The following is a 144,179-nucleotide window of genomic DNA, read 5'->3' on the forward strand; positions in this document are numbered from 1 at the left end:
TTTCTAATGGTTACTGAGGCATTTCGTTTAGGTTTTAAAATTCAGGATTAGAAATAAAGATCGCCAAAATATGAATATTTCAAATTTTTAAACTTTGAGCCTGTGTATCAAGGTAAATACTTGACGTAGACCGGAACATAGATACGTTCTGAAAAGGCCTTGATATCAGCTACAACATACTAAAATTTCAACCCAATCGAACATGTTTTAGATTTTGACAGTTATTCAAAATGGCGGACAGAAACGTCAAATCAAGATGGCGATCATGTCATCTTGTAGATCTCATGCATCTTACCCTTAGATGTGAAGATCTTCATTGTCGTTTATTATCAGAAATTGTTAATTTTTTAATATTTATTAAAAAGTGCAAAGTCACCCGCACCTTATACCCAGTGCAAGCCTTTTTTCTTGATTTTTTTAAACATAGTAAAATTTTATAAAATTAATGCTAGTCGCACAAAATCCATTCATTAACAACTGAATACAAATAATTTTACTCAAAAACCCCCCTCCCTTCACTTTAACTATCCACTTTTAGAGGGCAAAGTTGAAAAACAGCGAAAAAACGTGCAAAGTCACCCGCAACGACGGTACCCTGTAAGAAGTGATAGTTTTCTACTGCAATTTACAACTTAGGAATTCTATTTGGAAATTAAAATTGGATTAATTGGTATTGGCTTGGTTAAAATTTAAAAAACAAAAGCAAATTCTTTTCGATTTTGAAGCACATCTTGTCCAAAAGATATTGTAAAATTGGTTTATATTGTCTGATATTCCATATACAGACCATACGCCACTTCGCAAAATGTAACGTCATACTATAAAATTACCACCGCTAAGTTTTACGTTTTTAATTATGTATCAAGGACAAAATTCTTGACTTTTGAGACATCTAATATTTTGTTATGTCATATCCAGTGATATTGAACAGGAATACATCTGTTCAAAGAATATTATTCCAAAATTGTAGGTTTTTCTGCATAATGCTCTTTAACAAAACCCGTCAAATAATATCTGCAGATATCTTTAAGATTTCTGTAGAGAAAATCTACACCTCTACAGAATATCTGCAGATAAATTCTGTAGATATTCTTACGAATTTTATTTGGGCTTGGGACAAAATTCGTCAGAATATTTCGGCAGATTTTCTGACGAATCTCTGGACGAATTTCTGTAGATATTCTGTAGATTTTTTCTACATTCCAGACTTTCCAGACAAGATGTGTCAGAAGAGATGGAAAAATTTTTCACTGAAGTTTGCAAAATTCTATAGAGTTATTCTTAGTGATATCACGGTGTTTATATAAAATAAAGAATTCTGCGACGCCGTGTTACAAGTAGAGAAAAGTGAAGTGAAAACTTTAAGCAGAGTGTCGACCAAAATTTCGTGTTTTTGTATCATTCGATTGGCGATTTTTAAGAAATTAGTATTTTTGCTCGCAGTTTTTTTACGTATCTAAAATGTGTACTCGGTAATGCTTGTTAAGCAGAGCATACAATTTTCTTTATAACTTCTACAGGTTCTTCATAAATCAACAATATTTTTGTGAAGTAGGGGAGACTGGGGCAAAATTTGTCAAATTAAATATTTTTTTATTCGATATCTTCCAAGAGAAAAGAGACCAAGACTTCAAATTTTTGCCATAGATAGCCTTCATGAAGTTCTTTAATCGTCTAAGGTTTAAAAGAATTCCAGCAAGGAATATAGAAAATAAAAAATGTTAAAATTTTGAGGCCTGTTTTTAAAATATTTCCTCTTCAGGAGATATCAATTTTTATCGGCTTACTATCCAAAATTTTTGCATTGGTGTGTATTTCCAGGATAACATGAACCCGCTGAACATGAATCTGTTGTTGGTTTATGGATTTGCCAAAGAGTGTTCTCTCTAAAAATACTTTAATTGAAAATGACCACTAGGGGCAAAATTTGTCAGAAGGCATGGGGTAAAATTTGCCAAAAAACGAAGAATTCCGCACACGGCGAAAAGGAATGTCATTGTCATAAAGTCGCCGCTTGTTATTTGTTTTTATTTATCAGAGGATTTCTGAAGTGCTTCACAATTTTTCCAAAGTTTTCTAAGTCTAGAAGTTCCAGATTGATTTATCCAGCTCATGTGACGACTAAAATGTTTGGATATTATAGCTTATAGTTATTTTAATACAATTATATACATTAATCACCCATTATAGAGAATCATGGTCCGAGAGTATCAGAGGAAATGTCGTGCTTGACGCTGGGAAGCTGTATGGTTGACACTAAATGCGATGAAAAAGGGTGTACCTGATATTGGTCGCCAAATCCTATGGAATTTATTATGCAACTTTATTGGAAAGTATTTAAGCTTAAATTTCGGAGAAGAAGAGGATGCTCAACTCGTAAAAACCACGAAACCAGGTCGATCGATTGTGTTTAATGAATAGTAGGATCCTGAGTTTACGGATTTCAAGATGGGATTATTTCCGGCATTTACTGCTTGCAACTGGATATGTATATAAGTCCATTCTTAGTGCTGGTAGCCCACTTTCTGGATTGATGAGCAAAGGGATAGACAGCAGTTCAACAATTGTTCCCAGTTCAGCAGTTATTAGCGAATCGTTGTAGCGAATCAGATTAGACATTAGATTCTTAAGAGAAAAGTTTCAGGAAGGTATACAAAAAATTGATCAAATTCTTTTGCTCCTTTCGCTCCTTCCCTTTGCTTGACTTTTATTGTGAATCTATAGTAGAACATAATTGTTTTGGCTTTATGTCTATGGAATAGGGGTCGAGTCAGACACGTCTTAGGGCAGCCTTGCTCAAGTCCTTGCTATTACTTCTGTGCGCGTCGTATTATTAAGCTCTTCACCGACTAACCTAACTTTTGGAAGGTTGGTTGTCTGCCTTCTCTTCTTCTTGTACACCACTGCACTGTGAAGTTCTTCTTGTCTCCCAGAAGCGTCGTCAGAGTCTTATAGTGAAGAAGAAGTATGCTATTTTGCTAAGAATCTTTTACACTACACGAAAATAAGGAAGAGGAAATGAAGTTCACGTCAAGCCACTTATTCTGATGAAATCCATAAGAAAACCCACGCAATCTTTCGGGCTCTAAGGCAGCACGATACCAAGAGGGACTTAATAAAAATGATCCAGTAGAACACCAATTACTCATTGCACCTGAATTCTTAAAATTCTGTGGGATTTTAAACACAAAATCAGTCTCTTCATTTCTGATTATGTATTCTTCTTCTTTTTCTTTTTGTTATTTACCTCTGAAAGTGACATTTACTCGGCACACTTCGTTTATTCAACTCGCCCAATTCGCCTTTCTGCATTTTCTAAGAGGGCGAAGAGAATTTTTTTTGCCAAAAAACAGATCTTAGAAAATGACTTGAAAATCATATTTTTCGTTAAGACAGAGGGAAATGATCGGCGACAAATTGTAGAGGAATAAATTTTATACCAAAATATGTCATTTGGATATTTCTTTCATTTACAATAAGTCGTAATAAAGCGAAGGAAAATGACAAAAAATACCCCATGCCTGACAAAATTTGCCCCAGCAGTTTTGAGAATTTCCACAAAATCATCTTTTAGAAAATGGCTCAATAAGCGCATTTCCTTTCGAATTAGAGAAAAGTGAACTTCAACAAAGTTGTAGAGCGATAAATTTCCTATAAGAATATACTCAATATAAATTATTCAGATTATCTGAGAACCTGTGAAAAAATAAAATATCCGTTTTGACAAATATTGCCCCAGTCTCCCCTAATGGAGGTTATGCAAATTTTCTAGGGAGAAATTCTGCCGAGAATCTGCAGATTTTCTCTGAATGTACTAGAATATACCGTTAAAATTCAAAAAACCTCCGAGTAAAATCGGCAGGTAGAGCAATGATTTGACGGGAAATCAAACAATAGGTACGGTTTCGTTTGGATACTAGCTCTGTACATCTGGCAACACTTCTAAACCGGGTGTTTTTACATAATTCACTTTTAGCAATGCTTACATGCCCGTCAAATCATTATTCTACCTGCCGATTTTACTCTGAAGTTTTTTGAATTTTAACGGTATATTCCAGTGTATTCAGAGAAAATCTACAGATTTTCGGTAGAATTTCTGCCGAGAAAATCGGCATAGTGTCCATTACTTCACAAAAATATTGTTGATTTATGTAGAAACTGTAGGAGTTATAAAGAAAATGGTATGTTCTGCTTAACAAGCATTACCGATTAAACATTTTAAATAAGTAAAAAGATGCGAGCAAAAATACTAATTTTTTAAAAATCGCCCATGGAATGATACAAAAACACGAAATTTAGGTCGATACTCTGCTTAAAGTTTTCACTTCACTTTTCTCTACTTGTAACACGGCGTCGCAGAATTCTTTATTTTATATAAACACCGTGATATCACAAAAAATAACTCTATTGAATTTTGCAAACTTCAGTGAAAAATTTTTCCATCTCTTCTGACACATCTTGTCTGGAAAGTCTGGAATGTAGAAAAAATCTACAGAAAATCGGCAGAATATCTACAGAAATTCGTCAGAGATTCGTCAGAAAATCTGCCGAAATATTCTGACGAATTTTGTCCCAAGCCCAAATAAAATTCGTAAGAATATCTACAGATATTATCTGCAGATATTCTGTAGAGGTGTAGATTTTCTCTACAGAAATCTTAAAGATATCTGCAGATATTATTTGACGGGTGAGTTAATTCCTCAAATTTTGTTCAATTTGTTCCTTTATTTTCAGTACGGCAGTAAAAGAATTCAGTTTTACTATACGAAATAATGACAGAATCATCTTTAGAAATGGTAATTCTTTCTCGAAATTTTCGAGTTTCCTGAGAAATTTGTAAGTTTGATCATAAAAAATTATTGAATTAATGGTTATCTTCCTTATGCAATTTACAAAAAAAAAAATAGATCTGCACCAAGGGCTTTATTTACATGATTTTTTCAGTTCGCATAAATTTATTTTATGAATATTTGTGGCATTATAATGCCTACAAATAATCAAAAATACAGGAATATAATGAATTTTAAAATAAAAGTAAATTTCAGGTAATAGGGGAGACTGGAGAAGAATTAGCCAGCAAATGAAACTTTTCATCGCGTATAATTTGTACGAAAAATGTTTGTATCAGGCTGAAAAATATTTCAATGAATAGGAAGGGATGTTTTTACTTTGAATAAGTAGTGGTTTGCTCAATATTCCTTCCAAATCAGACTATAACATCCCACTGTCTAATACCATGCGCGGCTAATTCTACCCCGATCTCCCCTATTTTGTGAAATAATGAAGGTGTGCTATATAAAATGATAAAAGAACATGGTTTTAACAGATACAAATATTAAATAATTATCATTTTTATTTATAATGGGCATTTCTAAAAAAAAATAAAGCAGGAATAGATATAAAAATTGATATTCTATTTATCATAAAACATCAAAATAAAAAAAATCGCTAAATGTGCTATTTATCTTGTCGCCACAGTAATAGCGGAAGAGAATGCATGTGTGAGACGCGTATTCAAAAATGTCAATTTTCGCTTTATAAACGGGGAGAGTGTCTCGGATAAAGGAAATATGGTGTGTTGTATGAGATATTCGAATTTGTGCAAGCTTGAGGTTCACATATCAAAAGAGGATTCTAAATTATTATAATTGATAATAGTATTATTGTTACAGTATTATAATTGATAATGGGTCCCGGTCAAAATCTCGAAAGCCAAAATCCAGAAAGCCAAAATCCCGAAATTTTTAAAAGTATCATAGCTACTCCCACGATTACTCCCACGCTTGCTGGAGGCAAAGGGAAATCTTCTGTGTCTTGGGAAATTATTCTAAACATTTTCCTCCATATAATTTCATCCCTTTCAGTATTTTGGAAATTCGGGATTTTGGCTTTCGAGATTTTGGCTGCCACCGTTGATAATTGTATTACGCCAAATAAGTTTTCTAAATCGGCTAAAGAATTTGTCACTTGTCAGAATTAGAACTAAAATAACCGACAAGCTTTCAAATATGGCGCGAAATGGAATTTCGACTTCGAAATCGAATTTCGTTCCATTTTCCAACAGCAGCGCCACTTTTCCACACATTCAATTCAAATTTCGCACTTTGAGGTGATACAATTAACGGTTAGATTGATCTCAAAAATTCACAGTCCTATCTATCGTATCTATCATTGCTCTTTTTGCCCATCCTCCGATAGCTTTCTTCACATTTTCAGATCATTGATCTACGGCAAAAGATCTCACATTTTCCCTCAATGAAAGAAAAGTGTGTGAAAAATCACTCAGTGGCTAAACGACAAGCTGCTATTTGTCGACTTACAATAGCTTCTGGCGCTTAATTACGCGCACGAAAAAAAAAGCCAGAAGAATGCCATCACAGATAACTTAAATTTTAGCTTCTGTAAACATCACCACAGATGTTTCTTTTGTGAAAAGGTGTTTTGTGGTTCACGATTCTCAGTAAATAATTAGGATGAATAGTTTAAGGAGAGCGGAGAAATTAAGTTTTTTGAGAATAGTGCGTTCTATGCCAAATGTTTTTGGATGTTTGAGAAAAAAAGTCTTGAAGTATCGGAAGGTTTATTTTTGAGTGCGGAATTTTTGCTAAGGCAGTTGGAAGAGGAGAAAAAAAGTGTATAGTGTTGGAAAGCATGCGTTATTTATTTTTGCATCAAACACTAGAGATGGGAAATGACTGAGGAGCAGCAAGAAAAGCCAGGAGGTGTAGGGGAAGGATATCAAGCTTCGTACGTACTGTGGCTTCGAACACTTTATATTTTTTCCCATATTCCTTTAATGAATCTGACTTAATTTGTTTTTCGGGAAATGTGTGACTTAATAGTAGCTATTAAAATATATTGCCATATGGAGTGTTCGAAGGCAGAGTGTGTGCGAAGCTTGAGATATTTCCCCTGTGTGTATTGCTTTCCTTGAGAGCATTGGAAAAAAAACTGCCGTAGTAGAACCAAATTTCATGCTTGTATGTTATTTAATAAATAATAATAATAAATTCATAGTGCCATAAATTATGTGCTGAGGTATATAAAAACATCACTCTTCTAAACATTGTGTGGCCCATCTGAGACTGTGTTGAGTGTAAGAGTGAGAAAGATTGAAGTTTTTTTATACTTAAAAATATCCTCCGTAACTAAAAATATCCATATGATGCTCTATATAAGTTTCTGAATCATTTATTCCTATTCTTCAGTTTGAAACTTGAGTGGAAAGTGTTGAGATCGTTGGACGGCTCAAAGTGTTGAAGAAAATTTTGCGAAGTGAGTGTTCTAAAGTAGTTTCTTTTATTTCTCGTGAAAATTCTTTAGTGTTTCACTTTCACCATCTAATATCCACGTCACTCATTTTCGAGGGCATTTCTGTTGTGAATTTTGTTATTAGCATCACAATAGATTTCATTGCCAAATTTTCCTTCTCGAAAGTTTCTTATAAAAAAAACAAACATCTCGTTTAAAGTTGCTCCTAATTAAAATAAGTTCAATAATAAATTACCACGCAGGGCAGCATGACCGGAAGAGTGGATAAAGTCAATCCGGATGATGTCCAGCACGAAGGAGAAGTCACTAGCTTGTGTTATCGCGATAATACCCTCTATTCCGGTGGTGCTGATGGAAAAGTCAAGGTAAGTGTCGCCTGCAATAACCTTCTGCAATTGGAAAATTCCCACAAAAAGCAGATGGGACAATTAGAATACGCGGTGTGTGCCTTTCTTATTTCGAAGATCACGGAGACGGATTTCATAAGACCCCCACATCACCACCACTCATAAATCTATTTATTTTTCTTCGCAATATTTTTACTTCTTGTGTCTTCATAAACGCGCGAATGCGTGCAGCTAAAATTAAATTTATCCAACAGAAGGAGGAATATCAAGATATATTTTTATGGTTTCTTGGCTATACCAACATCCCATGCGATAACAATTTCAATTCACATTTCAATCCATAAAGATATGAAAAATGCCCATTTCCCTGCACTAATCCATAACTCTTCCATAAGAAGAGGTTTCTGGCGCCAAATCCAACTAATTGCTGGTAATTTTATTAATTACTTCAAAAATACACGGAAAAAAATCTCAATTGTATTTTCTATTAAACGTAATTTTTGATTTTATTTTCCAAAATCTATTAGAAAAGTTTGTTTGAGTTAGAGAAGGAAATTGCTCAGAATTACATAAAAAAAATGAAATAAACATTTAAAAAAATCAAAAATTAAATTTCAAATAAATTAAAAGCAAAAAAATGGAATAATCTACCAGAAAATTGTTAATTTTATCAACTTCTTAGCAAAAGAATGCCAGAATTTAAATTTTTTTTTTTAGAAATTCAGTGTTGAAATAAAAATTTCGTATCACAGAACTTCTAGATAATTACTCAAATTCATTCCCTGTATCAAATAAATAAAAATAAATAAATAAGTATAAATGAAACGAAATTAAATAATAATTACTTCCTAACGTTTTGATTTTATATTTTTTTTCACGGAAAATCTGACTAAACTGGATGATAGGGGAAAGGCCTTACCTTCGGACGACAAAAGTTTTGATCATTTTATTGTTTGCAATATGTTTTTAATAATTTTGACCCATTTTTATATTATATTTTAATGCTAATATGATGTTTCAAATTTCTTGAAAAGAACTATGGGTCAAATCCATTAGAAACATAGAGAAAAGATTGCGTTGCTCGAAATTTGAGTCGTCCGAAGGTAGTGCGCTTTCCCCTATAATAATAAGCTGAATTTTTTTTTCAAAAATAGTTTTACAGACCACGTAGAGTAGGGGTGCCATTTAATAATATTGAATTATTATTTTTTTCAATTTAGGCATATTAGAATTGCAAAATCAAAGTACTTATTTGATTAGTTTTAATAATGCTCTCTTAAAATATCGTAATTATTATTATTTTAAGAAAGAAAAAATAACAATTTATGAAGGGTAGGACGAAATGTAGCATAGCAATTAATGGTTCGACTTTCCTGTAGTCTTCAGATTCAGATTCAGACTAAAGGCTTAGCCCAGTTTCTGAATGTCCCATAATCAAAAAAAATATTTTATTGTTTTTGCAGGATATAATACATCATTAGCATTTATAAATCTAATCCTAAGTTATTTTTTCTAAAAATTCTTCACTGATAAGAAAGTAAAGCAAGTAACCCGTATAAGCTAAGCCTTAAGTGTGAAGCCCATACACGGGTAGAAAAATGTGCAGGCTCGGAAAAGTGTGACAAAATTATCATGTGGGAAATTTTCATTTTCGAAAATATGATTCAGCAAACCTTTAGGGACATCTCTCATAAGCGAGAAAAAAATTATTTGAAAATTTGCAAACAAAACGATTCAATTCTTAAGCACAAAAAAAACCAAATGCATTATTAGATTCAATTCTCAAAATTTTCAAAATTGCATTTTCGAAATAATAAAATTACACGATTTAAGGTCATTTTACTTTCTTATTTCGAAACTCTTTGGTGCTAATTTCTCATAGGATTCTCCTTTTCCTTATGTGGAATATTTAGTACAGTAGACTCTCGCTAATTCGGCTCTTTTAAGATCAGGCTACTTTTTAATTCGGGCGACAGTTAAATTCAAAAAAAGTTTATTGACATTTTTTTAACTTTTCTAATTAAGATAATATTCTCAAATTTGGCATGTTTCGTCTTAGTTATGATGTGATTTTGCATTATAAAGAGGGTTTCATGAAATTTACCATAAATATGAGTATGTAAACTTAATATTAGTATGTGGAAGAACAAAAAATCGTTGCATTTAAACAAATTTATGCCCGATTTTTTACTAAAACGTTTTATTCGCTTTTTGGATACTTCTTTATACTCTCTTCCCTCTACCTTTCCTGTGAATATTATACTTGAAAGATAGGGGGAGGTGGGGCTATTTTGAGCCGTGAGGCTAGATTGTTATACGACTTTTTCGTCTATTTCTAAATGAAGCTGGTTCTTACAATTATTTTATTTAGATCCACAATTATTTGGTCTATCCGAATTACATCATATTAAAACCCAGTTTCCATTAGAAATATGTAAGTAGCCCCACCTCACCCTAATTATTTTCTATTTATTATTTTTTTTTAGTTATAGGGATTTTAAATCTCAAAAATCCTATATTCTGCATGTAAAATCTCAGCTTTAAATCGCTCTCCTGTAAAATTTTGCCTACTGCGAGTTATTCGTTTCTTATTCTGAGCGATCGAATTGAAAGTTCAACAGGGATCAGGATATAATAATATTAGATCAGTAGAAGCATTCTGTAGCAGATGTCATATGATGTCATATGTAGCAGAGCAATGTCATATGATAAATAGAAAACACTTTATTAAGGTAAATTTGTGGAAACTATTTGAAGATGCGATTCATATCAATCATTGAGAGCTTCATAGAAATTTGTGCAATGGCCATTCCTTGTTCACTTGTCTTTAATATTCTTCTCTTCCACAATTTTACAGCTTCCTGTTTTTATTTATTTATCATTATTTATCTTTTATTTATTTTGAATCTACTTTCATTTCGAGTTTCTAAGACAAAGCACGTCGATCCGAGAATGTAAGGGCATCCTTCCAATTCTTATTAATTTCTTTAAATACAAATAATATACGGATATAGAACAATGGATCACTAGTATAACAATAAGTATATAAAAAATTGCAAATAATGTTTTAGAGCTTATATTACTTACAAATTATAAGGAGCTTAAGTCTTAACTCAACAACTCCTTGTTCTCTCTTTTTAAAAAAAAATTGAATAGAAGTTTGGGAATATTAATATGCGCTTTCGATTTTGTAATTTTAGATAAAATTCTTTAAATCTCAGTTTTAAATATTCCTTTCTAAAGTATTATTCGAAAAAGCGGATTTATTCTGTTAGAAAACCGATATGTTTTTGCATGGCTAAGAAACCTCGGTTAAGTCTGTCATGTTATTGTTAATTGAACTAAAAATAGAAATAAAAATTTGTGAAAAAATATTAACTAAATAAATAAATTATTAAAATAAATTTAATTGATAATCTTATTTTGATTTGAAAAAATTTAAACCTTTGGCCAAATTAATTTACCTAAAACTAATATAATTATTTAAAGAAAAAATTATTATAAATATTTTTAAAAAAATTTAGATTAAATAATAAGACCTAACTTTAAATGTTTTTGGTGTTAAAAATGCATATCTGCGACAAATGCAAGGGCTAACTAATTCCCAGTTTTATAGACAAGAGTTTCCGGTTTTTCGGGTTTCGCTCTGTAATTTTTGGGTTTCTCGTACTTCGCGATGTTAGTTCTTGGGTTTCTCGGGTTTCGCAAAACGTTTCTTATGCAATTCACAAGGGTTTCTCAAAATGACTCACCTCTTGGAAAATACTTATATTCCTAATTTTGTTTCCTGACTTATATCTTCAATTTTATTTTTAAATTATATTATTCCAACGTTTTCAAAACATTTATAAAACAAATTTTAAATGTTAATATGTAATTGTTCTGAATATTAGTTACTACAAATTAAAAATTATTTAGCCCAAAATGGGTGCAAATATTTCAATAAGCAATTTTCTAATAGATTTTAATAAGTAAAACCAAAAGAGTTCTTTTGGTCGAAAATACCCATTGGCAGTTGTACTATGTACTATCTACTAATTTATGATTTTCCATATGATCAGATTTGGGATACTGATCTACAACTCAAACGCGAAATAACTGCCCATGAAGCCCTCATCTGGGCCATGACACTAGACTCCCGTGGACGTCTTTTCACCAGTAGTACCGATGGATTAGTAAAGATCTTCGAAAATCCACGATCTGTCGAATTCTCTCAGGAACTCATAAAGTCCTTCGATGAATTACTCTGTGTGGTAGCCGTGGGAGAAGACATTTACACAGGAGATGACAAGGGTGTGGTACGTTATCCTGAATCATTCATCCTCATTCTCAATTAAAGATACCTATCAAATTTCAAGGTGACATGGTTCGTTGACCGCAAAATTAAATTTATGTACAATCTCGTGGAAGAAGTGAAGTCCCTGGCTGTGGAGGGAAATCTCATCTATACCATTCGTGACACTGACTGTGTGATAACAGAGAAAACTTGCCGTAAGCCCTACTTACTAAAAATTAAGCTTCATGCAATTGCTTTATCGAAATCTCATTTTTTTTAGTCAAAACCGGTAAATTCGCAACTAAGCGAGCTCTTCCTGGAAAATCACCAATGATCATCTGCGGACTGGAGACAAATGGAACAAAGCCCTGGTTGGTATTCTGCACAAGAGATGGCAAAGGAATCACCGTGATCGATAACTTCCGACGACCGCAAAGTCCGTCTGCCCCTTGGACTGAGATCTGGACCAAAGAGGCAAGTTTTCAAATTTATTCCAAATATCAAAAATGTTAACAAATATTGAGGGTCAATTACGAAAAAAGGAAAACCTAATTAAACTTTAAAAACTTTTCATATTCTTTATTTTCCATTTAAAAAAATATATTGAGAAATTAGGAAAATCAGGAAAATATAGGGGAAAGGGCTCTCCCTTCGAACGTTCATGCTTTCGAATAATGTGAATTTCTTTAGTTTTTCGTAAGAGATTTACACTAAATTATCACGAAATTATCAACAATTGATGATAAGCCAACTAATATTTAATAAAAATGTGTAAGTCTTTCAGGACAACTAAAAGAAAATTCACATTATATGAAGGGAGAGTACTTTTCCCTACGTCTTGAAAAGCAAAACGGTTTTTAACAAGCCTTGATTTTTCACAAACCCAAGACTAAGTAAGTGTCCTTCTTTTTCATAAAAATGGTGACGATACAAACTATATAGGGTACAATGGGGTAATTTTGAACAGGATGTATATTTGATCTTTGAGACTTTCTCACTATTTTAAATGATTAAACGAAAAGACCATGAAGAAATACTCTTGAGGTCTTGTACTTCTTCAAAAGACATTGGGCAAAAATATATGGGAGTTGGTCTATGTGGCGACCATAGATGGCACTAGGCGCATGTTATAGGTAATGATGTAGGATGAAAAACTACCGTGACCCAGGACGATATTCGCCGGGAGTCCTTGTAAAAACGCCTTTATCCTTTAGAAAAAATACTATTTTGACATCGAATTACTTAACATCAGTTAAAGCGATCGTCATGAAATTCGGTATAGAGTCAATGTATGACTTAAGCGATTTATCCATGGATACTACCCCCTCCCTCCCTCCAACCCTCCTTCAAGTAGCCCCCATACAAGATGTGGACTTTTTTCATTTTAACTTTCCTCTAAGAAGAAGTATAAAGCTGATACTTCGTATGGGATCAAGGTTTACGAAAGGATCCTAAACTATGTATATAGGCTCCACCCCGCTCCACTCCTTATTGTAGCCCCCATACAAAATAATGACTTTTTCCACTATAACTCCTCTATTAAAAGAAGTAGAAATCAGAAACTTGGCATAGGATCAAGGGCAATGGAAAGCTCTTCTACCGTGTATATGTACGTATCCCCCCACCACTCCTTCCAGCAGTCCCCATACAAAATGATGACTTTTTCCACTATAACTCCTCTCTAAAAAAAATTAGAAGGCTGAAACTCGGCATGGGAACAAGGTTTATGGAAGGCTATTCAGTCATATAAAATATGAATACGATTTCAAAATAAATAAATAAATAAATAAATCACAGTTACAAAAATAAATCAAAATATCGTCGGTTGCATCTACCTCTGTCGTATCTGCATTTTTTTTTGTATCTGCATTCGATGCAAGCTACAATACAGACGTCCTCTCTTGCGTGAAATGCTGACATAAAAGAAATGCAGATACGACAGAGGTAGACGCAACCGACGATATATGTAATGATTCTACTGAAATCGATGAATACAATGAGACCATATCTCTCTATATAACACATTAGAAGTATCAGACGTACAAATTAAAAGATCATTAAAAAGAGTTCGATGATTTCGAAAATTAACACATTTTTTATTAATTGAAAATTATGATAACCTGAAGCGCCCCTTGCGGCCGACTTATGAAATTATCTATGCGGTCATTTTGTTGGATTTTTCGAGACCTTTCAATTGAATATTCATTGATTAAATTCGGTTGATAAATCTCTGAGATATAAGGTTTAAAGTTTTGACTTTGAGCCATCATATTTCAATGTCCTCCTACACATGTTATGCATTGTAAACACATATACTTTTATGTCCATTTTTCATTTAATATATTTTATGTTATAATTTATTCTTTCCCTTAAAAAGGCAGTATAAATGCGCACATTTCATATAGGAGATTATATTTCATCCACGAAAATAGTTTTTTTTGCTCCAGAACTTTTCCCCCATGGTTTAGAACTTTGGTCCCGGAACAAAAGTTGTTACCTATACCATGGCCTATTGAATGATATAGGTCTCATTGGTGGTCGCACCATAGACCACTTTTGCCCATTGTCCTTTAGATTCTGTCTAAAATTACCCCACTACCGTACCTGTAAAGAAATTCTGTAACAGTATGACAATGTCATATGACAAATTAAAAAAAAAATAGGTGAATTTTGATAAATTTATTAATAAATCAGATATATATCAGTTACTGGGAGCTTCATAGAGCTCTTGGCAATAATGGCCATGTGATGCTTTCGAATTTACTACGAAAATTTGTCATATGACATTGCCATATGGTTACAGAATTCCTCTAGTTATAAATTCGATTGTCATTCTTTTAAATTCAAAAACAACAAATTCAGTAGATAAATATTTAAGATAAAAGCAATAGGAATGAATAGGGATCAAAAACGACACATAAACTGCAGGTTTTAAGTTTCTTTTCTGCTTTTTGAAGAGCAAGGTGAAGGCTGAGTTCAAAGAGAGAAAAGAAAAACTTCACAAGATAGCAAAAGTTATACAAAAGATAAACTTGTCCAAAGAGCAAAAAACACATCTTCTATTTACAATAAGAAAAGAAACTTCTTAAAATAAATTTCATTGCCCAATTAATTCCCAATTGCCTGTGTTTGTATGTTACAGAATGCTCATGAGATGATCATCAATTGCCTGTACGGAAATACAACTGGATTCTACTCCGGTGGCTGGGATGGAAAAGTTAAGAAATGGGTGGAAGTAGACAAATATCCTAAAATTGCAGGTATGCTTAATTTTATGTGGATAAAAAAAAATAATGTATTAAGTCCTGTGATAGGACCTTTATTAAAATTTTTGCAAAATTGTGGGTTCAGGTGAGGCCGATATTGGTTGTTGTGTCAACGCCATCACGAGTGGACCAGATGGGTGTGTTTTTGCCGCGGGTGCTGACGGTAAAATTAGGAAAATCGTTTTTGAGTAAGAAAATATTCTACATTTCGTTACGGAGCAATAAGTCACAATGACAAGAGGAGTTGGAGAAGATAAAAGAGAAATCGTTTTAATTCTTATTGTCGCATTAATTTGCTTAATGTTATGTAGATTTGTTATAAGATGATAAAAAAGAAAGAAAGAAAGAAAATATCCCCCAAAATTTTATGTCTATTTTAAAAATAAAATTTATGATTATTTACACAAAAGTCTAGTAATGTGTACAATTTATTGTATTGGACACATGTTGAAGATAGTTGGAATAAGTCTTTTCTCAAATGGATTATTAACACGCAGACACTCTGGGTTGACACTCTCTCAAGATTTTTTTTTACTTCTGACAAAGTTATTCTTGCATCCCAGGAGCAGGAGGATAGAGAAGCTCAAGATTATTTTTGAAGGTGTATGACATCGGACAAAAAATATTTTTGGTCGATAATTGAATACATTAGGCCAAGCGAACAGGCGTGTGCCAATAGTTGAGTTGTTTAAATTTGCCTATTTTATGTTGAAATATCTCAAGAATATTGTCGCGCGTCTCTCCTTGGAAATATGTCGCACAAAACGGTGAGTAAATGTGAATTTTTCCATCTCTCTCTTCTAATTTTTTTGGCGCCACTGCCAGTTTCTATTTTTAGCCACGGGCGCTGCAAATAAGTAAAGAGGAAGAGACACGCATTTTTTGACAAGTTGTGCTGTATCCGAAAACGTCAATCCCCGGTTTTCCACGTAAATACCTCAAAATTTTATCAATTTTACCCAATATTTAAGTTAAAGCCAAACGCCCGAGATTGTGCAGAAGACGCCACAAATCGCACATACTATGTGGATAAAGATCGAGAGTGTTATTCTCACGCTCACAGTTGTTGATATATTTGGTGGTTATGTGTGGTCAGAGATACCACGACTGAGAGGTGTCTCAATCTCAAGGGCCAGCCTCTATCCCACCTCCGGAGACACCTTCGTCTGCCTGGATGGACTGAAGACCATCAAGTACAGCCAAATCAACGATGACTTCTGCGATTGTGCTGACAGCAGCGATGAACCGGGCACAGCAGCGTGTCCGGATGGGAAATTTCACTGCACAAATGCCGGTCACAAACCCAAGACGATACCCAGTTCCAGGGTGAATGATGGAATCTGTGACTGCTGTGATGCATCAGATGAATACAATTCCAGCGCCAAGTGCATCAATAACTGTAGTGAATTGGGTAAGTAACAAAATTCCTTTGCACACAATCAAGCCCATCATTCCCGAATTTCACTGAAAATTTCACAAGCGGAAATATTCCCTTAAACTTATGAGAATTTTACGATCTTTATCCATTTATCCTAACAAGAAGCACATATATAGGGGAGACCAGGGCAGATTAGTCAGGAGTAAAATTAGACAGAGTGGGGTGTGGTAGTTTTCCTTGAACTTAAACCTTTAAGGACGATTGGAACACCGGTGTCCCATAAAGAAAATAATTTTTCCTGACTACCTAAAATTATTCTTTCTTTATGTTTGTACGTAATTGCAAAGTAGAAGGTTGAAGGAATCTAGGATATTTTTTGCAAATCTCCAGCTATTTGCTATATAGTAAATATTTAAGCTTAAAAATGACGAATTTTTAAATTCTCATATTGAAAATTGATTTTAATTTTTTTTAAGCAAATCCGTTTTGGAACAAGAAACTACAATACTCAAACATAATATTTTTCATTAGAGTGAAAATTATCAGTCATTAGTAAGTATGTCAGAAAAATTACTTAAATTTTTTGGCTATTTTTGTCCCTATCGTTCGTAGAGACAAGAAATACACTGAATCAGACTCTGCTGGCTTTTCGAAGGTTAGATGTAAGACGTTTCACAAGTTTTGTTTATCGGTTTAATTTTTATTGCTGATTTTCCGTCTCGTCGTTAAAGGGTTAAAATGAATATTGAGCAAACTACTATTTAATGAAAGTAATTCACTACCTCCACTTCCTCTCTTTATTGAATTATTTTTCAGTCTAATGGCCTTACACTAGGGAAATTTATGTCCATATTAAAGCAAATACCCTACGCTTGTATAAGAAAAACTCTTAATTATGGACATAAATTTCTCTAGTGTGTAGAGGCTATAATTCAAACATGTTTTATCTGCCCTGGATGGTAAATCTGTAATGACAATGTCATATGACAAATTTTCATGGTAAATTCGAGAGGAGGACAACATTAAATCCCAGAGATCATCTCGAATAGCCATTGCAAGCAGCTCTATAGACCTAATTGTAACTGATATGAATCTGAGTTTCGAATAATTCTTCCGAATTTATCCTAAAGACATATTTTATCTGTCATATGACATTGTCATACTGTTACAGAATTCCCCTTCTGATCTTTCCTAATAGAATCGGTAAATGTGTAAAATTATTAAAGATTCGTCATAAATTATAAAAAGTGGTTATAAAGTAATAACCAGGAAGTTGTATTCCCATCTCACATTAACATCTAAGCTTCAAACTTTAAGAAACATATTGTTTATTCGAATTTATAGAACTACGGTTCGCACAGATCGTTTTCCGATTTTGAGCTTTTGGTATTACGAACATAAGCTTTATTGAGAATATTTATAAAGAAACACAATAAATAAAAGTTATTTAAAGTGAGGGATAGGTTTTCGGTATAACGAAAGAGGTTAAATAATCCTTTGCAAAATAATTACGCAATTATTTTAGACTTGTAGTGAGAAAAAAATTTAATTTTCTACCTACAGCATGACAAGGTATGGTTTATGTAGAAAAGCTTTTTAAATTAAAATTTGTTTCGTAAATACAATAAGCCTATTTAATTAAAAAGATTATGTGTATGTGTAACCGGTGTAACTATTATTAAAAAAAAGTTATACTAAAAAGAGATCCCGGTTAAGAAAGTCTCGTAATTTTTTTGATGTTTCGATTAATAGAATAAAAGGAGAAACTGGTACAAAATCTGTCAAAATGATTTTTTTTCACGAACTCTCAAAATACTTAATAGATTAATAATCAGCATATTTTTATAAGAATAAGAAAAACCCCTTTTACTACTTCACTGAAAACTACCTCCCTCTATCTCGAAAGAAAATATATTTTACGATCCGCCTTCTAAACGTCGATTTTTCATAGATTCACAAAAGTAGTAGGCCGGTAGGATACTCAATAAATTTTTCTTCAAAAAAAGCAAATAATTAACCCATTCCATACCATGGTATTATACATCATACGCAAATTGAGTGATTTTAGATGATTTATTCATATGCAACTGATATTCGAATTGCTGTCGGAAATTGATTTTTAGATACTTCAATTACTTGGAAAAAATAGCCCGACAAAGATGGGAATACATTTTGTTGTTCTTTTCTCGCTTCGCGAACAGTTATGCAAAATTTTTGCTCAAAATGGCGGACGAAAAATATTTACGACATCCCGTTGAATTTGTTAAAGTTGGCCCTCATCCTCTTTCCGTATTTGAACTGTGATTGCCAAATTGTGTTCTTGGATAGTTACTCTATCTAGATCAATAGAGTTTGTATTAATTAATGGAAAGAATTTAAATTCAGTGACCGTTACAGCGGCTCTCCACGCATCCATAATAGATTTTTTTTGTTTTCAAAAAAAAATCATCTATAGTCGAGTGTGCTAATTCGGGCGCTTCCCTATGTGGATCATTTATGACTAATCCACTTTAAATAATATTTTTATTTTTATTTCCGTAATATAGTCACTACAGTAACATAATATAACTATTCAAGTTTGAGAAAAAGCAAAAATAATATTTTTATCCATTAAATAAGTGAGTGTAATCGACTCATTTCAATCTTGTGCCCGCTGGGTTCTTCACTAAAAATTTTCTAGCAGTGATATTTTCGCTAATGATAGCTGGTTGATTGAAAACATATTTATTGTTTTTTCCTTGTGAAAAAAGTATTTTAAATCCAAAGGTTTAATTAAAAGTGAATTAGCGAAAGGGCGATCCACTTAGTGCATGCTGACTTATTTCAGTATTATCATTATTTTATTAATTTTCTTTAATATTTTTGATAATTTTTTTTATATTATGTTTCTGAATGAAACAGCGAATAATTCTATGGATTTAGAAGAAGTAAAAAAGAATTTCATCAGTCGAAAAACAAGCGTTTAAGTAGCATTCTTTGGAAAACGATCCAGTTACCCCACTTTACTATATGTGAAACATAATTCCGAAATATTTACATTCTATCCCAAGTATTTCAAGTACCTACATTGATTGAATGGGCTAAAATTCAGACATTGAAAAATATATTACATGCATATTTCAATAAATTCATAGTTTTATAGTGACATTGCACCGTTTAAATATGAGTTAATTTTAAAAAGTTTTTAAATCGGTCAATTTGACCGGTCTTGCTAGTATTAGTGTTAAATATGAATGCTGATCTTCTTCAAGTTATATTTTTAATTTTAAAGGTTATTCTAAGCTAACATATTTCTGATCAAAAAATCCTGAAATTGGACCTCTAGATACGGTCCAATTTCAGTCCAACGCTCCGGAAAGAGTTAAATTGTCGAAACTATAGATCTAATTGGAAGAAGTCGACCACGTAGAACAATTCTTTCAAATGCGCTATTTTGAAAATTATTTCTTTCAGTTTGACGTGTCGATAGATACCGAAAACTACTTGATGTATAAAACTTATTAAAGAAGATTGAATACTTTTCTTTTAAAAACGATTGTATCCTTAAAAATTAAAACATAATTTTAAATTTTAGTTGTTTTTTTTTAGTTTCTGTAACAAAGAATTTAATATTTTTCCGTATTTTTTTCGGAAAGATCGATCAGTAATGTTTTTTTTTTTTTTAAATTGCAATCTATTCTCTAATCTTTTATGACATATTAATAAATAAAATATAATACGTTTTTATTTTTCAAAATTTATTTAAATCCAATGGAGAATTTATGAATAGATTTAGGGCAGAATCACATTGACAGTAAAATGCTCACCGTATTTCGTTAATTTACGCATTTTCATTGCAATTCTTACGCAAATTCTCAATTACCGTATTGCCTTATCGCATACTCGGTGGCACTACGTAAAAATAATATAAGAAAATCGAAGAAATAAAACGAAAATTCGATAAACAGTTTTTCTTGCTCACCGTTTATCTCATTTTCGTTATATTTCTTAAATTTTCTTATATTATTTTCACCTAGTGCCACCGAGTATGAGATAAGGTAATACGGTAATAAAAAAATTTGCGTAAGAATTGCAATGAAAATTCATAAATTAACGAAATACGGTGAGACTATGGCTAGCATTTTACTGTCAGTGTGATTCTGCCCTTAAACTTTCAAGTAAAAAAACGATCTCTTTAACAGTTTTCGTTGTTTTTGGCCTTCAAAATAAACCTGGATACCCCTTAAGGACTTTTGCTTCTTTTATTTATTTATTTTTCTTAATACCGCTTTTTTATTGACAAAGATTCTCACGAAGTGCCCTAATTAATAAAAACAGCAAATGATTACCTTAAAAAAATTTAAAAAATTGATATTTCTTATTTTAAAAATTAAGTAATTTCCTAATATCTTCATCGAAATTTTGATTTTTTTTTTATTTTAAATGCGATACATTAAATTATACCTCTTCACTTTCAATTTATTATTTTTTTAATTGAATTATATTGTTAATCGTATCGAAATTCATTTATTTATCACGATTTTTTCATATTGGAAGAACTAATAATGCTAATAATGTTGTGAATTTCGAAAAGGGCTCCTTGAATTATTTTTATTCACGATTAAAAAGTGTCTAGGCGAACATTTCGTTATTTGGGAGAAAGCGTTCCCTTAGAGATGCGTCTCCCATAACCCGAAAAGAAAATTGAGAAATTCCCAGTAAATTATTTACGAAAATTTTCACTTTTGGAATGTGAATATTTCCCAAATTTCGAGAATAATCTTTATAAGGAAATTTTCTGTGAAACTTTCCACTGCAGTGATTCATAGAAGTTTCCAAACAGTAGTAACCTTGACCTCTCTGACCTTCCCACGCGTTTTCAGGGAAGGAGGATCGTCTGAGAGAGAAGCAAAAGGCTGAGCTGGCCAAGATGGGCAGTCAGATGCGTGCCGAAATGGTGCGAAAGGGCAAAGCTCTCAAGGAAGAGCACAAAGCTCGTCTGGCTGAGCTCGAGAGATCTCGAGCTGAGGCAGAGTCTCTCAAAGAAGAACGCGAAAAGATCAAGCAGGATGCTGAGGAGCTAGAAAACGCTGCCCTCCAAGTCTATCGAGATGTAGCTGAAGCGGAGAAACGAGAAAGAGAGGCAGAGGAAGCAGCTAAGAATAGACAGGAAGCTGAAGAGACTTTCAAGAAGTACGATTCCAATCAAGATGGAGTGATTGAAATCGCTGAGCTCCAGACACGGATTGTCTTTGATCGCAATCGCGATGGACAAGTCAGCGTGGAAGAGGCAAAGTTCTTCCTCGAAGAATACGATAAGATTGACCTGGAAACTTTTGTGACACTCGCCTGGCCACGAATTAAGCCTTTCCTCATGCTGGATTCGGGGCTGTTCAAGCCACCAGCGACTGAGGAAGAGGATCACGGTGAGGAGGAACAATTCGGCCAGGAAGGAGAAGTGCCAGCTGGAGAAGAAGAAGAATTTACTGAGGAAGGTGAAGAGGATGAGGAGGAAACCGGCGAAGGAGAGGTGAGTGGAAAAACATTTCTTTCCATTTTTTTTATAGCAGAGAATATTTGCGAAGATAAGAAAGAGATAAAAATAAATCAAGAAGACAATTTCTTTTTGATATTTTACGAGCAGCTTTTAGCAAACAAAATACTTGAGAATAAAATTGAAAAATATTTCCTAAAAATAATAATTTGATAAATTTTAAATAAATATTTGAAAGATTGAGATTAAGAATAAGTTACCTAATTAAAAGAATTACTAAGTTAAAAAAATAATTTTTACAATTTTTTTATTAACTATTTTATTTTCTTATAAGAAATCTTGATAATTTTTATGTGATTAGATTAAAATTTAGGGGGTTCCTTATTTCTCCAAGTCGATATCTCAAACGGTTTGGTGTCTATTGCGTTATGTAAATTTATGGGGCTTAAATGGTAAGAGATATTAACTTACATTTTTCAGTAACTCCTAATGAAAACTATCTCCAGACGTTTCTTTCCTTTTCCCCTCACCACCCTCCATCCCCTTCAAAAACATATTTCTTTTAGGTTATTTCGAAAACAACTCCTATAATTTCTTTCATTTTCGGATATTTTTGGAGACAGCCTAGCTTCGCCCATTTTCGTCCATGACCGAAAAATTTTCGACATCGAATTTTCGAAGGTCAAATTTTAACCACTTTTCAGAGCCTATTTCTCGACTGATTCCCTTAAATTTGGCTTTTTTGGAAAAGTCTTAAAATTTACAATCCGGGTGCATCGGTTTTAATTGGTAATGAATCGGTAAACCACTTCTAATTCTAATTGATTTAGGATGGCGGCATTACTTATAACCTGCCTTTACATGGCCTTGTCGTAATTTTTGGCAGAAAATGGTTCCAAGAACCAAAAAAAATGTGATGTGCAAGAAAAACATCAAATATTTTTAATTACGAAGTTTTTCGAAATTATTTTTTGACATTTTAAAGTTTTTGCGAACAGGCCATAAAAGTAAAGAGAGAATCTACAAGTAATGCCGCTAGCCTATTTTTTCATATTTTATTTTTAATTGTCCGTAAGTTTGTTTCCGGGCTAGATGTCAAATGTTAACAGATACGGACTTTCAGTTTTCGGTGACCCCCCCCCCCCCCCTCGCTCTACAAATTATTCCGTACAGAAGTAGAGTTTGGGAAAGATAAAAGCCATTCGAAAATGTATTTGGAAAGCCAAAAAAAGAGACTTTCTTATTTCTTGATACTTTCGTAACATGGCTGAAGTGAAGTACATCCTGTTCGAATTTCGAAATGCTCAAGTGTCAAAATGTGACGGTCTTCACATTGTTGTGAGGAAAAAAGCAGAACAGCGATGCTTACTGTTCTTATCCCATTATTTGATCACTCCATAATCACTGAGTAACTTTTTTGCCAGTTTTTTAGTGTGATATTTAACAAATTTTCCCCACCTTGTTCGAAAATTTAGTATGAAAATTCGAAATTGAATTTGAAATCTTCGAACTTCAATGACTTTTTGTGGAAATACAGTTCCATTTAAATTTCATCCAAGACACTATTGGAGAATCAAAATCTACTTCTGTTTGAGCCCAGTAATTTTCGACTACTTAAACATTTAATTTTCGAAAATTCGATGTCGAAAATGGATTATTAAAGTTACTTAAATTTTAAAATCAAATACTCAAACATTGCAATTTATTGGCAATTGTAAATTTTGAGATGATTTTCTGGCAATTTACGAATCACTATAAATCGATTGGCAATCGCCATGGACACAAAGATTTTTTGAAAAATATAATTCACGAAGAGCTCTACCTCATGTATCCATACACCCCGTAAAGCTGAGACGCTTTGCCATCTTTTTTTCTAAAAAAAAGTCTACTTGGCTTTTCGCCTTAGCCGAGACACACTGGGATTATTATGACAGGTTGTAGGGAAATTTTATTTCAGAAAGAAACCACTAGAGAAAAAATTCCAGGAGGGGAATTCTGTAACGCTCTGGCAATGCCATATGACAAATTGGGTTCGAATCTCAGGAGAACTTTTTCGAAAATGCGATTCTGTAGCCGTGACATTGCCATTTCAGCTCATGTGGCATTGTCAGAAGTCACATATTTGAGATTTCTGGCAATTCAAATGACAATAAATTTTGTTAAACAAATCAACAAATACATACTCTATTTTCATTAAATCATCAAATAAACGGATTTCATTAAAAATTCAATGAATTGCATTTTCGAACTCATATGATATGACAAAAAAAGCTCGAATGGCATTGTCAGTTTTCGAACTCACGCGTGACAATGCCACGAAAAATACAGAATTCCCCTACAGGACTCAAAAGTGCATTTCGAACTACTCTCATTTAAACGGTCCCATAATGCTCCTAATTACCAAATTACCAAAAGTCTATTTGGCCTTCCATTTTAGCCGAGACACACTTTGGGGTTATTATGACAGGTCTTAGGGAAATTTTATCTCAGAAACAAATCATTGTGCCACATTTTCCAGGACTCAGAAGAGCATTTCGAAAGACCCTCATTTAAGTGGACCCTTAACGCCCCTAACTACCAAATTAAGTAGATATTTTACTGTCCAATACGTCCAATATAAATGTTTTTTCTTAAAGTTTTTTTTTTCCGTGTTTTATTATGTTACAAATGAATAAATGAGCAATTTACCTTTATTTGAATAATGTGAAGGGTCAAATATTTTTATCACAACTCCTAAAACTTAATGTCCTTAATGTATAGTATATGATTCACTTGAAATTAGAATTTTAAATGATTGTTTAACTCTCGGATTCTACGATTTCTTGCTTTGAAATTCGTGAGAAAAAAAATCGAAAGAAAAATTCACTTTGCTTCAACTTCTCAGCTCCTTGTGAAGGTTGGAAAAATTTTACAAATTACAAGTCAAATTGATAGCAATAGCCTATCAACCTCTGTGGCCTTATCATAGAGAATCCATTCTCTTGGCCACGTCAAAAAGTCCTCTTCTTTGGATCTTCTCCGTGTGGTTTGACGTGCGTCCAAATCCCCTCCCACTCTTGGGCGCTTTAAATAGCTTTATTAATAATATTAAGTTTTTTCTGACTCCCTCTGTGCAAGAATTCGCTGAGACATAATTTTTTTTTTACCCACTTGTGAGACACAAACTGAAGGCCCAGAAATAAAAGAAGATATCTTCTTGTGTGAATTTATGAAAAACGATTCTTCTGACACGTCGTCAGAGAATTTTTCTCTAGATTCCTTAGCGATTTTCATGGACGCGGAAGAGGCAAGAAATAAAATTGATGATTTTAATCATTTGAACAGGTTCAGGCAATTTACGTCAATTTTTTTTTGTGGATGAGAGGAAGAGCCTGGAGAGATGAATCGTCTCCAAAAAAGCTCGTGCATCTGGTGAATATTTTTAAAAAATTTTATAGATTTTATGGGGCAGCAGGTGGATTTTTTTATCCTACACCGCAATCTCCACAATATTTTAATCTGTCCAAATTAAATCATTAATAATTCCTTCGAGATATCCTCTCTCTGCCTCACTCAATTTCCGAAAATGTGACAAGATATTGCTGCTGCTGCGATTTTTTTTTCTACTCGGATTAATAACTCAGTCAGATTATTTCGATACCTCAAGGTAGCCACTCAATATAAACGCAATAAATTTCAATAAATTTTATTGAAGATGAGCTGAAGAAAAATTGTGTGAATTTTTCGTGAGGAATTTCCTGTGTTTGCCCTGTTTATTTGCTTTGGGTGCTAAGAAGAGAGGCAGAAAAAATATCCATTAAGCACGGAAATGGCACAAGAGGCGACAGATTTACGTCTTCGCACTTGCACCATAGGAGACGTCCTCCAGTGTTTGACCTATTCCTGAACTTGCCATTCAAACAGCGAAGAACGACGACTTCCTCAATGGGCCTCTCTTCCTACTTTGCAAATTGAGAACAGATTCTAAATTTCGGTGAGAAATGTTACGGAACGAAAACGATTAATCACATTAGAGATTGTACAGAAACGTGTTATGAATTTGAAATCAATTTTTAGAGCAATTATTTGGTAAAAATCATTACACGGTATTCTTTCTACACTTTGATAAAAATGAAGATTATCCAATAGGAAAAACAATAATCAAATCATCTTGTTTAAATGAATTAAACCTTAAAAAACTAAAAATATTGTGAAGAAACTAAAAAAAGAATAAAATATTGTTGAGAATGGGACTTTACTACATTCAGAGGGGATCTCAGTGGCGCAGTAGGCAAGATTGTTGGGTCTTAGGCGGTGAGATCTCTAGGTCGACTTTCAAAGTTGTGAGTTCGAATCCCGCCCGGTACAATTCCCATCAGTTTCTTACTAAGCCGTCTTTCGGGTTAAGCCGAGAGACGGATTAGTCAGAAACTGATGGAAATGTAATCTGATCATTATTTTGATTATAATTAAGTTATACCCTCTCTCGACTTAAGTCGTAAGTGTGTCTATGGCATTAGATTCCATTGCAAAATCAAGCACTTCTTGCTTAAATCCTGAATGAGCCCAAACAGAAGTAGATTTTGATTCTCCAATAGTGTCTTGGATAAAAGGTAAATGGAACTTTGCACAAAAAGTCGTTGAAGTTCGAAGAATTCAAATTCAATTTCGAATTTTCATACTAAATTTTCGAACAGGGTGGGGAAAATTTATCAAATATCACACTAAAAAGCTGGCAAAAGAGATACTCAAAGATTATGAAGTGATTAAATACTGGGGCAAAAACAATATAAACGTCGTTGTTCTGTTTTTTTTCCTCACACTTGAGCACTTTGAAATTCGAACAGGATGTAACTCCGTCACCTTGCGAAAGTATAAAGAAGTAAGAAAGTCTCTTTTTTGGATCTTCAAATAGATTTTCGAATTTTTCAAGATCTACTTCTGTACGGAAAGAATGGGGGACTTGTCCAAGGGCGATAATGCGAGTATCCTGTAGAGAGTAAAGGGTGGTATCCATTTCGTATAGATCGCGAAGGTCTTTTGTTGGACTAGGACGGCAGAACTTTCCGTTCGTTAGAGGTGAGCAATATTTCTGCAGGAAAACAGACGACCTGTGACCTTAGAAATCATAACGATCCGTACGCCTCCAACGCAATAGGAGCTTGTCCATTTACCTCCAATTCGCCTCATAGTCACTTGCCGGTATATTAGTTGCTCGCATGAATTTTATCTTTAAGTGTAAATGACTTATTTAGTCGCCTTTTATATGCATTTCCGCCAGACACTTTTAGATGGCGTCTTTGGGTATCTTTTGCAATATTTCGAGTGACAATATTTAAAAAATTGGGTTTTTACATCAAGGATAAACCGATTGAAAACACAAATGGGTGTGTCTTAAAAAAATCCAAAGTTATCTGTAACGAAATTATTAGAAATTAAGTTTAATAATCACTTTGGATGGCCTATTTCTCAACAGATTTGCTTAAATTGAAAGTTCCCATAAATTATAAATTTTGTTCGAAAATATTTATTTATTAGTTGTACAGATTTTTTAAATTTAGACGCTAAATGGTAAAAAACAGCGGCTTCCAGCTTTCGATGACCCCCCTCATAAGTCTTATATTGTCTAGGGGAACCTTTTCTTTTTTTTTCCACTCACCCCTCCCCATCTTCGCCAAAACCATGATTTTTTAAAAATCGAATCCAAGGATTTGTTTCATTTTCGGACATATTTCGAAAACTAAAGTTAAACCACTTTGGATATCCTATTTCTCAAACCGATTTGCTTACTTCGTGAGTTCTGAAATGGCAAAGCTGAGAACGCTTTGTCATTTCTTTTTGATATGTGACACAAAAAATAAATTCGCTGATGTTTTTGAAATTATTATTAATCGTATCGGGATATATTCTTACAATGTAATCATGAGTATGCTAAATGTTCTAATGACATTCCATAAAAACGATTACGATTCAGCCGAAACGAGAAGTATTTCCCAATTAGAGTAATAATAATCGATAAATATTATAAAGTATTATTAGAATTTCTAAATTACCTTTTAACATTTTTCGATGTAGCGGATATGATAAAAATTGCGTTGAGGCGTTAATACATTAAACATCTTAACATTTCCCAGTAAGTCGGAAATTCTTAATTAAATGTGATCTATATTTTACATAATTGCATTTTGATATTTTAATTGAGGTGCATCTGCATTAATAACTCAATATTAATATTCGAAGAAAGATAAATTTCCAATTTAATATCAAAAGATCTTAATTGACAAATCAGTGAATCATATGATTTGAATTTATGTCTTTGGGACATAATTTGCATTCTAAAAATAGTTTTACGTTAAAAATATCCCAAAATATATCTGTTAGCTATAATAATGGAGAAATTATTGCAATATTTCAGAACAAAAATAGATTAGACATTTATTTAAATACCCCAGCTATTAAACGTTTTTGCGGAAAACCATAGTAATTACATAAGAAATTAAATAGTGTTTAGTATCGGTAAATCTGCTACAATATTGCCTCAGGAATTTTTAATATTTCCTGTATTTTTTTTTCAATTGATCCAAATGACGATTTTCCGATAAAAAAATATTTGATGAAAGTCTTCGGAAATATTTTGGTTTGAATTCCTCTATAGAATTTCTAATTCGCGCTTAAATACCAAAAAGAATTCCATTGAGTGATTGTAATGGTGGTTCTGTAAATATTTACACAAGGCTCATGAGAGATAACGACGTGAGAGACTGATATACTATAAGAAAATTGCATTTAAAGTGGGTAAAGTTGAGGAAATCGTCTCACGTTGAACTTCAACAGAAGTTTTCAATTTCAGTATTTGCAAATCAATAAATAAAATGTCTACAGATTTGCGTACAAAATGTTATTTCAGTCAAAATGTCTTTTCTTTTAACCCTTTTAACAGCCTGATAACATCAAGAATAGCTCGATTTACTTATTTGAAAATGCGTTTGTTCACTGAGAAAAAAAGAGGGTACGATTAACTTTTTTTCCTCATAACTTTAACACTTTTTATGTGTAAAAATATATCAACATTTTTAATGTTAATTTTACACCTTTTTAAGGGTAAAATCAACATGAAAAAAGGGTAACTTTAACCCCCAATACACCTAAAAAGGGTAATATTTACACCGATTTCGGATCAATACTGCAGGGTAAAATTAACATTTCCGGAATGTTATTTTAACTTTTTCGGATTTCTCTCAGTGTTCATAAAAAGAGATAAAATGCAAAAATTCAAATCAACGGTTCATAAAGTACAGTTTTTCCCGGTTTTTCCTATGGCTGATACTTTTTCATCTTAATTATGGAAATAAATCAGTGTATAATCCACCCTAACAGAATTTTAAGCCACGCCTCCTTCAGGAGTTATGGCTAACTGAACTTAATATTTCAATGTCTAAATCTAAATTAAGGAACATAGTGCGACCTGAATAACTCCAACGTGTTTGATTCTTATATTCTGGCGATTTTCTAAAAGGTATTATTCGCATGCAGTCACTATTAAGTCGTTAAACGTTGTTTCACATTCTCAGTTAACAAAATTCCTTTGGAAATTTGACATTCACTCTGGAATTTGACACATTTTTTCAATAGTTTCTAAAATTTTAAAGGTTATTGTCCGCGAAGAAATTCGACAATTCCTTCTAAAAGATTTATTGTAAAATAAAAACAGAATAATCGAATAATTATTTAGCGTAACTTCCAATAAGTTTTCTTTGTTTTTTAAGTATAAGCGTTACAATAGATGTGGCCTAATATTTAAAAATCACAGTACTATAATGTCACACTACCCATTTATTTTGCGTTGACAAATAAAAAGTGCCCCTTTTAGTACTTTTTAAGGGGCGTGGTTTAAAATTAAATACTTACGAAAGAAGAAAATTGAAATCAATTTCAAAAACATCTGCAAACAGAAAACGTATCTCTTTTCTAGGTTTTTAGAGAATTATACATGATCTTGCTCATCTTGCTTAAAATTCGCTTTATTTGTTTTTTTTTCAATTTTATATGAAAAAGATACGGCAAAGAGTCCCAGCTTTGCGGAATGTTGGAAGTTACAATTTAAAGCTCTCTATAAACTATCTTTCCTCGCAGTTTGTTTTTGTCCATGTAGATTCATTTCCGTTTACTTTCAAAATTTAGGCAAGTCGGTAAAGATATAGAGGTCCTCGAAAAGACTGTGACTTAACTCTTTAATGACCATTAGAACACCGGTGTCCCAAAAACATTTTTACCTACAGAAAATTATTAAAATTATGTTCCGATTTACGATTTTCAGCATTTTTAGAGCAATATTTTAAGCAAGTGCATCGAATCCAATATTTCTTACCCAATATGCTAAGTGTCATCAAATTTTCATCAAGCAAAATATACCTTTTTGGATAAATAATTTGTCTATTGAATATTTAATGACACTTGTGGAATAGATAAAATTTGTATTTAGTTAATTAATAGTATTTCATTTTATATTATATTTATATAAAAATGAGGCATGGCGAAAAGTGGTAATATTTTGGAATGATTTTACCACCTGTCGTCATCTCTTTTCAATAGGCGACGCTAACTTCACTTTATAGATTCTCAGTTGTCCAATCTGGATTGTTTACTTTATGCAATAGTCCAATAGTTTGATTTCTTAAATAAAAGCGAAGAAAAATCCTTTGAATTGAGTAATAATAGAGTGATCGTGAGGAAAGAGAAATATTGAATGTATTCTTTGCACAATATTGCCCAAAATAATTGAGTTTGAACCTTTCCAAGTGGGTGGCGAGAAGTGCTTACAGAACTGGCGAAAACTAGTAAAAAATGGTGGCGAAGTGGTTATTTTTGCATTGGTTATCAGTTTTTTAAGTAGTCCATGGTTAAATTGGAGGACTATTGTTTTCACAAACCTGCAACCAATACATTTAAGTAACTTTGTGTCAAATTTGAGTTATCTTGTAATAAGGGTTCAGAAGTTATAATAAAATTAATTCCCGTTTTTCCTAAACATGCCGATAAGTGGTTACGCCACCCTATTCAACAGAAACTCATGAGTTGTCGGAGATGACCACAGATTCGTTACCACAATCCAAAAAAAAAATCCGCGTACTGATGAAACAGAGAAGGATATCATTCTTGAAATTCTTGGAACCATTTCTTCAGTTTCATTAGTACGATATGTCTTCGAGGGTCAGTTACTTTGTAAAAGTGCAAGGCAAACAGAAAAAATACGTGTAAATAGATAGATTTTTACATAAGTGATTTTTTATGCTTATACACATCTTCCGGAAGCTTCAAAGAGTAATTTTCATAACGCGATTTTTGCGTCTTCTCGTTCAAAATGAATGTTTAGTTTCCCCAAAATCACACTTTCCATGAAAAATATTTTCTGGGTTCATTTTTTAATTTTTAAAGCAATAAAATCACTGAAATAATTACGATTCCAAATTTAAAAAAAAAAAACAAGCGAGAGTGAGGTCATATTTCACTGTCCCAAAGTGTCACAATAACGAGCCGATAATTCGTGAAGAGCCGACACTCTTTTCATCTCATCATTTGGATCTAACGCTACTAGATATTCGATAGTGTCGAATCGATACTAGCGAGAGCCAAAGTTATCATTTCACCCCAGCAAAAGTAATTTTTCTGACCCTAAATTTTGACCATCTTCTACTTAAAGGGTTAATTTTGACCTTCAAATATTCGAGGTTGAAAATATTTTCGGTCACTATGTGTCTATGAACAAAATATTCGCACGGATTACCTCCAAATCCAAAGCATATCGGAAAAGAAAAGAAATCGCTGGAGAAGGTTTGTAGAAAAATTCAAAAACGAAATTATTGGGGTTGGATGACAGTGAGGGGAAAAGGAGGCAAAACTCCCCTAGACAATTAAAACTTATGGGGGGGGGGGTCATTGAAGACCGGAAGTCTATATCGCACCGTTTAGCCTCTAGATCGAAGAGATATACAACCAATATAAAAATTTTCGAATAAAATTTACGAGTACTTTATCAATTTGTTAGCGATTGAATCCCAAGCAGTCGGACCTTCGAAAATTCGATATCGAAATATTTTTCGAACATAGGTGTCTAAGGACGAAATATTCACCTTGACTACTTCCAAACATTTTCGTAAATGAAGTAAAATCTACGAGTTGTTTCCGAAATAAACCTATATAAAACATAGGTTTGGCGGAAAAGAGATGAGTGGGGGGAAAGGCGTTTTTAAATATGTTTTTAGGGGTGGTCACCAAAAACTAGAAGTAGATATCTCTAACTGTGTAAGCTGCAGAACGGTAAGAGTTCAAGCAGTAACATTAATCTTTATTCATAATAATATATAATATTAAAAATATTATTTTATGAAGCTTCCCGGAGTAACTATTTAGCTCTTGAGCATGAACCTAAAGGGTTAATTATGATAAAATTGTAATTTGGACGAGCATTAGAATATTTATCTCAGCACCTGCTTCAATTACCAGTTGGAGCTTCTTCCTCCGGAATTGTTGGATTACGCAAAAAAGTGGGTGAATATCTCATGCTGCGTGATTAATGTGGTTGAATTGGCATTTGAGAAAATGTATTTTTGGCCAATTTTCATTGAAATCATATTTCTCTCATATGTTTTGGATAATGATGGAGCAAAAAATAGACACAATCACAAATACAAATGTATGTTTTTTTTTATTCCATCAAATAAATAATACACCAAGAGACATGAAATTTTCGCGAATGCAGAGGAGAGCACGAGCAATTTTTATGACGGGAAAAATTAAATTTTGTGTTTGTTTCTCCATTTAGCTAAAATGCTCGTAAAATTTGACTTTAGTTATCTGCGTGATTGAGGCAAATAAAATATTTACAGATGCCTTTTTACGCTCCAATTTCGTATATCGATCGACTTTTTTTTGTTTTTTTTTTTTTTTTGAATGGCTCAGGTGGAGCCAATTGATGATGGAGTGGATGAAGATGTTGAGGAGAGTACACCTCAAGCACCAGAATACGATCCGGAGACACAGAAGCTCATAGAGATGGCCAATGAGGCGAGGAATCAGTTCTCAGTGGCTGATCGGGAACTCAGGGAAATTGACAGTGAACTGCAAAATTTGAAGGATGCCATGGAGAAGGATTATGGGCTTGAGGATGAATTTGCTCCACTGAATGGGGAGTGTTTCAACTACGAGGATCGGGAATATGTATACAAACTCTGCCTCTTCGATCGAGCTAGCCAGCAACCACGTTCCGGAGGAGCAGAAACGAGGTTAGTAAATAATTTATTTCTCTACGCATTTTACCCATTTTTCCAGTTTCGTCTTAAAATGAAATGGGAAAAAATAAATGATGATTTTTGGAAATGTCTTGAAATTTCCAACCCAGCTTACATCGAGTTCAATCGGGAATGAATTAATTAAGTACGGGAAAAAACAAATGGTCAGTAAAAAGTTGAAAGTGCTCAGCAAAACATTAACTTTGATCAACAAATAATTCGAAATGATCAGTAAAAATATTCAATTTTCTCAGTAAAAAGTTAAATTTGATCAGTAAAAAATAAAAATTAGCAGCAAAAACTTAAAAATTAGCTGTAAAAAATAAAGTGGTCAGTAAAAAATTAAAATTGATCAGCATAAATATTCGAATTGACCAGTGAAAAATTAAAAATGAGCAGTAAAAAATAAAATTGTGCCCGTAAACAATTAAAATATTGAAATATAAATAATAAATAAAAAGAAATGCTTAAAAATATCTGAAAAACTATGAAGTCGATTTTCTCGGAAACTATTAGAGATAGATGTCTCAAACTTTATATCACATTAGAGTCTCCTTTCGGCTCAAGATGTGCGAAATTTCACTTAAAAATGAAGAAAATTAGGTAAAAAATGCAATAAAAGAAAATGCAGTGCGTGGGAACTCACGAAATATTTCGAGATTCGCGAAAATCGGCGAAAAATTCCGCGGCTAATTTTTATTTGATCAATTTTTATTTTTTCTGTTCTTTTTTAATTTTTCACTAACCACTTTATTTTTTACTGACCACTTCTTATTTTTTATTGCTCATTTCTAATTTTTTATAACTATCCACTTTTTATGTTTTACTGACCAATTTTTATATTTTACTGCTCTTTTTTATTTTTTGCTGACTACTTTTTGTTTGTTCTTTTATTTACTACTTTTTAATTTTTATTGCTCATTTCTATTATTTATAACTATCCACTTTTTATTTTTACTGACCAATTTTTATTTTTTACTGCCCAATTTTAATTTTTAGCTAACCAATTTTTATTTCTTTGCTGACCACTTTTTGTTTTTTACGGACTACTTTTTATATTCTACTGCTTGTTTTTAATTTTTTGCTGACCGATTTTTATTTTTTACTGCTCTTCTTATATTTTTTGCTGACCAATTTTTCTTTTTTTTATTTTTATTGCTCATTTCTATTTTTATAACCATACACTTTATTTTTTACTGACCAATTTTTATTTTTTACTGCCCAATTTTTTTTTTGTTGACCACTTTTTATTTTTTACGGGTCGCTTTTTATATTCTACTGCTCATTTTAAATATTTTTTACTGACCAATTTTTAATTTTTTGCTGACCGATTTTTATTTTTTCACTGACCACTTTATATTTTACTGTTCACTTTTTATTTTGTTCAGATCACTTTTTTATGTTGGCAGTTTTTTTTTATTTTTTACTGCTTATTTTTAGTTCTTTACTGATCACTTAACAAATTCTTACTGATTATCTCGAATATTTCTACTGCTCGTTTTTAATTTTTTAGTGATCACTTTTTTAATTTTCCACTGATCTACTCGAATATGTCTATTGCTCATTTTTATTTTTTTGCTGACCATTTTTTTACAGAGAGGTTTTAATAAAATACTGCTCTTTTTAAATTTTTTACTGCCCTTTTTGACTGTTTACTGCCCTTTTTTATTTTTTTACTAAACATTTCGATTTTTTGCTGACCAAATTTGACTTTTCTTTTGCCAAAAGAAATCAAGTATTATTGCTCCGATTGCTCTAATGAACAATGAGATCTCTCTTAAAATTACAGTACGACTCCAATAGAGTCAACACGTTTTATTCTTATATACAGGGGCATGACGTTTCCTATGTTTCCCATATGTTTCTAGCGTGCCGAAAAAACTTTTGAGATTATTATCTATTTTCTGTCATTGTAGAATGAATTAGAAAATAATATAAATACAGAATAAAAGCCAATTTAATATTGAATAGAGAACCGAAACCCCCAAATTGGCAACCTACGTAGTTTTGGAGATATCTCGTGTAATGTGTACGAAAACAGAAAAAAATATACACTAAAATCGGTCGCATTTTTCAGAGCTAATGTCACACCCTTTCTTATATATCCGCAATATTTTAAGTTATTAATTGTTGTACTTAGGGTAAATTAAGGTAATTCAAAACCTGCTCCAAATGGAAATTTTTCGCTACTCCAAATGGAAACGTCACTATTTTCATGATAAATACAGAACTAAATTACTATATTTATATATTTTCTATACTAAAGTTTCATTATTTAGTTAATTTTCCTCCAAATAAAGCGAAAATCCATTCATATTCACAATTTTTAATTTGTTAATTTCTCAGAAAAATTAAAAGTGTACCTTTTCACCATAGAATTTTTCATCAATCAACCCTGTTTTCCAATGAAAAACACAATAAGGTGACTGTTGTTTATTCGTTTTGTTTAACATTTATGTCTTATTTCTGGCTAATTTTAGTTAAATTAAGTGCTAATCTTTATTATTAACGGTGCGTGAAGTTTTCAAATGAAATAATTGCCTATTTCGTGAACAAAAAGGGTTTTTCTGAAGTGTATGCAAATGCTTCAATAGGAAACCCCGGAAATATGATTTTTTGGAGAGATTTTCTTATTGTTTTAGATGGGAAAGGAGAAAAGACCAGGAATAAGAACAAATCCTGCACTCAGAAGCAACTTAACAAGGTTTAGGAAGCCTTTCGTCGTGGTTTCACTTACACTGTTTATCTCTAATTAGAAACTTTCCCTTGTCTCCATTTGGATTAATTTGTTTCCAATTGAAGCATTTTACACTCGCGTATTTTTCTTGTATTTAAGAAGTTTTCAAATTATATTTAAAGAACTTTCACTACACAGTAAGATTCTAAAAGATTCAAGGAGCAAATTTATGTAATTCTCTTCAGAAAAAATATGAACTTAATGTGTTGAATCTTCTGTCAATGGTAAAGCGTCTGGAAATGGTTTTCAATTAGGACATTTACCCCATTTACGCTACTATTTCACATCATTAAAAATTATCTCTGATTCTCACTTAACAAAAGTTGTTTCAAAGTTTAGCATTAAATCTGGAACTTTACATAATTTTTTATGGTGTTTAAAATTTTTAGGGGTTGACTGTATCGGAATCGTACTGTAATTCTATAAAAAAAAACGTTTTTTTTATAGACTTTTCAAGTTGCGATTTTTTAAGAATAACTTAATAATTCGGATAGAGAACGCTTCTAATCGTTAATCTTATCACATTTGGACTTAAATTGATTTTTTAAATGATCTAGGGTAAGTGTGCCAAATTTCGGCATAGTTGCATGCAAGCGCCAAAGTCTCAAGTTTGATATGTAATATTCTTAATATAAATTGATTTTTTTTATTTCTTCTTCTTAAGGAGTGTTACTTGAAACTTGTAGACAGTTTATCGTCTTCATTTTCTCTATAATCATTCTTAATACATTTTAAAGTGAATAAAAATGTAGACATAGCTTTGGTGCCCTATTTCGGCCACCTTCATTCTCATAGTTTCTTGCCCTTCCAGAATTCTTCCAATATCTTTTTCACATCTTTTTGTTTCTCGAAGCTACATTTTTTGTTATTTTTTGCATTGTATAATCTTTAGTAGAGTATGCAAAAACTAAAAATTAATGGAAATACAAGGAATAAAAAAGGTGGCCGGAATTGCAATCTGGCTGGAATTTGGTGCACTTACCCTAGAAATATTCCAAAAGCTTCTAAAAATGCTGGAAATTAAAATCATTTCTTCCTTTTCAACTTGCATTTGAAGATTGGGCACGTGGGATAGATGGACAGGGAAGCCGAATCCCTATTCCACAATGTTGTACGCCAACGGGGCATCGTGCTGGAATGGCCCCCAGAGATCCGCCACGGTTCACGTGGAATGCGGCCTTGACACGAGAATCACGGGAGTGTCGGAGCCAAATCGCTGTGAGTATGTTTACCTCCTGGAGACACCAGCTGCCTGCAGCCTGCCCACCACTGGGAAAGACCCGTCCGACCGAGCGGATGCCCACGATGAATTGTAGAGAGATTCCACACACAACATTTCAGTGATATTTTCTCATCATTAGAAACATCAACGGAAGTTCATGAAATTAGAATTCGCGAGACACATGAAAAGGGCTTCTTGGGCATCAATTTTTGGGTCACAAAGAAGCTGAGTAAAAGATTCACTAGTTAAAAAAGAAATAAAGTCATTCCTTTTTGTGTGGTTTCTCCTTTCCATCCTTTTTTTTCATGTATAAATGATGGAGGTGAATAAAGATTATTGATAGAATTTTTATGTGTTTCCATTCTCCTGAAAAGCCAAATAAGTCTCAGCGCCAAGAGGAAAAAAATCATCGTCTTTCAATGAGGAATATAAAGCATTTTAATATCAAGAGTCTTAGATTTTATCTCTCAAATTGTACAATATAAAATAAATATGAATAAAAGTACAATATTATAAATTATTACTTTTGAAGCTTTCCTTCTTTTTTTTTCTTAAATATTAGGGTGGGAATTCAATAATTTAGTATATTTTTTCGTATATATTATTACTTCTTTATTTTATGTATGTATGCAGTTCTTCATTTGAATATTCAATGTACAACTTCCACATGGTCGGTTCACTTTCAAATCGTCGTAAGTTTACAGAAACATAAATAATATGTTTTTAATTAAAAAATATATACAGTAGACTCTCCCAAATTCGGGCATTTAGGACCGAAATGTCAACTGAATTAAAGAAATTCGGGCAGTAAATTGTTTGAAATGCAACGATTTTTTGTTCATTTGTATACTCATTGAGTTTATATGCTCATTGCTATTATAAATTTTATGAAACCCTCTTAATGTCTTAATAATGCAAAATCATATCAAAGTTAAGACAAATCATGACAAATTTGAGCATATTTGCTTCATTTCATAATTATAATCGGACTTGAAAACTGCCGCACGAATTATAAAGTAGTCCGATCTTAAAAGAGCCGAATTAGCGAGTCTACTGTATTTTTCAATTAGAAAATTTCAAGCAACATTTGACTTCAAAATTTTCACTTATGAGATGATCTGTTTTTTCGAGGTTAGGCCATGCATAACCTCAAGTTCTTAAATAGGACACAGTCGAGTTCCTCAAATTTGAACGACGGTTGCATTCAAAATGTAAAATAATGAGGTTATGTAAAAGAAATTTTGCATGGACTCTGAATTAGAACTATTTTTCTCTGGTGTTTCCTCAATATTGTCGTATTATATTAAATTTCTCAACAAATTCAATTGATAAAATTCACTAAAGTTATTTTCCTTAATTTAGGAAAAGTGAATTTTACATGAATTCCGTGACGTTTTTGAAAATATTGTTCATATTTGAGGAGTGAGAAGTGTCATTTATACTCCCCAAATGTTTAAATTTGAAGAACTCTACTGTAATTTGCCAAAGAATGCATAGCACAAAGGATATCTTCGAATACTGTATCTGACGTGGTTGTGTATTGTCTTCAGTTTCTTCCGGTGTTCGTCAGAGGATTGTCTTCTTCACAAAAGGAAAAAGACTCAATATTTTCCAAAGCTTTCGACCCTCGATATGGGTCTTTTCAGTCCACTGAACAACTTCTCAGCGCACTGAGGAAGGCCCATACCGACGGTCGCAAGCTTTGAAAAAAATTGAGCCTTTTCCTTTTAAGAACACAATCCTCTGACGAACATCGGAAAAAACTGAAAATAATACGAAGGATATCGTTCACTTATTATTTTATTAATATAGCGAGAGACTTGTAAATTTTCAACTGCTTTTGGCCTTTAAAACAATTATTCTTTTATGTAATTATTATGTAATGATTATGTAATGATGCGTCGTTTGCAACAAATGCAGATACAAATAAAATTAAGTTAAAACACTCATTTCGAAATGACGATATGCATTTTCCTATTAAAATAGCTCACTTTTGCTCTGAGACACATCTGAAACAAGTTATTTGTCATTTGCACGATCAAGACAGCACATGGGTCCACACCGTCCACACTATTTCTCAAATGGGCCATTTTGACAATATTACAGCTGTCTGTTACAAAATTCTTCACATATTTTTGAAGCAGTCTTTGCAATCGCCAAACTTCTTTGGCAGAAGTAAGACAGGCATACGTAAGTGAGCTGATGCAGGTACTACAAACTACACCCTTACGTCCAACCCCAGAGGCATTCAATTTCAATTGGAAAGCAAAAACATTTTAAACCGTTTTTCTTCTTTAAGAAGTTTATTCCAGAGAGTAATAATAATAATAATGGTAGCACAACGTTCCATAGAGGAACTAGGCCTTCCCGCAAGGGGATTTCTAGACATGCATTTATTATTTTTTCTTGTACGGGATGAGATTGTCAGTCCCATGCCCGAGGAATCAAGTGCAGTGAAGCTCACTGGGTGCAATCCGAACACCTTTAACGCCAGAAAAATTCCTGGTGACCTAAAGGGGATTCGGACCCGGGACGCTTGCATCATAGAGCGAGTGCTCTACCACTTGACCCATTCAGTGCCCCCAGGAAGAGGTATAGCGAATGAAATTATTAAATGTATTAATCACACGTCCCATAGAGGCTACATCACAAGAAAAGAAGAGTTCAGTAGGAAAAAAAGGGGAAGGAGCAGGGCTCGAACTAATAGGAAATAGAGGTGAATAGAAACTCCCCCATAGCAAAATTCTGCAAAAATTCCAATGGAAAACTTGCGTCCAAATGGCTAAATTCGCTGGAATTTGACGCTAAAATTCCACTAAGTTTTCCCTATGGAATTTAAAGCCGGAAATTCCATGGAAATCATAGTGCTCCATGGAATTTACTAGTACGACATGCTGGAATTCCAGCGTTAAATTCCGCGGTATTCCGCGGAAGATTTATATGGAAACTCACACGTGAAACGTCCGCGGGATAAGCTGGAAAAAACCTATGGAAATTTCCACTATCTTTCCATAGTGTTTTATATGGATTTTTCCACTAGTTTTCTGAAATGTCAAACAAATAAAATGGTGTTGCGGCAACTTTTAGAATTTGTTTCCAAACCTTCCGCAAACATTTCTAGTGATTCATGTGGCAATTATAATATAATTAATTATGCGATGCTGCGTTTCGTGTAGATAATAATGAAGTGATTACATTAAATAGGTCGCCAACCTAAAATAATGCTGTTTTTATGTTAATTAATATATATTTTAGGAAAAAAATTTTTTTTTAATAAAATATTTTTTTATTGCTCAAAGTGTCAATTCGTTATTGCTGGTTTATAAAAACATATTATAATCCTCGTAATCTTTGCCGTTTCTATAAAATTCGGTAGTAAAATCATGAGGTGCATGTGACAGCTTCATTTTTTCTCCATTTTATTTTGGTGGAAAAATCCACATAAATTCCACGAGCATTTCCATGGATGTATTCTATAGGAAAAATCCAGCATAAATCCATTAAATTTTCCTTGGAACCTATTATGGAAAATTCCTATGGAATTTTTTAAGGAAAAATAGTGGAAAATTCCAAGGAATTTTTCGCTTGTTATTCCTATTCCGCTTTCTTTTGCAATGGGGTCAGTCTGATCACCTTCATGTTCACATCGTCCATAACTATAAAAGTGACAGTGAAAGAATTCCCTGGCACCCTCTTTCCACCAATTTTCATTCCTGATGGAACCATCCTGCTCCGAAACTTTAGAGAATAAGAGGAGAAGAACCAGGTTGAGATTCCGAATATCCTGAGCATTCTTTAGCATGCGAATATCCTGAGGAGAGTGAAGTACTGATGCCTTCTAAGGGTATAAAAGGAAAAGTTAACTCTCTTACTTATGTAGTAGATATGGTCGTCTGAAGCCAAAGAATAATTGAAAATAATTTCAAGACTTTTGGATTTATACACGTAAGGTATAACCTTGTCATTGAGGTAGAGGAAGTGCATAAGGACAGTGTCTCCCACTTGTAATTAGCAAAACTTGAGATTTACCCAGATTTTGGATCGCGGCCCAATATACTTGAATAATAAAGGCCAAAGGTCAGGGCGGTAAAAAAAAAGAAGAGGGTCTTTATTCAGGAGGAGCATTAACATCTTGCCTATCTTGGTAATTAATAAACTGCTAGATGTGTATACGTCATCTAAAGCGTATAGGAATCCGTCATGCTTTGGCTGAAATGGACCCTGCAACCGTTAGAGATATCCTAACCTCAATGTACAGTTCATTTGTTGTTAGTAGGGGGAGGCTTTGATCGTTCGCACATACGCTACCTTCAGACACTTCAAATTTCTCCCATATTCCTTTATAAATCTCACATATGGCTATATATTGTAATAGCTAACCTTAAATCCCATCTTTCCTGAAAAAATTGAGAGTCTAATCCTTTTTTCCTAGTTTCAGGAAGCAAAAAATAAAAACAGGTCCAAAACTGTAATTTTGCTGTGCAATATTTCATACGATTGTGCAGAATTAATATCACTTTTCTGAAAAACTACTATCACAGAGGGTAGAAGGGTTATTAGGAATCAGATTTATGTAAAAATCTTTTAGGCTGAACAGGCACTTTTTGTGGGTGGAACAAAATTCACAAACTTCACTCAGATTCATCGATCGCATATAGAAGACATGGCTTCTCTCACATTTTCCAAGAAACTTCATTTTAGATGCGATCCCTCATATTCACATCTATTGTAATCTACCAATTTGATCCACCACTAAAAAGGAAAACTTAAAAATCGTAAAGTTGATAAACAAGAAGTAATTTGACTCAAATAGGCTGCAGTTGAGTAATTATTAAGCAATTTTGCATTTCTTTGATATAAAAATATTTTTCAAGCTTTCACAAACTGAATGTGCAATGAAAGAATCACATCTGCAATAAGCTCATACAGTTTACAACTGGTTTTTGACAATCTTTGACATAACCTCACTATTGTGTTGTTTTGCATGACAAAGAAAAGAAATTGTCCGTAAGAAGATGTTTTGTGAAAATTTTAGCCTGTTCACCCTCTGAAGCTCAATATCTGTGCTAAATCCCGATTCCTGCAGCTGTAGGAACAGCGAAATCTTCAATGATGCGCATTCAAACGTTTTTGTGCATATCCGGCTCCGTGGAGGAATGGTGGAATCTTGTGTGGTCTTCTCGCTTGCAGAGTTTTAGTCAATTTTTAGCTTTAAAAACTTATTGATTCGTGTAAATTTGGTGATATTTGGACTTTTCAAGAAAGTATTCATCAGATTTAACCGTTTCCGGAGTGAAATTCTCGTAGAATCAAGCAAAAAATGGTTTTTAATGTCAATAAAACATCTCTCAGAAAAGTTCCAAAAAAGTGATATTAAAATGTTTTATTCCTTATAAAAATGGTTTAATCAAGTAGATTAGAGTTCCCTTTAAACAATGATGTGCAACTTTTAGTGTTCGGTGCAAAATTTACGGTGAAAATGGGGTGTTCAATGATGGCGTGAATCGTGTGCGATAATAGAAACTTGATTCATCTATCGGACAAATCGCCATTAAATTTTCATTTTCCTCTGGAGGAAAATTTAAGGATTTCCTGGGATTTTGTTTGGTGGGATTATGAACCTTATAAGTAAGACATTTTTTTGGCATAGTTGGAGAATCCATACAGTTTGCATGGTAGTCAGAAAAAATCATTGAACTTGAACATCATTTTTGTGTGCGAAAGTTCAAAGCCTCCCCCTACTAGAGCCAAACAGCCTTACAGGCTTGGCCCCAAGTATCTCAGATTGCTCAGCCTAAACTTTTAAGCGATCTCAGGATTTGAAGACATACAACCAAAAAAGTGACTTTTATCGTTTTGATTCCGGAGTTGTTTGGAAGTAATCGAAGCAACGCTAAGACGGCGATGGACGCAATTGAAGTGAGGAAAATTCAATTCATTTCATTAATTGAATATGAAATTGAATTTGTAAGACTTTGGGCAGGGTAGTTACGATCGTGCGTGAAAATGGATCTCTCACTCGGAAATTATGGCTCTGATCCCTTTTTTATACTAACATATACATTTGGAAAGAATTTTCCAAAGTAATTTCCAAGGATAGCTAGGGAAAATTTTCGTAAAACGCAGTGGAAATTTTCCAAGAAAATCTCGTAAAATCGCGATGGAAATTTTTCAGATTTGAATTAATTTTTTTTAAAATTATACTTCGCTAAATCTAGTTCTCTGCTTAATGAACTTAAACCTGGTGTTTAAGCTACTAAAGAATTTTCGTAATGGTAAACCGCAAACCCTTCAATTTCACAAATGTAAACCTTACAAAAGCATTGGACAGGAATTGTAATATTTCCCCGAATTTAACGTTTTTAGAGAACATTTCGTTATAGTAACTGGATTGCTAGACATTCTCACGTCCTTAAAAGGCTAACCATCTGTGTTTATTAAGGAAAAATTTTGTGTCTCCATTTAGAACATGTTCTGAATTAGGCTATTCAACCCTAATTTTTTTTCTTCAGTGTGTCGAAAAAATGTCCATTTTGTCAGTAAATGTATTGTGAAAATAAATTTAACACTTACGACAATTGCTTATTGACCCTTCCAATATTCATAATATTCAAATGAAGAAGTTGCTTGAATGTATTTTTTTTTAACTTTCTTTCGGAATAATTTCTCTTTAGACATGTGCATTTGATCTCCTCTATTTATTCTTTCCCATCGTATAGCAATGATCTTAAGCTCACATCTTTAATCTTACTTAATCCTCCAACTTTTTTTTCTACTTTTCATTTCTCAAATGACATCATCACACTCGCACAGTCTCAAGGGGAAGAAAATGCTATTTTATTTTTATTTTTTTAAAAAGGATATTATTGCAACAGAAGTGGTCAGACTTGAAAATAGTCACTGACTTCTTGCCCTTCGACATTTGCTGCTGGAATTGGTCCATTTCCACTGATATGATTTCCTCCCCCTCCCCCTCCCCCTCCGCCGCCCCCCGTTGCATCATTTGGCCTTTTGACATCAATGTGGCACTCTGGACTCGATGCTTTCTCATTGTGGAGCCTCTCATAGGGATTCTCCTTTACGCCCAAATACCTCACAGTCTCATAATTTGGATCAGATTCGCTGCCCGTGAGGGATTCATAATTGCTGGAAGTTGTTTGCATGTGACTGCGAAAGAGGACCTGATCTGAGCTCATACTTTCGCTCGAGGGTGTTGTTGTTGCTGTTAGAGTGTCAGAAATACTCGAATATCCCGGTGAACTAATCAATGTCTGACTACTCGATGGAGTTTCTCCAATTGTTGAATAATTGTGCACATTGTCCTGAATGCTCAAATATGACGGATTCTCCGAATGCGGAATACTCGAATAAATGTCCGAATCATCGAGAATATTGTTGTTATTGATGGATGCATTGATCTTCTTAGCCATTGCATCCCCTCCACCCTCCCCCTTATCACAAATAATACTGTATCCTGGCTCAATATCCACCCCTTTAGCCATCTTCTTGACATCCTGAATTGAACTATATCCCGGAACATCGCTATCAGTTTCCGCCTCACAATCATCCACCTTCCGCGGTGCCTTTATACTACTATACCCATCCAACAAATCCCCTCCACTCAACCTATTCACCCCCTTCTCCCCTCCCTTATCCCAAATCCTCGAGTACCCATCCTCATCCCGAGCCGGCCTAAGAACCTCATAATTCGGATCATAGTCCGATGTCGAAATGCCCCTTTGCTTCACAATCTCATACCCAGGATCCTCCATTGGCTGACTGAACAGGTATCCACTGCGATTGTTAGCTGTCTTAAGCACTTCAATTGGCGCAATTAAGCCTGGAAACATCAATTAATTTGTCCAAATAAAACAAAACAAAAAAACTTACCCCCAAAAATATCTAAAGCCAAAAAAAAAACATTTAAATAAGAACAAAATAGTGAATTACAAGAAAAAGGCAAATAGTGAAACGTGGTTTACCAAATATTTCAGGCTTAATGGTTTTTCTTTTTTTTTTGTTTATTTTTTAGAGGTTTTTGTTAATAATTTTGAAGGGGTTATTAACGTGCTTTTAATTACGACGTAATAACGCAATGTGTGTGGTAATCTGGAAAAATGCGATAAAGAAACTAAATAAGGATGATAAAATTGTAAGTGATTTTTAGTTAAATATTCAATTTCATGCAAAATACATTGGAGATTGTAAAAAAAAAATAAAGTGCAATATTTTGTACTTTTCAAATTAAATTTGGAAAGATCAAAAGTGACAAAAAACGAAAAAACACTTTCTTTGTGATATAGGGACAATCGTTTCGATTTCAGTGAAAAAGGGGTGGCAAAGCGTTCCAAAGGCTTTGCAAAGTGCTCGAACTCGTGATTTATTAGATGCTATACTGTCAAGCGCACTAATCTGGGCGCTTCGCTATGTGGATCGTTATGACTATGCTAACTAGATAAAATCCACTTAAAATAGTATTTTTATTTTTATTTCCGTAATATAGTCACTACAGTAACATAATATAAACCAGTGATAAGCCCAGATAAGCTTATGGTAGCTGTGATTCTTTACAGGTGACCTCGAAATGCGTGCAACTCGGAATGCGTGAAAATTCAATTGTGAGTTGAATTTTGGGGGTAATGGCTCCGGCACACCTTTTAGATCAGGAAAATTTCATGAAGTCGAAATTCGAAATCCTTTCTTTCTCACATGTTTTGCATATGACTATCTCATTCTTTCGCATACCAAATTCGATTGAGCTAAATTGAATTTGGAGTGATGTTTAAGAGAAGAAGAAGAGTGCGAAAGAATGAGATAGATATGCAAAACACGTGAGAAAGAAATAGATCCGAAATTCGACTTCATGAAATTTTCTTGATCTAAAAGGTGTGCCCGAGCCATAAAGAATCGCGTCGAGCCAATTTCATAGATTTCGACTGCCGAGAACAGTTTACTCGACGCGATTCTTTACCCTCAAAATTCAACTCACAATCGAATTTTCACGCATTCTGAGTTGCAAGCACCCCGAGTTGCACGCATTTCGAGGTCACCTGTAAAGAATCTCAGCTACTATAAGCTTATCTGGGCTTATCACTGGTCATTTTCTATTTTAAATAGTCTGAATAGGGAAGACCAACAAAAGAAAAAAAAGTTCATTGAAATCGGTTAATAAACATAAGTGATAGAGTCCGGTCCATATGGGTATAGTAAGGGTCGGGGTACAGTGGGTTGGGGTAGAGACGGATGGGACCCATTATTAGAAAGATCGTGCTCTCAGATACAAAATAGGCTAAAATTTCATCGAAATCCCTTTATAAATACAGAAAATGCAGTCCGGTCAAGACATTTTTGATTATAGCTCGAGTCAGGGAACATCGAGGGAGGAATGCGACGCACCGTTGGAAAGGTCTCGACCCCAGCTACAACATATTAAAATATAAAGAAAAAGCATCGTCTAGTTTTCGAAATATTCGAGATCGATTAATCGAAAATCGATTTTTCGATTAATCGAACCTTCGATTAAATCGTGTGAAATTGGAGTGTCATAAAACTTGTAGTACTCCACGAGAGTTTTCCAAAACACCAAAAGTTTTCAAATTCGGATAATTAGAACCGGAGATATGACCATTTGAAAATTGAATTTTTAACCCCCTCTAGCTCGGGTCAGGGGGGTCGGAGGGGCTTAAGTTTGGTATCGATCGAAAGCTCTTAGGCCCAGCTATAACATACTAAAATTTGAGATCGATCGAAGCCATAGGGGCTGAGTTATTGAAAAATCAAAATTTAGGAGTATTTCAAAATGGCGGAAGGAGGGGGTGGGGGGTGGATCTGACATCACCTACTTCTAGCCGCCCATCGGCATTTAACCTTAGCCGAAAACCGCTTGTCGATATCTCTTTCCGTTTTCTCTCCAGAAGTGGTTATACGACGGACGGGACGGACGTCCACGAAACGATTTTTGTACACATGATTTTCGTAATCTATGAGTGTCAAAACGTGTACATCCAAAATTTGGGCCCGATCTGACGAGGTCGGATTTCACCTGTGACCACAAAAGCTGAGATTGTAAAGAATCTCAGCTAAATAAAACAGTGGAAGTGAAATATAGCAAAAAATGCCGAAGAATAATTATTCAATTGAATTTATTAATAACAACACGACAATCTGTAAATAATTAATAAAATTGTGAAAATCCGAGGATTACAATAGGAGCGATTATGAGAGAATCACACTTAATTGACGGTCACAGTGCAGTGAAAAATGATTGTCCAAGTGACACAAGTGTTAAAAATGTAAATATATCATAAAATTGATTTTGAAATGCATAATACCTCCTAAAAACAGCTGTAAGAAAGTTCCGTCTAAACACTGATGTACAAATTTTTGTGTCCGGTGTTGTATTTATGGTAAAAAAGAGGTATACGCAGGTGGCCAAATTTTGTACGAAGCTGAGCAAACCGAAGCAGATTCATAAAAATCACCACTAAATTTTAATTTTTCTCTACAGGAAATTGTAAGAAAATACATTTTAACTCTATTGTATCCTTTGGGACTCTGGGTACCCATTGAAAAAAGAATTCTTTTGGACTATTTAGAATCGATAAAAAACCGATTCTTGTGGATGATTACAAACTACACTGCTGGCAATAATCATAGCTCCACTTTTTCATACTGGAAAAACTTTGAAAAAATTTTTTTTTTGAAAAAAAAAAACCATTTGAAGGTATTTTCAAACCGATATGAAAAATTGCTATTTGAATTTCATATCGTTAGAACTGTGAGTACTGTGATAGAACCTTTATCGAAATGGCGATTTTCGGGTGGCAATAATTATAGCTCCACTCAATAAATTTGGGTCCAGTGTATTTATTTTCAATCAGTGAAGGTCAGCATCTTTTAGTAATTTAATTAATAACTTTATTAACCTAATTAGAATCATTTTTATAAAGTTTTTCATGAATTTTGCTGAAATTTTGTAAAGAAAATGTGTAATGAACAAAAATAAGGGATTAATTAAGGTCTTGAAAAGGATGGAAATTGACTAAAACATTTTTTTTCAAAGTTTTTCCAGTATGAAAAACTGGAGCTATGATTAGAGTGGTGGAAAAATCCACATAAATTCTACGAGCATTTCCATGGATATATTCCGCAGAATTTATGAAATTATGAAATTGTAACAACTGATATTGTAACATAAAACATACAACCAGTGAAGGGATTTTCCATCATTTTATCCCAGAGGTTGGAATCAACGCTAAGATGGCGATGGCCGCATGGGAGGGGGGGCAAAAAGATGAAAATGAGATAAATAAATTGAAATAGAAATTGAATTGAATTGAAAAAATCCAGCATAAATCCATCAAATTTTCCTTGGAACCTATTATGGAAAATTCTTATGAATTTTTTCAAGAAAAAATACTGGAAAATTCCGAGGAATTTTTCGCTTGTTATTCCTATTCCGCTTTTTTTTGCGACGCGGAAATTTGAAAACATTTTGTTACTTTTTGAGTATAAAACTTTAATTTCTTTTATTAACGTAAGTTTTTTAAATATTCTAACCATTTCTTTAGAACTCTGACCAAAAAGTACTGTTTGTTAATGCATTTTTATTAAACAGTTGAGTCTTTTTGTTTGAACTTCTTTTACTCCGCGAGAAATTCGTTCTACGGCCGATTTATTCAAAAGAAAGCCCCTGCGGGTATGCAAATTTTCTCGATGCGCGTTTTTTTCGGTTCCGAAAATGTGCATAATACCGGGATCTAGTGTATCGCTAAGATGGCGATGGACGCAACTTAAAAGAAATACAGAATTTCAATAAAATATGAATTTCATTTTTTTTTTAACTTTCTAAAATATTCATAAGAATACTTTTTGAAAAAAAATAATTACGACATATTTTATACCTCGATTGATTTTTCACAATCTCCATTGTTTTGAATAAATTTGTCATGCACAAAAGTTATGAGAAGAAAACATTTGGATTAAAAACATTTAGTGTTAGTAACAGAAATATTGTTCAAAAATTTACCTGGAGGTGCTGAGGAGCGACTCTGTGCATCGACAACATCCCGTTCAGTGGCTCTTTTATCCCCGGGAATCGTTTCGTATCCCGGATCCTTCTCCCCGTAGCTGCTACTTCGCCCCCGCGAGAGTTTCCTCTCAATCGTTTCGTAATTGTTATCTATGTGCCCAGCAGACCTCACACTGTACTTTCCCGGACTCTCATGCACAGAAACTCGCCCAGAATCTGTCGCTGGAGTCCCATTGGAAATGTCCGAATCGGATATAAAGACTTCCGGTTCAGCCGTTGAAGCACGATCGCTCTGTGGGAATTTTCTTCCCATTTGCGGTGAGGAATTTTGCGATGGTAAATTTGATAATTTGTTCTTTTTCATCACCTGCAAACAGTTTTATTTCTTTTAATTGGCACTCTTTTGTACGCATTTGTAAGACAAAATCTCTAATTTGTTGAATTTGTAACGATTTGAAAACTATTAATAGAACATGTTTATGGATTTTTTTTTGTCTTTTGCTATTTTGAGCATTATATAAAACATGAAATAGAATATTTTTGTTCAGAATAGAGATTTTAAGAGCTTAAAGAGTTGTCGAAAATTTCTCTGTTTTTTATTTTACAATAGTGAAAATGTGAGAGTCAATTTTCAAATTGGCCTCTAGCCAATAGATTATTAGAAAGTTTGTCCGGAAACAATACTTTATTCTTATTTTCAAAACAGCGGGAGTGCGCCAGAATTCTCAGAATATTCAAAGTCAAAACAATAGGATTTTATTTCTATTTGTCTTGCTATAAAGGCGATTTTAAGTATCAATCAAAATTTTAGGAGATAAACGCCAACAAAAACTGAATAAAGAAATTAGATTAAGGGCAGAAGCACATTGACCGTCAAATTTTTACTAAGCCTCAGCATTTTTCACAAATTATTGAATTTTATTTATTATTTTAATTTTTTTTAATTAAAACAACAAAGAGTAATTTGTTAAATAAAAATTTTAAATACAATTAAAAATGCGAAAAAAATGCGCATTCGAAGTTTTGTACTACAAAAGTGTCTCGACTAAAAGGTACTTAGCTTTCGATTTACAAAAATATTGTCTATGTCCGAAAAATTCAATTACAATTTCGAATTTTCATACTAAAAATTCCTCAGTCATTGTGAAGAGATTTAAAAATGATACAGGAATATGATGCCCTTCGTTACTTTGATTTCTTTTATAACAAAGTGAAAACGGGAAGATATTGACACACGAGACACTTCGAAATTCGAACATGATATTTTATCCACCATACGCGAATTAAAAATATCTTTTCTTCGCTTTCGAAATCGATTTTCGAATGTCTTTGCTTTTGTGCAACTCCAAATCAGTTTGATCTTTAATCATCAAATTTTTATCATGCCGTTAAAGTCTTATCGTCAGAGTTGATGTCGATTCTTGAGTGATGACGATTTTTAAACAAATTCTCATTTTTTAATCTTAAAAAAAGCAGAATAGGAATGACTCAAAAATATTTTAAAAAAAAGGTAAGCGAAGACACTAAGAGTACCAATCATATTGTTTAGTCGAGACACGAACTATTACAATTCCGTCAAATTTGTTTAAATTTATGGAATAGTCAAAGATTTTTCAGTGATTCCTAATGTTGTCGACTTAAACGGCAAGTCATCTGGATCGCAATGGAATGAATTCAATCCTTTCATAGAGTCAGAGTAATAATTTTAATGATTTGAGAAATATTTCCAGGTGAAGCTCACACTGTGCCGATTCGCATTAGAAACAACCTACGTAAGGAAGAACCCGTTGGAAGTTCTAAAATTAAAACCAACGAGTTAAAAAGTAATAAAGTAATAAGATCATGAAAGGACATTTATTTTAACGAACTTGAAATTCAAATGTTCTGCCATCCTAAAAATCGACAAAAATTCACTTTTAAATGAATACCGAACATTCGAAATCGAAGAATAGCCAGCGCTAAAGCGGCGAATATGTGCACTTTCTCTTCATACTTCCGGTCAATTTTCTAAAAGGGTTGACTTTTAGCTTTAGGGTGGCTTTGTGTTTTCGAAAAGGTTTTACTTATCAGAGCCGATTTGTCCCATTTGTCCCAAAAATTTTCGGAACAACCAGAAATGAATTTGGAGTAACATTAAACGTTAAATCTAATTTCAGTTAGTACTTATATTGCTGGAAAACTGATCTACGCCTATGGAAGAATTTTTTCCAAATCTTCCTGTGCAACTTTTTTCCAAACTTTTCATGGTTAGCCAAGACACACTGCACGAATGATAATAATTTTCCCTTCGGCTCCACCAAACTTTTCAAGAAAAATTAGAAGAATGAAAAGTAAATATGATCCGCATCCCAAAGAATACGCGAACAAATTGCAGCACAGTTTTGGTACTGTCGTTCGAACTTAAACGGTGGTGTGTGTCTTTACTGTAATGAATAAATATAAATTTTCTCTACAACTCCAGAAATATTTTTAACGAAAAATCGGAAGAGTGAAGAAATAAATATGATCTCAGCCTGAAGGATAAAAGCGAGCAAATAATAGAGTTCAGATGCTATCGTGGGAACGGAAACGATGGTGTGTGTCTTTACTAATGATTATAAATATTCTTGTCATTTCCACCAATTTTTCTTTTTAGAAAAAAAGGAAAGAGTGAACAAGTAAATGATCTGAGCTTCAAGGATTACGCGAGCAAATAGCATAGTTCAGATATTGTCGTTGGAACGTAAATGCTGGAGTGAGTCTTTGCTAATAAATGATTATAAATTTTCTCATCGATTCCATAAGTTTCTTTTTTTCAAAGAAAAATGGGAAGAAAAGGTGAAGGAGAAAATTGTAATTTGAACTTGAAGGATTAAGGAAACAAATTGCATAGCTCAGATGTTGTAGTTGGAACTTACACAGTGGTGTGGGTCTTTACTAATGAATAATCATAAATTTTTTCTTCAACTCCACCAATTTTATTCAAAGAAAAGTTGGAAAAGTAAAGGTGAAAAATATAATCCGAGCCTCAAGAATTATGCAGGAAATTGCACAGTTCAGATACCTTCGTTGGAACATAAACGGTGATGTGTGTCTTTACTAATAAATGATTATAAATTTTCTTTTCAACTCCACAAATTTTTCTTTTCAGAAAAATGGAAAGAGTGAAGAAGTAAATGTGATCTGAGCTTCAAGGATTACTCGAGCAAATAGTACAGTTCAGATATTGTCGTTGAATCATAAACGCTGGAGTGAGTCTTAGCTAATAAATTGTCATAAATTTTCTCTTCGGCTCTGTGTTTCTTTTTTTAAAGAAAAATTGGAAGAAAGGTGAAGGAGAAAATTGTAATCTGAACTTCAAGGATTAAGGAAACAAATTGCACAGTTCAGATGTTGTTGTTGGAACGTACACGGGAGTGTGGGTCTTTGCTAATAAATAATCATAAATTTTCTCTTTAGCGCCACTAGCGGCGGTCATTTGAAATTGCAATGTCCTAAAAAGTGTAACACTAATTTTTGAATAATATCAAAGCCATTAAAGCACTTACTTTGGCATACATGCCCTCTAAATCCTTGGACGGACTCTTTTTGCATTTGTTGGCAGCTTGATCGTCATCTCCTGGCTGAAGTGTTTCTCCCTTGGTCTCCATCAATTGATGCGTATCCACAACAGAAGCCACTGAATTCCTCCCAGATTGCGTGGAACTGGTGGAAGTGAGATTAGAATTGCTGGAGGCATAGTGAGCAACAGTTTTGCCACTCTTTGGCGTCGGTGGAAGTGGAGAATTTGCCTGACGCTTCTCTGGCTTCGGTGATCCCAGGATGCCAATGGAACTCGTGACACTGGACGAAGAGGCTTGACGTGAGTGAACAGTTGCCTGAGCTCGGAAATTGTCCACAAGAGACGGTGCTGGGATATCAATGTTTTGCTGTGGAGAAGCCACTTCAACCACTTGATCTTCATTCCTCGCAGTTGCTGGAGTATTAATCTCCACGGACACCACCATGGCATTTGGTGGTTGGATTTGTGCATAAGTTTCCGATCCACTTGTATACAGATCCGCCGGATTATTGGGATCATCGATAGCTGCGTACATTTCGTCGGAATCATCGGAAACAGTGGCATAGTGAGAATCACTCAAGTCTCTCCTTCTCGTTTGTGCATTTTGTTTATTTGTCTGTGCTATAATATTAGCCAGTGGTTCCCGGACACTGATACTCGTGTACCCTTTGGAAGAATCCTGTGAATCCCCACTGAAATGCTGTGGCTGAGCAATTGGTGGAGTCATATACGGCAGCTCCTGGCTTGCCGAAATCCTCCCAGCAATTGCTGAAGCTGCCGGAATGTCAGCTCCAGTGGGCTCATTTGTCCCCAAAAGACTCTCATTGGAAGCCCTTCGGGACATACCATTGTGATCAGCTGGGGGATTGCTCTGATTTGGCTGCAACTGAGCATAGGGATGCTCAGTCTTTCTTATTTTGTCATAAGCATGCGAAGGGGAACGAACACTAGCATAAGGCGAACTAACGTCATCCGCCTGACTCAAAGAACTATGCTGAGACACTGATTGCTTCTTCAAGCTCGAAGCTGCAATTGAATTAATTCACTGTAATACTATTCCTCGATATACTATTCGATTTATTAGTCGCTTTACTTGAAATCTCTACACAAGAGGAACATCCGTTCCATCTGTCTGAAAATTATACCTCTAAAATTCTTCTTAATCGATTTTACTTGTTTGTTTTCTCAATGAATAGCCGTTAAAATAAAAAAGTGTTATGAAAATAACTTTAAAGAACACTAAGAGTTCGCAAAGATTCCAAAGATGGCGCTAGAATGCACAGGAAAAAGTATTTTGTAAAAAGTTCGTAAATGTTTGTGAATTCCATAGGGGATTAGCAAAATACTTGTAAATTGTCTAGTTCACTAAAAAGTTTGTATAAGTTTGTATTTTTTTGTTCTTTTTAAACATTTTTTTCTTTTGTTTGTCTGACAAAATGTTACGAACAAATAAAAAAAATTTACAAACATTTTTCTGTGTATTTACGAACACTTACGAACAAATGTTTGTAATAGAAAGAACGCTCGTCACGCGATCTTCTCTGGAAAAGTACAAACTTTCACAAACAATTTTCCGAAATACAGTGCCCGCTTTGTAATTCGGATGATTGGGAGACAACAAAGACAGATGTCCGCTTCGTGTAATCCGGATGGATTTTTTGAATTTGTTCAACGTCTCGAAAATATAATACAAGATTTTTTTTTGTAGAATTAGTTTAAAAAAAAAAGAATAAAAGGACATAATTAGAGAATTCTATGCTATTATACTTCATTTATTAAACAAAAACTTCACAAGATAATTAATTTTCATTGCTGATTACACATGCATATAAGCTCAAAATTATTTTAAATGTAACCGTCGAGAACTCGTCCGGATTACGCCGATCCGGATTAGAGAGCGGAAAACGCGGGCACTGTATATTTTTTTCTGGAGGCTCTCACTCAATCGGCTCTTATAAAGGGTAAGTGTTTCATCTACTGACCATTTTAAATTTTTAACAAATTATATTACATTATATTGTTACTTTTGAAAAAGAAATACAACAAATAGTGTCGAAGGAACACCTAATGACACTTCAAGAAGTCATATCATGACCTATTGGCACCTTATTTTGTTCTATTTGAGATACACAATTTAAACATCTTTTTTTAGAAAAGGGAAGATTAAAGAAAAAATCTTAATATTACTTGCATTTTATTTGATATATTAATTAATTTTAATATTATGAGGAAACTGCACTGAGAAAAAAATGGGGGTCCGATTAACTTTTTTTCCTCCTAATTTTAACACTTTTTAGGTATAAAAATATATCGACATTTTTTAATGTTATTTTACACCTTTTAAAGGGTAAAATTAACATAAAAAGGGTAACTTTAACCCCTAATACACCTAAAAAGCATAATATTTACAACGATTTAGGATCAATACTGCAGGGTAAAATAAACATTTCGGGAAAGTTATTTTAACCTTTTCGGATTTATCTCAGTGTGGCAATAGGTATTCCTTGCTGAATAGGTGTTCCTTCGACCCCAAATAAAAAAAATAAAATAAAAAAAGCTTGACAAAATTTCATTTTAGCCAAGACACGTAGAGGGATTATAACAGGCAGAGAGATTTAATCTTGAGGAGGGAACCAAGAAGAGTTTTCCAAGATAGCATACTTTTCTCATATAAAAAGATGTGGCAAAGCGTCCCAGGCTTTGCGAAGTGTTCGAATTCATGACTTAGGTGCTGTCCCTCAAAAGTACTTTCGCATCATTTACCGTTTACCTATTCTCAACCGATTTAAACCGATTTGTAAATCACTCGAAAGATCCTACAAAATAATTTTAATAGTAATAAAATGGATTTTAGCACAAGAATTATTCATCGGTTCATAACCGGTTAATTAACGGTTCACAACCGATTTGAACGGATTTATAAAACATTCAAAACATTGCTCAAAATAATCGATGTATTATCGGTTCAAAACCGATTAGAACCGGTTCAGTTTTGTCGGAAATTCTAAGACCTTTCCAACGAGCCCAAACATGACCCCAGTCGCTTGATAAATGCGCTCTTTAGAACCTTTTTTAACCTTTGACTTTGAAAAACTGTTATTAGGAATGATTCAACGGTATTATCGTATATGGTCAATTGTCCGCCTGGGTAATCTCTAAAACATATCTGAAAAAAATCGCTCGCCGCATTTTCGAGCAATCCCAAAAAAACATGGTTTTGGACGGGAAGGGGAGGGGTATGGGAATAAGGGGCATGTTAACTATCCTTTGGTCGACTTCGAAGGTTCCAAGTCGCTATCTTTTACTGTTTGACCTCTAGAGCTAGCGACAGACGGTCAGACGGACAAAAAGCGTGACATTTCTGAGAAATCATCTGAAAGCTTGTTGAGAAAAGCGGTCTTTGGGGGGGGGGGATGGAAGGTGGAAATTTTGGGGGTGCGAAAAACTCGAGGGATCATATACTGCTGTCTCTGTGGAGTTCGATCAGTAAAAATCTTTACCAAGGGTGGGAAATTCTAGAGAAATTCTAAAATCTCCTATCTCTTAAAATTTGAGAAAAAAGCTATCTCTGACGAACAAAATCAGACAGGTTAACCTTATAAAAATTTTCCCAAGATTCATTAGTGCATATTACAGTCTCATATTTTTCGTAATACTACCAGTTGCGGTCTGTTTAAACTGGAGTACTTGGCAATGACAATGCATACAATGAGTACAATGCGCTATGTACCGCTGAATCTTGGATATCTTCCATTTTTTGTTCCCGAGACATCCCCTTCTTGCTGCCTGGGATAATCCCCTCAAGTGTGTCCCGGCTAAAATAGAAAATCGCAACAAACTTTTTTTTCTCAATACGTTAATAAATGTGTTTTATATTAAAGGATATTTTAAATAGTAAATTGTTAAAGTAATTTAACAAGAGAAGGTGGGCGGTAGTTTCCGAAACTCTCAAATCGAAAACTACCAGTATTTAGCAAATATCCTAAGTTCGATTCTCATGTAAAACCAGCGTCCAGTGAAAATCCAAGGAAATTTGGAAAAGATAACTCATCTCGCACCGAACCTAATTCTAGCAGTTCTGTAGCTTAATTTTCCTCAATATAAATTCATTTTAATGGGGATAATAAATGTGTCAATAAGAATCAAATACATAATAAGCAATAAAAGAAAATAAAAAAAAAAAACATCAGACAACTGGAACGGCAATCCCTGTCAATTGACACCAATCAATTCAATCACTTACGACTTCTGCCTTGCGGTCTCCCCTGTACTTTGTCCCCGACTGTGGCATACAGATCGGAATTCGTATCAACTGCCGCTTGATCACTCGCTGGAATGTCCGGAAGACTTCGATGTGGTGCATTGCTAGATCTAATGCAATTTAACACACAAGTTAGATATCAACTCAATTAGCACACCATCAAGATCAAGTTCAACAGTAAACAGTTTTCAAAAGCAATTGGAAGCATTCGCATTGACAGAGTGAAAGATATATAACAGATAAATATATGTAAATGATATAAGCCACCTTTTAACATCATTATCAGCAACAGAATCCACTGTATCGGTCTTGAGAGCCGATGTTGAATTGTGCAGATTGTCATCTGGATTTTTTATCTTAACCATGCCTTCCAAGCCCAACAGATCATTCCTTTTTTTTTTTGAAGCACACAGAGACAGCAAGAAGAAAAGAAAACACAAAAAAAACTGAAAACAAATATTGCTAAACACACTTTTTTGTTGTTCTTTCACAATATCTAATAACAAAAAGAAGACAAAGTAACCTAGACTTTGTGGGATGCTCGTACTTCATTGCTATATCAAGACTTAGTAACTTCTTCGGAGAGTCAGAGTAACTTATTGTGCTATGAACTTCGACTTTCTGTGCTTGCCAGTTGAAATTGTTTTTTAATCAATTCATAAATCACCTAATTAAAAATTTAATTTCGAATTTAAAATCTTCTTTTTTATTCAATCAAAATTTGTATAGAATTCGAAGACCTTTCAAATAAACCCAAAATTGTCAAGATAGGTTAAAAAATGAGCCGTTTAGACACTTTTTAAACTTTAACTATTAAAAATTATTGTAAAAGGAAGCGTTCAATAGCTTTAAATTCATGAAAAAATGAAAAAAAAAATTCTAAATTTTCAAGTTTGAACTCCTGTATCTAAGGGCCTTGACAGACTTGAGGATTGACCGAGAGACGACTTAGCGTAATTGTATTCGAAATAATGGTTAAACCGCATTTCTATCATTTTCCACTAACCCGTCTCTCGGCTTAAGTCGTAAGTGTGTCTAGGGCATAACCATAGTATGACCTAAGTCGGATAATGTGTATCTTCTGAAAAGGTCTTGACATTAGCTACAGCATATTAAAATTTCAGCTCAATCAGAGGAGTTTTCTGTTTTGACAGTTATTTCAAATTGGCGGACAGAAATGTCAAATCAAGATGACAACCACGCCATCTTGTACATCTCGAACATCTTATTTTTAGTTGTAAATACCTTCATTTTTGTTTGTTATTAGAAATTATTAATGTTGAAATTATTAAATTGTGTCATACGTTAAGTAATTGTTTATAAATCCGGTAAAGAGAAAAAAAGGATCTTTGAGAAAAACGCGTTTAAAGTTATCTTTTCCTTTAATAAATTACTAAAAATAATTATTTAATAAATTATTAAATAATAATTAATAAAAATATCAATAAAATAATTATATTAATAAAAAAAGGACGACTCTAGAAAACGCTAAGTAGATATCTTTAACCGTTTGGTCTCTGGACCTTAAAAAAAATGGACAAAAAACGCTATCTATTTTTTAAAACGTTAAAAATTTTTGAAATTAGATGAATATTATGAATCCTTTGACATCGTAAAACAGAAGAATTTTATCGCACTTTTAGTATTACAGAGGCGTAGGGTAAGTGTGCCAAATTTCGGCATAGTTGCATGCAACCGCCAAAGTCTCAAGTTTGAAATGTAATATTTTTAAGATATTGAATATTTTTGTTACTTTTTAATGAGGAGTGTTTCTTGGAACCTTGTAGACAGTTTATGGTCTTTATTTTCTCTAAATTCATTCTTAATCATTTTTAACACTAAACCTACCAAGACCCGGTCAAATTGACCGGTTTAAAATTAACACATATTTAAACGGTACAATGTCTCTATCAAACTTTATGAATTTCTTAAAATATGCATGTAATATATTTTTTAGTGTTTACATTTTAATTTTTTGCTCTATTCCAAGACGAATTTGTTGAATATCCTACCCAAGCGCGGTTTGTCATTTGACCCAAAAACGGTCGGTAGGTTTAGTGTTAAAGGGAATAAAAATGTAGACATAACATTGCTGCCTTATTTCGGCCACCTTCATTCTCATAGTTCCGTGCCCTCCCGGAATTTTTTCAATGTCTTTTTCAGATTATCGTGCTCGTCGAATAGACATTTTTTGTTATTTTTTGCATTGTATATTCTCTAGAGTATGCAAAACCTAAAAATTCATGTATATTCGAAAAACAAAAAATGTGGCCGAAATGCAAGCTGGCCGGAATTTGGCACACATACCCTATATTAATTTTTAAAAAATTTTAGGTGAAATCTTTTAAAATTAAACTTGACTAACATTTACTATTTTGCCTATAAATTATGTTCTCTCTGCAGAGTTCGAGCAATAAAAATGTCGAATGGGCGAGGAAATTAATTAATTGTTCAACGATGAAATAGTGCCAGAAAAATTCTTTGTTATTTTTCTTCACTAGATTAATTGTATTTTCGTCTTTTGCTATTGAAGATTTATATTGTCATTTAGTTATGCTGTTTTTTTTACAATTCAATGTTTACTCATTTTTGTCCTTATTAATCATAGAAAAGTTTCTCAAATATCGCAAAAAAAATAAGAAACTTTTGGACTCCACTTCTTGTACATAACAGTAGCCCATAAAATTAAATATACGCCCTCCGGATATTCACAGCTATTTCGTTGTTCATTTATTGTGAAATAGAAATATTATTTAGCTGTAGAAAGACCCAACATTCCAACAAAATTTATTCAAACAATTTCATTTCATTTCAAAGATATTTTGTCTAAATGAAGCGTGCTGGCAAAATATGCAACTTTGCCCTGAAATGTGTATGAATTATCATTTCTAGAAATTGTTTTTTCATCATTTTAATTACATTTGAGAGATTGTGAGTTTAGTCAAAACACGAATCACACAAAAGCACATTCATTTGCCTTTTCTTCCAACAGAGAAATCTATTATATTTTAGTTTATTTAGGGAGAGAAAGAGAATCGTCACAGAACATTTCCCATGAACTGTAATGTGGTTGAGTTTAGAAGCAAAAAACCACGATGAAATTTAATATTACTGAAAATATTTTTCCACATTATCTCGTTGCTTAACACTTTAGTCAATTGATCTAATTTGATTAGTGAAGATCACATATCTCACAACCATACACAAATAGGATTGTGAATTGTGGTGAAAAGGAGCTGACTTAATACTCATAATATCGTTGAAAAATTCTTCCTCGCAGCAAAAAGGCACATTTGAAATAAATTAGCATTTGTGAGATTATGAAGTTTTATTTATTCTTTTTGAGAATCAGCGAAACAAGTGAGAATAAAATAGAAAAAAAAGAATGTTAATTTGAAAGGAAAATACTATGAGAATACATATTTTTTTGAACATCACACGTATCGTAAATCACATTCTCATGCCGACAAGTATTATGCAAGAAAGTCTGTTCAAACAGAAAAAAATATATAAAACATGTTATTGAGTTACAGGGTGGAAGAAAATTTTCCCTCCGATTACCAAACTAGATCTCTTAATGTTCATGCCCATTTGGTTTTGCCATTTAGATAAAAAGAAACATTAAAAAATTGAGCATTTTATCAAGTAGGGGAGAGCCTGCATGTTTCAGTTGTTTAAATGCTGGTCCAACCTTTCCCTAGATATCAGTATAGGTCCATTCAGGGGCATGACATTTCCTATGTTTCCCATATGTTTCTAGCGTGCCGAAAAATCATTTTGGTTGATTAGCTGTTTTCTGTCATTGTAGAATGAATAAGTAAAAAATACTAATACGAAATAAAAGCCAATTTAATAACGAAGAGGCAACCGAAAACTCAAAATTGGCAACCTATGTAGTTTCGGAGATATCTCGTAAAATGTGTACGGAAACAGGTAAAAATTTACACTAAAATCGGTCCCATTTTTCAGAGTTAATGTCACCCCCTTGGGTCCATTAATGGGTTCATTGATCTGTGATTTAAAAATTACCAAGGCTCAAGCTAAAAAGAACTGTCAGTCCTTATTTATTATGAAAGTCCTTATTATGAAAATTTACAAGTTTGACAAGTTACTTCTCAAAAACGTATTAACTGATCTTAATAAAATCTGACTTGAAGTCGACGTATGACTTAAGCTTAAATATATATTTTTTGATTAAAGCCTTCACACTGCTCCATCTGGTAGCTTCCATACAAAATAATCGTTTGTCAAAGCCATCGAGCATTACTGCACAATAAACTGAAAACATTTTACGTGTTAGGAAACCAACGGCATTTTCGGAGTCCTTAGTATCTCTTGAACATAATCTCCCGAAGAAACTTACAATACATCGCGTCAAGTTTCTGAGAAACCTTAAGATGAAGGTTCTTAAGAAGAAAGTAGAATTATTTTATAAAACTTCCTTTTTCATCGGTACATCGCAAGTTATTGGTACCAAAGACGGATGTATAGAAAAAAAAACTCAAGTAACATTTTCCTAGTCATTTTCCTTGTGATTTTCTAGATTTTGATCTTAAATTGAGGAGCTCAGAGCACAAAAACGCTATTTTAATAGGGAAATGCATACGACTTAGAATTTTTTTGCTCTGATCGCCTCAATTCTTAATTAAACTTTATTTTTCGAAAAATGAAATATAAAAAAGGTAATCTATAAATGCATCTAAAAATCTAGAAAATGATTGTTAACGTTATTAGTTTTTCATTTTTTTCATTCAGTCAAGCTCGATCAAAAAATTATTCGTGAGGATTGTTGAAAACACCTCTTCTCAGAAAGGAGTTATAAAGTAAAATGCTCTCATTTTGTATGGGGGCTATCAGAATGGAGGGTGTGGGGAGGGAATGGTATGCATGGATAAAAAGTTCAAGTCAAACACTGACCCTATACCGAATTTCATCAAGATCGTTTCAGCAATTATTGCGTAATTCGTTGTCAAAATTGGGATTTTTCGGAAGTGTAAAGGTTATTTTTCCCAGCGTTTATCGTCCTGGGTTCCGCCAATTTTTAAATCTTATATTAGAACTTATATTATCTTATATTAGATTATATTAGAAATGAGAGTAAACGTATTTTACTCTCATTTCTGGATAAAGATGAACCAGCGCCCATATACTTTTGACCATTCTTCCTTCTAAGAAACAGTTTTTATGCTCTAGAACTTTTCCTCAATGGTTTAAAATATTGGTCACAGAGCAAAGGTTGTTACCTATGCCAATGTCTATCCATTGACATAGGTCCCATTCGTGGTGAATCCGGGACCGAAATTGACCATTCTTCTTTCCTTACAAAATATGTCTAAGATCGTCTTCAGACTAGAGGTTTAGCCCAGTTCCGGAGGGTCTCAAAACCTTAAACAGCAACCGATTTTATTGATTTTTCAAAGTGTAATAGGTCATTTGCCCTTAATAATCCAGTCCTAAGTCAAAATTTTCCAAAACATCTTGACTGAAAAGAAATTAGAGAAGTTAAGCCATATGGCTAAGCCTTAGGTCTGAAGCCCGTATAACAGTAATAAAGTTAATCAAAATGAAATAAATGACTCCATTTCTATCAATAAATCAAGTATTTCTGGGATACTTCAAGGGTTCAAAGCGTACATTTCCTTTCGAGATAAGAGAATTAGGGGAAAGTACTCTAGGTTGGACCACAAATATGAAGTTCAAACTTGATGAATTTTTTTTCTGGGAAAATCGAAAATGAATCCCAATTTTCATTAAACCGAAAAAATCGTTAGTTAATTGAGATCCCATGCTTATATCATTTACCATTCAAAATCCCTTAGTTTCTTTTTATGAGGTAAATAAAACTACTACGTCGATTTGGTCCAAGGCATGGTACAATTTTTGCCTTCGTATGTGACGGTACATGCCTTTGAATCTAGAATTTTTTCGGAAAATATTTCTATCGAAAAACTAAACAATCTATTATTGATTAGACTGAGGTCTAATACACTCACTGAAACTATTAATACAGAGAAAAACGCTAACGAAAAGAATCTTTTCCAATTTTTCTGAAATACTGCTATTCCAGTAGGAATAAATTGTTTAAAAAGCCATATTATCGATATGACAACCCTAAAATACGACTGCAAAAAGAGAAGGGTGATACTTCATGCCATTTTGAAGTCAATAACTGAAGTTATTTTGTTTCCGGAAACAAATAAAAACAAAATTTTGGAAATTGTTTCTTAAATGATATCAATCCAAGTGTCTTGCCTTTGTGTGATCCTGCAAAATCACCATGGTGAGCAATGAAATACTCTCAAAAAGGCAACACATTACACTGTCACCATTCCGATTGGGGTGAAATGAAAATAAAGCTACAAAATTTGCTATTTTCCTCGCGATACAAGAATAATCCTACTTTTAAGTAAGTACATTATATACAATGCATTTAGTCAGCAGTGACGGTGAATTTATTTGCTTTACTACTAGAATCCTTGAGGATTTTTCGAGCGCAATGTGAAGCAAAACATACAAAAATGTGAGGTTGTGGAATAACATGTGACATATTAAATGGCGGTAGTGTTACTAGATAAGCATTCGAAGGCATGAAATTCTTAAATTCGAAGGCAAGGTATGGGTGATTTTGCAAGTTATCCACCACCCACAAAAATGGTATCCTTCTCGAGAAAAACTATGTTGACGATAAAATCAACCTTAATTAACCCCATTTACACTAGTCACGTTTTTCAAAAAATCATTTTAAATAGGAAAAAACACATGTAAAATTCTATATTAAAATGAAGCTTTGAGTCCATTTTCAATTTTTTCTTATAAAAGCATAAAAACGCATCACTAGGCCCTCTATTTTTGGAGGAGACTCGTAATTGATAATAAGCTAACTAATATTTGATAGAAATGTGTAAGTTTTTTAGAAAAACCAAAAGAAATTCACAATATTCGAAGGCATGAACGTTCGAAGGGAGAGTACTTTCCCCTATATCTTTTTACAAAGTTGTAGAATGATAAATTTCTCAAAAGAATGTTTTATTTTAAAACTTTTCAAGTTTTCTGCAAGTAAAAAAATAATACGTTTTGTCCAGGGCCAAAACATTCTCGTAAATTTTTCCACAAACCTCGGTAAATTTTTTTTCTTAAGTGAATTTTTAGTTTAGGAATAAAACCAAATATACAATAATTTTGTTCAATAAAGAAAAACATACAATTTGTTAATTATATTGCTCTGTCCGATAGATATTTATCCTAGATTTTGTTGTCACTTTTTGCCCCAGAGATTACCTTACGTATTAGGTTATGTTAGTTCTAACCAAACTTGTCTCGCCGCTTTTCCGCTTAACTTCTTGTAATTTATAGGAAATTCCTCGCGTGATCCAATGATTTAAAACCGAATTTTCTATAATTTAGCGCTACATTTTTTCCACTTGAGATGATCTCAAAGTGCTAATTTGGTAATACCCTGTTATTATAATATTATTAGATCATCTGGGAAGGACTGTCACGTGCTTATCATAAATTAAATGCCGCCAAATACTATAAATAAATAAGGTTACTACGGTATGTTCCTTTCATTTGATATTACTGATAAGTTTCTGAGTAAAATGGGCAATATACGAGGTAGAAATTGCCTCTTATCTCTGCTATCTCTCCTTCAATATTTGCTTGTTTTCTCTTTTACCTATCAGTCTGTGGAATTAGGCACCTTGCTCACGGCAAAATGTGTATGAGCCCAAGAAATTTGATAATTTCTTTTTCAATGCACTTCACTCGTACAGTGCACATTTTTATTGATAATACTACTCCCTGGTATCGCAAAACATGAAAAAAAACTGTAGGAAATGCTCAAATGAGTTTCTCCTTCTCTTCAGTAAAGTAAACTTTTAACAGTTTCTGGCACAGTTTATGGTTGCGACGACATTCAGGGAAAAACAATGCAGTCAACCGTTTAGTTTTTAGTTCATTTCTTGTGCACAAAATGCACACACACTTTCCAATTAATGAAATTTTGATGCATTAGCTACTCAGCACATAAATCTAGAGAACAACACATTTTATGCAATTGATTGTGATGCATCTATTGAGAATATTAAAAAAGGGGGAAAAGGAGGAGGAAATAAAGTTAGATGTTGAGCATATTGTACGTACTTGGGCACTTTCTTCCGGCAACACAGGCAAGCGGCCAGCATCGTTGTCAGGGATGTGAATATGGTGAATGAGAGGATAAATGTCCAAATTTCATCATAATCCATCACTGAAAGTTGATGATTTAGCAAAATTGGTGCATTTAAATGGGCAAGAAGGAGAGAAAAGCACAGAAATTCAGGTACAAAACAAAACAAGCAGAGAAATTAACCTAATGAACTACGTCATAGTTGAGTCATGATTTTTGCACAGATTCCACTTAAATCACCATAAGATTTTATTGCCACAATACACTAAATACACTGTAGATTCACTAAACACTGCCGTAGACATGAAAAATTGCACACAATTGGAAATATTTTAACAAATAAAAATTACAATTTCCACCCCGATCGAGTGAATGAAATGTCATAAACTACTTCAATTTTTATCCGACAGGAGCGCTACGATGAAAAGAAAATTTTCGCCACGCGGCCAAAATTCAAATTCAAAATTTCTGTAACGAACATGAATATATTTTTGATGAAGTAGCAAAGTGATTTGCAATGCAGAATAAAATAATTTACAAAATACGATTGCATGATATTAATTGATGCTGACTAGTTGCTATTTTGATGATTGTTGCATCCTTAAAGGAATCATTCATTGTCGAATTTATCTTGTTAAGTGCATCTGGATGAGGATTCTCAACGATAACGATCTGCAAAAAACATCATTGAGAAAATTAATCTTCTAGAAAAATGTGAAGAAATTTCATAAATAAGAGGTTAAATTGTGAGTTCTTTTTTTTTAAAGTAATTTTCTTTCGAAACTTTATAACCTGGAAGCATATTTAGATAACTAATAATAATAATAATAATAATGATAATAATAATAATAATAATAATAATGCTGGCATAACATTCCATAAAGGAACAAGGCCTTTCCGCAAGGGGAAAACATGCATTATTTTTTCTTGTACGGGATGAAGTTGTCAGTCCCATGCCCGTGGAATCAAGTGCAGTGAAGCTCACTGGATGCAATCCGAACACCTTTAACGCCAGAAAAAATCCTGGTGACCTAAAGGGGATTGGAACCCGGGACACTTGCATCATAGAGCGAGTGATCTACCACTTGACCCATTGAGTGCCCCGCTAAATTGCGAGTTCTTTTCTTCAGAAACTTTATAACCTGGAAGCATATTCAGATAACTAATACAGCACAGAAATTGATTAATATTTTAAGATTGATTAGAGGTTTCATTATCTTATTTAACCTCAAAGCTAAATTCTGTAGAAAATCCTTAACCCTTTAAGGACGATTGGAACACCGATGTCCCATAAAGAAAATAATTCTTCCTGACTACATAAAGTTATTTTTTTCTTATGTCTGTACATAATTGTAAATTAGAAGGTTGAAGGAATCTAGAATATGTTTTGCAAGTCTGTAGCTATTTGCGATATAGTAAATATTTAAGCTCAAAAAGGGCGAATTTTTAAATTCTCAAATTCATAATTGATTTTTTTTTTTACTTCCAATTTTTTTTAAGCAAAACCCTTTTGGCAATAAAAACTACAATACTCATACGTAATATTTTTCATTAAAGCGAAAAATATTATTCATTGGTATTGTCAGAAAAATTACTTATTTTTCGGGCTATTTTTGTCCCTATCGTTCATACAAGCGCAAAATACACCGAATCAGACTCTATTGGACTTTCCAAGGTTAAATGTAAAACTTATCATTGATTATGTTTCTCAGTTTAATTCTTATTGTTGATTTTCATTCCATAAAAAGTGTCTCGTCGTTAAAGGGTTAAAGATCTATAAAACAAATTGGTTATGTTAAGTGTAACCTTTGAGATTTAAGATATATATTTTAAGGCAGAATCTTAAATAAAGAGGAATTAAAAAGAATAATTCAGAAAATTCAGCCAAGTCAAATTCAACTATTGCCTTGGAGCGCCTTGGGATAGCCCGCGATTATCTTCCTAAAATGGCGGAGGATCGAGAGGCCTGGGCTGCTAACCTAGGTGTCCTAGGCCCGCGAACCCGATAAAGATAAACGGTTGAAAATGAATGAATAAATAATCCAGCCAATGCAAAAAAAAAGAAAATCATCAATAACTTCTATAAATCTCATTGAATCAAATTCTAGCCTCACAAATTAGTCCTAGGTTCTGACCGTCCTGGCCATTAAAAATACTTCTGAATTGCTTCTTAAATTTTAAAATACTTTATGTTTATAGATTTGTAAATTATTGGCATTTTCTCTTTTTCGATGAAAAGGTTAGTTTGGAATTTGAGATTATGTTTGATTTAACCTTAAAATTCAAAGTTTCAAAGTCTAAATGTAATTTTATCACTATTCCTAATGTAACAGAGATAAATAAAATGATGTCCTGTTCAATTTGTAAAACAGGCTGGGAAAATATACAAATTCTTATTATTTATGATAAAATTATTTTAAAAAAAATCTAGTTCTAACCTAAGTATACCTAAGATGATACTTTACATCAGGATTTTTTGTCAGGTCATCTTCTTTCAAGCCAAATTATTGATAAAGAGATTGCATATGGATGCTAAATCCTAAGGAATGTTTAATAAAGTCATTCTTGGCTTTTGAGGTTATGCATAACATAACCTGATGCGTTCACAACTAATGTTTTGACTAAATAAGAGAAATAAGTCCATTATCCAATAAACCTTCTAGGAAAAATATATTTACAGAAATAAAGTTGTGAATTTTGAGGTAACTTTGAAAGTGACATAACCTAAAAAGGCGTATTTAAATTTAAATGCTAAAAAAGGTTCGAAATTCATTACTGGATGATTGATTAAAGGCTCTTCATTGTTTTATTTGACCTAGAATCTCATTTGTGTTGGGAAATTAATAATGCTTTGATTTTCAAAAGTATTAGGTTGTGGAAAGCCTAACCTCCAAAATTCATGATAAATTTTGCGAAGCATAATCTCCTAATTTGCAATGTAGTTGAATTTTTGATTAATAATTTTCAGCTTTAAGGAAAAGGAACTGATTAAGTGTAATATACTCTAAAGCTGTCTACACAGTAAGCGAATTATTGCAATAATAACACTTCAATGTGACATTGAAATAAAGCTTCAGTATTGAAGCGATTATTGAAACCAATATTTCAATATTTGCCTACACACTGAACAAATTGACTTCAATATTACAATTATTAAAATACCATTCTAAGTCAGAGATTCAGTTCCTTTCAAAAATCGAAAACATCTCTTGGAATTAGCATGTTTATGAACAGGAAGACATCTTAGAATATCATAGTAGACAGCACCAGAGATTCTCCTGTATATCCTGCTCAAATATTCCCAAAAACCCATCTTTCTCAGGTCTCCCCTACTTCCTCTAGGAAATCTCAGATCTTCTGGGATTTTATTGTATCTTTTGTCAAGTGCGCCCGGAATACTCATGTTGGTCAGAAGATTCTCCTGGTTCCTGCAGGAAATCACAGATATTCTGGGATTTTCTTTTGTGATTTAGATTTTGATCTTGAATGTGTTTTCATTCATGAACAAGGAAATCCCGGCAGTTCTGTGATGTTCTGAACGAAGAAGATTCCTGACCATTCAAAAATATTGAAGGAAATATCAAATCAATTTGATATTTAGAATTTCTTTGAAATTTTATTTCAATGTAACTTTGAAAATTTTTATGGACATAATTTGGCCTAGTTTGTAGCCATTCAAAATAATGAAATAAAATATTGAATAAAATGTTCCATATTGAAATAAATATTTCAATATTTGCCTAACCACTAGACAATTTTCTTCAATATTGAATCTTTTATGTCAATAAATCTTTGTAATGTGAAGGCAATCCTTGTCAATATTGGATATTGAAAAGAAATATTGCAATAAATTTTGTCTAGTGTTTAGCCAGCTTAACTTTAAAATTTATTTGCTGAATTTTGAAAGAAATTATAGAAATTCGATATACATATTATAATATTGATTTTCTTTTATTGAATGACCTCTTTTTTGTGGTTAGGTTATGCATAACCTCATTTCCAAGTAAAAGAATTATGCACTAGACACCTTTACGACTTAAGCCGAGAGATGACTTAGTGGAAAATGATGGAAATGATATTTAACCAGGTCTGTCAAGGGCCTTACGTTCATAACTATTTCTAAAAGCATCTTTTGAAACTAACCTCTTATCTATTTAAAATTTCTTTTCAATTGTATATTCAATTTAACGATGTTTACTTACAATTGGCCTCTCTAACCAGATCTTCACCAGGCACAGTATTTGCTTTTCATCGGCAGTTAAATGCGAAATGGTATCGTTCAATTGCTTGGGAAGGATAGATATTTTCTGACCAAGTTCAAAATATCTTAGAGCTTCCATTAAATCTTCCTCTTTTCGCTCATTGTAAGGATCAATGATAGACCTAGAAAAAAAAAACATAATTAGAAGAATAAAAGATATAGCACTATTAGAAAATTTCTTACAGTATTGTCGCAGAACTTGGCTGAAGATTGCTGGAGATGAATCCGACTATTTTGCAGAAAATTGTATCTGGGAAGGATGCAATGTCCTTCTGGCCGAAAAATATAACACCAGATTGAGGTATTAGGACCCTTCCTAGCATTGGTACTAGTAAATGCGATCCATCCATAAGAAGTCCAATTTTTTCTCCAGCATTTACGTGAACATCCTTTATATTTAGCTTCCGAACATTGCCCATTTTACAGGTGATATTCATAAAGCTCACTGTTAGACTCTTGCTGTAATCTGATACAGACTCTACAACGTCGAAACTTCTCGCTCTATCAAGATCATGTACAAGATCTGATAAGATCCTTGCGTTTTTGGCAGCAACGACTCTGTCAAATAGTCCGTTTTGAATGATTTCCTGGAAATTCCTGGCAATGATTAGGTAGAGAAGGATTCCATAGGTGTATCGAAGTTGTTGTTCATCCAAGGATGCATTTGGTAGTAGCAGCATTAAACAGCAGGTGCAGAAAAATCCAAGAGCTGTAAAAAGGAAAAATCATTAGAATTCTCTTAAAATAAGAGATTGTAAGGGATGAACAGTTTAATTTTGATTGCTTTGTGCTTTGAAATTTAGGTTTTCTTAAGAATCGTTCAAGGATGCAAAAACCTTACCTAGGAAAATATTCATTAAGAAAAGAGCATGGTGGACTACACATTTTCGAATGAACTGAAGAGTTGAGTTATCCTCCAACATATTGTAGAGAGTTCTGAAGGATTTAGAAGTGGTTCCATAAACTTGCCTCGTTCTAATAGAATTGGTAATATGCCTGAACATCTTGCGCCTTATTTCAAATTCCTTCCCATAGAACTCTTCCACTGTTGTCTTCAGAAAAATATAGATCCAGGTACATCCGATACTTAAAAGTACTATCACAATAGTTGTCCAGGGATTTGTAAAACTCAGGAATCCCGTTGCAACCAGAATCAGTGAAATTTTGTGAATGATATTCCGATGGGCTTGAATGAGTGCTTGAGAATTTTCCATGAACATGTAGACCAAATCAGAAACCGATCTGTTGTAGAGGAAGTTCATTGATGTCGACAGTAGCAGTTCAAGTTTTTCCTTATCTTGCTTCATGGAGAACTTTTCTGATATCCTCGAGGTGTAGAGTCTATCAATGAGCTCCAATATGAAGGATATGCAGATAAAACCGAAACTTATAAGAGAGATCCATAGCTCAATTGGGAGTATTTGAGCCAGGATAACGTATCCTGGGAGTGTGATGTAAGTCCCGCCGATCAATAGGTGCAGAATTGCAAGGAATGAGGAGATAAGAACGAAACTTCCAATACCAATTGAGGAGTCTGTGCCTTTTTCTTTATCTATTAGGACCTGTTCAGATTCAGAAGCTGCTCCTTCACCGTTTAGGTGTCCTTTGGCCTTTTGGCTATCCTTTCTGACCATCGGAGATATTGCTGCTGAATTGCAACCATCAAATCTCTCAGCATTGATCACATTTCTTAACTTGCCGTAGTTCTTATTCCAGTTTTCGTAGTTAGGATAGCTTTCCAGATCGTGGTAGTTTAGTTCAGTAGCAACACTGCAATCCTCCATGATGTAGATCCTTCCGCAAAGTGCTAAGAACTACAAAAAAAGATAATAATAAAAAACGATTGTAAATCTGTTTGAAGAATATAACTTACATTGTGATCTTGGGTTGCCAAAACGACCGTTTTCTTCTGGTTCCTGAGAATGTTGAAGAAGTTGTTGAATAGCCTGAAGACTTCACCATCCGTTGCTTCACTGTATCTGCTCATTGGATTGTCCAGCAGGATAATATTGCGATTTGTGTAAATTGCTTGAGCCAGTGTGATCTTATCCAATTGTGCGACACTGAGTTCCAAGGATCCAATGTCTTCATCCTCTATCCCAGGACGAATGAGAATATCATTGAGTTGAGCCCCATTTACGGCTTCGTAGAAGAGTTTCTCATCGAAATCTGCCCCCATTAAGATGTTATCCTTGAGTGTACCCAATGATAGTGCGCAATTTTCTGGGAAGAATGCAATTTTGCCGCGTTTCTGAAAGGCTCCTTTTGAAAATCCAACCATTCCTTGTAAATACTCTGTATGGCCTAGAATAGAGTAGAGCAACATGGATTTTCCCGACTTTGGAGGTCCTGTGATACCAACTATCTGATCACTAGCCACGTAGAATTCTTTTACTTTCAAAACAATTTCTTCCTTTGGAGGTTCATTGTGTTTATCGCTGGAGGAATGCCACCTAAACTCTTTATCGTAGATCGAAATGACCCTGTAAGATTCTGGTTTATGCTTTGCCGAATTGGATGACTTTAAATTGTAGATATTCTGGAAAAGAAAAGCTGTTACTACCGGTCTTGGAATTTCTCTTAAAATAAGAGACAGCCCTACCATTAGCTTGTCCATAACGGATTTCCCAGTGAAAATAGCTCCAAGTGATTGAAAATATTCAACAACGGAGTTTTGTACAATGAAAGCGTACAATATTACCAGGGTTAGGACATCAATGCTTTCGGTTTGAACTTGAGGATCACACCACATCATATAAAGACCTCCCAGGAGCATGGCAGAAGTTAGCTTCCCAGAGAAGTTTGTTGAGAAAATCGATGACCACTTTGAGGAGGAATATTGCTCTTCAGCTGCGTTAAGAAAATTCTTTTTAGTAGTCCTCATATTTCCAAATATCACAATATCTCTGAAGTAGAGACAAAATTCTTCAACTACTGTTAACTTCTTTGCCAAATGTGACATGGATTTTCGCAGGTGGAACGTTGATATCTTCGCCAGAGGAAACTAGAAAAAAATGATAATCCTTAGAGGACCACTTTGCAATGTTTAAATCAAGATAATTATTACTGCAAGTATCAAGAGTCCAAAGACGACAAATAGTGGCCACATCCCTGGTGTAGATAGCAAGGATGTCGCAAGGATGAAGGATATTATTAAACTGAAGATAGTTCCTAGAAATCGTTGACCCTTCATGATCATCTCCATAATGTATTCGCTTTCATCCATAACGAGGGTCATCAATTGATGAGGAGCAATGTTATAAGTCACAACACTCTTCATCACACTTTCAAAAGCCGTAGCCAAGCATCCTGTCCTCAATCTTATGGCAGTTCTCATATTGATCCAATTGCTGGTGCTCAAAAGGAGCGTCTTGAGAAAAAAGCACAGTGCTATTCCAACGGCAAATCCAATACGATCGAGAACAGGAATTCCAACTTCTCTCTGGAACTGCATCCTAGGATCAGTAGAATTAACCAATTGATCCTGACTTGCATTGACCTGAGGAAGCGATTTGGATTAGATCATGATTAATTCAGTATTCTTAGCCTCTTATCGCTGCCCCGGAATTTGATAAGCTTTCCCGCGCAAATCATGTGGATATGCGAACAAAGTTCATGATACAATTTTGAGGGTGTGATTTTGTTAGTCTTTTCTAGTCGAATGAAAATTCTGTGTACATTACTTAAATAGGGCTTTAAAGTGTTTGATTAAAACCAGTCTACGTGACATGTGATTTTAGCCTTGGTCGTAAAGATATTGTCCTACAATTTGAGGAGCTCGTGAAAGTGATTTCTTTTATTTCCGTGCTGATTTTACTACGTTCTGATTTATTGATTAGGGTCGCAAAAAATTTACCTTTTGGACTTGCTTATTCTTGGAGTCCACTAATGATTAAACTGCTATTATGATTATGACAATATTAATTAAATTAATCGTTCCCCATATTTTTATGTGATTTAGAGAGAAAACCGGCAATTTTAACAGGAAAATGACTATATAGGGGAAAGTACTTTCCCTTCGAACGTTCATGCCTTCGAATAATGTGAATTTTCTTTAATTTTTCTTAAGAAAATTAAACATTTTTATTAAATATTAGTTAGCTTATTATCAATTACTAATAATTATGTGACGATCATGAGGAAATCTTTTAGGAAAAGTAAAAGAGATTCACATTATTCGAAGGCTTGAACGTTCGAAGGGAGAGTACTTTCCCCTACAATGGATTGTTTTGGCTCAGAGCACATAAAGACAAGCCTTTTAGATCAGGAAAATATCACAAAGTCAAAATTCATATCACTTTCTTCTTAAAAGTTTAGCAATTGTCTGTTCTATTCTTTTGCACTCTTCTTCTTCTTTTGAACATCATATGAAATTAAATTTAGTTCAGTCTAATTTTGTGATCAAAAGAATAGGATAGACTTATGCAAGTCTTTTGGGAAATAAAGAGATGCGAATTTTGATTTCATGAGATTACACCAATCTAAAAGGTGTGCCGGAGGCATTAGAATTCAAATTTCAAAGTTATCTCAAGTGAAAATTAATGACGCTGGCACGCCTTTTCAATTGAGTGAAATTCAATCGATTGAAATTTTACCTCTTACTCTTTTAAACTGAAATTAGATATACCAATTTCTTTCTCTCAAACGAAAATTGAAATTGAAATTATAATTTAAAATTGTTATTTGAAAATTCAATTGAAATTTAAATTCCAATTACAATTTCAATTTTCATTTGACAGAAAGAGCAAACATATGTTATTTTAGTTTGAAAGAGTAAGAGGTAAAATTTCAATCGATTGAATTTCACTCAATTTAAAAGGTGTCCTAGCGCCATAAACACTTAACTATGTTTAACATTAACTACCAATATTAATTAAAGATTTGTTGCTGTAATTAATACTAAAAGATATTATCTATTAATTACTAGTCGAAAACAAATTAAGAAATTGAATTATTCAACCTTTGATTTGGTTCAATAACTTTTAAAGTTCCTGAAGTAAAAGATTTCTCTAAGAAAATTTCAAAATAAAAACTGTAAAAAAAAATGTTTGCCAATAAGATTATATCGTTTGTAAAAAGCATGTTTAGAAAAATAATATCCGCATGGTTTTCATTATTTTTGCTTGACTGAATGGGTATTTAAATACTGTAAGGTTATGTTATGCTAAACATAGCCTAAAAATTACGTACAATTTTTTGATAAGAAAAGCTTTTTATTGGAGCTTTGACAAGAGCAAAAACTTCTCTGTTCTATAAAGTTTCAAAATAACTAATTCTAAATCAGAAAACTAGAGTCTTCAAGCTAAATTTTTGAGGTTAAATACTCAATTTTATATCAAAAAGATCCCTAATAATTCAACCGATAAAAAACATCACTAATGCTTTATTAACCTTTCAAATTTCCAAGTAGGAAAATTCTGGGATCCTTTCTGCTCAGAACGTGAAATTATAGGCAATAATGTGAGGTTATATTTAAGATAACCTTAAAATTTCGCACTTTACATAGAGCAAACTTGTGAATTTCACTAAACTTAAGCAATTACTTATTAATTCATTCGTTTTAAACCGCTTGTCTCTAATTGGGGTCCTTAACAAAATTACGAGCTATTTTAGGAAAGTATTTGGGGAGGATACCGCCGATTCTTAACCCATTCCTTACCATGATATTATACATCATACGCTAATTGAGTGATTTTAAATGATTTAATGGGCAACTGAAACTCGAATTGCTTTCGGGAATAAATTTTTAATTACTTTAGTCCTTCCGTTACTTGGAAAAAATAGCCCAACAAAGATGGAAATACATTTTCTGTTCTTTCTACCTTCGCGGAAAGTCATGCAAAATTTTTGCTCAAAATGGCGAACGGAAAATTCGACATCTCGTCGAATTTGTTAAAATTGGCCTTCATCGTCTTTCCTGATTTGAATTCTTGTTGCCAATTTGTTGTCTTGGATAGTTAAACTATCTAAATCAGTAGAGTTTGTAATGAAAATGTAAAGAATTTAAATTCAGTGACCGTTAAGACGTGTGTTTGACAGCGGCTCCCCGTGCCCTCATAATAAATAAAAACAATTTTCTTTTCAAATAAAAACCTTCTTAATCCGTAAGAAACTAATACCAAAATATGGACATTCTATCTCAAGTATTTCTAGTACATTGATTGAATGGGTTAAGCAAGATTCTGATTTTTTCAGTCTTCTTGGCCTAAATCTCCCTAGAAGTAAATTTATCTTTATTATAATCCACAAAAACTTCCTAAGCTTTCTTGCATACCTTTTCAATTGATTGAAATTCGATCGATTGAAATTTTACCTCTAACTCTTTCAAACTGAAATCAGATGTAGCTGTCCCTTTCTGTCAAATGAAAATTGAAATTGAAAATGAAATTGAAATTCCAACTATCATTTGATAGAAAGAGACAAATTTATCTGATTTGAGTTTGAAAAAGTAAGAAGTCAAATTTCAATATCGATTGAATTTCACTCAATTTAAAAGGTGTGCCAGTGCCATTAAAATATGTAAATTTAATGCCGATTTTATGATTTATAAAATCGAATCGAAATTAACTTTCTTTTCTCAAATATTTTGCATAGATCTACCGCACTCTTTCGTACTTAAAATTCGATTGAACTAAATTGAATTTGGTTCGATGTTCAAAAGAAGAATAAGAGTCCGAAAGAATGAGTGAGGTATATGCAAATAGTTTAAGAAAGAACGTTGTGTGAATTTCGATTACACGATATTTTCCTGATCTAAAAGGTGTGCCAAAGCTACAAATGCTTAAATAGGGTTTTCATATTCTTTGCGATATCAATAAGAAAGAATGAAATGATCAATGCTTTTAATTTTGGATTCTGTACAATAAGCAGTAAAAAATAAATTTGGTCAGCAAACAATCAAATTTGATTAGCGTATTCAATAGAGAGATCTTCATATGTTATACTTTTTATTTCAATAAAAATTCATGAAAATATGACATCCTTTCCTTTTTTGAGTTTTTCACACTCAAATTTGATTTGAAATAAATGGAATTGTTTGAGATGTTTAAAGGAAGAAGAAGAGTGAAAAGGATAGACATAAGTAAAGCGATTGAGAAAGAAAGAGATGAATTTTGATTTCATGAAATTTCTCTGATCTAAAATGTGTGCCGAAGCCATAAATTTTTTATGTAATTTCTGGCAAAAGGAAATTAAAAGGGTTTCTTTTTACCATCAAACATCTTATAAATTTACTAAATATGACCCATTTTATTAAATATTTAAATTTTTAAAAACGTAAAATTTAATTTTTTACTGCTTAGCTGTTTTTTGTCATATTTTTGTGCTAAAGCTACCAAAAATACCTTGATAGACGAATTATTGTCTGGAGAATCAATGAATTGATAAAATGTCTTGAGAAGAATACTTATGATGCTGTTGTAAGTGCTTGATTCTTCATAGAGGTGCTTCTGATTGAAATAATTGATGGTTTGAAGATGCATTTTCAATATAGATGCCTGTTGTATGAAGAAAATCAATTTACAATGAATCATATTTACAATGAATTTGGAAAGTGATATCTTTATTACCTCACTCTCATTCATACCAAGCTGAGTATGATTTTTCACCAGATAGTCAAACATGAGAAGCTGATTGGTCAAGATGGAATGATTCTAGGAGTTGAATAGTGATAAATTTTGAATGGCCGTTTGAAGCGCTTGAAATTTAAAGTTAAGGATCACTTACTGAAGATTTACTCATTTCCTCCAAAGTCCTGTTGTTCTCTACTTCAAATTCATTTCTCATGGAATGAAGCGTGAGGTTGAGGAAGAGAATTGGTCCTAGGAAACTCACAAGGATTGCCAAGAAGTGAAACAGTGTGGAAAAGATGAGTCTGGTTCTGCAGAATTTCAGTGCTACTCTGAACATTGATCCCTTCAATTGACCATGAACCTGTAGTTCTTCTCGATACTTTCCCTTCATCCTGCGTCCATTGATCTCAACACTGTCCATGGAGGGAGCTTTAGGTTGAGCTCCAGGTGCATCAGTGACCAAATTTCGATGGTGCTGAGGCAAATTGGCTATTTTCTGCAACTTATCCCGAGTGATTCGGTATCTATTGATCCAGGAGCAAGTGATATTGCTGAACCAACCCACAGAATCCACTGGGAGAACTTCACTTTGAACCTTAGCGCGGGAAAATGGAAAGGCATTGGACCAAGCATTGCCATATCTCGAGATACTGCGATTCTCAACATACTGCTGACTGGTCTGTGGCAGCCGGTCAAAATCTCTGTACTTAACCCTGAAATCCCTCAAGGGAATCGAAGTTGAAGCAGTGATTGAAGAATCAATGGTTCGGTCGTTATCTTGCGATAGCGATTCACTTTGCCCAAAATCGTAGCTGCGATAGTGAATTTCGTTACACATTTTTGTCCAAAAATTCCCAGAAATTTTTATCATTTATCATTTTACCTTTTTACAGAGCGATCTGGGGTAAGGGGAATGGTTTCAGTCATGTTGAATAAGAATTTCTTTTCGATTTGCTAAACACTGGAATATTTAGTCGCAATCTTCAAGTCATTACGCACGAAATGATAACACTTTTATTTGTTTTCTTTTTTTTTCAATAAATACCCATTTCACTTTCCCTGAGACCTTACTCAATGCACTTTTGAGAAGTAAATTCAACCAAACACTCCTAAAGTCAAACACTGACTAACTGAAGACGAATCAATTAAATTCGGTGCGCTTATCAAAAAAAGTTAGTGATAAGGAGAGATAACGATAAGATACCTCACTGTAAAAATATGCACATTTTCAGATAAATTCTAAGAAAATTTGGAAAATTCAACGTTTAATACACTTTTGCAAGGGATATTTTGCACAATCCAAGCATTTTATTAATCTCGCGTTTTTTTTATATAACTATCACTTAAAAACTATTGCACTTTATCGCGAGTTCTTCTTGGACTAAATTTTCACTACGCGATCAGGAATGGGCGGAATTCGCAGAAAGACTGAATAAGAACCGAAGAAATGTGACAAGTTCTTATCTATGAACGGCGAATTATGAATAACAATAGATTAATTTCAAAGTTTTGCGGTTTAATTTGCAGAATGAAATCCAAGTAAGCAATTTAATAAAAGTTTTTTTTATTAACTGAAATCAAAGTAAAATTTAAATTTAAATTAAAGCTATACTGAGATTTACACTTTGGTATGATATGAAAGACCATCACGTGATATAGTTAAATTTTTAACATAATAACTTAGCATGATGATGGTTTACTTAACCGATACATTTATTTTAGAAAAGCCTTCAAATTCGGATTTAAGTCAAATTTGGATTTGATATAAATTTAGATTATACACACAGACACAATAATTAAGGTCCGCCTGGGTCCGCCTCTTTCACAAAATTGTTACTTAATTAAAAAAAAAACTAAAAAAAATATAGAATTAAAAAGAAAGAGAAAGATATAAAAAGTAAAAAACATCAGAGAGAAGCTAAGAAGAAAAGGAAAATAAAGTTCAGTTACGAGAACGTCAAAGAAAAGAAGTTATTTGATCCAATATAATAATGTTACATTTTTCAAAAAAGAAAAAAATCGACAGCCTGAGCTCTAAAGGGAATTTCTGTATCATTTTAGAATTTTCTTATCTCAAGTATATTAAGAATTGAATTAATTCTATTCAAAAATAATTGCAACTTGTTTTTGTGTTGAATTTAGGTTTCATCAATTTTGAAAGAGATTAACAAACTTAGAGCTTAATGGCTCTGGCACACCTTTTGGATCAGTAAAATTTCATGTAATCGAAATTCTCACATCTCTTTCTTTTTCAAACATTTTGCATATGACTATTTCATTCTTTCGCACTCGAAATTCGATTGAACTATATTTAATTTGATGTGATGTTCAAAAGAAGAAGAAGAGTCCAAAAGAGTGGGATAGACATACAGAATGTATGAGAAAGAAAGAGATGTGAGTTTCGATTAAATAAAATTTTACCGATCTAAAAAGTGTGCCGGAGAGCCATAATTATTGAAATCGTTGCATATAATAGCAAATGATGTAACTTGCTGAATTATATACATGCTATATCATTTATAGTTTTTAATAATAAGTCCTTATCAACTGCTCGAACTCCACGAGACAACAGTTTTCACAATTATTTTTCAATTTTTCATCATTCTGGTTTCTAAACGGTAAGAGATATTGCCTTCTGGTCTTCGGAGACACCCCCAAAAGTTAACATTCTCTAGTGAACCAATTTAACCAAATTTCTCCCATTCCCCATTATCCAACTCCTCCAAAAACATGATTTTTTGACTTATCTCAAAATTGGCACTGTGGATTTCCTTCATTTTTAAATATTTCGTTCTTCGACACCTTTCACTGAAAAAAATCGCCATTTTGAGTTATTTAAAATCAAAATTCAATCATCCTGGAAGGACCTAATTTTCAATGGATTTGGTCAAATTTGAATTCTTTTGAAAGGTCTTGTAATTGTAATTCTAAATCCGACTGCAACGGTCACAAAACGTAGTGTGGGGTCGATCGGTAAAGTAAAGGTAGGGGAGACCGGGGCAGAATTAGACAGGAAATGAAATTTTTCATTGCGCATAATTTACGCAAAAAATATTTGTAAGGTATCCTCAAGTCGACCGCTGAAAATATTTATTCAATTTATTTACAGTGCTGTCTCTCTATATGCACACTCTCTATAAATGCACAGCTTTTGTGGCGGTTGCATTCAAAATCAATTTGTTTACATTTTGACAAAGTAATAAAGACAATTATTTTCTTGGTAACTAATTTTTCTTGTTTTTAATTTTCTTAATTTTATTTTTTCTGTCTCATATTATATTTAAAATAACACGGGAAATTCTAGAACAATAAAAAAATGATAATTTATTAAAAGAAAGAAAAAAACCGTTGGGAATTTCAAAAAAAGTTGTGCATATTCAGAGAGAGAACTGTCAAAAAAAAGTACCCAAACTGTGCATATAGCGAGACAGCACTGTACATTTACAATAATATTTATCGAATGGTTTAACATCATAGGGTCAATTATTTCATAATTAATTCAAATCGGTGGAAATATCATAGAAATTGACCATAAAACACTGAAAAATCATAAAAAGACGGAGCGTTAACCCTCTAACGGGTAAGACCGCCGCCAGGCGGTCTTCACAAGAATCACATTTACAGCGACAATAAAGGTTTTATTTATTTAAAAGTGCTATAGTGTCCTCGGTAATAGTCTTTATAAACATCTCTTGAAAGTTTGAACTCATTTTGACTCTTCGTTTTGTTGCTATTCCCAGTTTTGTGTGACAGGTCAGAGAAAAAGCAACAAAAAATATTTGTGCAAAAAAACTCATTTCCAATTTCCATAAAAATACCGATTTAAAGTTATCTGACTATAATAAATTTATTTTTTACTGAAAGATATGTCATTCTACTTTGTATATTTTATTTAAAAAACATTGAAAAAACTAAAAATGTGAATTTTAGAAGCAAAAAGAGCTTCAAAAAATTTTTATATTTTCCACATAGCGCCTAAACTAAAAAAGATAATTCAGAATGGATGGTTTTTTCGACTTTATTGGATCATAATTATTCTAGGAAACATTGTTTTAGAACTTTAACCGTTAAAGGGTTAAGGTATTTCTTGTATTTCTTAAATAAAAATTCGCAATTTTTCACTATATTATGGCATACTTTTTGATATTCTTGACTTTTTTTCTTAAGGAATTAATTCAATTAACACCCTTACAGATTGCTTGAGAATTCAAATTTTGAGTCTAATCGTAAATTGAGGACTTAATCTTTATTACTTGTGCAAAAATTTTAGTTCCATGACTAATGGCCTCTACGCACTAGAGAAATTTATGTCCATATTGAAACAAATTCCCTGCGCTTGTGTAGAAAAAACTCTTCAATATGGACATAAATTTTTCTAGTGTGTAGATGCCATAAGTTAAAGATTAATTTTATGTATTAAAATTGAAAGTGCATTTCAAATAAATTGTTCCTCAATTCTACCGGTCGACGAATCATAGCAAGTCAACCTTTTTTCACTTAATTTTTATAAGTCTGATCCAGTTATCCTACAATTTAGAAGCATTTTTATAAAATGGGTATAAAATTGTAATTTTGATGTTACAGTTTTTGTACCAGCATTTGGTTTTCTTAGTTTCTAGTCAAGATTTCATAGTTTTACCTCGTTTCTGGTTTAATAAACCTAATTGAAAATATTTTTCACTTGGATAATAATTATCCACTTTTTTATATAAGATGATAAACACTGAAACAGCCCTCGGGGCAGTTGTAGCCACTCTTCCGTGGCACGATAAAACTATCAATGATTTTTCACTAATACATGGATAATAATTGTTAGATGATAAAGTACTATTGCTATTCCAAGCAATATTTCCATTCGGGTGAAAAATTTATGAAATAGATTTTTTCAGGATATTTTCATCAATTTTACCACAATTACAAAAATGTCATAAAAAAGTCGGCTAAAGCCTTTTTCTTTAGGTTTAAATGACATATTAAGCATCAGTGCGCTTCAGTGTATCAAGCGAAACAATATTTGGTATCTCCAGTTTAAAATTTCGTCTGGGAAACTGGTGGCAATTAGCACCCCAAAAGTGGCTATATCTATCTAGAAAAACTCAAGGATTTTAGAACTTTGGACTACACTGTTTCATACAACCAATATCCTAATGCTACTAATGAAACATAAAAACATTAGACAAACCTTATCATTTTTTCACAAATCATGCGCGAAAAAAAAGCTTCATTTGCTGGCTAAATCTACCCCTGTCTCCCCTACCAAGAGAAACTATCGGGGTTTAATATGAATATGGCTTCGTTTACTAAATCATTTTTTAACAAAGTTTAACTGCATGAACTGCCCGACTCTTCTCTATTAAAATAAAATAAAATATTAATAAACAGGTGAATTGATGTTGTTTATTTGTTGTAGCCAAGAGAACTTACATGGCTAAAAGGACTTACCCACCCTACCCTACCCTACCCTAGCCAAATACAAAATTTCTTTAATTTTTTCGCAGGAAGTTAAACTATCTTTACTGGATCCTCTCTCTCTCTGTGAGAAATTCAGTCAAACAAAAGTCAAGAAAAAGGTTTTCACTTGGTAAAAATGGATATATAAATTTTAACTTTCTAAATTAAAAGATTTAAAAGAGTTAAAGTATTTTAGAAAAACCTTAAATCCCTAACATATACAATTTTTTTTTTAAATTATTTTTATTTTTTATTTTGAATAAGGATTGATTAATCTGTTTGTTACTTCTTTTTGTAAAAAAAAAAATATGAATAAAGTTTTTTATCTATGACCTTGTTAATTTGTGGTCTTAAAAGAAATTTAAAATAATAAAAAAAAAATAGAAAAAAAATTATAAAATTCCTCACCAGATTTTTGGCGCGAATCGTGAAGAAGGCGCCAAAATCAACGGCGAACTGCGGCGAAAAAACAAACACAGAAAAAAGGGGTTATGTTTGATTGCGTTGTCAGATTTGTTTTTGTTTTCTGGTGAAAATTTTCATAAAATAAGTGGCATTTCCGCATGTGAAATGGAAAATACACCGAGTAAACAAGGTAGGGAGTCTACTGGATAATCCAGACATGAGAATTTACTGGAAAAACTAAATATGCTTGGGTTTTTCAGATGGTGTTTCAATGTCGCGTTCCGGGCGACTGCTCAAAAAGTCCAGCAAATTGGTGGATTTTCAGTCTCCGGACGACCTAGATAGTCGGACAAAGAGGACATCGTCGCATAAATCATCCAAAACACCCCACTCAGTGCACAAGGCCGAGCCGGCGGACAGTCCAATGGCTCAGGCCTTTCCCGCCATTAAGAATGAGATGCTGGACCAAGAGATGGAAGTTCCAGAGAGTGGAAGTGCAGGCAAAGAGGATATGGAGATGGAGAGATCGTATGAAATGTCGGAGAATTATCAGGATAGTGCCCCGTCGAAGAGTATCTACATCACGGAAAAGTCAACGAAGAAGAAAGTGATGAAGGATGGGCGATTGGTGTTAACAAAGGCACAGCGAAAGGACAAAGGTAAGTCCCGATACACAGCTTACATGTTATGGGCCAAAGATGTGCGTCAGGAATTGTTGTATTCACATCCGGCACTTGATTTTGCCACAATATCGCGTCGTCTGGGCGAGATGTGGGCCAATGTGCCGAGCAATGTGAAATTCAACTGGCGCCGGAAGGCAAAGAGACTGGCAGCCAAGGGAGCTAAGCCAGACAAAAGTGTGTTGGGATTGAAAAGAGCCAACTCTAAATTCCTCAATAAAAACTCCCCAGCAACCCATAAGGGAGCCACAGCTGCCAAAACCCTCACTAAACCACCCAAGGACAGTGATACGGACAAGAGTCCACCCCTCACCACCCTCATCAAGTCCATCTCATCACCCCAAGTCTACCGGGTCAATACATCGCATCCCCTGGATGTGGCGGCGCACCTCAAATTGCTGGGCGACAATCTCACAATTATTGGGCAGCGTCTGAAGGAGCACGAGGGACAAATTGCCGTATCAGGAAGTCTATCTGTTCTCCTGGACAGCCTTCTGTGCTCCCTGGGGCCCCTCATGTGTCTCACAGTTCACATTCCAGGCATCAGTGATCGCCTCGATGGCATCAAAGACACCCTTCACAATACTCTCGATAACATTGCCTATGTCATGCCAGGACTCTAGCTAACTCTTTCCCTTCCTCTCTTGTTCTTCTTCCTCCAGCCATTAAGTAGATGCAATTGTGCGGAAAAAACTGTATTTTATTGATGTAAATGTTCGTGATTAAAAAACATGTGAAAATCTCTATTACAATTTTTTTCAAATATCACTAAAAATCATTCAAATATTCTTTTCAACTTCCTTGCACGACTAGCAGGACTGTAGAGTTTCATCCTTCTTCGTATCGAAGGCATTTAACCTCATTCTCTTACTTTGTTAAAGATTAATTCAAAAAAACTTAGGTTATGTTAAACCTAACCTCAAAAATCTCAGTGACGGAATTTCTTACTGCGATCAAGAAGAAAGTATGTATGATCAAAAAATTTAACCAAAAATAAGAAAAATTACTCGTAAAGATTTTTAAAATTAAATGAATTAAATTCTAACCTCAAAATCTTTGAAAAGTGTTTTTAAAATATTTTTGCAGTATTTTAGTTGGATAATGTAAAATACGATTGCAGATTTTTGAATTATTTAAGAAAACTTCAGAATAAATTAAATCTCTACATTTTGTTGTATAGGTCACACATAACCTAAAAATCTGGATTAACCTCTTTACCAAATTAGAGAATCAGGCTTATTAACAATTTTGGCAATATCACTACATATTATGTATGTATTTTTATTACCAACATGTGCCTTTACATTAGCCCCCCATACCAAGCGTCCGCCGCCGTCTTAGCGTTGACGACCAGCCTCCAAAGCCAAACGGCGGAAATGCTTTTTCTCAGGCTGTGTAGTCTTTTGTCGTGTTAAACGATCTTTTCTCTGCAGACTGACAAGCAGTACTCACCAGGTATTATTACATATTACATATTATTACATTTGGGAAAGTCTTACATTTAAAATCTAGAGCAGGAATGATTTATTTAAAATAAAAGTCACTGATAAGTCTAGATTGGCTTATAAAGTATGATTTCATCGTTGCAAATTCGGTTTGTGGCAAGCTCGAAAAGAAAAGTATAAGGCAAGGCCTCTATCATTCGAAGTTTTCATGAAAATCGACTTAAGAGTCCTCAAATTATACAAAAGTATCTGAAAATGTTTTAAGTCGATTATTTCTGAACTTATCACTGATAAAATGCTCAAGTTTGGATCCTATAAAAGCATCAAACTACCTGCAGACATTTATGATAATTTTGAAAAACCAAAAATAGTGAGCTTGCGAAGATCTGTGAAAAATTTCGCAACTCACGAGAATCCACGAAAAATTCCGTGTCCCCGAAAATCCGGGAAAAATTCCGTGGTCTCCGAAAATCCGAAAAAAATTATGGCTCGAGAAAATCCGCGAAACAATTTACGGTTCGTCAAGATCTGTGAAAAATTTAAACAACTCACGAAACTCCGCGAAAAATTTCGTGGCCCCGAAAATCCGGGAAAAATTCCGTGGTCTCCGAAAATCCGAAAAAAATTATGTCCCGGAAAAATTCGCGAAAAATTTCGCGACCCACAAAAAACTGCAAAAGATTTGCGGTTTTTTTTGTATATTCGCGAAAAAATATCGTAGCCCTAGAAAGAATTTTCGGCTCGTGAAAATCTACGAAAAATTTTGTAGTCCGTGAAAAATGTTGCAATTCACGAAAATCCGCCAAAAATTTCGTGGCCCCAAAAATCCGCAAAAATTTCGTGTCCCCAAAAATCCACGAAAATTTCATGCCCCGGAAAATCTGGGAAAAAATCATGCTCCGCGAAAATCCGCAAAAATTTCGTGACCCCGAAAATCCGTGAAAAATTTCGCGACCCACAAAAAACTGCAAAAGATTTCTCAGTTTGCGTATATCTGCGAAAAAAATCGTAGCCCGAGAATTCGCGGCTTGTAAAAATATATGAAAAATGTTGCAACTCACGAAAATCCGCCAAAAATTTCGTGGCCACAAAAATCCGCTAAAATTTCGTGTCCCCAAAAATCCGTGAAAATTTCGTGCCTCGGAAAATCTGGGAAAAAATTATGCACCGCGAAAATCCGCGAAAAATTCCGTGGTCTCCGAAGATTCGAAAAAATTATGACCCTCAAAAATCCGCGAAAAATTTCGTGGCCCCAAAAATCCGCGAAAATTTCGTGCCCCGGAAAATCTGGGAAAAAATTATGCACCGCGAAAATCCGCAAAAATTTCGTCACCTACGAAAATCTGCAAAAGATTTCACAGTTTGCGAAAATTCGCGAAAAAATTTGTAGACCGCAAAAGAATTCGCGACCTGTAAAAACCTGCGAAAAATTTTGTGGTCCGCGAAAAACTTTTCAATTCACGAGAATCCGCGAAACTGCGGTCCGCAAAAATCTGCGAAAAATTTCGTGACTTGCGAAAATTGGCAAAAATCTTCACGACCCGCAAAAACAGATGCTGCACTGCTATATAATTCTTCCTTTTTCCCGCTTGACGCTGGTAGTATTTTTTTTTTATTTCAGTCCTTAAACTAAAACTATCTCGAAAAATAATGGAGCAATTTTGATTTTTTTTTTAAATTGGTCTACTTAAGCAGCGCTACAACATGAACATAAAATGATCAAAATTGCATATCCAGATATCAAGATAAACCATAAAAACCGGATTTTTAAACCGATTTAGAATCCGTTTTTCAAAAACACTAATTTATTATTAAAAAATAAAGTTAAATAATTTAAATATCGTTTTCCGAACCGAAGATATTGCATAATACGAGCGGTCGGCTTATAATTTTCGGCATCAGGTTTGTCTTGTACATAAACCTTTTGAAGGATAGACTAATGTGAGTACTTTGAGAAAGACAAAGTATTACGCTAGGTGATAAGTTTCATAAACAGACAAAAAAAGTTACGCTAAATAGTGAGGTTGTATTTAACCTAAAAATAAGATAAACTCTGAAGGTTTTACCTTATTTTTATTTGAAGAAACGATCTTTCATGATCATGGCATAACTTAGAAAGTCTAGCCTATTCTGACGGAAGAAGTTATTTGCAATGATGTTTGTTACAATTTTTTTTTTTAATACTTTCCGGATATTGTAACATAACCAAGAACGCCGGATCTTGGTTTGGAAAAAAAAACTCACAATCCTCATGATAATGAATTCGAACTACTCAGTATTATTAAAATGCAAGAAATTTATAAACATTTTTTTGTGGGCTGTTGGTTGTAAAAAAAAATGTATTATTAGGTTATGTTACTTGGTTACTTGCAACAAAACCTCACTTTTCAACTTAACCTTTTATGTCTTTTTAAAGAAAGCCAGTCATTTATACAATTTCGTAAACAGTATTTATAGTAAAGATGTGCAAGAAACCGTTGAAACCGAATTAACGTCAAAATAAGTTTGTTATAGTACCGTTTTGACCATTGACGTACATGTTTCATTTGACGTTAATTCGGTTTCAACGGTTTCTTGCACATCTCTGATTTATAGGTTAAATGCCCTCGTAAATGTCACAAATAACTTTAAAAAAAAACGTCCTTTACAGTTTGAAAACTTATTTAAAAACTTGCACTTTAGATCTTATATTTATATTGCGATTTTTAGAACTTTAGAACAGTTTTATGATTTTTTTTCTCCGCATTAACATTACATATTTAAAATAATTTGAGTTATTAGAACTACTCAGATTTAGACAAACAATTCTAAAAGTTTAAGGTTATGTTAGGTCTAACCTTAAAAATTTAAGGTTAAAAAAATCCTGTAGCCGATCGGCCGCAAAGTTTCACAGTAACAGAAAATTCCCTGGAATTTATCTTCTATTTTTCCGCGAGAAATAAACGCTAATATTCCGCTTGAAATTCTGCGGAGTTATCAGCTTTTTTTCGCGTGGATTTCCTGGAAAAAAAGTCCGAGGGATTTCCTTGCAATATATCTGAGAGCATTCCCTGGATATTGATTCAAAATTTCCTATGAATATTCCGAGTATATTTTCTGATATCTTTCCGACCAAGACTCCATGGAAGTAAGCGCGAAAATTCTGCAATTTATTTTTCGCCCTAACGCTATAATTCTTGCGAGCTAGACATACTCAAATGAACGATATGGTAGCAATATTTTCAATTCAAAAGTAGAACAATTGAGTGTTCGTCTGATAGATGAACACTCTCCAAGTTCTAAGCTGCCAATTGGCACTGATCGTTTATAAATCTTTAATTTTTGTCTTTTAAAATCAATTTTTAATTATAATCAGTTTATTACTAATTTAATCGTCTTTTACAAATTCAAATAAAATCACATTTTTTTTTCTAATATTAATAATTCAATCCTTCAAAAAGGAAAATTAATAAATGCGTAACAGGAATGAATATAATAAATTCCAAAAGCTAGAATGAGGCACTAAAAACGTTGTATATTGAGTAGAAACTTAAGAATCTTAGTATTAAGCATCAAAGCACCCTCTCTACAGTCCTGTGATAAAGTCTTCGTTCTCAAATGCTTTAGTATACCTAGATTTGTAGGATCAGTCCAGCAGCTGAGATATTATCTCCGGCACCGGCTGTTTGCCTGGCGCTCTTGCAAACGAGCACAGGAGCCACGCAGATCTTGACCTCAGTCCCAGAGATTTCCTCTTTCCAGCAGGAAACTGGTTCTGTTGAGTGTATCTTTATTCTGCGACTTCCTGGTTCATTAGGGGTCATTGTTGTGGCAAAACTATCATCCAGGATTAGCGATGCCAAGTCAGGATTGATGTGGCTTGTTCCACAGACATGTCGATGGGCAGTTAGGGCAGCTTTTGCCACTGCGTTGATAGGGTTCTTCCACTCTGAAGCATTGGCTATGAGGATGGCCTGATAAGCCAGGGTATGCACATGAATCCTGGTCAGTTCTCGCCTATGGGGATCATTAACGGGAAGCGTTCTAATTGCGCTGAAAACTTCTCTCATTTGCCGAAGAGTTTTGGCTACTCGGGGATTAGAATCTGCGGCAAGACTCACTGTTCTCGTGGACAGGAATCGCTGGAGATTCTCCAGTTCTTGCTCATTCATCCCCACAGAGTCGCAATAAGGAATTACGTATTTTAGGAGCTGATCGATCAGCTCAATTTCCACGTAACTGGCCATCTCGAAGTGCACAAGAGTCTCATTGGGCAGGGATGCTACTTGCTTCCTGACTTTGGCTAAGCGCTTTGCTCTTACACCATTTGCAAAGGGATAGTTATCCATCATTTGGAGCCCACTGACAACGAATAAACGCGGCTTGAAGTCATCCAGGAGGGGATCCAGAGACTCCAGAACACTCAGCGTTGGGTTGTTCTGGTCATTGTGGAGGATGAAACGATTGGCACGGGGCGCCCGAAGAGGGCCCCATTTCTCGCCTGATCTGTATTCCAGGATCAGATGAATATCATCTTGTTCGATAGATGACGAGAGAGATAGGAGAATCTCCTTGGGAATTGATTTCCTAAGATCACTCGACATTTGGGCAGCTAAAAGAACCTAAAAAATTGCGGTAAATTAGGGAAATTTAAAACCATTAACTTGTTCAATAAATTTGGAATTAAAATTATATTTTTCCAGACTGTCAGGAATTTTAGTACTCCTGCTAAATTAAATAAAATGGTTTTTCAGGGTGAGCATTATAGAAGAGGCAGAAAATCAAGGGCCTAATTCACTTATTTAAAAACAGGTTAACTTTGGAAATTGTGGTTATGTTTAACCTAACCCCAAATATTTTCCCTAGATGATCTGATATTCTAAAGCAATTAAAAAATTATTTTCCAATAATATTAATTTAAAGACAAATAAAACAATATAATTTATTTTATTAGTAGTTGTAAAAGTTATCTTGTATTTAAAATTGATTTAACACGTCCCCTTACATTGTTGTCGAGGTTAGAATTTTTCGAGTTGTTGATTTCGATTTAGATTTAGTAAAAATCATAGTTAAACACGAAATTATTAACTCAAAATGTTCAAAATCAACTGTATTAAAAAGTAAATTTACAAAAACAACTTACAAAATATTGCTCGATTTTTGAGGTTAGATTCAACAGAACTTTTTAAGATTTTTCTATTAAATTTTTAAGATTATATCTAACACAACGTAAAACATTTTGAATTCAGTTACAGACTCAATAAAAGAATGGAGCCTATTGATTACCTTAATCCCAGAATTGAAAATTAGTTAACCTTTTAAATTTTTTGGGTTAGAATTATCCAAATTATTGAGTTGGATTGATTTAGTTAAAACGCACTTAAATGCTAAATTATGTGTCTAAATTTGTCAAAATTAACCTCAAAAGTAAATTTAGAGAAAATCGTTTTCAAAATATTGTTCAGTTTTTGAGGTTAAAAATAACTTAACCTTAAAAGAATATCTTTGGAACATTAAGAAAACAAAATTAATTCAAAAATTGATATCTTTATAATTTGGTAAATACAGTGCCCACGGTCTAATCTGGATCAGAGTAATCCGGACAAGATACCGACGGTTACATTTAAAATAATTTTGAGGTTATGTATGCATGTGTGTTCAGTAATGGAAATGAATTATCCCGTTATATTTTTGTTTAATAAATGAAGTATAATAGCATAGAATTCTCTAATTATGTCTTTTTAATCTTCTTTAAAACTTTTATTCTAATTCTACAAAAAAAGACTTGTATTATATTTTCGAGACGTTTAACAAATTCAAAAAATCCATCCGGATAACGAAGCGGACATCTCTCATACTGTCCCCCAATCATCTGAATAACAAAGCGGGCACTGTACTTCAGAAAAGTATCATTAATTGTTAAAAGTTAATTAATTAATTGTCAAAAAATTTTTTTTGAAAACTCATATAAAAAAAACTAAATTTAAAAAGCAAGTTTTAAAAAACTGATTTTAGAATCTTAAATCTTTAGAAAACAAATTAAGGAAATTTTTTTCGAGTAAATTCTATTCTATGATCCATTTTTGCTCAGATTTTAAAGATTTTGACGAATTTAGACAAAGGTATAAAAACGTTCTTATTGATCTGAAGAGCTTTTATTGGATAGAAAGGAAGATTAAAAAGACCTTTTCTTTAAAAATCGCCATAAATCCGATTTTGGTTTTAAGTACTTTGGATAGCAGTTAAACTTTTTATTAGTTTTTAAAAAGTTAGTATTAGGTTTTATCTAGTCTAACCGAAAACATTATCAAAAGTAGCTTGAATTTATAATAAAACCTACTTCAAAATTTGATCTTGATGGATCTTGTGAATTGCGTAAGCAGAAAGCTTGCTTAAAGGAATCAAGAATATTTTTCTTAAAGAAAAAGTTGGAAAACCTATAAAAATTAAAATGGAATTTTGTATTTAGAGTTTTAAAAGTTTTTACTGCAAAATTTCTTTCAAAAATTAACAAAAAAAAAATACTACACCGATTTTAATTATTTTTGGACAAGATGTTTAAAGCTTGAAAGATTCCCTAACTGTGTTATCACACTTGCACATTAAAATATTAATATGATTCACATTCATTGTCGCTGGTGAGAGTCCAAATATGTAATTTGTGTGTTTGAATCATTTTATATTCAAAATTTGATCTATTTGTTGATAAAAAGGTAGACTTGGCCCGCAAAATTTGATATAAATTAATTTATAGCATTAATGCGAAAAAATAATGTGATTTTCTCTTTAATTTTTTAATGTGAAAAATATTTATGCTTTAGGTAAATTTAAACATATTTTTGCAGGCCAAGTCCACTTCTTTATCAATAAATAGAAAAACCCCAAATATTAAGTGACTCAAAGACACAAATAACACATATGGACGCTCACAAGCGAGAATTAATGTAAATCACATTAAAATTTTGATGTGCAAGTGTGATAACGCCGTTAGGTTTTCTCTGGTTTAACTGAAAAGATTAACAAAAGAGGCTTGAATTTATTATAAATCCTAATTCAAAAGTTAATCTTGATTGATCTTGTAGATTTCGTAAGTTGAAAGCTTCCTTAAAGGAATCAAGCGCATTTTTCTTAAAGAAAAGGCTGAAAAATCAATCAGAATTTAAACGGAATTTTCTCTTTAGAGTTTTAATTTTTTTTCTGTAAAATTTCTTTCAAAAATTAACAAAAAAATACCGCATCGATTTTGATTATTTTTGCACAAATTTTTTTGTTTGGAAAATTCCCTAAAAGTTCTTTCAAGACAGCACTGCAGCTTTCTTTGAGAAAAATTGATCAAAAGCTTCTCAAAAGCCGTCTCAGAAAAAGAATTTTGATTTTTTTTAATATCAGATTTTGTGCAACGCTTCTTAAAAAAAATCACGATAAATTAATTTTTAATCCAAATTGAATTATTTTGAGCTTTTTGAAAAGCTCATAGGATTCATCAAGACTTTTCAAGTCAGTAAAGATACTTTTCTAGTGTTCTTGAATTATTTTTAGTGTTATGCTTTTTCTCTTAATTTTATTTTGAATATCGTTTAGGGAGGGAGTCAACAGCCTTCCCTGCCACTTCCGCGCTATATTGCTTATATTTTTAAATAAATAATTTATTTAAAATTGGTCCACAGTCCACACCAAATGGAAGAGCCGTATAAAAGAATTTGCTCATTAATCAAATAAATATTATCGCGAATTGGAATTTGATATATATTTATTCGCAGAAAAGCCACTTTTTTAAACAAAAAAAATTAAAATAAACAAAAAATATGAATCTGGTAAAAATTCTACGAATATTATTGCATACCTGAGCACCTTCCAGGTGAAATCTCTTGGCCATTACTGGTGCATTCCCTCCCAGGGACCATTTTGTGTCCAAGTTGTTCTCACTGGCCCCTCTAATGAGCTCATCGAAGAGCGATTTGTTGGATGTGTAGCGTCTGCAAGGCAATATCAATAGAATCAATCAGAGCTGACTCAATAAATTCAATTAAGATCAATCTTACTCAGCTGCGGCTCCGCGCTGAAAGAAATACCCAAAGTTCTCGAATAAATCTCGCCGGCTGAAGATTTCTCCTCCCATGCACTCTTCCCGGCACTGACCGATGGTGTAATTGAGGAATTGCGTACCTGGGACATAGAGATCCTTGCAGGACCCATATCCAACAGCCACGCGCTGGGATACAACATCGAGATTCTCGAGGATGAGGAGATTGGTGAGAATTTCGGTGATTCTCTTGAGATCCTGAGAGGCAAAGAAGCCCTGGAGGATTATGGCAAAGAGGGCACAGAAAACACCAAATGTGGTCAGAACAGAGAAGTAGGGGAACGAGGGCATCTTTTCACCGGGTAACAACACAAAATTCAAGAGCACGATCTGACAGCGTCCCGGAACCACATTCTCTGAAATCACTCCAAAGGCAAAAGTCTCTGGCTTGGCATTTAAGTGGTTTTATGGATTGGGTTCAAAATTTCATCCTGGACACTCTTGAGTAACGATGGAACTCAAGGGATGACCTGTTCCAGGTGTCTCTTAAATTAAGAGATTGATTTGTCCAGAGAAGGAATAACAATGTTTCAGTCGTTTCAGTGTACTTAGGGTCTTTTATCGAAATTAATTTGATGCTCCTGCACCTTCGGGCCATATCCTCCAGATGTGAGAGTTTGATTTTGTGGGAAAAGCTAACTCTCCGTGTGGAACTCGCCTATTTGGTATCCACGAAATTTTCGATTGGAAATTTTCTCATGAAAAACCGGAGAGAATTCTCGAGTGGTATTCCCAGTGAGAGTTTGATTAATTTACATAGAAAATAAGCAAATAAATTAAAATATCGCGTTTCTTTTAAGTTTTAAATGGTTTTTAAATGATTATTTCAATTAATAAATACAATTTCCGTATATTTATAATAAATTTCAATTAAGTTTTTTTCTTAATAAACTGGGCAAGCATTTCGAACTTCTTTTTATTATCTTTTTTTATTTGTCTAATTTTTTTGAGTTTAATACCAATCATTTTCCAAATTGTTTATTATTTTAGTTTTGTTTTGTTTCAGCTCTCGTGAATAAGAAAACGGTTGTGGCCATTAAATGATTAGACTTTTGAATAACCTATTTATATTCTTAATAAATACGAAATTGAACAGATTTTTAGCAGTTTACTTGGCCGTGAACTCTTTAAAACTCTTAATTTTTGTTTTAACTAAAACCGGAGAAAAAAGATCGCATAATTTATAGGGAGTTTATCAGGAAAAAGGTCTTTTTTAGTAAGTTGAAATTGTTAGATCTCAAGAGTCAACAAAACAAATATTTTTTATTTGTTTTATATGTACGTGTTCCTCCTTAGATTAGGAAGAAATATATTGAGTGAGATTCTTGAAATTTGGATCTATATTATCCTTTTTTATTCGACATACAATCTAAGAAAAATTGTTACTTCTCTATTGAAAAACTAATTACAATATTTGAAACTCTTTTCTTTAGGCTAACAAAGTTTTTATTCGAGAAAATTCCTTCAAATACTCCATGTAAAATAGAAAATAAAACAGATAATGTCTAGAATTTTCCGAGAAAAACATATATCAATTTTGAATTTTACTCTTGAGTGATTTTATATGTATATCAGTATCTTTCAAAATTTCAAATTTTCAACGATCTTTCTATTTTTCTCAAATTGACTATAGTTCTTATATGTGTTCTTATAGAGATAAAACCGAATTCTGAAATAATTCTGTAATGAATCCGGCACACCTTTTAGATCAGGAAAATTTCATAAAGTTGAAATTCGCATCCCTTCCTTTCTCACATGTTTTGTATATAACTATCTCACTCTTTCGCATACCAAATTCTATTGATCTAAAATTGAATTTGGTGTGATGTTTAAAAGAAGAAGAAGAGTGCAAGAGAATGAGATAGACATATGCAAAGAATATGAGAAAGAAAGGGCTTCGAATTTCGACTTCATGAAATTTTCCTGATCTTAAAGGTGTGCCGGAGACATAATAATCGAAAAATCAAAAAATCCTCAAACTTTCATTAAAATAGTGTAAGGGCTTGACAGACCTGAGGATTAGCCGAGAGACGGCTTAGCGTTATTATATTCGAAATAATGGTTAGACATCATTTCCATCATTTTCCACTTAGTCGTGTCTCGGCTTAAATCGCAAGTGTGTCTAGGACATAAGTTCGAAATGATTATCAAACATTGCGAAACTATCATGAATATTTGTCGAGGTTCTCGTTACAAAAGTAGGGGAGACCGCGGAGGTTTGGGACAGGGGTAGTGTGGGACAAGGCGATTTTTTCAAGTAATTTTTGAAATAAATGGGATTTAACACGGATTACTATATTCCTGGATAGTAGGTAGACATTTTTGTGGCCCATAGTAGTGGAAACAAAGTGAATAAAAGTACGAATAAAGACGTCGTATCCTTGCTTCTTGATATTCTCGAGACTGAAAATTACTTAATTCTTACATTTTCATTCCTCAGCATCAAATCGCATCATTCCTGGGTGCACTTTTATTTGGTTTGTTTGCACTACTATGAGACACGAAAATCTCTACCTACTATCCAGGAATATAGTAATCCGTGGATTTAACCATTGCTGTATCATAGGCAATATTAAGATGTATCTTGACTAAAAGAATGGATGTCCTCAGTTTTATTGTTTTAATTCTATGAACATTTTTTTAAAAATTGATAAAAATCGTATATTTTGACGTCTCAGTTTTCCTCTTTGTATTTTATATCAGCGATATATAATCAAAACTTTTTATCTCATTTGGTAGCAGTGTAATCTGGTAACATATTGTTATAAAAATTTCAGAGATTATACGCTCTTGTTTTTTACATAAAGGTTTTAAATACCAACACTACACGCGGGGATGTTTGGGACATCTGAAAGGGGATGAATGGGACGTTGATTTTCGACAAGATTGTAGGTGGTATGCAATTGTTTATTGTCAAAATGAAGAGTAATGCCCAGTTTCTACTGGAAATCTCCCTCTTGTGCAAAATTTATCAGTGCAGCAGATTTCTCTAACTACAGGGGCAATTAAACCATCATTGTCTTGGGAATCAATAATTCCTTTTCAGAGGATATTCGATCTTTGCTCAATCTAATTAGAAACTATTTTTTTCGAAAATTTCTCGAACAAGTTCTCCAAAAAAGGCAAGGCGAGAGCTTATTCAGAGAAATAATGAGAAAACAGGTACAATGCAGTTGTCGTAAAATCAAACAGGAATCCATCAGTGAGTTCAAAACTAAGAGTTGCAAGAAAATCTACTCGCCTGAGGTATTTGATAATCATGATTGCAATATTTAGAATAAAAAAAAAGAAAAGAAAGGTAGATGGAAAATAAGAAGAAAATACTTTAAATAATTGATTGACAATAAATGACTCAACTATACAAATTAAATTGATATTAAGTTCTAAGTGTAAATAAAAGATGAAACATTTTTATTTCTATCAGAAATATTTTTAATGTGGTATTTAAAATTAATTAATGTGTTCCAGTAATACAAATTATGCGAGAAAAAACGCGTCCCAAACATCCCCTTTTGCGTCCCATACTGCCCTACATCGGGGAGGTTTGGGACAAAGCGTCAAGTTAAATGTTTTATCTTCTCCAAGAAAACTCAGTTGTTTTCCAAGTTCTATCGAGTACTTTTTATAAAGTCAATACCCATAAGTATCCTATAGACCGCATAAAATTGTAATACACTATCGTGGTTTTTTGAAATAGTCTCTCAAAGTCAAAACATGAAAAAGTGTACCAAACCTCCCCGGTCTCCCCTAGTTAGGGTTTTTTTTTATCGGAATTAAATCGATGTTCCTGGACTTCCTGGACAGTTCCTAGGGATTGACTGATTCTTCCAAAATTTCTCAATTCTCAATTAATTTATTTAATTTATTCTATTCTTGTACAAATTTGTCAATTTCAAGCGTATTCTGGTAAATTCCCTAAAAATAGTAAATTCACAAAAACTTTTCCTTAAAAATATGTTGCAAAATGGCATTTTTCAGTTAAATTTTGTCCTACTGGAAATTCTAAAAATTGGCATTTAATTGAATCTAGTGGCTAGAAAAGGTCTCTCTTCAGTGGGGCACTTGAATTCCTCAAAAATCTTCTTCCAGTTTTGCGTCTTGTTCCCATATGGCTCCAGGATGTTGTTCCAATAGGCATTTGCTGCCCTAGATTGGCCCTTCTGGGACAGATGGAAGCAATCCTTGGACATGTATGTGAAATCCGTGAGACCATTCTTTTTCCTAGGAATGCCCATTTTGTCCGTGAAGGGCTGAACAATGACCGTGAAGTCGGATTTATTGTGAAACTCATCCCTGTTGGCCACTTCCCATTGTTTCCTCTTGAAGGCCTCCATCACGCGCAGGAACCTCTTTCTCTGAGGCTTGTGGTGGAGTGAGTAGAAACAAGGACATTCCAAATAATGGGTGGAGACACATTCTGGTGGTTCTCCCACAGTATCCATCAAGATTCTAATGGCTAGAAAAAAATAACAATAATTTGCAAGATCAATCTCATTATTTTTGACTAAAAATCATTTTAAAACTTTCAATTGAGTGCTAAATAATTTACTACAATTCCTATCAATTCCTCTGAGGCTAAATCAATTGTAGTCCATATTGGGAATCAAAGTCCTTCCCATTTCCAACTGAAATATTCTTTCTAATATTTTATGAGGCTTGATTTATCCAAAACTTCGAGGAAACTTCTCGACGTCAGTTGTATACGAAATTTTATTGATTAGTTCACATATTTTTCAGCGTCCTTCAAACAATATTATTGAAAATTTGATTTAAATCGGGGACTTAGAAGAAACTTGTGGCATTTCTTGATGTAATAAAAAGTAGAGTTAGTTTGGTTGAGTTTCAAATTGTTACTTCCTCTATTTTTTCAACAATTTTTTTTGAAATCGAAAGAGCAAACAAACTTGTTAGTAATTTTATAAAAAAAACAAAGAGATGCTGTGGAATTAAAGCTTATATTGGGACAAAGAACTCAAGACTTCTAATCATAGAGGAGGACGGGGTAATTTAGAACTTATGCCTTAAATACTTTGTATGTCTTTCTAGAATAGAGTAAGTGTGCCAAATTTCGGCATAGTTGCATGCAAGCGTCAAAGTCTCAAGTTTGAAATGTAATATTTTAAATACAAATTGTTTTTTTTTATTCTTTCTTTTGTAAGAGTGTTGCTTACAACCATGTAAAGAATTTACCCTCTTTATTTACTCTAAAATCATTATTAATACATTTTAAAATGAATAAAAATATAGACACAGCTTTAGTGCCCTATTTCGGCCACCTTCATTCTCATAGTTCCTTGCCCTTCGGGAATTCTTCTAATATCTTTTTCACGTCATCTCGTTTGTCGAAACTACATTTTTTGTTATTCTTTTGCATTGTATAATCTCTAGAGTACGTAAAATCTAAAAGTTCATAGAAATTCGAGGAACAAAAAAGGTGGCCGAAATTGCAAGCTGACCGGAATTTGGCACACTTACCCTATATTAATTCATTTTGAAAAATTTAGATAAGAACTTTATTGATTGATTACAAAGTTGGACATTTGAAAAAAAAAACAACTTATTAAAAAATATTTTTTATTGTACAGAACCATTGTCTTAGGATTTAAATTCTAAATAGTCCCATAAAGACTTAGTTTTCTTCATTGTATCCTTTATGGCGCTGCAATCGCTTTTCCTTCTGGTACATTTCTTTTACCACATCCCTTCGATAATATTTCCGAAAGCCAGACAATAATAAAAAACTAAAAATCTTGTAGGATATTATTTTTTAAATCTAATAACCATAAATAACCATAAATCTAAATTTCGGTTTTCTGATATTTTTCTTATAAATCCTTTTATTTTATCACTGATTAAATTTTCTCGCTCTTTTCATCATTGGCTCTAAAGGTGTTCTATCAGTTATATAAATTTTTTATGAGATAGAATAATCACTGGTTTAAGTAACAATTTACTATTCTTTAATTAATTTTTTTTTAAATAAAAAGCGATTTTTCAGATCGTTCTTTTCGATAAATGCATTGTTTCACAATTTTGTATCGTTCCCTTAAAGCTTTTCTTTTGTTAAATTATTGAAAAGATCTCCTAAAATGACATAATAAAATAAATAATTCATAAAAATATGAATGTTTCTCGATTTATAAAATTAATAATTATTCGATAAAAGTTTAAAAAAAATTATTGATTGGTTATTAATTAACTCTCTAAAAAAATGGTTTATACTCTGAAAAATATGTTTTGCCAAATTAGCAAGACAAGTTTCTAAAAAGGATGTTCGTCCATACAGAATACGGAAAAGTTTTGTCAAATTAGTAAATAACATCCTTTTGACAAAATTTCAACTAAATCCATTTGTTCGTTTAACAAGACATTTTTTCAGAGTAGTAAAAATTTGGTTCAGGATTTTGACAACATTTTATGAAATTATTCCCATTAATTTTTTTTAGGACTAACCAGAAATTTACTGAAAGGTTTCTGTGAATTTTTAATCCTTCTGATATACAGAAAATATGAAAATAAAATTATAAGAAAAAATATAAAACAAAAACAATATTCTCAATTTGTTTAAAATATCTTAGGAGTATATATTTGTATTTGATATGCAGTACAGCAGAACCCCGCTATAGGCCATCGTTCTATAGTCCACAATTTATCGACCGTTGATTTGAAAACACTGATTTTAAGTTAGGTTATGTTTTTTAGTACGTGACATGCAATTTTGTCATAATTATTTTAATATTTTTGGCAAACTTTATTGAGTAGTTGTGATAATTGTGATTGATAATGAAGAGAGTGAGGACAAGTATCACAATCGCAAACAAAGTGGGAGCCGTCGAGCAATTTCAATACTAAAAGTCGTTGATAATTTTAAAAAATGACATGGACTACCCTATATAGTTCGATCCTAGTGTCAAATCTGGAACCAAATATGGGCTATAGCGAGGCTCTACTGTAATTCATTTTCGGGCAAAAATTACTTATCGGTTTTTAACCGGTTCATAGCCAATGGAAAATGGTTCAAACTTGTCAGGTAATACTATATCTCAGACTTATACTTTAAAATAGCTTTCATATAATTTACCGTTTCCCAATTTGAACCGCTTCATACATCATTCAAAGGCTCGCCTAAAAGCTTAAAAGCATTGATTAACAAGTTTATTACCGGTTCGTAAGCGATTGGAACCGGTTCAGGTTCAGACTTGTCGGTAATTCCAAGACCTTTCCAACGAGCCCAAACATAATAACTTTTGCTTTAGAAACCTAGCAAAACTTTCACAAATTTTCTTCTATCAAATGCTAACCGCACTAATACCTGCTGCAGGAATGATTATTTAATTTTTTTAATTTTATTCCAAATATAACTGCTCTCTCTTGTAGTTCGAGCAGTAAAATTAAGAAAAACATACTTCTTGAAAAGAAAAGAAAACTTATTTCTTAAAAAAATAATACACCTCAACTGAATCACATCGCGAAAAAGATATTATGCTCAAGAAATTTCTAGTACAATTCACCAAAAAATGCAGGATTTCTACAAAATTCTACAGAATATTCGGCAGTTACATTTTCAAATCCGACGAATATCTGCAGAAGCCGAGTGAGGATAAACTTTCCAGTGTCTTTTTAACTATTGACCTTGAAAAAAAACATTATTAGGAATAATTCAACGGTATTTTCGTATAATATCCGCTAACGTAATCTATAAACCAGATGTGAGCAAGAACCGTTTGAAAACGAACAAACGTCAAATAAATATTTTACATCAATGGTCAAAACGCCACCTGGGCAAACTTATTTTGACGTTTATTTGGTTTCAAACGGTTTTTTCTCATCACTGCTCTAAAAAACCATATCCAAAAATAATAAAATCGTATGATGCGTTTTCGAGCAAACACAAAAAACATGATTTTGAAGAGGAAAGGGAGGCTTGGGGGAAAATGAGGGTCATATTAATCATACGGAGCCTGACTTATGCGAGGGAGTTCCTCCGTTACTTTTAAAATTATTACCTGTATGATAAAATCTGAAATTTTAGGCAATGAGGAATTTAAAAAAAAAACTGATTAAGAATTCGGATGACATCCTTAAAACTTCATAAAGAAAATAATTAAATAATCTTAAAGGTCTTCTAAAATCGAATAAACAAAACATACTAAACAAAATTATCAAAATTGGAATTTCCAAATTTTACCCTATACTTCTAATTTTTCTTTACGTTGATAAATCACTAAAAAGTCAGGGACAAACATACTTGCACGCCTATTTAGGCTGCATTTACTTAGCACGCAACATGTCAATAAACTGATATACGAAGCTTAAAAAATATGCGTTGAGATTATTGCATAGAATAACAATAAATAGTATTGGAAAATATAAATATTTCAAAATCGTTTAAAATTAACATAAGCCCTTGTAATATTCGATGAGCTAGACTAAACCCTTTTAATCATTGTGCTCAAACTTAAGTTAAGCTCTTTTAGTTGAACCCATTACACCTCAATTTCAATCGGTTAATATTCTGATTTCTATTAACAATCTTGTTGGTAACTCACATGGTGCTGAAATGATTGAGACCATTGTGCGAGGAAGATTGTCCCTGAGTGTCCTCAACACATCAGTCAATTCCCTGTCATGATTATCGACTATTTTCTCCGGTGCATCGTAGCACATATCCAGACAGAAATCATTGCCACCAATAAAATACGTTACGAATTTCCAATGATTCTTTATATCGACATTTGGGTCGTTCTTCATACGCAGAACAAGATTTCGCGCTTGATGTGGCGTGTCCCGCGACATTGCACCACCTTCGGCAACATTGAATCTGAAAATAATGTCAATGAGACGGTATTAAATATGATATTGTGCCTCTGGGGCCCCTGGTGTCTTTTTTCATCTTCACCTCGATGATCGGTGTGTCGATAAACTGTTGCTTTCCGTGTACCCATACAGGTTGGGGTTGAACTCTTTGAGGATGTTGGGTATCGTGAGGAATTGGCGCCAGGTACCTTGACCTCCAATGGTCATTTGTGCTCCGCGATTTTCTGAAAAGACCTCCAGGACATTTGTGGCAAAGAGGCCCAGTCCAGCAGTCAGGGAGTCACCAATTGCTCCAATAATATCAATGTCACCTGGTCGAAGTTGATGAACGGATTGTGGCACATGAGCACTTCGCCTTCCAGGCCCTTGAGTATCACAGGGGAATTTCTGGTCAATGCTCACCTGACGCTGCACTGTCTTTTTTCCCAGAAAAAGCATTCAAAAGATTTTAATTCTCAATATAAAAATCCATTAGTGTTATTTTGTGAATATTACCCATCAAGATCAAGTGCCTTTGGATTGTGTGACTAGGATACGGTACAAATTACAAATTTAAATCTAACCGAGGATCTAACATTACAGGGGGTGGTGGGGCGAAGTCACGCATCTCAACTTGTATTCCAAGGCATTTTGCTATATAAATAAGTTAAATCATATCCTATTTTTTTTATTTTAAATTATTTATCCAATAAAATGATGTTCTCAGTATTCGTGTAGTCCAAAATGCCCTACCTTTATTTAGTTGAATATTTATCATTTTCTTAGGAAATTACTTAATTTCAAAATCGAAATTGTTATCTACATTTTTTTCTAATTTTCTTTTTAATTGACAATCAATCCTTTTTTTGTTTCTTTAGTCCTTTGTTATACTTTTTTTTTGGTTTATCTCCGATTTTACATATTTTTGCATACATTTTAAAGATAACACAGAAGGTATTTATTTTGTAAACTTTAAATTATTTCGTAACTTCGGTTTTCAAGTTTTAAGTTGAAACCTATATAACCTATTTCTTGAATAATTTTATTCAATTTGAAAAAACTTGAATAATTTTATTCTTGAATAATTTTATTCAAGATTTTATTCATTATAAAGGTCTTATAATTCTTATCAAACTTAAAATTGTAAGTTGATGTTATGATTTCTTAAAAAAAAATCAATTATTATGTATTTTTCGATTATAGACCGGTTTTTAATTGATTTATAATTCTATTAGAGTCAATTAGAGTGTTTTATTATTTCAAGTGTCTGTTTTATCTACAGTGGGTGTCAATAGTTTGTTGCCTAATGCATGTTTGAGAAATCAAGTGAAAAAAATGATAGAAAAAAATACTTTTTCAAATTTTTCTTTTTGCAGATGAGTTCCCTGTAATCCGTAGATATTATTTATATTTTTCAAAAAAATAATTAATTTTATTTCATATAAAAAATAATTGTTTTCCAAAAGTTGGTCATTTTTGAAAAATCAAAAGTTTGTTGCCTTATTTGAAAAAGTAATTCAAAATGGTCAAGACACGCAACTAACTTAATGGAAACCGGTTATATTTTAAGTTTATGTCAATTGAGAGGCAAATGGTGGATTTGTACAATTCAAAGTTGTCAGTGGTAAATATGTATATAAAAATGATAATAAATAATAATAAATAATCTATTTTTTGATAATTTATAATTTTACCTAAAAATGGCAAACAGATCTCTGGACGATTTCCCACCTTTTACCTGCTTCTAACTTGCCATTTTTAGCCTAAATTATAAATTATCAAAAAATAGATTATTTATTATTAATTATTATCATTTTTGGGTATCAGTCAAAATCCCGAAAGCCAAAAGCCCGAATTCTTAAAAGTATCATAGCTACTCTCACGATTGCATCCGCGCTTACTAGAGGCAAAGGGAATTTTTCTGTGTCTTGGGAAATTATTCTACACATTATCCTCCGTATAATTTCATAACTTTCAGGATTTTGAATATTCAGGATTTTGGCTTTCGGGATTTTGGTTTTCGGAATTTTGGCTGCCTCCGCTTAACTAGAAGCTAGCTTACTTAAAATGTATAGGTAGAGGTATTAAAATTAGAATTTCAGTTTTTTTGGTAATCGGTCCCAAAATAAAAGAATTAAAATAAATAAAATTTAATAATAAATAATTAAATATTAAAAAAGGGGTGACAAAGCGTCCAAGGTTTTGCAAAATGCTGGAACTCGTGCCTTAAACCCTTAAAAGTACTTTTGTATAATTTACCATTTACCGGTTCACAACCGATTTGAAGCCGTTCATAAATCACTCAAATAATTCTTAAATATAGCTGAAGATTAATCAGAATTATTTTCGGACATAAAATACTTATCTGTTTTAATAAACATTTTATTACCGGTTCATAATCAATTAGAACCGGTTCAGAATTGTCATAAATTATTTCCAAGACCTTTCCAACGAGCCCAAATATTCGGTTAAGAAATAATGCTCTCTGGAGTCTTTTAAACATTTTACCTTGAAAAACCGTTATTAGGAATTATTCAATGGAAGGATTGAAAAAGGAAAATTGGATTTTTGAGAGCATTTTATACAAAAAATTTACTATTTTCGGCGTATTTTACCTCACGTTTTGTATTCTAAAGTAAGATGTAATCAATGAAATATGAAATCCTTAATTCAAGGACTATAGTCTAACTCATATTCTAATAGGAAATACCACTTAGTTTTTTGATTACAAATAAATCTACTTTGAGTAATCTTGTCCACCGAAAAAGTTTTTCCAAAAAAATCTCTGAAAATCACGTACCAGCGGCTGATTTTTTTTTAAATTTTGAAATGAAAAATTTAAAAGATATGTAAATGTTGCACTTTTACATACCTAAGATCTTGAATTCATTAAATTTTCAATTTTAATCGTAATTTTTTAATAATAAAAATTAAAATTTCTTGGACCTTCCTTACTAAATTTGAATTTCATTTTAGAAATAAAGAACTGATAAGTTAAAACACTTACTATAAGCTTTGCAAAAATCAAAGTAAGGTAAAGTGCCCTCAAATCGACCGGTTCCTCAATTCGACCGGTAGAGTTATTTATTCAATTTATTTATATTTGCACTAATATTTGGCGTATGATCTAACATTAATAGGTCAATTATTCCATAAATAAATACGAATCAGTGACAATTTCATAGAATTTCACCATTAAAACTTTCAAATATTGACGACCGGTCGACTCGATTACATGTTACCTTATATGACTATATTTCATTTTCTGTAAAAATGAAAGAACTAAAATTAAATAGAAAAAATAAATAAACTAAATTTTCTGATTTTTTTATCCTTAAAACTTTGAAGTAGATTCTAAGGGCCTCGACAGACCTGAGGATTAGCCGAGAAACGGCTTAGCGCAATTATATTTTCCACTAAGTCGTCTCTCGGCTTAAGTCGTAAGTGTGTCTAGGGCATAAGTCTTCAATTTTAAGAAAAAATGTTCTGTATTACAAGCATCGCAACACTGGTAAAAATAAAAGGATCAAACTGATCCAAATTTGATCCTTTTGCAAAGAATGGATCAAATTAACATATTCTATTATGATAAATGCACATTCAAAGTTTGAAATTTGATCCATCGTTTGCAAAAGGATCAAATTTGGATCAATTTGATCCTTTAATTTTTATCAGTGATGAGGTAAAAATTGAAGAACAATCTATTGAGCCATCCCATCAAAAGAATTTAAAAAAAAATATCCCTGTTTGATTTTAAAGAACAAGAGAAAAATAAACCAAGAAGTATTTTTGAAAACAAAATACAAATAGGGTAAGTGTTCCAAATTTCGGCATAATTGCATGCAAGAGTCAAAGTCTCAAGTTTGAAATGTAAAATTTTAAATACAAATTGATTTTTTTATTCTTTCTTTTGTAAGAGTGTTGCTTGCAACCATGTAAAGAATTTACCGTCTTTATTTACTCTAAAATCATTCTTAATACATTTTAAAATGAATAAAAACATAGACACAGCTTTGGTGGCCTATTTCGGCCACCTTCATTCTCATAGTTCCTTGCCCTTCGGGAATTCTTCTAATATCTTTTTCACGTCATCTCGTTTGTCGAAGCTACATTTTTTGTTATTCTTTTGCATTGTATAATCTCTAGAGTACGTAAAATCTAAAAGTTCATGGAAATTCGAGGAACAAAAAAGGTGGCCGAAATTGCAAGCTGGCCGGAATTTGGCGCACTTAGCCTAAGCGCTTCATCTCGCTCCTGTAACTTCGAATGAGTGATATGAATTTAAAAAAAAAATATCTCTTGCCTGTATTAATTGATAATAAATATTTATACCAACTTTGCAAATTGAACAAAGGATAGTGTGCGAAAAAATTCTTTAATACAAAAGACAAACTGCGAATTCGCGAGTTTTAGAAAAATCGCTTTTATGATTTTCTTTCATATCTTTGCAATATTTATTAATATTTATTAACAGATGTTTATTTTATAAATAACTAGTCTTAGTCTAATATATCTTGCATCTCTAATGTCCACGATTAACCCAAGGTTATTGCAAGAATGTATTTAAACGTTATTACAATCTATTGTATTTGCAATATCTAATTTCTATCACACAAGATTCGCAAGATTCTTATAGTTGCTTAGAACTCTTATGCAATCACCGATCCCCCGGTTCTAATAGAATTTGCATAAATATTTCTCACAAAATCATTACATACTTGCTCTTGGATATTCCTCTTGAGCTGTTGCTGTGGGTTTGAAGAATCCTCCACAAAGTCAAAGAGGAATTGTCGGGCATGGCGAAAAAATTGAAGTAGGGGACCTGAATCCAATGATGATACTTCACTTTGGACAGCTGGAGTGATTATTAAGATCCAGATGACTGGAGACCATGAGATCTTCATCTTGTTTCTTGTGATATTAGTTACTTTTACTTAGGATTGAGGCACAAAAAGCTTCGTGAAAAATTGGCAAGATGATACTATCGGATATTGCGATAATTAAGTGAATTAAGGTGTCTTCCCATTGAACCTTCACCTTCTCTTTGGTTGCACAACACGACAATTCGGACTGATAATCTCGAAATTTTCACGTATTTTTCACCTTGACCATTTGCCGAATCATTAGGGTCCAGTGAAAAAAAGTTATGCAGAGTTATTAGTTCACAGGAGATATGGTCATCTGAGGTCACACAAAATGCGAAATTAATATCACAAGTTTGATTAAAGATTTTCGCGCCCGGTATGGGGTGTTAATACTTCACAAGTTGTTATGTCTTTTGTTCCTCTGGCTCTCAATAACTAATCATAAAACATGAGAACTTTATTGCACGTGATTTGTCTTGTAATTCAACCACAGAAATTAGCCCAAGGGGAACTAAATCAACTGAAGATGACCACAAAATATTTATGATGCAATTTTTTTCTTAATTCTTTTTAAATAGGGAATCACAGACAAAAAGTACCTCAATGTGATTCCTTCGCACAACGAGACACAATTGAGGTAAAAATCTTACAAGATACGGAATAATATTGCGAAAAACTACTGCAAATTCAAGGACGCGTGCATTTAAATAACCGGCTCAACAAAAAAAATTTATTATTCCAACCGGTGAAAAAGAAATGATATCAAGAATTAATGCCTAATTCGTATGCAGATTCCATTTCAAACAAATCCACTATTACTACAAATCACTTATCATCTGAGATTTATTTTTTTAAAATTCGAATCGGGCGCGAATGATTGAATGCAACGCACTAAAATTGGAATAAATTTGCAATAAATCTTTCCGTGGTGATGAGACAAAAGCTCACGATCATCAGCCACCGATGGACAAAGTAGGACTGATCACTGATTTTCCTCATCGCTTGATCATTATGTGGTGGGACTTTTCCTCGTCCCAAAACTGTTTTGATCTTGAAAAATTGTTTTGTTCACCAGTACACTGACCAAATCGCCAAAGTACTAAGAAGTGAACTGCACTATGCTGCTATGTATACGTTATAAATAGCTGCCGGTCTTCTATCACATTCATATTGCGATTCCCCATATGGAACCTTGGAATCTCCCCTCGTGAACTGAGAGATTCGTCATTTATAGGAAGAGAGATTCACTCTAAGATGAAAACCTTCTCAGGTACAATAAAAAAAGCTTCAACAAAATTTCTCAACTTCTTTTCAAAATGGGCTTCTTCCTCTTTTTTCTTTGTCAATTTATTGAATTTCCTGAACACTTGACACAAAGTGACGCAAGTTCTCTTTTAATTGAAATGCTACCAGTGTCGTCCTCCAAAGATACAGAACCTCCAAAAGTCTCACACAAAAAAAAACACTTCATAAATCTTCGCGAGAATAGAAAATTTTTCCTTTGAGAAAAAAAGCAGAAAATTGAAATGTATGAAAATCAATCATGCACGGAAAGACCTATTTTATCTCAAGAACTGCAGAACAATAATCCAGTGCATTGTTCGAGCGAAATCTTATTAGCTACCTATTCACAGATCTCATTTCAGTCTATTCACACGATTTATTTAATTGAGCTAATTTGACATGATGGAAGTCCTCCTTCATACCTAGTCGAATTCTAATTATAATTTTGTCAAAGTCACATGTCTCAAAATCATATTTTCTATTGATTTTATTTTGTTCTTAATTTTTTTGACACAATTTGATTATTATGCAAAATCATTTGGAGGTTGTTAATAAAGTAGGAAAATTACATATAGGAACTTGTATGCATTCAATAGTAAAATTTTATGCATGCGAGAACACTTAAAAAATGACTTTGCAACATTATGTAGAACAATCTTGTGAATAGATCAAAACTTTAGTCGAAAGATAAGGTTTATGAGAACACCTATTATTCTCAATGATATTTAATTACCTGACTTATATTTTACGTCAATAATTTTTCAAATAAATTACACGTAGGGGAAAGCGCGCTACCTTTCGAACGACTCAAGCTTCAATCTACTCATTTTTTCGATTAGTTTTTAATGAATTTCACCCATTACGTAGGGGGAACTGGGGTAGTAGTAAAGAGGGGTAGTTGTAAACACTGTGATTTTTTTCATTAATTTTAAGACTCCAGAGGATAAAACCCATAAGCATTCATAGATACCATGGGGATATATGTTCACAGATTAATTGGTCAATAAAATCCTATTACTTTAAAAATAAAAGTAATTTTTCCCGAAAATGTTGATTTTCGATTATTTTGGTCATTTGGATTTGCACCTGGAAATTAAAAAACTGTGTAAAATAATCGAAATGTAGCAATACCAGTTCTTTCCTACATCTTTTAGGATTATATTAATGCATTTACTAGAGAAATTAAGATTCTCATTGTTTTAAAAGAATTATTGGTCAGAGAACAGCATTTGGGGTAAATGTAAACAGGCAATTTCCTCGTAATTGTAGATGTCGCGAGTGTAGAATGAATGGTTATTTTTTTCTTCTTCTTCTTCTTCATTTCATTCGTTTGACAGCTGCATCTCATGGTGGGAAATTTTTCGTTGTGTTCATAAGTCACATAATGTCAAAATATGGGGAAAATCCATTGAAAAATGTCTTTGATTTGCATGCTTTTAGTTTTTTTTTTTATTTTAATTATTCCTTGTAAAAAGTGTAGTGATTTTTTGAAAAATAAACAGTCTTTATATATCTCTTAAGTAATAAAAATAATTGAAAGTGGTGCAAAGTTAATTTCAAGGGTGGAAAAAAAGGTGTTTACATCCTCCCCAGAAAGTGTTTACTTCTACCCCAGGTATTTTGTGAAAAGAGAAATATGCACAGTGACACAAATTCCAAAAAACCACTGTGTGCTCGGAAAATCACCTCAAATTCGCATTTATTGATAATGTTTACATGTGCCCCAGTCTCCTCTACTGCTGTCATTGTTCCAATGGATCTTGGCCGCATTTCCCGGTTTCTTGTAGCCCGGTTTAGTGAGAATTTTTCCTTTTAGGGCTTAAATCGTCGGTGGATAAGGAATAAAAATAAATGAAATTCTGATATCACATTTACATTTTAATACACTTCAAATTTCCAGAAAAGAGCAATGGGTTTAATCCCTTGAGAACATAGAAAACAAATTGACTTGTCTGAAGCTTAAGTCATCCGAAAGTAGCGCGCTTTCCCCTAGACAGTGACGGATATAACGGATAGAAGAAAGGCAATGCAGGGGCTTCTACCCCAAGACATCCCCCTTAACAGCTTTTTTAAAAAAAAATATTTTCTACGTTTTTTCTACCTCGTAATATACTTAATTTTGTCCATTCGTCCTCTTTAAAATTGCAAGTTTTAATGTTAGAATTTACTATTTGTTTCTAATTAAACACTAAACAAGTTCATAACGAACGGAATTCAAAATGTAAATCGGAACACGATATTCAAAAAATTAAAAGAAAAATAAATGTATAGGAGAGACTGGGGTAAAATTTGTCGAAACGAAAATTTCAATATTCAATATTTTCTAAAATAAAAGATACTGAGGCTTGAAATTTTTATTATAGATAGCCTTCATGAAGCTTCTTAAACTTATAAAGTTTCAAGGGATTCGAGGAAGGATTATGTAAAATAAAAAATAATGAAATCTTGAGCCCTATTTTCGGAATATTTGGCTTACAGAAAATATCAATACTGATTAGCTCAATTTAAGCACATTTCTCGTTAAGATAGAGAAAAATTATCTACGACAAAGTTGTAGAGGAATAAATTTCCTATAAAAATATGTTTATTTGATATTTTTAACGTTTGCGAGAGTAAAACGTCACAAATTATCCGAACACTGACAAAATTTGCCCCAGCAATTTTAGAAATCTCCACAAAATCGACTTTTAGAAAATGATTCGAAAATCACATTTCTTTCGAGATAGAGGAAAATAGTCTTGTGCAATGTAGTAAAGCAGTAAATTTCTCTCAAGAAACCCATTGAAAGATTGAATTTAAATTAAATTTTTAATTTAATTGAAAAAAAAACCCATTTTGGAAGTATTCTCGTCTTTGCAAATTAATTTGAGATCATAAAAAACTATGCAGAAATGGATTTTTGATGAATTTTAAATGGAAAGCTTGCTAAAATCTTCCTAAGGGAGTTTCAAAAAAGAAAAGCTAAAACTAGCTAATATTTGCCTTTTAAAAATTATTTGAAAACTGTTTATGAGCCATCTGGACAAAACAATCAAAATCGAATTAAAATTAGATTTAGGTCGATAAAGACTCTCAAAGCATTTTTTTCCAAAAATATCGTTTTGGGACATTATTTTCAAAATCTTCAAATGCAATTTTCTCATAAGAAGTCATTCAGATACATGAGAACGTTTTTGTACCCCTTTGTTTAAATCTGTCAAAATCGACGTAGAAATAGAATAAAAAACAAGAAATTCCTCGTAATATCTATAAATGGATTTAGTTTTCTAAAGATCATTATTAAGGATTTTATTGATTTTAAATAAGCTCATATTCGTAAATATTCGACTTTTTTGCGTTCGAAAAAAGTATTTTTTGAAGATAATGCTCCAATTTAGCCAAATCTTTTACTAAAATCTTGGATACACCCTTGACACCTAAAATAGAGCCTCTTATTAATCCTGAATGATGCGGACCTCAATCTATGTATATAGAATTTTGTATTTACAATTTTTTTTGGTATCCTTAATTTTTGGTAATCTTAATTAATTTTTGTTTAATTTGGTATCCTCCTTAATTAATTGCTAACTAGGCCTTTCACCCTATCTGCCAAATATATTTCAGCCCGAACACGCCAGCCTTTAAACATGATCCCGATTTTGAGTATCGAAAATAAAAAATTTTATTGTATTAATTTCATTCCATCGAATCGAATGCTGGTTTTGGAAATAAAAGGATAAGGAAAAATGCAATATATGAAGACAGGATCTCGGAATCTGACTATACTTTACCTTAATCAATTTTATAACCTTGACAATTTTTTTTATCTTTTTTTTGCATTATTTTACAATTTTGAATAAGAATATAAATAAATAAATAAACAATGGTTTTCTGAGATGTACAAAAATGTAGCGAAATTCTATGATTTAAAGTAGTTAAAACGGGTGGCAAAGCGTCCTAGACTTTGTGAAGCGTACGAAATCGTGACTTGGATGCTATAACCTCAAAAGCACTTTTGCATAATTCATCGTTTACTGGTTCTCAACCGATTTATTGAACGGATTAAGACATTTCTAACGAACATACATAATACCATTTGGTTGATAAACACGCTCTCTAAAACCTTTTAACCATTGACTTTATAACCCGGTTTTAGGAATGATTCAACGGTATTTTCGCATAAGTACGAAATGTCAGCCTGGGTAAACTCTGAAACACATTCCAAAAAGGAGAACGGTAGGGGCGGAAGAAAATGAGCGCATGTTAACTTTCCCAAGATTGACTTATAAGGGGTCCCCCGAAGGTCTCAAATCTCTATCTCTAACCGTTTGGGCTCCAAGCGTGGTAACGGCCGGTCGGACAGGCGGGCAGACACACAGTCGCACAAACGGTGAGATCATCTCGCTCACTTAATACGCAATTTCGAAAATATGTTCGCAAAAAAAAGTGATTGTGCGTCGTTTTATTTCGGGGTGACGATTAAACCTTCATGAGCGATACATGCTCAGAAATATTCGAAAAGATAGTGCTTTTAATGTAGATCCAGCTCAATGTAGCTCCAAGTTCTATGCTGTGTAAGAGCATTTAATACTCAAAAAATTAAATTATTTAAAAAATAATTAGGCTTTATTTTTTTGTTAAATATGGACAGTATTTAAATATTTTTACTTTATTTTAATTCCGTGTAATAAATTATTAGGTGTAATTAAAACAAATTTATTGTATAATACCATCACAGTCTATTCTCTAACTGTTTAAATGTTTAAAAGATATGAAAGAACAACAAACTTACTGCCTTGAATGTAATTTTAGATGTGTGATGAGATTTAAAGGAATAATCAGGAAATTCAAGCTACATTCTTACAAAATGGTACCGGAAAATAAAACACTTAATAAAAATAAATTATTTCTCATTTAAATGTCATTTGGCTTTAAAAAATATTATTTTTTCGTAATCTGGGTAATAAATAAATTTTGTAAAGCTTCCTAGTAGGGCTTGGCCTTATGATAGGAACAAAAAACTTCTTCTCTTTAATTTAATTATCTTTTGCAAATTGCAAGTGAAAGACCTTAAGAAACACCGAGAAAAATGTGGATGGTAAAATTTACCATCCTCCATACAAAATTCTAATGGCCGGATAGTAAAAAAGTCACCCAGCAAACGCGATATTAAATTGGACTGTCAAAAATTGTAGAATCTATTGCATGGATAGTAAATTCTAATAGCCGGATGGTAAATTCTAATATCCCCGGATGTTAGATTTTACTAGCCGGATGGTAAATTTTACTGGCAGGATAGTAAATTTTACTAGCCGGATATTAGAATGAAAAATGTCGGAAAAATTTATTTTTCCTTATTTTCATTGATTTTTGGCCATTGTTTGAGGGCTTGGGGCCCTTCTTGGATGACATTCTCTGTATTTCAAGCCATTTTGGTGCGTGAAAATTGACGACTCCGCCGAGATTTGAACACGCGACCTTTGTGATGACAGTCCAGCATCTTCCAGCTGCGCCACGAATTCCTATAATGTATTCAAAGCATATCGGGAACTGTTGCATCGGCACACACGATATTCCAAAATGACATTCTAACAGCAGGATGGCAAATTTAAAATTTTAAAATTTTAAATTTGTTGGTGGCAAAGTTAAAATTTACTGTCTTCCAGTTAAATTTTAACATCTAATATGCGGCCAGTAAAATTTACTTCCCGGATATTAGAATCTAAGAGAGGTCAAGGTAAAATCTAAATGAGGATAGTAGATTTTACCATCCGGCTGTTAGAATTTACTATCCATAGGATAGTAAATTTTAAAATGTCAAGATGGTAGATTCTAAAGAAAAGTTTCTATGGAGGATGGTATTTTCTACTATCTTTTGAGATAGTAGAATTTAAAGACACGATTTGTAGAAAATACCATCCAAATTTTTCTCGGTGAACTCAATCGAAAGGTGATTTAAGTGTCATTAAGTAATATGTGAGATAATATTCATAATATGAAGTCATACTGTCATCTTTTGGGTCAATAGAAAGGTAATTGGAACAACTTGTTTTATTTCCATCACTCTGGGCTATCAGGTGGCCAAGAGTAAGTTGATGCTACATGAACTTGAAATTCACTTTCTTTCGCCAGCAAATATTACGTGTTTAATGATTCGGTTTGTATAACTGAATTTTTTTTACATAATCGCTGAAGTTCACATAATCTCTTGAAATGGTCATTTGGAGTGCTGTAGCGCCAAGGCCTAAGTCAGCTTTTGAAGCTCTTGAAACTTTTTTTCTTGAACTTCTTTTAGCGCTTATTTTTAGCCACATGAGTGTAGTTGGTGGTTTTTGGTTAAGAGGCAGAAAAAAAGAGATGTTTAGAGGTGTTTGGACCCAAGGTTGGTAAGACGCAGACCAAGAAGCGTGATTCGCAGAGTAATTTCCAGACACCATGCCGTAGAGACTCATCGAAAGCTCACTTTCCCATAAAGCGAACGGTGCAAACATCAAGTTCAAAGTCAACATGGGTCTGTTTGTAAAAGAATGTGGTGTTTATTTTTTTTCTTCGGAAAGATATAATTAATTTACTGCACGTGGTAAAATTTTGCCATTAGACATCATCAAATATTTCACTCAAAAACGAAGAACAATATTTAAATTGTCGTAGATTCTAAATAATGAATAAATCCTATGTTCTCTCAATTGCATACTAAAAGATGGTGATTTCTCATTCAATTTGCTATGATAATTTGTCATATCAGTCCTTGACCCAGGCCGTTGAGGCGATGACACTCCAACTAAATACAAACTTTCAGTCATTGCGTAGGTATATCATAGAGGTAAACCTGATTGAAAAATCCATTGTAAAAATAAAGTAAACACGGTTAGTTGAGCTTTTGAATATTAAGTTTATTTACATAAATTAAAGTTTAGGTTTAGTAAAAAAGACACTTCTTGAACTCTCAAACTTCCGCATCAATAAAATACAATTATCAAGTATTACTTTTGTTAACCCATTAAGACCGGATCGCCTTTAGATATTTTTTCATTTCTTTTATTGAAAATTTTTTGAGGTGGTCCTCTTAATGCCAAATCCGGATTTAAATTACTGTTGAATGTATGCTTCCATTTTAAAAATTAGATTTACAAAAGGTAATGTGTAAAACCGAATAAATTGACATTTTAAAGTTTCGCTGGGCAACCCTAATTTTGACAGAAAATGGCGAGCTTTTGTCCGCATGCCCCATACTTTAGGACAGAGATCTGCAAGAACCGTTTGAAACCAAACAAAAGTCAAATGATACTTGTATGTCAATGGTCAAAAAATGCTCCCTGAACAAACTTATGGCTATATGGACCCGAGTGAGTCCGACAGCCTTACATAAAATAGAAGAAGAAGAAGAACAAACTTATTTTGACGTTTATTCGGTTTCATAACGGTTCTTGCACACCTCTGCTTTAACCTATTCAGTCAATGTACCAGAAATACTTGAGATAGAATGTTCATATTTTGGGATTAGTTTCCTACAGATTAATAGATGAATTTTTTGAAAGGAAAAATTTTTTATCTCATATGGGGGCGCGGGGAGCCGCCCTCAAACAGACGTCTTAACGGTCACTCAATTTAAATTCTGTGCATTAATTCATTACAAACACTCTTTTGCTTTAGATAGAGTGACTATCCAAGAACACCAATTGGGAACTAGAATTCAAATCAGGAAAGAGGAAAGAGGCCAATTTTAAAAAAATTCGACGAGATGTCGTATTTTCCGTCCGTCATTTTAAGCAAAAAATTTGCATGTCCTTCCGCGAAGCAAGAAAATAATAACAAATGCATTTTCATCTCTGTCGGACTATTTTTCCCAAGTAACTGAATAACTAACGTTACTAAATATCTATTTCCGACAGCAATTCGGATAAAAATTGCCCAGAAATAAATCATCAAAAATCACTCAATTTGCGTATGATGTATAATACCATGGTAAGGAATGGGTTAAGACGTTTTACTTTTAAAAATCGCAGAAATCATAAAATTAAGTCATGAGACTTGCTTAATAAAATTTTCTTCTCGACATCCTCTAAATTGTCATTTTATTGAACTTTTTTCAATAAATATTGACAACTGGAATTAGGATTGCCTGATGGAACTTCTAATGTCACTTTAAAATACGGTTTTCTATTATTTATTTGGGTGGTCTGATACTTCAGCGTTGAAACGGGATCCAGAAGGCCCGAAATACTTCTGATTCATTCAGGAATATAGTCCATTGCTGGTTGAACCATTGCAGCTTAATGGCACAGCAATTGTGAACTATGCCAAGTCCTAGAAGCCAAGTCTATTATTTATTAAAAAATGTAAATTAAAATTAAATTAAAAGAATCATTAATAAAATAATTAACCATTTTTCATATATTTTCATAGATCTTAATGGGTTAACCCTTTAAGGACGGTTGGAACACCGGTGTCCCATAAAGAAAATAATTTTTCCTGACTACCTAAAGTTATTTTTTTCTTATGTCTGTACATAATTGTAAAGTAGAAGGTTGAAGGAATTTAGAATATTTTTTGCAAGTCTGTAGCTATTTGCTATGTAGTAAATATTTAATCTCAAAAATGGCGAATTTTTAAATTCTCAAATTCATAATTGATTTTATTTATTTTTTATACTTCCAATTTTTTTAAGCAAAACCCTTTTGGAAATAAAAAATACAATATTCATTAAAGCGAAAATTATTATTCATTAGTATTGCCAGAAAAATTATTTAAATTTTTGGGCTATTTTTGTCCCTATCGTTCATAGAAGCACAAAATATACCGAATCAGACTGATGGACTTTCCAAGGTTAGATGTAAGACTTATCATTGATTATGTTTCCCTGTTTAATTTTTATTGTTGATTTTCAGTCCGAAAAAGTGTCTCGTCGTTAAAGGGTTAAGGAAGGTACGGGAAATTCTGAACAGCCATTCGACAATTATGCTTTACAGGGTTTTGCACTTTTTCACAGAGACATTATTTAACCAAGGGCATAACCCTCAATGAAGAAGTGCATTGAGCCATTGATCATCTCATGGCTGTGTACAATCTTGGCATAATAAAAATCACAAGAAAAAATACACCAAATTAATTGATTTTAGCACATTGTCGAAGATGCCCTCCAATGTATTAACTATTCATCTTTGTGGTCAAGAAAGGTCGTTCTTCTGTGGGACACTTGAAGTCCTCGAATTCTTGCTTCCAGAGCTGTGTCTTGTTGTTAAATGGTTCCAGGAGATTATTCCACAAAGCATTGGTTGCCCTGGCGTAGCCCTTTTGGCTGAAGTGGAAGCAATCCACAGACATGTAGGAGAAATCAGTGTTCCCATCCTTATTCATGGGTATCCAGAGTTTGTCCGTGAAGGGCTGTAGGTTCACTGTGAAGTCGGTTTTATTGTGGAATTCTTCCCTGTTGATTACTTCTTTTTCTCGCCTCTTCCATGCGTCCATGATTTCAATATAGAAATTCCGGAAACGTTCTCGCTGGTCAGAGAAGAGACAGGGACATTCTATGCGATGGGCAGCAATACATTGAGCTGGTTTTCCACGAAACCGCATAAGAACTTTCATTGCTGTTGACGAAATTTTAATTAAATGAATGTTTAATTTAATATTTGTAATTGATTTTCTAAAAAAAAATGTGTTGTATTTGTATTAATGGCCAACCAATAAAAGGCGATAGCTGATACATTATTTATAATAGCATACATTTTTTGTTTAGAAATTAAAGACCTATAAATAAAAAAATAAATTAAAATATTGGTGTATTTGAGGACTTAAATACACATAGAAAAAATGGTTTGTTTACACAGAAAAAAATATTTTGTAAAAATGTTCGTAAATGTTTGTGAATTCCTATGGGGGAGTTACAAAATGCTCGTGAATCGTATAACCCACCCCACAAACAAGTTCGTAAAATTTTGTACCTTTTTCACATTGTTCGTAACATGAGCATTTGACGAACATTTTTTGTACGTTTACAAACATTTGTTCGTAAATGTTCGTAAACACACAAAAAATGTTTGTAAAATTTTGTTATTTATTCGTAAATGTTCGTAAAATGTTGGACAGGAAAACAAATATTTACGAACAAATGACAAAATTTTACGAACATTTTTACAAAAAACAACAAAAAATGGTCGTCAAGTGATCATGTTACGAACAATGTTTGTGAAAAAAGTACAAACTTTTACGAACATGTTTGTGGGTTATACGATTCACGAGCATTTCGTAACTCCCCCATAGGAATTCACAAACATTTACGAACATTTTTACAAAATATTTTTTTCAGTGTAGTAAAACCTTACGAACAACTGACCAAATTCTACGAACATTTTTCTGTGCGTTTACGAACATTTACGAACAAGTGTTTGTAAACAAAACTAAAAAAACTCGTCGAGTGATCATTTTACGAATTATGTCTAACACACAATAAATTTTATTTTGTAAACATGTTTTTGACATTTCAATGAGAGCGAGTGAGACCTTGATCTCTTTCACTCTCATAGACAATTTTGAAAACATGTTTACAAACAAAAGTTATTGTGCGTTGGGCATTATGACGAGCGCACAATAACTTTTGTTTGTAAACATGTTTTCAAAATTTCCCATGAGAATGAGCGAGATAACTTGATCTAGATCTCACTCACTTTCATTGTAATATCAAAAACATGTTTACTAAACAAAAGTTATTGTGCCTTGGGCATTATGCTTGTGAAAATTACAAATATTTACGAACTTTGTAGTGAATTATAGGATTCACGAGCAATTAGTAAGTCCAGAACAAAAATTCGCAAAGTTTGCAAACAATTTTAAGACATTTTTTTTCTATACATATAAAAAATTAAAGAAATTAAATTATTTTTTAAGCATCAGAATAATTAATTACCCAATTAATGTATAGATTTATATGTAGCAATTATTTATGACGATACTCATACTTTATACATAAAGGCTAAAATAAACCATTTGAGAAAAATATAGGATAATTTTAGCTAAGACACACACCTAATAACCATAAAAATTTTACTTTAAGTTTACTTTATTATTTTTTTTACAAATTTTAGATATTTTTTTCAATTTAAATGAATTTCACCTCTTTGTATTTCATTAAAAATGCATACTCTGAAAAAAATATCTCGTAAATAATCTCGTAAAAAATTTGTAAAATAAGTCAATTTATATGGAAAAGTAACAAGATGTTTGGATACCCCTGTCGCCATAGGGATTCTCGTAAAATCTATTCATTTTCAACAAGATTTTTTGTTAAAACCGAACCCACCAAAATTAAATAACAAAATTCTTGTAAAAGTTTTCTCAAAATCTGGTTTTCATGGGAATTTCTCAATAGATGGCGTTGCAAAATATATCGTTTTCTCTTTCATTTTTATCCCTTTCTCTCAAAATGGTCTTTAAATATTTTCTGTCAAATTATTTATCAATTTGGTGGATATAATAATCACGATTTTCATGCTTTTTGTTATTATATAGCAATTATACGCCGGTATGCTGTCTGCAAGAAATGGTTAAATAGGACTTTAGAGACCATTTCCGACTACAAAATCGTTATTTTTTGGTGAATAAAAAAAAGAATACTGACAAAACTTTTACAAGATTTTGTATATTATTAATAAAATATGTGCAGTATCCGGTATCAACAAGATATCTTGTTGAAAATGAAAAGATTTTACAAAAATCCCTATGGTGACAGGGGTAGCTAAACATCTCGTTACTTTTCTGGGGCAACGAGATATTATACAAAACTTTTACGAGCGACTAAATTCAAAAATTAATCTTGAGCGTATTTTAAATTGCGATTTCATTTGAAAATTGGACAGTATGTCTTACGGCGTTATCACACTTGCACATTAAATTTTTAATGTGATTCACATTATTTGTTGCTTGTGAGCGTCCAAATATCTTATTTGTGTCTTTGAGTCACTTAATATTTGGGGTTTTTCTATTTATTAATAAAGAAGTTGACTTGGCCTGCAAAAATAAGTTTAAATTTACCTAAAGCATAAGTATTTTTCACATTAAAAAATTAAAGAGAAAATCGCATTAATTTTTCGCATTAATGCTATAAATCAATTTATATCAAATTTTGCGGGTCAAGTCTACCTTTTTATCAACAAATAGGTCAAATTTTGAATATAAAATGATTCAAATACACAAATTACACATTTGGACTCTCACCAGCGACAATTAATGTGAATCATATTAAAATTTTAATGTGCAAGTGTGATAACACAGTTAGCCCGAAAACTACATTTTCTACCAAGATGTTATAAATTTATCATACATGGACTTGCAATAACGTTGACCATTGTCCGAGGAAGATTATCCCGGAGAACCCTGAGGGTCCTGGTGAGTTCCTTCTCATGTAGATCCACAATACTCGCAGGATTTTTAAGGTAGCACATATCAGCACAAAAATCATTAGCTCCAATCAAGTAAAAGACAATCTTCCAGTGATTGTCCATGTCAACATTGGAATCAGATCGCATTCGTTTGATGAGATTGTTGGCCTGATACTCCGTGTCTCTTGACATCGCTCCCATTTCTGCAACATTGAATCTGAGAGAAAATTGCAGTTTTTTTTTCTCATTACACCAAATATCATATTTCATTATTAGCAGGTGAAGAAACTCCAATAACTATTTGAAGAAGTTTTTGGCACATACCGACCTTGATGCTGGCTGTGTGCTCAGTGAGTCGCTCAGTGAGTAACCATATAATTTGGGATTGTACAACTTCAGTATGTTGGGGATAGTGAGGAATTGTCGCCAAGTACCCTGTCCCCCAATCGTTGTGGACACTCCCTTATTCTCTACAGCAATATGCATAAGATTTGTAGCCATTCCACCATTTCCTGCTGTCAAGGAATCCCCAATTGCTCCAATCACATCAATGTCTCCTGGACGAAGTCTGTGAACGGATTCTGGGACAGTGTCACTTCTTCTCCCAGGTCCATTTACATCACAAAAGAACTCCTCATTGTCCCTGAATTGTCGCTGGAGTTTCTGGAAATACACATAATCTGTAGTAATTAATTATTTTCCGCAATAAAAAAGGGTGAAGAAAAACTGGATGATCAACAAATAATCGGCTTTAACGTATCAATTTGTAATGGATTTATTTTTCATTGATAAAGTGCTTGTAAACTAAACAATAGGTCAAGGTGCTGCGACAAGTTCTTTATACTGTTCATTTGAATTCAGTTATTCAAGATTCTAATGATTTCATGCGTGGCATCATTTTATAAGCCTTTTACGAAGACAAAGATCTTTATGTTGGACTAATGCTTTTAAAGCTCGCTGCAAACCAAAAGTAAATATGGATGAAATGAAAATTGTTTTCCTGAGATCACGATTCTAGTGATACAGTAGAGTCTCGCTATAGGCCATCGCTCTATAGTCCACAATTTATCGACCGTTGATTTCAAAACACTGATTTTAAGTTAGGTTATGTTTTTTAGTAGGCGACATGCAATGTTGTCATAATTATTTTAATATTTTTGGCAAACTTTATTGAGTAGTTGTGATAATTGTGATCCATAATGAAGAGAGCAAGGACAAGTACCACAATCGCAAAGAAAGTGGAAGCCGTCGAGCAATTTCAATACTAAAAATCGTTGATAATTTTAAAAAATTACATGGACTATAGTGCGACCCAAGTGCCAAATTTGAAACCAAATATGTACTATAGCGAGACTCTACTGTAACTTAAAACACCTAAAACTTATAAAAATCAATTTAAAAGAAAGTGTTGCTTTTATAGTCCCTACATACTATAAGAAGTTTTCGTCAATATTTCGCATATTGAAGAAAATTTCTTAATTAAAGCTATCTCTAAAACAAAAACATTTCAATATATTGATATAAAATTTCAATATTGAAGCGAAAATTGGATCGAATATTGCAATAATTGCCTACACACTTGAAAAATTTTCATCAATATTGAAATTTTATGTCAATATATCTTTGAAGAGTTGCAATAAATTTTGTCTAATGTGTAGACAGCTTTAGAAAAGCTCTTACCGAACATAAATTTTGTGTTCTAATGTAACCTACAAACTTGTTAAATAAATATATAATATTATATAATAATAATAATAATGCTTATGCTTATGTAAAGACTCTGTCAAAATTTCCTCAATATGCCAAATATTCACAGAAATTTATAATTATTCAATTAATTCAATATTTTTCAAAACTTTTATTATTTAGTTATTGATAATGCTAATGATTTCATCTATTGCACTTTAATAAAAATTATAAAAAAATAAATATTTAATTAATAAATTTAAGTCATTTTATACCTCTATACTAGGTTATTCAATACTGACATATTAAAAAGGTTAAGTCAAGTCGAAAGCTTAAGAAAAGCTTTCGACTGGGACTTCAAGCCTTCCTCAGTGGTCAAATCTAGAATTTTCTTGCTTTGTCAATTGGTCTAGGGGTTCACAGGGCATGGGATTTGGAGCTCTATCGGCCATATACTTTAAATTGTTGATATTTGTCTTAATGTAAGCCCCTGTTACCCCTGTGAAATCCTAGCCAATTGACAAAAGAAGAAATTACAAGATTTGGCCACTGAGGAAAGCATGCAGACCGAGCCGAAAGCTTTGGGAAAAGTCTTTGATAAGTTACTCAATCCTTCGACGCTCACCGGTTGCCTATTACTTAAATCACTTATCGGAAAACACTTAAAATGTTTTTCAGTAATTTTCCCAAAAAGAGGAAGTTGATAATCTCTAAAATAGATCTTTCTTGGTCTATCTTTAAATAAAACTGGACATTATCATTATATAATTTAGGTTCACAAACCAATTATGAAGCTAAATTACATTATGATGGTGTGGTTCAATTTATAAAAAGATCAATTTTAATGCGCTCAATTCAAAGGTGCTTTACTTCCCCTTATTTACGAATTTATACGAAAAAAATGATGGTTAGAAAATAAGTATTTCAAAAGAATTTTCTAAATTAAAGTTACATTGAAAAAATTTTTGGTAATTTTTCGGGACATGATTTTTTCACTTAAATTATTTTATTTTCAAAAGAGAATTTTTATTATCTTATCAATATTAATAAGAAGCACTTATAAACTTATGAAATTGGCTATTTTTTAAAAAATATTTATAATATTCTTAGTTTTTAGAAATGATATTTTAAATATATTAAAATAGTTGAAAAATATTGAATTTTAAAGGTTTTTTATTTATTTTTTCTGTTACAATATTCTAAACTCAGTCTAAAAGAAAGAGTTTTTCCAGAGTTTAGCTCTAAAGGTTAGATACCGAAGCTAAGACGGCGGTGGACGCAGTAACCAAACAGTTGTTACATTTGTAAATTGTTGCATTTCTAAAGGTGTCTACATATTGTAGCTGATTTCATCAAGAATTATTTCAAAAATTCTTGAAAGAGAAATTTCTATTTTTGAAGGAATTTTTCAAGAAAACTGCCTCCATATTGGGTTTTTTTCCATCAAAAATTTTTGACATATTGCTATCATTCCCAAGTCTCTTTCACTTGTAATTGTTTTTCATGAAAATTTGTTGTTCTCTGATGAAAAAAGCGAGAAAAGTGTTTGTGGAAGTTCCTTGGACTAGTATTTAGTGAATTTATGTGGAAAATTTCCCAAAAATACGAAGAAAGAGAAAAGTTCTTTTGTAGAAAATTTTTTTGAGATTATCGCGAAAAAACAACTTTTTTCATAGCAAACTGTAAATATCATACAATATTTGTAGATGAAAATAAAGATAAAGCTTTGAGGTTATGTTCGCACATCGGGAAAGTCAAAAGAGATGCCAAAGGGATTATTAAATTCCTCCTTTCCATCACTGTTGTAATTCATGGAGTACGAAGCCAGTGTACTGAAGAACATCTCAGAAAAACACAGTTCCAATGATTTCCGTCAATATCTAAAGAAAAATCAGGAAAATGTTCCTTCAAAGCTAGATCGGATTCCACCAGGAACGACATCTAAAAAAAAAACACTATTCTTTTGAATTTTTGGAAAATCTCCCACAAAAAAAATCATTAAATAATATTCCAAGGCACTTAACCTAACTCTCTTCTCACTTTTTCCAGCAGAAAACAAAAAAAAAACGCATGAAAAACAATCTAGATTCGTGATGGTTTCCTTCAAGAATTCTGTCAAAAATTACTTTGATGAATTTTGTTGCAATGTGTAGCGGGTAATTTCTTTCAAAAATTTTTGATGGAAATAACAATTTTGAAAAAAATTGCCTACACATTAGACAAATTTTCTTCAAAAACACATCTTTTTGTCAAAAATTCATACCAATTGGGTAGGCAAATTTTTTGATGCACGTTTTTTGAAGCTCATTTTTGGCAGAATTTTCTCATATTGTATAAACATCTTAAAAGGTTTGTTGATGAATAACTATCTATTTACAGTAGAGTCTCTCAAATCTGAATCTCTCAAATTCGAACGCCGTATGGATTCAAAATGTCAATTGTGAGGTTATGTTAGAAAGTTCGTATTTTAGGTGAATGAAAATCGTATCTATGTGCTTCTTCTTGAATGTTTACATGCATTATTATCGTATAAAATGAAAAGAAAGTATGTTACCACTAAAACTTGCGAGACAGTACGAGAATTTGATTCAAAGTCAAATTTAATCTCACACAAATTTCGTTAGTTTTGAAAAAAATCGTTCGAATTTGGGAGGTGAGAAATGTCAAAAATACTTCCCGAGCGTTTGAATTTAGGAGACTCTACTGTATCAATTTCAATCTATCAATTTACACATCGAAAAAAAATGTAGAGAACCGTTTCCAATATGTCCATATTCACTTCGCGTGTGTAGCTGCCTTTAAGAAGTAAAATACTTACATTTCTCCTCAAGTTTATATTAAAGTATTCCTGGTCAACTCCTGTGCGAGCCATGTTACTAAACCCTATCCTTAGCATTCGGAACATTTGCAGAAAAGGACCCCGATCCATAAACGTTTGTTGAGCTTCAACTTCAATTGATTGGAAGACAAAAAAGATCACACACAATTTAATCATCATTGCTGCTTAATTTTTTGCACGTGCTAAAACACTTAAGGCTACATTAACTTTAACACTCTAAAGAAATTTTTCAATGGTAATTGTGAACTTGTACCACTTTCCTAAGCTAAATGATTTTGCACTCTTCTTTTTTGTTAATGTTCGCATTGCGTTCACTAATGTGAGCTTTCGGATTGAGCTTTATTTTGCAGAAATCACTATATATATCACAGAAATCACTGGGCTTAATTTCTAGATGGATTAGCTTTATTTGTTTAAGTGATGTGCTTAAAAATAGTCACGATGATCATCTGCAAACAAGTATTTTGCAGTATAGATATGGTGTAGTGACCGACTGAAAGCACAGTTCAATATCAACTTCTTTTGAGCTCGAGTTGAAGGTGCATATATTTGTTGATGCACGATGCCCCTTCTACAGAACTTCGGCCAACTCAAGTGTGGAATCTACTTAAAATTCTGTTGAACTTGACAATGCAAGTTCCAGTTCGATTACCCAACACAGCCATACTAAACGAGCTTTTTGCAACAATTAAGTAATTTGCCGGTCATAGAGCTTTATACACTGCAAACAGCAGAGCTTTTAGAATAAATAATTCAAGTATTATAATAATTTTGTGACAAGTTGTAGTGTTAATATTTTTATCAGATTAAAGCAAGTCTAATTGCTTCATACACTAATCAATATTGATTGGGACAGACAGAAATTCATTTTTTATCTACACCCTCCAAATAATAACATCCCATTGAGTTAGCTCATTATTTAACCGCCAGAACTTATCGATAAAACTTTTATTTCCCATAATCATATATCAATTGCACCAAAGTGAATGTTGCCTAATACCTTTCTTTCATGAAATACCATTATCAAAAAAATATGAAAAAAAAAGAAAATATTGTGCAAATTCTCTGCATACTAGAACAAGAGTTAGAAGAAGAATTTTCAGCCTAATTTCCCCCTCAATGCCTCAATGATTCAATTAAATTCCACGAAACAATAATTCTGAATCATATTTTTCAGAAGTAATTTATTTTCTATTGATCGCTATGACAACTCTCTTGTACATACTTTTGGGTTATAAAGAAATTTTGATTGCCTTCACAAATGACTTGGGTTGGGTTTTTGTCTTTTGATCACCCCATAAACAAGGTGAAGCAACTTACTGTGCCCCTGTTCTTAAAATAGTTGTCTTATTCTTTATTCAATTGAAGAAGTTTTCTTTTGTTCGTTGGATAACATATCGTCACTTCCATTTTATTTGAAGAAGAAGTGCCTTTAAGTTCATTGCCCCTTTGTATGTAGGGAGCATAAGAAATTAAAAATTCGTGGAAATTTGAGTAAGAAAAGAAGTGGGCGAAATTGAAAGCTGGACGAAATTTGGTACACTTACCCTATTTAAAGGAATTTAAGAACTTAGTTTCTTACTGACTAATGGCCTCTACACACTAGTAGAAATTTCTTTAAAAATGCCTTTTTAAAGAAAATTTCCCCTATCCTTGTAGGCAGAAACGTCAGAATTTAAAAAAATTTAAAATAGAATATTTTTCAATTATAATGTTTATCTCAATATTTTACTCAACGTAATTGCTATAATTTTAAAAAGACTTCGGTCTTTCCTTGACAGGCTTACGACTTAGGCCTAGAGACGGTTTAGTGAAAACTTATGGAAATGTACTTTAGAGCCATTGTTTAGAATATAATTACGCTGAACAGTCTTTCGGTTAACTCTCCAATTTGTCAAGTACTTTGCTTTAAGAATCAGGTTTTCTGGCGTTTCCGTGATGAGGGTTATAATGGGTAAGTCAGCGGTAGACACACAAAAATACATAATATATTCTAAAATAAATATAACACAACACAATAGAATACATTTTTTATTTAAAATTTATTTCATATACAAAGGATACAACGGATTCAAAATTTAAGGCTATAGGGGAAACTGGGGCAAAATTCGGCAAAATGGATACTTAATCTTTTCTCGGGCTCTTAAGAAAACCTAATCGATTTACAAAATGAGTATATTTTCATAGGAAATTTATCTCTATTATTTTTCTGAAGACAACTTTCCCGCTTTTCGAGCCATTTTCCAAAATTCGAATTAGTAAAGGCTTTCGAAATTGCGGGTCAAATTTGGTCAGAAGTTGGATAATTTGTGACATTTTGAAATGTTAAAGTTCACGAAGGCTATGTATAGTAAATATTTTAAAACTCTGTCTCTTTTATTTGTTGAAAATATTGAATTTTGAAATTTTAGATTTGAGAAATTTTGGTTCAGTGTCTAGTACATAACCTCAAAAAAAAAAGTATCAAAAATTCTTAGAAAAAAAGCACGTAGAGTAAAGGGGTACAAGTTGGACCATGCTACAAGTTGGACAGGACTTTATTTCTTGATAAATTCAGTACTTAATTTTTATTTGTATTTTTTCAATGCTTTAGTTTTATAATTTGGTTCCTTGTGCTTAAAAAAAATTAGTACTGTATTTATCAAGAAAAAATCCCTGTCCAACTTGTACCGGCGAATTGTCCAACTTGTATCACTTTACCCTATGACAATAAATATCATAAATTCTTACACACTTCTATGGTATAAATTTTTCAATTAAACTGCACGAACTCAAAGAGAGAGCAGTTACAGTAGACTCTCGCTAATTCGGCTCTTTTAAGATCGAAATCCTTTTTAATTCGAGCAGCAGTTAAATTTGAAAAAAAGTGTATTGACATTATTAAGATTCCGAATGAAGCAAATATGCTCAAATTTGTCATGGTTTGTCTTAGTTTATATGATTTTGCATTATTAAAGGGTTTTCATGAAATTTACCATAAATATGAATTAATAAACTTAACAATAGTATTCGAGTTTCTCTCTAATTCGGGTGACATTTCGGTTCCAAATGCCCGAATTTGAAAGAGTTTACTGTATTATCGACTTTTCTTAACTTGTCACTGTCCTAGAGCTTAAACGGTACGAGATATCAACTTCTGATCTTGGGTGAACCCCAATAAAAAACGATATCTCTAGTCTTTATTTTTTCTTTTTCTTTCTCACCCCCTCCATCCCTTACAAAACCATGTTTGTTTTTGGTATTTCTCGAAAACGGCACCTACGATTTCGAAAATTATCATCTTTAATTTTCAAAAGTCACAGTTTAACTGATATTGAAATCAGTATAATCAGTATAATGAATCGGTTAAATATCCGTGAGTGACTTATCAATCTCGTGTTTACACTCAGTCCCGACATTATGCACTTGACGAGATTATGCACATACAATTATTATGCAATTTTGCCTACCATTGGGAGTCAATTTGTGAAATATATGCTTATTTTTCAGAATAAAACTTTAATTTCTTTTATTAAAGTAAAAATTTAAAATATTTTTACAATTTATTGATGAACTCTGGCCAAATGATACTGTTTGGTAATGAATTTCTTTTAAAAAAATTTAAAGTTTTTGTTCTGACTACTTTTACTCCGCGCGAAATTCGTTCTACGGCAGATTTATTTAAAAAAAGCCCCTACGGGTATGCAAATTTCCTCGATGCATAAAGCCATTTCGCGCATTTTTTTCGGTCCCGAAAATACGCATAATCCCGGGACTGAGTGTACATTTTTCGTTTGCCCATATGCTTGTAACTCATGTCAAAACATTCTAAAATAATCATTTATTTACCAATTTTTGATTTTGAGATGCTTTTGTGGTTTATGAAACAATTTTATCTCTGGTAGATCAGTAAGCACCAAAAAATCATGCGGGAACCTATGTCACGCAGAGCTCTATCTCGTGAATTCGAACATTCTGCAAAGCTGAGACGCTTTGCCATCTCTTTTATGCTCGTTATTGCATTAAATGTTATAGATTCTCTTGTCGGTTTTATCTGTAAATTGATTAAATTAAACGAGAATAAAGTAAATAAAAAAATTATTGATTTATTTAATATTGTAAAAGTGTAAAGTTTGTAGTACTTATATAACAACTTATTTTATGGTTTATGGTTTTCTTATAGGAAGCAGATGTATTATGGAACTTTCCTTATGACCTATCATAAAATTTTAAAAAAAAGGTAAGATTGATTGTTTTATTTTTAACAAAAAAAATATTTCGGTTAAGTATATTTTTAATAAAATTTTTTGTAAGAAAATATCGTTAAATTGTAGTACTTACATACTCTGAAAAAATAGTGGCCATAAATAATAAATAATAATAATAGCGGACAAAAATATATTGTTAAAATTTTGTCCAAAGGATGTTGTTTAGCAATTTGACAAAACTTTTCCATATTCTGTATGGAAGAACATCCTTTTGACAAACTTTTCTTGTTAATATAATAAACCTTTTTTCGGAGTGTAGTCGAGATTTTCCACCCGATAGCGAAATAGAGCCCGGCTGGTGGATTCCCTTCCCTGTTCGCGGGAAATTCATATTTCCCGCCTCTCGCTCCAAGCAAGGCCTTTTACTGGCGGTATAGTTCTGTTGCCCGCCGTGTGGGGGAGATTGGCTGACAGGCAACACTGTCAGTCAGTCGGTAACATGGCCTGGAAGTGTTCGGATGGAGGCACAGAGCTGGGTCGCTGCCGGGCAATTGGCCGCGATAAGCCTTGGTCTCCATAAGGAATCTTTCAGGGCAAAAGCCCGACTTCAAGTCAGAAGTGGGATGAATATCCTCCCACAAGTGAAGTGGGTGTAGTTAACAAGTTTTGAGAATTGTCGGTCAAGGTGACAGCGGCGGATGGCGATGGCGGCAGCAAAGCAAAGATGAGTACAAGAACACTCTTTATATTTTATTTAAAATGAGTAGAATAAATGCTTTAAGGGGATTTGAGCAAGGGGTCGAGGAATCTCTAGATATTGGGGGGCTTAATTTGGGGGCTCATGGTTTTCTAGAGAGTGACATGTGCTCAAGTCCCAAGAGTTGGGGAAAAGTAGGGGAAGTAATATTTTTAGCACATTCAAGACTCACAGCATTTTAGAACAGTTTGAATGTGTTGAAAATTAGATGGCGTTGTCAGTGATGTGGTGAAATCGGTGAAAGGTGTTGACATTTCTGAAATTAGGAATTGTTGTTTACAATTGTTTTTCCCAGTTTTTATGGTCAATCAATGAAACACTGCATTGAAGAAGGATTAAAACCTGTGTGGGAATGTGCTGGGAACGTGTTTTGTTGTAGACAAGCCATGGTAAAGGGAAGTTTTATGCAGTGCGTGCCAGGAAATGACCATGCTAGGGGAAGGTTTGGAGAGTTCCAGGAGAAGAATTGAACCATCTGACGAGAGAGAATGATGAACTCGATGATCAGTTTGATCACTCCGCAGGTAAATAGAGCGGATTCGGTCATGAAAGTTTCTTTCTTTAGAAGAAAGCACATGGTATGGTTAAGAGGAGACGGTTTACATGACAGCGATGAAAGTTTAGATTGGATGGATTTCTTATAGAGCACCATGGGGGCCCGGTTCGGAGACTTTCTGTTGAAAAACTGTGATGCCTTGGGTTGCTGTTTTGGACTGAGGGGACTGAGGTGATTGAATAAGGCACGATAAGGGTTGAGTTTATAGATTGGAAAATTCTGGGTTAAAAGTGGAGGCATTCTCAGGCATAGTTGGGGATGATAGAATGATACCCGAGTGTAAAATTATGGGAGAATTCGGGAAAGATTATTTACATCATTAAGTATTCCGATTTCTATTAAAGTGGTTGATGGAGAATGCACAGGATGTGTGGGCATAATTGCGGAACTTGTGTGGAAAATTAGATGAACATTTTGTGGAGTGATATTTACCTCGATAAAGTGAGGTTAAAAAAAAAAAGCAAAAGTCTGGAGGATTGTGTTTGCTATGAAAGGAATAGCCTCAATACCTCATTACATCTGTGTGCATCTGTAATTTTGTGAATTCTGAAGTTTTGGGTAGACTGCTGTGATGAGAATGCGCAATTTAGGGATTTTCTCAAGAGATCTGGAAAAAAACAGCGAAGGATCGGGAAATATGACATTCTACCAAAGCTTCTGGTGGAATTCGAGGAGGAAAATTCCGTTTGAAGGCAGTTGGTGTTATTCGGGTCGGGATGCTTGTTGCAATGTGGTCAACTTATGTTGTATTGTTGTAGATCTCGTATTGGGAGAATCTGCGGGGTCTGTTGTAGACCATCCGGGGACGCCTTCCCGTGGTGTAGATGCTTCCTTCATGCTCCCGGAGTTTTTAGGCATGGGCGGTGTATTTATTGCGTTTTATTTTATGTGAAGGTGTCTTTTTCTAAACATTCGGTTGCTGCCACCGGGCGGGACTCGAACTAGCAGCTATGATAGTTGAGCCGGATGTCTCGTCCGCCCGGGACTCGGCAATTTTACCTGTTGCTCCACTGAGATCCCCTTTAAAGCAGTAGAACCTTCAGAAATATTCTTTAAACCAAGAGGTAGGAAAAGATGAAAAGACAGAAGTAAAATTTGGGCTGGCAGCAATAATATTTTTTTTTAAGAAATATCAAACTCTCGTTACAAGAATTGAGGAGAAATTTTGGATTCTAAAGATTTCTAGGTGGGGAATTATGCTTCTGAAAAGCCGAGTATATCCACAAGAGTTTGCTGTGTTTCGATCCCGATGCAGACAAAAGAGCACATTTCTCGGAACGGTATAACCTGTCACGGATTTCTGTTAAGGATGGAATGATCGAATTAATATGCGTGGAATTGAATTGTATGATCTCAATTCTTTAAGAGAGCTGGCGTAGAGTCTCAGTATTTTGGAGATTATAGTGTCAATTTGTGTCAAATTGAGGAGCTCTTAAGGCATGTAAGAGCTGCTTTGAGCTAGGGGAAATCAATTTAATTGTAAATACAGTAATACTTGTTACAATTGGTGGAATTGGATTTAAATTCCCTGGAGATTTGGAATTTGTGTTGATATTTGATGTTTATGTCACGGTGCAAGGGTCAAAAAACAACGTTTTATTTCTAGGACCCAGAATTGGACAGAGTGATTGATGAATTGCAGGACATTAGGAAGTTCAACTGTTTCCATTTCCATTGTTGTAGCAGCCAGAACAGAGGGTGTCCCGAGAGGGAAAGGATGAAATGAGAAACTTAGGGATTTCTTTGAGTGGAGATTTATCAAAGGGAATTGCCTGTCAGATAGTATGCCAAAGTCCTTGAGAGACAATTCCTAGACATTATCGAAAGACCGGAATGGGTGAGGAAGAGTGCGGGTTCGAGCCGGGTGGAAGTAACTCGGAGCTGTTTTTTCACAAGTCTAGTGGACTTGAAAGTATGCTGTTCCATTTTGTGCTTGTTCATGGCTTTGGGAAAGACATATGAGATAGTGTCGAGAGGAACTTTGGGTTTACAGCACAAGTATGGAGTGAATGAGGAGTTAATGGGAGATTTCCTGTTATTGTACAGGGATTGCAGTAGCTGTGTTTGAGTCAAAGAGTTTAAGTCGGAAGATTTTCGGGTTGTTGTTGGACTGTGTCTTGGATGTGTTCTTTCACCATTATCGTTCAAGTTATATATACATGGACTAGATTATGGAACGCAGTTGGAAGTTATCTTCTCTTTGCAGATGAATTGGTTCTTTTTGGATATCGCGAAGAAAGCTTCAGAGCTCACTTGACCGATTTGTAAGTGTTGTGGCCAAACAAATATGAAGGTGAAAGTGGTTAAGTCTGAGGTATTGGTGATTTTCCAACAGTCTGTACAATGCACTCTAAATGTGGTGAAGACCCAATGGAAATGGTGGAGAAATTCAAGTATCTCGGGGTGTATTCACGAGAGATGATAGGATAGACAATGAACTATCGTCATGAATCGATCAAGCTTCTGCAGTAATGAGGGAGCTTAGCAGAAGCGTGATAACAAAGGCCGGACTTAGTCGTTCGGCTGAATTATAAGTTTCAAAGCTGTGTTCGTTCCGATTCTCACCTATAGTCATGGGATTAGGGTAATGATCGAAAGGCAAGATCGCGAATACAAGCTGACGAGATGAGATACCTCCAGTTGGTTAAGTGAATTTCTCGTTTAGATCGAGTGAGGAACGTAGCCGTTCTTGAGGAGCTAGGAGTCCAGAAGTTGCTTCTTTGACTTGAGAGATCGCAACTTCGATGGTATGTGTATGTTCAATGCATAAATAGAGAAAGATTTCAAAGAAAAGCTTTGCAAGCCGTTGTGGAGAGGCGACGATCTCGGAGCAGATCTAGGACAAGGTGACTGAATCAAATTCAGGATCTTGCCTTGGAGCGCCTTGACGGTGAACACCTTCCTAAAGTGACGGAGAATCTGGTAGCGTGGTGCTGCTAACCTGGATGTCCCAAGTCGCAACCCCAATAAGGATAAGCGATTGGAAATATGGTGATAGTGATGGTGTTGAATTTAAAATCCACATTTTAGCGAATACTTTTGCCATAATACACGACAAAAAAAATAGTACCTCAGAAGACGGTGGATTGGTTTAAAAAATAGGGTAATAACGTTTACAAATGGAGAGGGTTAGCAACACTATTTGGGAGTTATAGGGTCCTAAAATAATTAAGAATTGTTGATTGAATTAATTTCACAAGTTCAATATTCAGGTTTTAATATTTGACTCAGAGGGTACCAATCCAAAGATGGGTGGTTTGGTTAATTGTTGAAGTCAATCGAGAATGTCTTAAATCAAGTAATGTGTTGTGAGATGCAGTATTTTGCTTTTAAATTGGGATTATAAACAGTATCAAATATAGTCTTGAGAGATTTGGAGTTATATATGGGTAACTGTGTATTATTCCAATTGTGGTGACTTCCTAATACATATCTAATTGAGTATCTTATATTTTGTGAGACATTAAAGGTAAATACTCTGGAAGTGCTGGAAGTGGTTCTAAAGTGCTGGAATCTCTGTGGCCAGAATATTGGAATTGGAGAAGCATAATGAAGGAGCTTTGGATCTGAAAAAGATATTCAAATTAGAACTAAATGAGGATTCCAGCGAGGGTAATAGGCAATACCGTAGAGACATTTCTACCCTGTACTGACGGACTAGTAAAAAGTACATGGATGAACAAAACGGTCGCTGCTGTAGAAGTCCCAATAGAGAGAACTATGGGCCTGGTAGGAATACCGGACAGGTCCACAGTTCAAATAGAATCCGTATAAGCCGTTACGGATACAGGGGTACGGACGGACACAACGGCTCATGCCGTAAAAGCTTCCAAACTCAAAACAGTTCTGTCGGTCTGATAGACGTTCCGGACAGGTGTACAGTTCTGCTGAAGTCCGGGTAAGCAGTTACGGATAAAATAGTACTGTCGGTCTGGTATACGTTTCGGACAGGTGTACAGTTCTGCTGAAGTCCGCGTAAGCAGTTACGGACAAAGGGACGCGGGTGGTCGCAATGGCTTATGCCATAGAAGTTCCCTGGACAGTTCTGTCGGTCTGGTGGGCACTCCAGACAGGTGTACAGATCTGTTAGAGTCTGAATACGCAGTCAGAAGAAGCGGGGTGCGGACGGTCGCAATGGCTTATGCCATAGAAGTTCCCCAGACAGTTCTGTCGGTCCGGCGGGCATTCCGGACAAGTGCACAGTTCTGTGGAATCCGTGTAAGCAGTTACGGATAAAAAAAGAGCATGTCTCTGCATGTTCTGGTGTACAGTTCTGTTGGTCTAGTGAAGGTCTGGGCAGGTATACAGTTCTGTTGAATTACGCAATGCAGTTATGGGTAGAGGGACATGGAGAAGTTCTCCCCATCAGAATTCTGTGGGTCTGATAAATGGTAATTTCAGGCAGAGCAGAGTTCTGTAAAATTTAAGAAGGCGTAAGTGATAGAGACACCAAAGGTAGTAGCGGATAATAATGTAAAAGACCTTGACATAATGCTGGTCTGGTAGTCGCATAAGACAAATGGAGATTTCCTTATGCATGGAATCATTCCGGTTAATATGATAAAAGTTATTGGGGTCAATCACACTGATACAGAAAAAGCATATTGGTTGTCGCATTATGGAGAAGCGACTCTACCGGTTTCTGAAATTGTTTCTGGAATGGAGTTTCTAAGGCCAGTGGCAGTCGCCTTAAGGGTAATTGGATTTGGAAATAGTGCTTGGCAATAGTACTACCCTTCCCTTTTGGCACTGACTACACCGAGGACGGTGAGTCGTCGGATGGCCGAATTGTAGTCGAGATTTTCCACCCGATAGCGAAATAGAGCCCGGCTGGTGGATTCCCTTCCCTGTTCGCGGGAAATTCATATTTCCCGCCTCTCGCTCCAAGCAAGGCCTTTTACTGGCGGTATAGTTCTGTTGCCCGCCGTGTGGGGGAGATTGGCTGACAGGCAACACTGTCAGTCAGTCGGTAACATGGCCTGGAAGTGTTCGGATGGAGGCACAGAGCTGGGTCGCTGCCGGGCAATTGGCCGCGATAAGCCTTGGTCTCCATAAGGAATCTTTCAGGGCAAAAGCCCGACTTCAGGAGTAGCATTTTTAAATTTTTATAGCTTGCTTATTGTTAAAGGAACGGGTGTATCATTGATGATAAGTCGATGAGTTTAATTTAGCTTAGGGTAAGTGTGTCGAATTTCGACATAGTTGCATGCAAGCGCCAAAGTTTCAAGTTTGAAATGTAATATATTTAATAGAAATTGATTTTTTTATTCCTTCTACTTAAGGAGTGTTGCTTAGAACCTTGTAGACAGTTTATCGTCTTTATTCACTATCATTTTTAATACAATTTAAAATGAATAAAAATGTAGACATAGCTTTGGTGCCCTATTTCGGCCACCTTCATTCTCATAGCTCCTTGCTCTTCGGGAATTCTTCCAATGCCTTTTTCACGTCATTTCGTTTGTCAAAGCTACATTTTTTGTTATTCTTTTGCATTGTATAATCTCTGGAGTATGTAAAAACTAAAAATTCATGAAAATTCGAGGAACAAAAAAGGTGGCCGGAATTGCAAGCTGGCCGGAATTTGGTACACTTACCCTACGTGACTTAATTTTTTCTTAAGAAATACATCCACATCAGGAATTCCCGTTAATCTGAGACACTTTTCTCATCTTTTACAAATAATACTTTACCAAAGTCTCCTCTTGAACTTGAAGCGGAAATCTTATTTGATAACATTGCTAAATTTAAATATGTTGATTTTTGTTCAATAGAAGAGAACACCCACTTTGAATGAAGCATTTAAAATTTAAACATTCGAACATAAAGAGAGTGCGCAAACTATACTGCTATTGTGCTTCTAATAAGTAGTGTCAATATGTACTAAGACCAGACTTTACTGATTTACTAATTAGGTATTATCTCTTTGCTTTATTTATACATGACAAAACCACATTATTTAAACTTGCAAAATATTTAACACGTTTTTTCGGTTATTTGATCGAAAGAGAATTTCGAATAGGCAAGGGTGGGGTAGTTTCGTACATGCATTGTATCTAAAAATTATACTTCTTTTGAAACACTAACTTAATTGTAAATTCAATAAATCTATATATTTTTGGTTAGCAAAAATTTAATTAGAAACAAGCTTGATTGTGTTTTAATAAAATCCAGTATTTAATTGCCCCACCCTCCGCTATTAAGAAAACATTGACTTTTCAAAAGTTTAAAGGAAGAATAATTAAATAAAATGTGACAACTTTGCTTTTCTCATTTTGCTTGCTGAAAATATAATTAATGGTCATTCAACTGAACTTAAAAAAAAGTAAGTTAGTGTACATGCAGTTGAAGCGTCTTCGCCTTGCATTCTCGTTCCACCCGGCGCCACTACAATGCTCTGCGCCGTGATATGCTTCTTTTCCATGGTGGAGTTGCTCCACATTACCGGAAACGGAGTGGTTTGCTTTAGTCGTTCAAAGACCGTCGAATTGATTAATCTGCTGCTCATCGCGAACCCACACCAACCCAAAAAAAAAGCTTTATCCTCTTACGAAAAAGTGTTATTCACTTAGGAAAAATATATTCAAAAGTGAGTTGTGCTTTATGTATTAATCCTTAACATAATAAATGTTATTTCCTTTCTCTGTGAAATTATTGTGATTTTCGCATTATAAAGGAAGGCTTTAGTGTATTCGGAAATTATTAAGCATGATTTATCACTAATATTTTAGTTTTTGTATAATAATTTTATTTAATGCCCAAATTATATTCGTGTTTTATCGATTTTTCGACCAAGTCCATATGGAAGGTTGCAGCTACTTAATATGTATCAAATATTATTCATCACACGCACCCATCCTCTTAATGAAATTAAACACATTTTTCCGTGTGTATCACCGCGATCTATTAATTATCCTTGAGTGCAAATTCACATTTATTCAGCGGGAGGAGCTTTCCTCTCGGAAAAGAGCTTTTGGCACATGGGGCAAGCCTTGAGGTTGGTCGGGTGCATTGAACTGATAGTGAAGCAATGCGACAGAAAAATTGTGGTATATCATTGAATAAAGTGTCACGAAGAATATCCCTCATTTTCAGTTCATACGTCCTTAAAAAAACTAATTTGTTACAATTTTTTTTTTATTATTTATAGTACACGCATAAATTATTGACCCAGTAAAGGCAAAAAATGGGGGAACGTGAAATAATGTAACATTTCAGTAAATAATCTTCGAGTTTAATTGGTGAATAAGGAAAAAGAGGTGGTGAAAAAATGACGGGGAGAAAGTATTTTATAAATTAACACGCAAGTTAATATATGTTACTGGTTACTTGAACATTTCACCGCGTATATAAAGGGGAAAAGGGTGGTAGTGCAGAAAAAAGCACCGCATTGGAATTTGTATTCAAAAAATATGGAAATCTTACAGCGTTATCACACTTGCACATTAAAATTTTAATGTGATTCACATTAATTTTCGCTTGTGAGCGTATAAATATGTTATTTGTGTCTTTGAGTCACTTAATATTTTGGGGTTTTTCTATTTATTGATAAAGAAGTGGACTTGGCCTGCAAAAATAAGTTTAAATTTACCTAAAGCATAAATATTTTTCACATTAAAAAATTAAAGAGAAAATCGCATTAATTTTTCGCATTAATGCTATAAATCAATTTATATCAAATTTTGAGGGCCAAGTCTACCTTTTTATCAACAAATAGATCAAATTTTGGAAATAAAATGATTCAAACACACAAATTACACATTTGGACTCTCACCAACGACAATTAATGTGAATCATATTAAAATTTTAATGTGCAAGTGTGATAACACAGTTAATTTTGCATTTTTCGTCTTAATTATTCAAAAACTTATTATACGAAATTGTATTTTTAAGATCAATGTTCGTTTTGATTTTATTAAAGACAGAGTTTTCTAATGTGTCTCTTTCAACATAAAATAAATGTTTCTTATATTTTTATATATGTTTGCGTATAACTGACCACGAAAACTAATGCAGCACGCACAATAATTTTGGCTTTGCGAATATTTAAAAAAAAAATAAACGCGTATCAGAGTGAATGAGAAAATTAAACCTGGAACTCTTTTAAAAATTAAAGTTATTAATATTAATTTTCAAAATAAAAAGATACATTTTCTTAAATGGAAAGACTGAAAAAACAGCATTACATAAAATATTTTTTCATTATTAATCAAAAAGTTATTTAATTTAGCTCTTAATGGCTCCGACACACCTTTTAGATCAGGTAAATTTCATGAAGTCTAAATTCGATTCCCTTTCTTACTCACATGCTTTGCATATGTCTATCTCATTCTCTTGCACTCTTCTTCTTCTTTTAAACATCAGTCCAAATTCAATTTAGCTCAATAGAATGTATTAGGACACTCAATGGGTCAAGTGGTAGAGCACTCGCTCTATGATGCAAGTGTCCCGGGTTCAAATCTCCTTTAGGTCACCAGAATTTTTTCTGGCGTTAAAGGTGTTCGGATTCTATCCAGTGAGCTTCACTGCACTTGATTCCACGGGCATGGGACTGACAACCTCATCCCGTACAAGAAAAAATAATAATGCTTGTCTAGAAATCCGTTTGTGGGAAGGCCTAGTTCCTTTATGGAATGTTGTGCCAGCATTATTATATTATTATTATTATATATTATATCAATAGAATGTAGTATGCGAAAGAATGAAATAGTCATATGCAAAATGTTTGAAGAGAAAGGGATTAGAATTTCGTCTTCGTGAAATTTTCCTGATCTGAAAGGTAAGCCGGAGCCAATAAGTACATAAAAGTACAAAGTATATAAAACATTTGAAGTATATTTTCTAAAATTTTCATTTAATAATTTAAAAAATTCAGTCTTTGTGATTTGATTTCCTAGGTTTTTTTTTAAATTACTTTACGGTATACATGATTACTCTAATGGGGTTATTCCGTCTTGAGTCAGAAATAATTCTTTTACAAAATGTTCATCTGAAGAAAAATTCCCCAGAAAAGCTATGCAAGCCATTGGGATAATACCTCGACCTTAAGGCAGGCCTTAGGACAAAGTGGCTGAATCAAATTCAGATTTTTGCCTTGGAGTGCATTAGGATCAAACTGAACATCTTCCTGAAGTGGCGGAAGATCGACAGGTGTGAGCTCTTAACCTTGATGTCATAGGCCCGTGACGTGACCCCAATAGGGATAAGCGGTTGAAAAGGATGGTGATGATGTTCATCTGGGTTACCTCCAAAACATATCCGAAAATTTAAGAAATTATTCGAACAGTTTTCGAGGAACCCTAAATAACATTGTTTTAGAGGAGAATGAGAAAATAGGGGAAAAGGGGCAGATTCACCTAGCTAGGCCACATAGGTTTATGGGACTTATGCCGAAAATAGACACAGGCTGATCCTGGAGAATACTCGGCTAAAAAAAAATTGGCGGTAAAGGATCAGCCCAAACTATCATACACTGAGAATTTAGAATCAAGGATTAGCGTTTTCAGCGTAAATTTCTATTTATTCCCACACTTTGATTGCTGAAAGACTTCTTAAGTGCAATATCAATGGATTTTTCGTACAGAAAGGAGCACTCTGACCTTCCCATTACTCCAATCTTAATGCATTTTAAGATTTTGCAACATTGCGTACCATTACTCCCCATGTTTTTTTTCACCCAATTGACAGTTCGAAAAGCACCCAAAATCACCCAAAGTGAAACTTTTTATTTTCAGCATTGGCGCTGATCTGATGTCGCCTAATTCCTGTAATTTCACTAGATCTCATGAATTTGGAAGATCAGCCTGATCTCTGTGTCAGTAGATCAGTAGATCCCTGTGTCTATTTTGGGCTTTACAGAGGGGGGTCACCGAAAACCAGAATTCGATATCTCTTACCGTTTGACTTCCAAATTGAAAAATTAACATATACGACCAACTCTAACGAAACACATAATTTACGAATATTAATCTATTCATTACCGTTTGAGACTATGTAGGTGGATTGAAAATTTCAAGGCCTTTCCAAAATTTCCAAATTTAAGCAAATTGGTTTAAAATAAACCATCCAAAGTGGTTTAACATTTCAAAATCATGAATGTTCAAATAATTATTTTTTTTTAGTATTTACCTAAATCAATACCAATAGGGTCCGCCCTTCTTACATGGTTTGTAAAAGAGAGGAGGAGTGATGGAAGATTACAGCCCACCCATTAGATTAATAATAAAAAGTGGTGGCAAAGCGTTCCAGGCTTTGCGAAATGCTCGAACTCGTGACTTAGATGATATACCTCAAAAGAATTTTCGCATCATTTACCGTTTACCGGTTCTCAACCGATTTGAGCCAATTCATCACTCAAAAGATCCCCAGAATACTTATGCAAAATATGTTAATTTGACATTTGAATAGCCGGAATAGCAGCATTACTTCTCTCTCCTAGAAACTGTCTTAGACTTTTGTCGATATGTTTTTCTGATAGTTTTTTAGATCAGGTACGTTACGAAACAGCAAAGAATGGGATTTAAATAGACCGGAATTTTTTAAATCCTTTGTGGTTCCTGACCATTTCTGTGTGATGACACTTACAGTAGACTCTCGCTCAATCGGCTCTTTTTCAATAGAGCGAAAAATTATGTTGACAATTTTCACTTTTAATTATGAAGCAAATTTGCTCAAATTCGCTGTAGTTCCTCTTATTTTATCATGATTCTTTATAATTGAGCGCTTTTTGTGGAATTTACAATGACTTTGACGACTTTGACGCCCAAATCTATCGATAATTTGCATGACATTTTGCACCATATGCCCGATTGAGAGAGAGTCTACTGTATTAATCAATCACGTCTAGGTATTCAGATACTTTAAGATGAGAATCTGTAATATTGTAAAATAAAAAAATTATTTGTCTCAATAAAGCTGCCTTGTAGGATGTAGATATATTAGTGTCAAAGGATAATAATGGTTCTGAAGTCGGCGACAGCCGCAGATGGTCTAAGAGGAAATAAATCTATCTATCTATCTATCTAATATATAAAGGAGAACTCAAGAAAAATTTTCTTAGAACAAATCGGGGATACTGGGGCACCACCAAATACGGAGTAGCACCAAACACTGCGATTTTTCAATCTGATATTCGACTTCAGAGGACAAGATTTATAGAAATTTATTGGCATTATTATGGATGCTTCTCTACTGAAGAAATGGTCGAGATAGTCCAAGTAGTTTAAAAATAGAAATTAGTGTTTGATGCTGCCCCAGTTTCCTCTATATCCCTAACTCTTCATTTTCTTTGCAATTTTCTAGACTTCCATCACAAAATCTTAAATATTCTTCAAATTCATGAAAAGCATTGCATGTTGGAACACGTATTCTGTACTCAAATATTCTCCTTGAAGGAAAGGACTAGGGAGGATCATAAGGCTCGAACGGATACTGGGTTTATATACATTTTAAATTAAAAGTGCACTATGTGAATTTCTGATAAGACAATTACGGACAACAAAACGAATACGAAATTTTTTGCTTAAAATATTAAAGTTAGTAAACTATTAAAAATGTTTTCTTAAAATAATGATAGAAACACTTTAATTTCCTGAATTTAAACCTTTCAAATTCGATCCATACTTTTAGTGCTTTTGGTAATATTGAAATAACTTATATTTTCTAGATTTATATGGGAAAAATAAATCCGTAAATATACATAATTTATTTTGATTAAAAACAATTGATTTATTCAAAGCACATTTTAGGATATAAGGTGAATATCTTTTCAAATTAACAAGCTTTATTCAAAGTTTAAAAAATCCTTTAGGTGATCAGCTTGCTTATTAATGTTCTAAAATTTAACTTAATTGAATGGCATTTTTTCTAATCATTTTTTTACGCTCCTGATTTTTTTTTCTAAACATTAACTTTACATACACATACAAAATTAATGGTCGAGCACACGTGAAGTGGAAAAGCTTCAACACTTTCGCCCCAGACACAGACTTGAATCACTTTCATTTAATTTGTTCGCGTTGTTGGATTAGTTGTAATATCGCCGTTCATGCGGTAGGAAAAGAAGTTTATTGTCGGGTCAAAGGGTAATAACAATAAGCTTCACCTTTAGAGCTTTTGAGGAATCGCCTTTCCTTCATTGCTTGGTGAAAGAGTAAAAGTGGTTTAACTGGAGTGTACAAAAGAATTGGGTCATGTAGAGTCATCATCAATATTTTTCTATCTTATGTTCTTTTCTTCACAATCAAATCGATTTTTTTTGTCCGTAAATACGGCAATCGATACATAAGTTGGGCAGAGGACAGACCACTTTTTTTATGGTGAATTGTAATAGAAGTACAAAGGATTGTAAAGTGATTTAGTGGCTGTAAAGTTAAGTGTGATATTCTCTTAGACGCATTTAAATGTTTCCCAGGTTATTCCCGACGTACAATCAACGGATTTCGCTAAAGGTTTCAAAGTTAAAGCTCCCCCCACACCCGGTTGATTACTTTATTTGTGCTTCCTGACCGTGATGCTATCTGAGCACGCGATTTCCCATCCACTTTCCTCTGCCCACAGCCAATTTTCACTTAGGTGTGTCTTGTGTTTGCAGATGGCCAATCGTCCAGTCAGTGCAATGTCAAGGCATGAGTCTGATCTGGTGAACAAAAGCCGAAGGGCCCTTATGGATGGGCGCGAGAAGGATACTCTGGAGAAGCTGAGACTCATGTGCCTTGCTCGTGGAGCCACGGGAATTCTTGGGCTTGGCCGGACATTCAGAAGGATGGACGATGATGGGAATAAAGCCCTGAACAGGGAAGAGTTTTTCAAAGGGATAAAAGATACAGGATTGGATATTGAGGATAATGATGGGGATGATTTATTTCACAAATTCGACACCGATGGAAATGGATCAATCAACATGACAGAATTTCTTGTTGCCTTGAGGGTAAGTTTGAAAAGTCCTCTTAACCCATTCCTCACCATGGTATTATATATCATACGCAAATTGAGTGATTTTAGATGATTTATTCCCAGGCAATTTTAATCCGAATTGCTGTCGGGAATGGATTTTTAGTAATTTTAGTTCTTCAATTTCTTGAGAAGAATAGTCCGACAGAGATGGGAATACATTTTGTTATTGTTTTCTTGCTTCGCGGAAGGTCATGCAAAATTTTTGCTCAAAATGGCGAACGGAAAATTCGACATCCCATCGAATTTGTTAAAATTGGCGTCTTTCCTTTTTCTTGATTTGAATTCTTGTTGCTAATTTGTTTTCTTGGATAGTTACTCTATCTAAAGCAATAGAGTGTGCAATGAATTAATGCACAGAATTTAAATTCAGCGACCGTTAAGACGTGTGTTTAACAGGGGCTCCCCGCGCCCCCATGAAAGGTAATTTTTTTTCCTTTTCAAAAAAATCATCTATTAGTCTGTAGGTAACTAATTCCATAATATGAACATTCTATCTCAAGTATTTCTGGTACATTGACTGAATGGGTTAATAAATTTTACAAAAGGATTTTTGGATATAAATTAAAGAGAGAATTACAAAATCAATGAATTTTCCTGTAGGGGAATTCTGTAACAGTATGACAATGTCATACACTGAGAAAAAAAAGAGGCTGCGGTTAACTTTTTTTCCTCATAACTTTAACACTTTTTGGGTGTAAAATTATATCAACATTTTTTAATGTTCATTTTACACCTTTTGAGGGTAAAATCAACATGAAAAAAGGGTAACTTTAACCCCCAATACACCTA

At 33.4% G+C, this 144,179-nt stretch overlaps 9 protein-coding genes across 12 annotated transcripts in view; 4 read left to right on the forward strand and 5 right to left on the reverse strand.

Moving 5' to 3' along the window:
- The first annotated feature begins 7,196 nt into the window (after positions 1-7,196).
- Positions 7,197-15,570, forward strand: LOC129798650 (uncharacterized). The gene is made up of 7 exons (XM_055841909.1): positions 7,197-7,275; positions 7,515-7,637; positions 11,681-11,917; positions 11,978-12,110; positions 12,176-12,369; positions 15,038-15,155; positions 15,247-15,570. The coding sequence occupies exons 2-7, from the start codon at positions 7,521-7,523 to the stop codon at positions 15,351-15,353; spliced, it is 906 nt and encodes a 301-aa protein (XP_055697884.1). The 5' UTR covers positions 7,197-7,275; positions 7,515-7,520; the 3' UTR covers positions 15,354-15,570.
- Positions 15,571-16,013: 443 nt separating this feature from the next.
- Positions 16,014-37,583, forward strand: LOC129798651 (glucosidase 2 subunit beta). The gene is made up of 4 exons (XM_055841910.1): positions 16,014-16,572; positions 21,402-22,048; positions 32,951-33,273; positions 37,074-37,583. The coding sequence occupies exons 1-4, from the start codon at positions 16,185-16,187 to the stop codon at positions 37,330-37,332; spliced, it is 1,617 nt and encodes a 538-aa protein (XP_055697885.1). The 5' UTR covers positions 16,014-16,184; the 3' UTR covers positions 37,333-37,583.
- A 6,513-nt stretch (positions 37,584-44,096) lies between these two features.
- On the reverse strand, positions 44,097-65,630 carry LOC129798655 (uro-adherence factor A). Of its 2 annotated transcripts, XM_055841918.1 has the most exons (7): positions 65,422-65,630; positions 65,214-65,319; positions 57,339-57,461; positions 57,054-57,181; positions 52,797-53,836; positions 49,267-49,636; positions 44,097-45,078 (listed from the first exon to the last, which is right to left on the reverse strand). In XM_055841918.1, exons 2-7 carry the CDS (start codon positions 65,315-65,317, stop codon positions 44,120-44,122), a joined length of 2,724 nt encoding a protein of 907 aa, XP_055697893.1. In that variant the 5' UTR covers positions 65,318-65,319; positions 65,422-65,630; the 3' UTR covers positions 44,097-44,119. The 2 variants fall into 2 exon arrangements, with proteins under 2 accessions (XP_055697893.1, XP_055697894.1); XM_055841919.1 differs by lacking the exon at positions 57,339-57,461.
- Positions 65,631-65,703: 73 nt separating this feature from the next.
- LOC129798652 (ATP-binding cassette sub-family C member 5-like) lies at positions 65,704-78,546 on the reverse strand. Its single transcript, XM_055841911.1, has 9 exons — positions 77,954-78,546; positions 77,225-77,882; positions 72,567-72,998; positions 72,102-72,503; positions 71,373-72,038; positions 70,341-71,313; positions 69,683-70,208; positions 69,441-69,621; positions 65,704-65,910 (listed from the first exon to the last, which is right to left on the reverse strand). Exons 1-9 carry the CDS (start codon positions 77,995-77,997, stop codon positions 65,773-65,775), a joined length of 4,020 nt encoding a protein of 1,339 aa, XP_055697886.1. The 5' UTR covers positions 77,998-78,546; the 3' UTR covers positions 65,704-65,772.
- Positions 78,547-82,999: 4,453 nt separating this feature from the next.
- LOC129798659 (HMG box-containing protein 4) lies at positions 83,000-84,352 on the forward strand. Its single transcript, XM_055841924.1, has 2 exons — positions 83,000-83,116; positions 83,187-84,352. Exons 1-2 carry the CDS (start codon positions 83,092-83,094, stop codon positions 84,227-84,229), a joined length of 1,068 nt encoding a protein of 355 aa, XP_055697899.1. The 5' UTR covers positions 83,000-83,091; the 3' UTR covers positions 84,230-84,352.
- A 4,033-nt stretch (positions 84,353-88,385) lies between these two features.
- Positions 88,386-93,486, reverse strand: LOC129798656 (ADP-dependent glucokinase). Its single transcript, XM_055841921.1, has 3 exons — positions 93,073-93,486; positions 92,874-93,006; positions 88,386-89,652 (listed from the first exon to the last, which is right to left on the reverse strand). The coding sequence occupies exons 1-3, from the start codon at positions 93,402-93,404 to the stop codon at positions 88,663-88,665; spliced, it is 1,455 nt and encodes a 484-aa protein (XP_055697896.1). The 5' UTR covers positions 93,405-93,486; the 3' UTR covers positions 88,386-88,662.
- A 3,460-nt stretch (positions 93,487-96,946) lies between these two features.
- Positions 96,947-107,788, reverse strand: LOC129798658 (phospholipase B1, membrane-associated-like). Its single transcript, XM_055841923.1, has 4 exons — positions 106,628-107,788; positions 102,013-102,347; positions 101,663-101,934; positions 96,947-97,569 (listed from the first exon to the last, which is right to left on the reverse strand). The coding sequence occupies exons 1-4, from the start codon at positions 106,811-106,813 to the stop codon at positions 97,130-97,132; spliced, it is 1,233 nt and encodes a 410-aa protein (XP_055697898.1). The 5' UTR covers positions 106,814-107,788; the 3' UTR covers positions 96,947-97,129.
- A 9,169-nt stretch (positions 107,789-116,957) lies between these two features.
- On the reverse strand, positions 116,958-125,098 carry LOC129799044 (phospholipase B1, membrane-associated-like). Its single transcript, XM_055842639.1, has 4 exons — positions 124,919-125,098; positions 120,743-121,077; positions 120,357-120,631; positions 116,958-117,627 (listed from the first exon to the last, which is right to left on the reverse strand). Exons 1-4 carry the CDS (start codon positions 125,096-125,098, stop codon positions 117,185-117,187), a joined length of 1,233 nt encoding a protein of 410 aa, XP_055698614.1. The 3' UTR covers positions 116,958-117,184.
- An 11,821-nt stretch (positions 125,099-136,919) lies between these two features.
- Positions 136,920-144,179, forward strand: part of LOC129798660 (calcyphosin-like protein) — an 11,822-nt gene continuing 4,562 nt past the window's right edge. The window contains exons 1-2 of one of the 3 annotated variants that reach the window (XM_055841926.1): positions 136,920-137,025; positions 143,029-143,364. In XM_055841926.1, coding sequence (XP_055697901.1) covers positions 143,029-143,364 — 336 coding nt within the window. In that variant the 5' untranslated portion in view covers positions 136,920-137,025. The other 2 variants (XM_055841927.1, XM_055841925.1) reach the window with 2 other exon arrangements.

This window comes from Phlebotomus papatasi, chromosome 1, assembly GCF_024763615.1.
Source record: "Phlebotomus papatasi isolate M1 chromosome 1, Ppap_2.1, whole genome shotgun sequence".
Lineage (NCBI taxonomy): Eukaryota > Metazoa > Arthropoda > Insecta > Diptera > Psychodidae > Phlebotomus > Phlebotomus papatasi.

What these genes read in the sequence shown, in the direction of transcription:
- LOC129798650 (XM_055841909.1), top strand. Translation starts at nt 7,521, where the DNA reads ATGACCGGAAGAGTGGATAAAGTCAATCCGGATGATGTCCAGCACGAA. An exon ending in GATAACAGAGAAAACTTGCC is followed by an intron (nt 12,111 to 12,175) that starts GTAAGCCCTACT and finishes CATTTTTTTTAG; the next exon opens with TCAAAACCGGTAAATTCGCA. An exon ending in CTGAGATCTGGACCAAAGAG is followed by an intron (nt 12,370 to 15,037) that starts GCAAGTTTTCAA and finishes TGTATGTTACAG; the next exon opens with AATGCTCATGAGATGATCAT.
- LOC129798651 (XM_055841910.1), top strand. Translation starts at nt 16,185, where the DNA reads ATGTGGATAAAGATCGAGAGTGTTATTCTCACGCTCACAGTTGTTGAT. An exon ending in CAATAACTGTAGTGAATTGG is followed by an intron (nt 16,573 to 21,401) that starts GTAAGTAACAAA and finishes ACGCGTTTTCAG; the next exon opens with GGAAGGAGGATCGTCTGAGA. An exon ending in AGGAAACCGGCGAAGGAGAG is followed by an intron (nt 22,049 to 32,950) that starts GTGAGTGGAAAA and finishes TGAATGGCTCAG; the next exon opens with GTGGAGCCAATTGATGATGG.
- LOC129798655 (XM_055841918.1), bottom strand. Translation starts at nt 65,317, where the DNA reads ATGGATTATGATGAAATTTGGACATTTATCCTCTCATTCACCATATTC. An exon ending in TGCCGGAAGAAAGTGCCCAA is followed by an intron (nt 57,462 to 65,213) that starts GTACGTACAATA and finishes AAAAAAAAAAAG; the next exon opens with GAATGATCTGTTGGGCTTGG. An exon ending in GAGACCGCAAGGCAGAAGTC is followed by an intron (nt 53,837 to 57,053) that starts GTAAGTGATTGA and finishes ATTCAATTGCAG; the next exon opens with CTTCGAGCTTGAAGAAGCAA.
- LOC129798652 (XM_055841911.1), bottom strand. Translation starts at nt 77,997, where the DNA reads ATGACTGAAACCATTCCCCTTACCCCAGATCGCTCTGTAAAAAG. An exon ending in AGGAAATGAGTAAATCTTCA is followed by an intron (nt 72,999 to 77,224) that starts GTAAGTGATCCT and finishes TCGCTTCCTCAG; the next exon opens with GTCAATGCAAGTCAGGATCA. An exon ending in CCGTTATGGACAAGCTAATG is followed by an intron (nt 72,039 to 72,101) that starts GTAGGGCTGTCT and finishes TTTCTTTTCCAG; the next exon opens with AATATCTACAATTTAAAGTC.
- LOC129798659 (XM_055841924.1), top strand. Translation starts at nt 83,092, where the DNA reads ATGGAAAATACACCGAGTAAACAAG. An exon ending in AAATACACCGAGTAAACAAG is followed by an intron (nt 83,117 to 83,186) that starts GTAGGGAGTCTA and finishes TGGGTTTTTCAG; the next exon opens with ATGGTGTTTCAATGTCGCGT.
- LOC129798656 (XM_055841921.1), bottom strand. Translation starts at nt 93,404, where the DNA reads ATGCCCTCGTTCCCCTACTTCTCTGTTCTGACCACATTTGGTGTTTTC. An exon ending in CAGCGCGGAGCCGCAGCTGA is followed by an intron (nt 93,007 to 93,072) that starts GTAAGATTGATC and finishes ATTGCCTTGCAG; the next exon opens with ACGCTACACATCCAACAAAT. An exon ending in TTCACCTGGAAGGTGCTCAG is followed by an intron (nt 89,653 to 92,873) that starts GTATGCAATAAT and finishes GCAATTTTTTAG; the next exon opens with GTTCTTTTAGCTGCCCAAAT.
- LOC129798658 (XM_055841923.1), bottom strand. Translation starts at nt 106,813, where the DNA reads ATGAAGATCTCATGGTCTCCAGTCATCTGGATCTTAATAATCACTCCA. An exon ending in AGAGGAATATCCAAGAGCAA is followed by an intron (nt 102,348 to 106,627) that starts GTATGTAATGAT and finishes CTGGGAAAAAAG; the next exon opens with ACAGTGCAGCGTCAGGTGAG. An exon ending in CTCAATCATTTCAGCACCAT is followed by an intron (nt 97,570 to 101,662) that starts GTGAGTTACCAA and finishes ATTTTTTTCTAG; the next exon opens with CCATTAGAATCTTGATGGAT.
- LOC129799044 (XM_055842639.1), bottom strand. Translation starts at nt 125,098, where the DNA reads ATGATGATTAAATTGTGTGTGATCTTTTTTGTCTTCCAATCAATTGAA. An exon ending in ATATAAACTTGAGGAGAAAT is followed by an intron (nt 121,078 to 124,918) that starts GTAAGTATTTTA and finishes GTGTATTTCCAG; the next exon opens with AAACTCCAGCGACAATTCAG. An exon ending in AGCACACAGCCAGCATCAAG is followed by an intron (nt 120,632 to 120,742) that starts GTCGGTATGTGC and finishes ATTTTCTCTCAG; the next exon opens with ATTCAATGTTGCAGAAATGG.